This window comes from Tetrahymena thermophila, assembly GCF_000189635.1.
Source record: "Tetrahymena thermophila SB210 genomic scaffold scf_8254464, whole genome shotgun sequence".
Lineage (NCBI taxonomy): Eukaryota > Ciliophora > Oligohymenophorea > Hymenostomatida > Tetrahymenidae > Tetrahymena > Tetrahymena thermophila.
This window is the reverse complement of record NW_002476241.1, coordinates 24,568-146,463: the sequence shown is the minus strand read 5'-3', so window position 1 is coordinate 146,463 and position 121,896 is coordinate 24,568. Positions and strand designations below refer to the sequence as shown.

General features: G+C 22.4%; 34 protein-coding genes across 34 annotated transcripts in view; 16 read left to right on the top strand and 18 right to left on the bottom strand. All coding sequences in view use genetic code 6, as the record gives it.

Moving 5' to 3' along the window:
- Positions 1 to 606: 606 nt before the first annotated feature.
- TTHERM_00578790 (dynein 18 kDa light chain, flagellar outer arm protein) lies at positions 607 to 2,053 on the top strand (the record flags this gene model as incomplete). The annotated part of the gene is made up of 6 exons (XM_001022880.2): positions 607 to 1,126; positions 1,189 to 1,266; positions 1,377 to 1,448; positions 1,511 to 1,534; positions 1,613 to 1,698; positions 1,979 to 2,053. The coding sequence occupies 6 exons, from the start codon at positions 607 to 609 to the stop codon at positions 2,051 to 2,053; spliced, it is 855 nt and encodes a 284-aa protein (XP_001022880.2).
- A 942-nt stretch (positions 2,054 to 2,995) lies between these two features.
- TTHERM_00578780 (hypothetical protein) lies at positions 2,996 to 3,760 on the bottom strand (the record flags this gene model as incomplete). Its single annotated transcript, XM_001022879.1, has 1 exon — positions 2,996 to 3,760. The coding sequence occupies one exon, from the start codon at positions 3,758 to 3,760 to the stop codon at positions 2,996 to 2,998; it is 765 nt and encodes a 254-aa protein (XP_001022879.1).
- Positions 3,761 to 7,552: 3,792 nt separating this feature from the next.
- Positions 7,553 to 9,493, top strand: TTHERM_00578760 (transmembrane protein, putative; the record flags this gene model as incomplete). Its single annotated transcript, XM_001022877.1, has 1 exon — positions 7,553 to 9,493. The coding sequence occupies one exon, from the start codon at positions 7,553 to 7,555 to the stop codon at positions 9,491 to 9,493; it is 1,941 nt and encodes a 646-aa protein (XP_001022877.1).
- A 2,292-nt stretch (positions 9,494 to 11,785) lies between these two features.
- TTHERM_00578750 (MFS transporter) lies at positions 11,786 to 13,234 on the bottom strand (the record flags this gene model as incomplete). Its single annotated transcript, XM_001022876.1, has 1 exon — positions 11,786 to 13,234. One exon carries the CDS (start codon positions 13,232 to 13,234, stop codon positions 11,786 to 11,788), a length of 1,449 nt encoding a protein of 482 aa, XP_001022876.1.
- Positions 13,235 to 16,370: 3,136 nt separating this feature from the next.
- Positions 16,371 to 17,813, bottom strand: TTHERM_00578740 (MFS transporter; the record flags this gene model as incomplete). Its single annotated transcript, XM_001022875.1, has 1 exon — positions 16,371 to 17,813. The coding sequence occupies one exon, from the start codon at positions 17,811 to 17,813 to the stop codon at positions 16,371 to 16,373; it is 1,443 nt and encodes a 480-aa protein (XP_001022875.1).
- A 3,767-nt stretch (positions 17,814 to 21,580) lies between these two features.
- TTHERM_00578730 (hypothetical protein) lies at positions 21,581 to 23,263 on the top strand (the record flags this gene model as incomplete). Its single annotated transcript, XM_001022874.1, has 3 exons — positions 21,581 to 21,830; positions 21,913 to 22,775; positions 23,165 to 23,263. 3 exons carry the CDS (start codon positions 21,581 to 21,583, stop codon positions 23,261 to 23,263), a joined length of 1,212 nt encoding a protein of 403 aa, XP_001022874.1.
- Positions 23,264 to 24,229: 966 nt separating this feature from the next.
- TTHERM_00578720 (kinase domain protein) lies at positions 24,230 to 25,337 on the top strand (the record flags this gene model as incomplete). The annotated part of the gene is made up of 7 exons (XM_001022873.3): positions 24,230 to 24,276; positions 24,371 to 24,480; positions 24,564 to 24,680; positions 24,776 to 24,861; positions 24,924 to 25,052; positions 25,108 to 25,230; positions 25,302 to 25,337. The coding sequence occupies 7 exons, from the start codon at positions 24,230 to 24,232 to the stop codon at positions 25,335 to 25,337; spliced, it is 648 nt and encodes a 215-aa protein (XP_001022873.1).
- A 990-nt stretch (positions 25,338 to 26,327) lies between these two features.
- Positions 26,328 to 27,677, bottom strand: TTHERM_00578710 (EB1-like protein, putative; the record flags this gene model as incomplete). The annotated part of the gene is made up of 4 exons (XM_001022872.3): positions 26,328 to 27,239; positions 27,317 to 27,420; positions 27,472 to 27,556; positions 27,615 to 27,677. The coding sequence occupies 4 exons, from the start codon at positions 27,675 to 27,677 to the stop codon at positions 26,328 to 26,330; spliced, it is 1,164 nt and encodes a 387-aa protein (XP_001022872.2).
- Positions 27,678 to 29,164: 1,487 nt separating this feature from the next.
- Positions 29,165 to 29,572, bottom strand: TTHERM_000578709 (hypothetical protein; the record flags this gene model as incomplete). The annotated part of the gene is made up of 1 exon (XM_012799496.1): positions 29,165 to 29,572. One exon carries the CDS (start codon positions 29,570 to 29,572, stop codon positions 29,165 to 29,167), a length of 408 nt encoding a protein of 135 aa, XP_012654950.1.
- A 1,104-nt stretch (positions 29,573 to 30,676) lies between these two features.
- TTHERM_00578700 (zinc finger, C2H2 type family protein) lies at positions 30,677 to 31,579 on the bottom strand (the record flags this gene model as incomplete). Its single annotated transcript, XM_001022871.1, has 1 exon — positions 30,677 to 31,579. One exon carries the CDS (start codon positions 31,577 to 31,579, stop codon positions 30,677 to 30,679), a length of 903 nt encoding a protein of 300 aa, XP_001022871.1.
- A 1,242-nt stretch (positions 31,580 to 32,821) lies between these two features.
- On the bottom strand, positions 32,822 to 33,370 carry TTHERM_00578690 (zinc finger, C2H2 type family protein; the record flags this gene model as incomplete). The annotated part of the gene is made up of 1 exon (XM_001022870.3): positions 32,822 to 33,370. The coding sequence occupies one exon, from the start codon at positions 33,368 to 33,370 to the stop codon at positions 32,822 to 32,824; it is 549 nt and encodes a 182-aa protein (XP_001022870.2).
- Positions 33,371 to 33,908: 538 nt separating this feature from the next.
- Positions 33,909 to 36,338, bottom strand: TTHERM_00578680 (transmembrane protein, putative; the record flags this gene model as incomplete). The annotated part of the gene is made up of 9 exons (XM_001022869.2): positions 33,909 to 33,981; positions 34,084 to 34,261; positions 34,315 to 34,385; positions 35,452 to 35,529; positions 35,637 to 35,851; positions 35,908 to 36,010; positions 36,077 to 36,126; positions 36,182 to 36,271; positions 36,327 to 36,338. The coding sequence occupies 9 exons, from the start codon at positions 36,336 to 36,338 to the stop codon at positions 33,909 to 33,911; spliced, it is 870 nt and encodes a 289-aa protein (XP_001022869.2).
- Positions 36,339 to 38,576: 2,238 nt separating this feature from the next.
- TTHERM_00578670 (hypothetical protein) lies at positions 38,577 to 41,282 on the top strand (the record flags this gene model as incomplete). Its single annotated transcript, XM_001022868.3, has 4 exons — positions 38,577 to 40,790; positions 40,848 to 40,914; positions 40,972 to 41,113; positions 41,177 to 41,282. 4 exons carry the CDS (start codon positions 38,577 to 38,579, stop codon positions 41,280 to 41,282), a joined length of 2,529 nt encoding a protein of 842 aa, XP_001022868.3.
- A 946-nt stretch (positions 41,283 to 42,228) lies between these two features.
- TTHERM_00578660 (SET domain protein) lies at positions 42,229 to 43,927 on the top strand. The gene is made up of 2 exons (XM_001022867.2): positions 42,229 to 42,849; positions 43,007 to 43,927. The coding sequence occupies exons 1-2, from the start codon at positions 42,309 to 42,311 to the stop codon at positions 43,798 to 43,800; spliced, it is 1,335 nt and encodes a 444-aa protein (XP_001022867.2). The 5' UTR covers positions 42,229 to 42,308; the 3' UTR covers positions 43,801 to 43,927.
- A 552-nt stretch (positions 43,928 to 44,479) lies between these two features.
- TTHERM_00578650 (hypothetical protein) lies at positions 44,480 to 50,391 on the top strand (the record flags this gene model as incomplete). The annotated part of the gene is made up of 11 exons (XM_001022866.2): positions 44,480 to 44,650; positions 44,734 to 45,267; positions 45,489 to 45,784; positions 45,851 to 46,133; positions 46,199 to 46,423; positions 46,647 to 47,204; positions 47,273 to 47,643; positions 47,729 to 48,174; positions 48,231 to 49,295; positions 49,355 to 49,837; positions 49,895 to 50,391. 11 exons carry the CDS (start codon positions 44,480 to 44,482, stop codon positions 50,389 to 50,391), a joined length of 4,929 nt encoding a protein of 1,642 aa, XP_001022866.2.
- A 928-nt stretch (positions 50,392 to 51,319) lies between these two features.
- TTHERM_00578640 (60S ribosomal protein L13) lies at positions 51,320 to 53,448 on the bottom strand (the record flags this gene model as incomplete). The annotated part of the gene is made up of 3 exons (XM_001022864.1): positions 51,320 to 51,563; positions 51,859 to 52,050; positions 53,264 to 53,448. 3 exons carry the CDS (start codon positions 53,446 to 53,448, stop codon positions 51,320 to 51,322), a joined length of 621 nt encoding a protein of 206 aa, XP_001022864.1.
- Positions 53,449 to 55,557: 2,109 nt separating this feature from the next.
- On the top strand, positions 55,558 to 59,827 carry TTHERM_00578620 (tyrosine kinase domain protein; the record flags this gene model as incomplete). Its single annotated transcript, XM_001022863.2, has 13 exons — positions 55,558 to 56,045; positions 56,103 to 56,164; positions 56,321 to 56,412; positions 56,473 to 56,536; positions 56,648 to 57,094; positions 57,226 to 57,599; positions 57,693 to 57,800; positions 57,856 to 58,708; positions 59,008 to 59,197; positions 59,258 to 59,352; positions 59,405 to 59,524; positions 59,581 to 59,687; positions 59,747 to 59,827. 13 exons carry the CDS (start codon positions 55,558 to 55,560, stop codon positions 59,825 to 59,827), a joined length of 3,081 nt encoding a protein of 1,026 aa, XP_001022863.2.
- A 994-nt stretch (positions 59,828 to 60,821) lies between these two features.
- TTHERM_00578610 (transmembrane protein, putative) lies at positions 60,822 to 65,068 on the top strand (the record flags this gene model as incomplete). Its single annotated transcript, XM_001022862.3, has 10 exons — positions 60,822 to 61,301; positions 61,362 to 61,556; positions 61,686 to 61,878; positions 62,005 to 62,424; positions 62,485 to 62,525; positions 62,805 to 63,576; positions 63,687 to 64,244; positions 64,348 to 64,482; positions 64,598 to 64,937; positions 65,032 to 65,068. The coding sequence occupies 10 exons, from the start codon at positions 60,822 to 60,824 to the stop codon at positions 65,066 to 65,068; spliced, it is 3,171 nt and encodes a 1,056-aa protein (XP_001022862.3).
- A 3,014-nt stretch (positions 65,069 to 68,082) lies between these two features.
- TTHERM_000578577 (transmembrane protein, putative) lies at positions 68,083 to 71,034 on the bottom strand (the record flags this gene model as incomplete). The annotated part of the gene is made up of 2 exons (XM_012799495.1): positions 69,530 to 71,034; positions 68,083 to 69,347 (listed from the first exon to the last, which is right to left on the bottom strand). Exons 1-2 carry the CDS (start codon positions 70,917 to 70,919, stop codon positions 68,083 to 68,085), a joined length of 2,655 nt encoding a protein of 884 aa, XP_012654949.1. The 5' UTR covers positions 70,920 to 71,034.
- A 357-nt stretch (positions 71,035 to 71,391) lies between these two features.
- On the bottom strand, positions 71,392 to 72,626 carry TTHERM_000578575 (hypothetical protein; the record flags this gene model as incomplete). Its single annotated transcript, XM_012799494.1, has 2 exons — positions 71,392 to 71,423; positions 71,471 to 72,626. 2 exons carry the CDS (start codon positions 72,624 to 72,626, stop codon positions 71,392 to 71,394), a joined length of 1,188 nt encoding a protein of 395 aa, XP_012654948.1.
- Positions 72,627 to 73,009: 383 nt separating this feature from the next.
- On the bottom strand, positions 73,010 to 74,227 carry TTHERM_000578573 (hypothetical protein; the record flags this gene model as incomplete). The annotated part of the gene is made up of 4 exons (XM_012799493.1): positions 73,010 to 73,012; positions 73,071 to 73,769; positions 73,827 to 74,171; positions 74,222 to 74,227. The coding sequence occupies 4 exons, from the start codon at positions 74,225 to 74,227 to the stop codon at positions 73,010 to 73,012; spliced, it is 1,053 nt and encodes a 350-aa protein (XP_012654947.1).
- A 1,889-nt stretch (positions 74,228 to 76,116) lies between these two features.
- Positions 76,117 to 77,401, bottom strand: TTHERM_000578571 (hypothetical protein; the record flags this gene model as incomplete). Its single annotated transcript, XM_012799492.1, has 4 exons — positions 76,117 to 76,202; positions 76,289 to 76,859; positions 76,908 to 77,320; positions 77,383 to 77,401. 4 exons carry the CDS (start codon positions 77,399 to 77,401, stop codon positions 76,117 to 76,119), a joined length of 1,089 nt encoding a protein of 362 aa, XP_012654946.1.
- Positions 77,402 to 77,983: 582 nt separating this feature from the next.
- Positions 77,984 to 78,834, bottom strand: TTHERM_00578570 (serine protease; the record flags this gene model as incomplete). Its single annotated transcript, XM_001022858.2, has 3 exons — positions 77,984 to 78,192; positions 78,251 to 78,458; positions 78,514 to 78,834. The coding sequence occupies 3 exons, from the start codon at positions 78,832 to 78,834 to the stop codon at positions 77,984 to 77,986; spliced, it is 738 nt and encodes a 245-aa protein (XP_001022858.2).
- Positions 78,835 to 80,657: 1,823 nt separating this feature from the next.
- On the top strand, positions 80,658 to 83,646 carry TTHERM_00578560 (MAATS1, putative; the record flags this gene model as incomplete). The annotated part of the gene is made up of 8 exons (XM_001022857.1): positions 80,658 to 80,734; positions 81,031 to 81,471; positions 81,874 to 82,177; positions 82,231 to 82,368; positions 82,434 to 82,588; positions 82,651 to 83,207; positions 83,334 to 83,498; positions 83,549 to 83,646. 8 exons carry the CDS (start codon positions 80,658 to 80,660, stop codon positions 83,644 to 83,646), a joined length of 1,935 nt encoding a protein of 644 aa, XP_001022857.1.
- A 1,660-nt stretch (positions 83,647 to 85,306) lies between these two features.
- TTHERM_00578550 (transmembrane protein, putative) lies at positions 85,307 to 85,876 on the bottom strand (the record flags this gene model as incomplete). The annotated part of the gene is made up of 2 exons (XM_001022856.1): positions 85,307 to 85,607; positions 85,821 to 85,876. The coding sequence occupies 2 exons, from the start codon at positions 85,874 to 85,876 to the stop codon at positions 85,307 to 85,309; spliced, it is 357 nt and encodes a 118-aa protein (XP_001022856.1).
- Positions 85,877 to 88,164: 2,288 nt separating this feature from the next.
- On the top strand, positions 88,165 to 92,549 carry TTHERM_00578530 (tetratricopeptide repeat protein; the record flags this gene model as incomplete). Its single annotated transcript, XM_001022854.3, has 11 exons — positions 88,165 to 88,306; positions 88,380 to 89,216; positions 89,275 to 90,865; positions 90,926 to 91,015; positions 91,069 to 91,155; positions 91,206 to 91,295; positions 91,367 to 91,456; positions 91,760 to 91,852; positions 91,910 to 91,996; positions 92,052 to 92,141; positions 92,201 to 92,549. The coding sequence occupies 11 exons, from the start codon at positions 88,165 to 88,167 to the stop codon at positions 92,547 to 92,549; spliced, it is 3,546 nt and encodes a 1,181-aa protein (XP_001022854.3).
- Positions 92,550 to 93,689: 1,140 nt separating this feature from the next.
- On the top strand, positions 93,690 to 95,651 carry TTHERM_000578529 (TRP protein for ciliary function protein; the record flags this gene model as incomplete). Its single annotated transcript, XM_012799491.1, has 7 exons — positions 93,690 to 93,791; positions 93,890 to 94,072; positions 94,173 to 94,324; positions 94,374 to 94,611; positions 94,667 to 94,902; positions 94,984 to 95,248; positions 95,319 to 95,651. The coding sequence occupies 7 exons, from the start codon at positions 93,690 to 93,692 to the stop codon at positions 95,649 to 95,651; spliced, it is 1,509 nt and encodes a 502-aa protein (XP_012654945.1).
- Positions 95,652 to 96,407: 756 nt separating this feature from the next.
- TTHERM_00578520 (hypothetical protein) lies at positions 96,408 to 106,397 on the bottom strand (the record flags this gene model as incomplete). Its single annotated transcript, XM_001022853.2, has 11 exons — positions 96,408 to 96,449; positions 96,516 to 96,672; positions 96,733 to 96,842; positions 96,899 to 97,060; positions 97,116 to 97,615; positions 97,702 to 102,684; positions 102,749 to 103,557; positions 103,617 to 104,032; positions 104,879 to 105,103; positions 105,389 to 105,581; positions 105,958 to 106,397. 11 exons carry the CDS (start codon positions 106,395 to 106,397, stop codon positions 96,408 to 96,410), a joined length of 8,037 nt encoding a protein of 2,678 aa, XP_001022853.2.
- A 2,762-nt stretch (positions 106,398 to 109,159) lies between these two features.
- TTHERM_00578510 (transmembrane protein, putative) lies at positions 109,160 to 110,176 on the top strand (the record flags this gene model as incomplete). The annotated part of the gene is made up of 1 exon (XM_001022852.4): positions 109,160 to 110,176. The coding sequence occupies one exon, from the start codon at positions 109,160 to 109,162 to the stop codon at positions 110,174 to 110,176; it is 1,017 nt and encodes a 338-aa protein (XP_001022852.4).
- Positions 110,177 to 111,377: 1,201 nt separating this feature from the next.
- TTHERM_00578500 (glycoside hydrolase family 1 protein) lies at positions 111,378 to 113,081 on the top strand (the record flags this gene model as incomplete). The annotated part of the gene is made up of 1 exon (XM_001022851.3): positions 111,378 to 113,081. One exon carries the CDS (start codon positions 111,378 to 111,380, stop codon positions 113,079 to 113,081), a length of 1,704 nt encoding a protein of 567 aa, XP_001022851.1.
- Positions 113,082 to 113,442: 361 nt separating this feature from the next.
- Positions 113,443 to 115,071, bottom strand: TTHERM_00578490 (DHHC zinc finger protein; the record flags this gene model as incomplete). Its single annotated transcript, XM_001022850.2, has 1 exon — positions 113,443 to 115,071. One exon carries the CDS (start codon positions 115,069 to 115,071, stop codon positions 113,443 to 113,445), a length of 1,629 nt encoding a protein of 542 aa, XP_001022850.2.
- Positions 115,072 to 115,925: 854 nt separating this feature from the next.
- Positions 115,926 to 117,513, bottom strand: TTHERM_000578489 (DHHC zinc finger protein; the record flags this gene model as incomplete). Its single annotated transcript, XM_012799490.1, has 2 exons — positions 115,926 to 116,749; positions 116,949 to 117,513. 2 exons carry the CDS (start codon positions 117,511 to 117,513, stop codon positions 115,926 to 115,928), a joined length of 1,389 nt encoding a protein of 462 aa, XP_012654944.1.
- Positions 117,514 to 118,175: 662 nt separating this feature from the next.
- On the top strand, positions 118,176 to 119,044 carry TTHERM_00578480 (hypothetical protein; the record flags this gene model as incomplete). The annotated part of the gene is made up of 2 exons (XM_001022849.2): positions 118,176 to 118,933; positions 118,987 to 119,044. The coding sequence occupies 2 exons, from the start codon at positions 118,176 to 118,178 to the stop codon at positions 119,042 to 119,044; spliced, it is 816 nt and encodes a 271-aa protein (XP_001022849.2).
- A 2,010-nt stretch (positions 119,045 to 121,054) lies between these two features.
- Positions 121,055 to 121,896, top strand: part of TTHERM_00578470 (transmembrane protein, putative) — a gene marked incomplete at both ends in the record, with an annotated part of 2,151 nt that continues 1,309 nt past the window's right edge. Inside the window, one exon of the mRNA XM_001022848.1 lies at positions 121,055 to 121,896. This exon is cut by the window's right edge and continues 1,309 nt beyond it. Within this exon, the coding sequence (XP_001022848.1) occupies positions 121,055 to 121,896 (842 nt within the window).

Sequence of the window (121,896 nt, the reverse complement as noted above, 5' to 3'; positions counted from 1 at the left end):
CTGGTTTATTTCATTTGATTGGTCCATTCCTTTAGCATATTTCGCTAATATCTTAAATAATAGTGTCATTCAATTTAATAATTCTTTCTGTCAGTCAGTCATTTATATATTTATTTTAGGTGTTTATAATTAGTCTTTATAAGCAAGCAAACAATTACTTTAATTAATCTTTCAAATTTAAGCATCATTTGAAAAGCTCTTCCTCCAATATTTATTCATTTATTTTATTATGCAATTTTATTATTTTCACAGCCACACATAGAATGTTCAAACCACATTTGTAATTATAATAAAAATCCATTTGTATTTCAAATAAAATAAGAAAAATTCATTTAATAACTCATTCAACATAAGCTAACTCCTATCATTAAAATAACTTAAATATCTGTACTACTTTAATTAACTCAAAAACATATTAATTTTCATATAACGCTCTCAAATTCAAATAACTATGGTAATTTCTTTGAGAATAATTTAAATTTCCTGTCATATTACACTAAAATCTCCTTTTTATCTCCAAATTAAATTCTACCTATTTTGCTTCAATATAATTTACACAAAATCAACATAATTATATAATTTAGAGTTCCTCCTTGGAATATTTATATGACTTAATTGAAGAAAGCTTATTTAAATTGGAGAAAAGGAGAAAAGACTATTTTTATTCCTGCTGCTTACCTTTTTATTTGCTCCAAATAAATATTAAAGAAAGTAGCCACAAAATTTACTTTTTGTTACTAACAAAAATTCACTTTACTAATCAAAAAATTTTATGGAGATTTGCTTTCTAGATTTATAGAATTCTATTAGATTAATTTGTTTTAATTTCTAAACAATTTAATACTAAAATTACGTTCAGCTCGTTATTCATTATTTAATTCTTTATTTATTTTTTAATTTAGTTAGTTTGTTAGTTAGATTTATTATTATTAATCTGCAGTAACTCGCGCAATTTCGAAATATATTTAAGAAATTTTAATGAGTCTTTCACTCAAGCAGTTAAGGGACGTTGATATTAATATTCTCACTAAAAAAGAAATAGATAAATGTTAAGAAGCATTTACAGCCTTTGATAAAAATGGCTCCAAATTCATTGAAAAGGAGGAGCTTAAAAAAGTTCTTGAAGGTATAAAATTGATTATGCAATCATAAAAAAAGCTTAAAATTGCATTTTGTTATTAAATTTAGAAATGGGACAATCTCCCCAAGAGGAAGAGCTGATCAAGATGATAAATGAAGTCGATTAAACAGGAAAAGGAGCCATTTGTAAAGCGTTTGATTTATTATTTAGGAAAACTTAGATTTATTAAATTTTATTAGAATGACATTTACCATTTAGAAGCATTTATTGAAATAATATTATTAAAATAAATAAGCATTTGATGATTTCCTAACAGTTATAGCATACTACAAATAATTGCAGTAAAACAGTGATGAGGAAGATATAAGTAGATTTTGTATTTTTATTATTTTTGTTATTTATAAATATTTTTTTAAAAATAATTATCAGTTTTGGCTTTTGTAGCTCTTGGAGGTAAAAATTTACACAAATAGCTTAACTTAGCAAAGTTAAGTTATTTTTTATGAATAAAATGATTACTAAAAACAATAGGAAACGAAGACAAAACAGGTAGTATAGACAGAAAACTTCTTTAAGAAGTCATTTCTTCAGATTTTAGCTTAACAATTGATTTAAATGTAATAAATTCTCATTTGAAATCATTTTAATTTGCAAAAATGTTTAATATTTTTTAAATCAATTAATAACAAAATTATTTTAAGCCATTATAATTACAATTAGTAGTAGATAGTTTATATATTATCAAAATAATTAGAAATATAACATAAAATATCAAATAGCATAGAGTTTTCCATTATTTTTTAAATATTAAGTGTTCAATTTTTAAAAAAATTAAATAATAAATTCTATAATTAATTTTCATCACGATTATATATTAATTCACCAATTTTATAATAGAGACTAGTTAAAGAATTATCACCAGCTACTACTGAAGTCAAATATGAAGATTTCAAAAATCTTCTTTCTAATTGATTAAAAAATTAATTTATTATTTCAATTTAGTCACGCTAGTGACAGGCAGTCAAGCAATTTTTCTATGTAGAACAAACAATACTGGTTAATATTGTCTTAAAATTTAGATGATTTTTAATTTACTATAACTAATTGTATTTAGAACTGACTCTCTTCTATTTTACTTATTTAATACTAAAATTATAAATATGTTTATTTTATTTGTTACCTTCATATATTACTTACAAGTATTTTAGTTAAAGTTCATTTTGAAATCAATAAATTCCTTCTAAATTTACCTAATTAAGTATAAATTACTCTTAAATTCACATAAAATTATAATGTAATAGATAAATAAGCTACTCTTAAAATAAATTAAGCATACTATTTTAAGCATTCAACTAGAACTAATTTAATGTATTTATTTATATTACTTGTTATGCATAACAATCAGATGTACATTAATAATAAATGCTAGAAGACATTTACTTCAAACAAACCCTTTCTTAAGTAAAAACATATGTTTCAAAAAATGGGAATGAAACAAGTTTTAATTTTAAATAAACTATCTTTATTAATGATTTAAATTTCTTTCAATTTTTCAATTAAATTTAAGTAAAAAATACAATTTAATATAAATGAAATTTGAATGAAAAACATTTTTTGTTGAATCTAAATTAAATAAATATTTTTAAAAGGCAAGCAGCTACAATTAAGTTACATATTAATTCTTATTATTTAAAATATAAGACAAAATTATAAATAAATATAAAGAAGACTAGAAATTTTATAGAGAAGGTTTTAGTATTAATGAGTTAATTAATTATTTAATAGATTTATAAGCAATATTACTTACTATTGGTTTATTTTCTAATTAATTATTAGTTTATAGTTAGAAATATTTAAAAATGACGCAACAACAATATTATAGCTATATTAATAAAGAAATATCTATTAATTAATTCACTTTTGAAAATATTATGAATATCGGTTATACCAGATGATTTCAATATATTGCATTGCCACAAAAAAGGTTAGTAATTTATCAATGTTTTATTTTAAATTTTCAGAGAATGTAAAAATAGATTATTTTTCTTTTTTGAGAGACTTAGTTGAGTAAGTAGAATAAATTGTATCTGTATTTTTATCTTTGACAATAACTTCATCTTTCTGAAAGTATCTATAGATTTTATAGAAAGGAAAACAGCAAGGAAATACTTATAAATTTATATTTTTGTTAGATCCTGTTTAAAAAACTGAATTTGGCATTAAGCCCCATGCAACTACTTTTATTTTTTTACATTAAACTTGATTTAATATTTATCCTATTTTCTCATATTTTCCATCTTCTCTTATTAAGTATATTAAATCATTTTCTATTTTGGCTACTTCGATATTCTATCCTTCATCTTTAACACAAAGTGTTGATCCAAAAGCATTATATGTGAAGGTATAACTCGCTTCGTCATCACTATTCAAATATATATCCACTTTTGTAATTCCTATGAACTTTAACTTTAATTATTTAGAGAGACAAAGTTTATTTATAAGCGGAGTCCACGCTTTAACACTGTAATCCTTTATTTTTGAATAGAAATCGAATTTATCGCTATTCTTAAAAATCTTTTCTACAGGATTATTGACGATTGATGATTAGTCTTAAAATTATTCTAGTTATCCACATGATGAATTTTGCTTTAAATTTTGCTCTAAACTTGATTCATTCATTTTGTTTCTAGTTTTTTTAATTAAAGTATAAAAATTATATTTTCTTTAGTGTTCGCACACAAAAATATATTACTATGCTTCTTTTTCTTATCAAATAATTTTGAGAGAATATTAATTGATATTTTTTAATGGTATAAGAAAGTTAGAGTTGGTTATATCTAAAAATCAAAAAATATTATAACTAATGCACTCACTCTAATCCATACAATTTAAATTATTTACATCAATTTTAGCTAAGAAGTTGATAAATAAGTTCATTACACTTCCTAAATTGCTTTTAAAAAATACAATTTATTTTCATTTTTTTAAATAAATAAAAATTTAACCTCCTAATTTGCAATTTTAAAATTTAATCTAATTATTATGATAAGGAATTTATTTTATAAATATATTGAATATTTCTTTCATATCTTTATAATTATCTAAAACTGAAACAGGTTTGAATTTCATTAAAATTGGTTAAACTCTACTTCTTTATATAAAGTTTTAAGGTTTCTATAAAAATTATAACATATTTATATTTAATATTTAAAAATAAAATAATCATAAAAAGTTATTTAAAAGCTAAATAACTAAGTAAAAATATAAAATATTTAAAAATAAAGGGCATTTTAACTTATTCAATTAATATTTAAAATAAAATATTTTATTCTAAATAAAGAAAGCACACATTAAAACAGAAATTATTATTATTTGATTTATTAGTTATGTATTAACTCTCATTTGTATAAAATTAATTTTGATTCTTCTTTGCCAAAAACTTTTATGAGAAAAACTAAAATTTTTAATTAATATTTGAAATAAATTTAATTAAACAGAAGCCTATTTTAAATATTGATAATTACATTAAGCTAAAATAATAATTAAGCTATTTATTAAATTGAGATTTATGCTTAAGATCCATATATTATTTCTATGGTAGAAAAATTGAAAATTAATAAGGTATCATAAAATTTATAATTCAGCTAATAATTTTCTTTCTTATTTTTTTATAAAAAAATATTTAAGTAGAGTTTTAATTTAATGTCTTAAAAGCTATTTATTAGAAAGCAATTTAAACTTTTTAAATTTAAAAAAAATAAAAATTTTACTTGCTTTTTGTGCAATTTTAAGGTTAAAAATTATTTTAGTTTGCTTTCACAAAATTCAGTAGTTATGATTGAGTAACTAAATTTATCAAAATTTAGAGCTAAAAAATTTTATTTATTTAAATGAAATTTTGAAATTCTAATAGCAGCAAGTAAGGTATAAGAAGTAAAACAAATTCTCAAAAAAAAATTAAATACCATATGAATCATAATTAATAAAGACAAAATAATATTAAGGTATAACAATTTTTTTGCAAAAATTTAATTATGAATAAGATAATTTTTTTTGAAATAAGACTATATCTTAATTTAAAACCTCAAATAAAGATTTTTATATATGATACATTTTGGAAGGAGAAAAGTAGGTAGGGGTGGTTGATTGGTTACTTACTTACTTACTTCCTTATTTAATTAGTGAGGATTGATAGTATATCATTCATTTAGAAATAAAGGAAAATATTATTTAAATTTTTAATGATGCTTAATAAATTTAATTTTAATAACAGGTAACTAAAATTGAATTATTAAATAATTAATTTCTAATTTTTTAGATAAAAATATTATAATGTAATAACTTTTTTATATAATAATTTTTATTTTAATGTTAACATTTATTTGTTTAATTATTCTAAAGTTAAATTAAAATATATTATAAGTTTAATTTAATTTCTTTATAAGTTTAAAAAATTGATTCTAAATAATTTACTTTAATGCTTATTTTTAATCAAACATGCATTTTGGTTCAGTTAAATAAAAATATAAAATAAGATTTAAACTTATTTGATTTTTAAGTATTTATTTTTAAAAAAAAGATATTAACTTAACATAAATTGCTACTTATTTTTATTTATATTGGTTCTATTTATTTACACTAAATTTTACTGCATTTTTAGTAGCTTATTAGAAACTTTTTACTAAAAATCTAAAATTAAAAAATATAAGTCTTTATTTGTTAGAATTTAATGCAAATATTCTTTCTTTCTTTTATTTTTGATAGAAGTTTATTTATTTATTTGCTTGCTTCATTCAAGAATTAATTTAGGTAAGGAAAATATAATTTTGAATGAAAAATTTAATCTAAATTGAATTGCATGTTTTTTATCATATTTGATTTTTATTATTGTTTTTTAAATTTAAAAATTTTTAGAAAATTCAATCATTTGAATCTGTATATCTGCCTATGCCTATTCTTTATTGATTTATTTTATTTAACCTTAACTTAGAAATTAAGCTTTAAATATAAAAATGAATCCTTTTATTATTATTTTAGATTAGTTCTTTTAAATTACAAATTATTTTGTACAACTATATTATATACTATCAATATTCATTAATTCACTTACTCCCCCTTCAAATCCTTGCTGCTAAATTTTTTTGATGATAAATTTTAATATAAGAATATATATATATAACAGAGCCTTAATTAATGAAGATTGACAGTATTTTATGTTTATGTTTTCTTAAATAGAAGTTTCGTGATTTATATTTTTATATTCTACGCATAATATTAATATTTATATCTTTAAACAGATTTTTTGATTTTAATAGTAAAATCTGTATTAAAGCTGCTTGTTTGTTTAAAAAGTAAATATATCTTATTAATAAATCAAATTTCTTTGAGATAAATATTTTATTGGGAAGATTTTAATTGTGCTTTTAAAGATTTTAAATAAATATATATATAATTTAAATAGAAATAATATAAGGGAACAGAATAATAAGAAAAAGTTCTATTAAATTACAATTTAATGAAAAATATTTATTTAAGATATTTTAACAATTTTACAAATATAAAGAAATAAATCAAATATATTTATTTATTTATTTTTTTTAGAAAGGGGGATCCAATTGCTTTAGATTAAATTAAACTAAATTTTATTAAGTTAATGACTGATTTGCTTTTGTTAATTTATCTATTTATTTGTATTTGCTTGCTTGCTTTAAAGTTATTACAAAGATAAATCAAAAAAAAAAATTATTAAATTTTATCCCTTACATTGTTTACAATAAGACTGCTCCTTCAAATTAAGCAAAACTGCTTTTCTTATGCAACTCTTAATATATTTATTTGACTACAATATTTATCTTTTAAAATGTAAAATTGGCTCTCAAGTTTAAAATATTTTCTAAAAAACCTGAATATTTTAGCTTACTTCTTGCTAAATTTCTAATTTTAGTTTGTTTTTGTTTTTGTTATTGATTATTATAAATAAACACGATAAATAACTTTGAATATAAATAAATTGCTTTTGTATTTTTCAAGTTAAATTTTATTTGATAAAAGTTTATTCATTTTTGATATAAAACTAAATTTATTTATTTGATATTATTATGTACACATTTTTTTAATTGGTCTTAGATGATTTATCTATCATATTTTAGGCAAATTTACATTTCTATTTAGAGTTTTTCGATGGATTAAAATTTGAAGAATTCCTCCTTATTAACTTACAAAATAAGGGCTAGTAAGAATGTGTGATGATTATTTAACTTTTAATTTAATCCAAATTATGTTTTTAATGATCAATTCTTAATAGATTATATTGAAACACTGTAAACTAAAAATCTTTTATAATTAAATTGCCGCTTTTAGATTTAATCACATACAATAGAAACTTTATTGTTGGTTATTAAAATACAAAATCAAATAATATAAATTTAAATAATTAATTAGAAAAACTAATCAAACGAAGAATTTTCACAAATGTAATACTTTAACTTGGAATAACAAAGATAATCTTCTTAGAACAAATCTAAGAAAATTTTAGTAGCTTTTGTTTGTGTGGCTGTAATTGCTTGCTTAGGTTATGTCCTCTTAGCATCTGGCAGCAGTGAAAACAAGACCTAGTACATTGTAAACTTAGCTTACAATGCCAAAGAAAAAACCTAAATTATCAACTCAACTCGTAAAATGAATATCTGCACTGACTAATTCGATTAGAATTAAGAATCTTTCAGAAATGTTTGCACTCTTTACACAACAGAGCAAGAAATTGTTGTTAAGAGAATTTCTTAAGATCAACTCTCAGTTTACATTCTTTACAAGTCTATTGATGAATAAAAAACTGATTCTGCTGCCAAACTAGAAACTGTTGATGAAATGATTGATGATGGAAAAAACACCTATGATGGTTATATGGATGAACTCGACTTAGTCTTTAAGGCTACCATCTCTACTAAAGGTACTCTTTTATCTTTAGAATCCCCTAACGGTGAATAACCAGATACCACCATTAGATTAACTGAAAGACTTATTCAACAAACTTTCCCTGAACTCGACCCTGCTCTTTATAACACTCCTTATGCTTTAAGAAGTTCTCAAAACAGAAGAAGAAGAGTTTTACAAGAAATGAGTGCTGAAGAAATTTAATAATTGCCAACTCAAGAAACCTATCTTGGTGAAGTTTCTGCAGAATACACCTTCAATGTTGATTAAAGCGGAAACACCATCCTTTAAAAGTAATACACCGATTACGATTTTGTTAACTACTCTTACGATTTAGGTGGTGACAAGCCTGACGTCAAGTATAACTCTCTTACTGTTGTAAACGACTAAGGTATTATTAACTCAAACGAAGAAGCTATGCACTTCAATATTACTGATCCTACTATCAACAATTCTAATGGAGAGTATGAAGAAATGATCGGTCTCATCTCCGTTAAAATCGAATCAAGCATGGTTGTAAATCATGTCAGAGAATCAGATGATGAGCTTTTAGAAGGAATCAGAAAATACGAAGAAAACAACGCCTTTTCTACTGTTGATCTTGCTTCTGATGGAGGTTTACTCAATATTAACTCCAACAACGACACCATTAAACTAGAAACTGGAGACAAACCCTTATTAGGTGCTAGTGCCATCTACGCTTACACTAAGGATATCAGTGTTTTCAAGAAATCCATTTTCAAGCAATCTATAGAAATGAAAATTATTCAAGAAAATTATGAAATCTATTCTGATGTTTCTGCTGCCATTTTCTTAAATGATAAAAAAGTCACTGATCTCTACTCATTGAGAGTAAATCATCCTTGGTTAGCTTGCCAATCAAGCAAATCAGGCTCAGGCTCTAACTTCGATAAGAATTTCAAAATATTTGAAGTTTAATTCCCCATTCTTGGTATTATTACTATTCCTATTAGAGCTTACATTAATGTTTAGATGGGATGGTCCTTCAATGTAGCTCCCGCTTCTGAAATATGCAATATCTCCTTCTAAACCTATGCTAGACCATCTATCAACGCCGAAGGTGGTATCTCTATTCTTAAAATAGCTGAAGGTGGTGTTACTGCTCGTGGTTCAGTTGCTAATGGCTACTTTAACTTCAACCTCGGTGTTAACAGAAAGTTATTCCAAGCCACTTTGGACATTAATGCTCAATTAATTCCCTTTGAATATTCAGTAGATGTCTATTATAGATATTTCAGATGTGATTTCAAATCTCTCTTTAAGAGAAATCTCTTATTTGGAAAAATCTTCAAAAAAATAGTCAAAGTTGTTTAAGTAGTTACCAACATAGTTAAGAGAATCACTCATATCTGCGGTCTTTCAAATCCTAAGTACATAAACATTTCTAAGGGATAAGTTGGTAAGACCGAAACCTTAAATATCTACAAGACAATTATACCTTTCAAAAATAGATCTTGAATGAAAAACATATTATTAATAAAATGAATTTATGTCTCTTTATATATTCAATTAATTTCTAAATTATAAATATAAAATATTTTTTTTTAAAAGGGCTTCATTACTTTTTTCACAAATTTAAATTATTTCCTTGTTGAATTCTTTTAAAACTTTTAACCAAATTTATCTATTTTTTAAATGAAATTAATTTTATAAAAATTTACCTACTGAAAATTGCATTTTAGTATTCATTAAATTTTTAAATACTGAGAGAGTTTGAAATTGTTTTGCTTTCTATAAAAGTATTTATTTAAACAGTTTTAAATGAATCAGAGTATGTGCTATACAAATTTTGATTGTGATGAGCTTTAGCTTGCGCAGGATTGATACTTAATGAACTTTTAGTATTAAAAATTTACAGTCTAATTGTTAATACTTATTGAATGACTTCTTTTGATTTCAAATGAAACTTTTGCAAATTAAAATTTTAATATTTAAAAGAGAGAATATTATTATTTTAGGAAATAAAAAAGTAGCATATTAACAAATTTTGGAATAATTTTAATCTTTTAATTCTGTTAAATGATATAAATAATTATTTTTCATATTAATTAATTTAGTTTAAGAATGGTATTTTTTAATTGATAAAATTGTAATTTAGAAAAATTTTATAATGTTCCCTTCCTGTAACTTTAAATTGAGCAGTTAATTCTGACTAATGTGTGTGGTGTGATATAAATAATTTAAATTTAATTCAAAAGGAAGGAAATATGTAAATAAGAAAGAAGCAAAAAGTGTTTCTTTTTTGATATTTAATGATTTATGATTAATAAAATACTTTTCTTTCTACTTGCTTAACACTTGCACTTATCAGATATTATATATGTTAAAATCATTTCAAAAGAATTTAATAATGCTATTCAAAAAATATAAAAAGATCAGGATTTTTCTCTTTATTTTTAGAGTAACAATCATAAACCAAAAGTTATTTTAAATTTATTTTTTTTACAAAATCCAATCTGAATGATAAAAATAGAATTCAAATTAATGGCAAAAATTATGTTATAAATATATATTTTATAGGAAAGTTTAATAAATTAGAGAGTACAAAACTATTTAAGATGCTCAACAATATTTAAAAGATAGTTTAATTCTTACTTGCTTTCTTTCTTTCTTGCTTGCTTTGAAAATCAATCAGTGAAAAATATATAAAATAATATTTAAATAATTTAAAAAATAAAAGTTGATTCAATTAAAGGTAAAAGGATTATTCTCAAATAATATGATATAAGAATAAATGAATTAGAATAGTATTTTAATTTATTAAAATTTTAAATATTTATTTATTTTTTTTATTAATAGACAAATAATATCTAAATATCAAATTATTTTTTTATCAATGTTTAATAATATTTTTGAATTTTTAATTATAACTTTCATAATTATTGACAAATATCATATAAATTTCAATTATTTATTTATTTATTTTTATATACAAAATTTTATATAATAGAAATAACATCTTATCTTCCCATACAAATAAAATATGAAAAAAGTTGAATTATCTATTTAATATTTTATGTCAGCTTCATAGAATACATTTATCCTTTACTCTTGAGATAAAGAGTTTTTATCTTCTATTATGTATTTTCTTCTTATGTTTTTAAAAATGGAAAATTTTAGCATTTTTTTTATTTTTAATTTCTAATAAATATTATCTATTGAGAATATAAGCCTTTGAAATTAATTGAGTTTATATATTAATTTTTATTCTGAAATGACACTTGTTGCACTGTAAATACAAAGATGTATGTTTTAGCAATAAATAGCTGATTAAACAATTTTTTTAAAAACAAATTATTTTAGTAATATAAGAATGTATTAAATTTCTTTTAAATATCACAAAATTTAAAAAATTAAGTAAGCTATAGAAGTATTTTTTATTATGATATTTGTTTGATTTATGATTGTTGGGTGAGATCAAATAAAATATCTTTAAATAAAATTTGTTCTCAATTTTTTTTCCAAAGAACATTCAATAAAAGAGCTTTTGAATATGAAAATTTATTATTTTCGATATCTTAAATACTTTATGAAAGTTTTTAACATTTTAAATTTAAATAAAATAATTTTTTAAGATTTTAAAATTAATTAATTTTTTTTAAGTCAATTTTATTCAAATAATTAAATAAAATATTTTTAAAGAAGAGCTGCTCATTTTATAAGCTATTTTAAGAAAACTGTGTAAAATATAAATTTGTATAAGGTTTTAAGTTCAATAATTATATAAATTAAAAAATACAAATTTTTTTTTCAATTTGTATTTGTGGCTTATTAGTTTCTTCTTTGTTTGATATATTCAAGATAGCGTTAAGGAGTATTGGAATTAATAATTCCGCCATGCTTACGATCATATAATGTGATTCCGATAGAAATTATAAAAGCTGTTAAATATATAAACAAAAATGTTATCAAGAAGTTGTTATATCCAGAGTTGTCATTCTTCATTATCAAACCTCCTAAATAATTCAAAATAGCAGTACCTGCATTTTTTGTAGCATAGCAAATTGCAAATGCAGTACTTAATAAGTATTTTTCAGAGAGGAGAGGAAGGTTTGGATATAAAAAGCAACACATCATGCTTAAAAATATACCAAATATAATTAAAGAAATGTAAACAGCAGGATAGTTTTCACCAGTAGGAACTAGGAGCAAAATAAGAGCTGAAAGAAAAGATAAAAATGTCGTGCAACACATGAAATAAAGTCTCTTTCCGTATTTATCAGCTAAAATACCGAATATCGGAGTTGTCATTGCAATCCAGTATGGGATTGAAACCAATTCACTTGCAGTCGTTTTATCAATAAAAAATTTGGTAATTAAGATGCTCTATAAGTAATTCATGAATGAATAGAATGCTCCAAACATAAGCGGACATTACAAAGCAATTAACCAAAACATCTTATCATATTTTTTAATATCACTAAACTATAGCTTTGGTTTTTCTACCTAGTTTTCATTATTTTTAGCTGGTTCATATTCATCTGCCCTTTTGTCTAAAATATAAATACCTACTGAAACTATAATTGTAAGTAAAATACATCCTAATCCTATTCCAAGAGGAGTCATAACGCTACCAGAAGAGTTATAAAGATTAGGATAAATGATACCAGAAGAAGAGCTAGCAACTTTGTTAAGGAAACTAAGGACAGTAAATACCATTGCTAGACCCTTTTGAGTAAACCATTTTCCAGCTACACAGCCTTGTCCGATACCTTGAGCTTCAGCAGCGACAGATAAGAGTGATTTTCCAAATATAAGTCCTGCGAAAGAGTGACAACTAATAGAAATCATGCAAATTGCGAGACCAATAGCTACAAAAACAGTTGATATAATGATTCCCAAACGAGCTCCAATAATATCAAGAATTGGACCTATAACCAAATCTAAAGGAATATTTGGTATAGTGGGAATAAGTACAAACAAAGCGTAATCATTGTTGTTCATATGCATTTAATCCATAAGCTACTGCTTAATAAATGATTAAAATTAAACATTAAAGAAAGCTCCAAACGTAATGCTAGAAATGAGAGGAAGCATCCATAGTCTTTTAGTTTCAATAAAAGAATTGCCTGAACCTGAGTTAGAGGTATCAGAATAAGTACTGCAGGAGCTTACAGTACGATCATCATCTGCCTTAGCAAGATTGATGCTTAAAGAATCTTAAGTTGTACAATTCACAGACTAATCGCTTTTACTCATTAAATAACTAACTTATTTATGAAAGTATGTAATCTATCTTTTAAGGAAATTTATATGGATAAAATAAATTATAATAAAATTATAAAATATATAAATCATATTTTTAAGGTAAAACCTATTAATAAGAAACACGCTTATCATAAATGATTAGCAGTAATCTTAAAATTAAGGGAAAAAATCTGATAATTTCTTAGATTTCAATAATTAGTAAAAAGTAAATCGCCTAATCTTAAAAATAACCTTAAATTAGTAAGTAAAGTAATCAATAATAAACATATCTTTACAGAAAAGCATTAAACAGCAAAATAATTCTAAATTTGATATTACAAAAATAAAGACAAATAAAAAGACTGTCACATTAGTATACTTTTAGATTGTAATAATTTCGAAGTAGCTTTTAATTATAATAAGGTTAAAGCATAAAACTTTGAATTTATTTGAAATAAGGCTAACCTAATTGCTGTTTTTTTTTTGAAATATTAATTAAATTTGTCAAAAAAATTTATTTTACAGAAACCATTATCTCAGAAAATAAAATAAAAAAATCAGTCATTCATTCTCAATTTGAATTCTAGATATTAATAAATTGAAATTAAGTATATTTTTTGTTTAATGTATTTAGTTATTTACCTTAATTTATTTTTTGAAGTAAAATTTATTAGCTGTTGATTGGATTAACAAAATAAAATAAATTATTCTCAAATATAAGTCTAACATAAACAATAAACTGATAAACTTTTAAATTTATATAAAATTTTTAAGTCAATATTTGAAAACGAGTATAAAATTATAATATTTTTTTCCTTTTTTTCTTTTAATTAGTTAATTAATTGTATAAGAAACTTAGTTTTGACAAAAATTTTTCTTATGATTTCTTATCACACTAATTCTAATATTTTCTATTCACTTTGAGATGTATCTATATAGATAGATAGAAAGATAAAATGGCCATTGAAAACAATAATTTTTTAAAAACTGATATTTTTTTTATCAGTTTCTTTAGTATTTATTTTAGCGAAATCAACCAACATATATAACTGTGATAAAAGTAAATTACATAAATGGATTCTCTTATTTTATTTATTAATACAAAAAAGAATTTATTTAAAAATAGATATTAAAAATTTCATATATATCATTAAATATATGCTTAACAATTATTTTTCTAATCAAATTTATTTATTATCCTAAAATTAATTTGAATTGCTGTAAATATTTTTTTGAGTGGTTCTCCAAAAGCTTTTCAAAATATTTCTATCATCAATCAAAGTCTAAATAAAAATGTATTTTTCTAGAAAATAAAAAGTTCTTTGGTTAATATTTATTTAATTAATTAATTAATTAATTAGGTGTTTACATTAATAATCTATTTTATGAATTAAAATGTTTTCGAAAAACTTAGCAATCTTACTTTAGCATATTAATATTATTCAAAAATAAAATCATTAAGGATTATTTTCATTATATTTTGAGTAACAAGCATTAATTAAAGGTTATCCAAAATAAATATTTTTTTGCGAAACCACCTAATCTAAATGAAAAGTTTAATATTTATATGTCAAGAAAATATTGTAAAAATAGATGTTATTATTTCAATAAAAATTATTTAAATATTTTTAACATATATAAGGGATAATTTATTGCTTCTTTTAAAATGAAATCAGAGGAGTTTGTATTCAAATTATATTTAAATAATCTGAAAAGTAGAAAATTGTTTCTAATTTTATATTAAAAGAATTATTCTCAAAAAAATCAAATGACGTTGACAATAAATTGATGACTATGAATAATTTGATTTAAGAGGAACAATAGTTAAATATCAAAGTATTTTTTTCATTAGTAGGATTAAATTAGGAGACATCTTTAACAGCTTAGAAAATTATAAAACTTTAGAGCATAACAATAATAATATTTTATGACTAATTACAAATTTTAGAGTATTTTTATTTAAACTTTTATTTTTTAAATTCCTTATTAATCATAATTATCATGTCGTCATGGGATTTATATATTTATTTAAAAAGCAAAAATCCATAATAATTAATGGAAAGTGTAACATCATGAATCAATAAAATACAATAAAAGTTGTATAGGTATATTGAGTAAATAATCAAAATTAGATAAGAAGAATTAATTAATTTTTTGATTTATATAAATTATTATGACTGATTAATTCAATTTTAATTTATTTCAAATATATTAGTGTAAATAAACATATTTGGAAAACTAATTAATAATTTTCAAAGAATTAAAAACATGGAGAAATAGCAAATATTAATTTTAATAATTTTATGGTCGAATTTTATAATTTACACTCCCATCAAAAATTATAATTGGAGTTTACATATTATATCAACATTTTGATTAAATCCTAAGAATGATTAATACCTTGAGTTTTTTTGAAAAAATGTAAGTAAGTGGGCTTCCATTTTTGTATAAAATATTAAATTGCAAATAGTTTACTTATTTATTTTAATATAAAAATACACTTAAGTTTTTATTTATGCTTTTAAGTAGATAAATGAGTGTAAAATGGTTGACTGGCTAGATTATATTTATATCTCTTTAAAGTAATTAAGCTTTCTATCTTTCTATCAATCTGTCTGTCTGTCTGTCTGTCTGTATATATGCCTATCTAAAAAGTATAAATGTGAAATATCTTTTTATTAATTGGAGTCTTTATTAAGTAAATCCATAAATAGAAAGTAATACTTTTCTAAATTCATACCTTTGAATACATATTGTAATATTAAGATTGTAAATTTAAAAAATTTGTTATTTAATTAATGTGATATTTTAAAAAAACCCTAATATAGAATTTATTTATTTTATAGAATTCCTTTTTATTTAAAATCTTTCGAAAATAAATAAATAATTTTTAAAGAAAATTTTTTATTTTCGAAAATACATTTCATTTAATAAATGAGTAAAAAATTATTATTTTGGACATCTCAAATATTTTTAGATATGAATTTACTAAATATGAAAAATTTTCTAAGCATATACATATAAATAAACAAACTAAATTTAAAAAACAACTATTTATAAGCAGTTTTAAGAAAACTGTATAAAATATAAATTTGTTTAAGGTTTTAAGTTCAATAATTATATATATTAAAAACGACAAATTTTTTATTCAATTTATTGTTGATCCATTTCTTCTTTGTTTGATATATTCAAGATAGCGTTAAGGAGTATTGGAATTAATAATTCCGCCATGCTTACGATCATATAATGTGATTCCGATAGAAATTATGAAAGCTGTTAAATATATAAACAAAAATGTTATCAAGAAGTTGTTATATCCAGAGTTGTCATTCTTCATTATCAAACCTCCTAAATAATTCAAAATAGCAGTGCCTGCGTTTTTTGTAGCATAGCAAATTGCAAATGCAGTACTTAGTAAGTATTTTTCAGAGAGGAGTGGAAGGTTTGGATATAAAAAGCAACACATCATACTTAAAAATACACCAAAGATAATCAAAGAAATGTAAACAGCAGGATAGTTTTCACCAGTAGGAACTAGGAGCAAAATAAGAGCTGAAAGAAAAGATAAAAATGTGGTGCAACACATGAAATAAAGTCTCTTTCCGTATTTATCAGCTAAAATACCGAATATTGGAGTTGTCATTGCAATCCAGTATGGGATTGAAACCAATTCACTTGCAGTCGTTTTATCAATAAAAAATTTGGTAATTAAGATGCTCTATAAGTAATTCATGAATGAATAGAATGCTCCAAACATAAGTGGACATTGCAAAGCAATAAACCAAAACATCTTATCATATTTTTTAATATCACTAAACTATAGCTTTGGTTTTTCTACCTAGTTTTCATTATTTTTAGCTGGTTCATATTCATCTGCCCTTTTGTCTAAAATATAAATACCTACTGAAACTATAATTGTAAGTAAAATACATCCTAATCCTATTCCAAGAGGAGTCATAACGCTACCAGAAGAGTTATAAAGGTTAGGATAAATGATACCAGAAGAAGAGCTAGCAACTTTGTTAAGGAAACTAAGGACAGTAAATACCATGGCTAGACCCTTTTGAGTAAACCATTTTCCAGCTACACAGCCTTGTCCGATACCTTGAGCTTCAGCAGCGACAGATAAGAGTGATTTTCCAAATATAAGTCCTGTGAAAGAGTGACAACTAATAGAAATCATGCAAATTGCGAGACCAATAGCTACAAAAACAGTTGATATAATGATTCCCAAACGAGCTCCAATAGTATCAAGAATTGGACCAATAACCAAATCTAAAGGAATATTTGGTATAGTGGGAATAAGTACAAACAAAGCGTAATCATTGTTGTTCATATGCATTTAATCCATAAGCTACTGCTTAATAAATGATTAAAATTAAACATTAAAGAAAGCTCCAAAGGTAATGCTAGAAATGAGAGGAAGCATCCATAGTCTTTTAGTTTCAATAAAAGAATTGCCTGAACCTGAGTTAGAGGTATCAGAATAAGTACTACAGGAGCTTACAGTACGATCAGAATCGGTCTTAGCAAGGTTGATACTTAAAGAATTTTAAGTAGTGCAATTCAAAGACTAATTGTTTTTATTCATTTAATAGCTTATTTATGAAAGTAGATAAATTTTTAAGAAATTTATATGGATTAAATAAATTATTATTTTAGAAAAGCTCATATTTTTAAGGTAAAAAACTTAATAATAAGATGAAATCTTACCAAAATCATTAGTTGTAATCATAAAATTTGGAAAAAAATCTGATAAATACTAAATTCAATAGTTCAATAAAAGTAAATACCCTAATCATGTAATAAAACCTAAAATTAGTTATTAAAGTAATCAAAAATAAATTATCTTTACAGATAAGAAAATGATTCTTAATTTGAGGTTAAATGAGTAAAGAAAAATAAAAAAGATGTAAAATTAGTGTGTTATTTTATTTATTGTAAATTTCAAAGTCTCTATAAATTCAAAAGAAAAAATAAATAGGTATTAAGGTTGAGGCATAAAACTCTGAGATTTATTTGAAATAAGGTTCATCCAATGCTTATATATTAAAAGATTAATTAATTTTCAAAAAAATTATTTAATAGAAATGATCATCTTAGATTTTTAAATTAAAAGAATTATTCTCATTTTGAATTCTTTCTATTGATATTTTTTTGGTCAAATTAATTATTGATTTTGTTTAACGTATTTAAGTATATATATACCTTTATTTATAATTTGATATAAAATTTATTAGTTTTTGATAGGATTAACAAAATAAAATAAATTATTTTCATAAAGAAGTTAAACATAAAAGATAAATTCATAAACTTTTAAATTTATTTTAAAGCTTTAAGTCAATTGCATACAACCTATATGAAAATAAGTATAGATTTCTTATTATTTTTTTCTTTTTTAATCTGTCAAATTTAAGAAATTTATTTTAACAAAAAATTTCTTATGCTTTCTTATTACACCAGTACTAATCTATTCTGATTAGTTTCAGATATATCCTTTTCAATAGAATGTTAATTAAAAGATAACAATTCTCAAAAACAGGTAGTATAATATATTTTTTAACAGTTTTTTAGTATTTTTTTAGTGAAACAAACTTATATAGATAGCTATTATAAAAATAAATTACAAAAATGGAAAATAAATCCTATTTTATTTGTGAAAGCTATAAAAGAATTTATACAAATTAATATTATAAATTTGATATATATTATTAAAAATATGCTTAACTGTAACTTCGCTAATTAATTTAATAAATTCTAAAATTATCTTGAATTGTAATTAAAATTTTTAAGAGTGATTTCTTCAAATAGTTGTTAATTCAAAAACTATCAATCCTCAGTCATAATCTAAATAAAAATATATTTATTTTTTCTTGATTAAAAAATTCTTTCTTGAATATTTATCTACTTAATTAGCAGCTATTAATCGTCTATTTTATAAATTAAAATATTTTCCTAAAAATTTAACAACCTTACTTTAATAAATATCTAATTCAAATATAAAAAAATTCAGGATTTTGTTTTATTATATTTTGAGTAACTGGGATTAATTAAAGGTTAATCCAAATTAAATTTATTTTTGTAAAATCTGTTCTAAATGAAAAATAAATATATCACTAAATAAAAATAAGTGTTTTTATTTAAAAGTTAGAGAGAAAATAAAAATAACTAAAATCTTTTTAACATATTTAAAATAAACATATTTTATTGCTTCTTTTAAAATTAAAGCATATGAGTTTATATTCAAATTATATTTAAATAATATGAAATGCAATAATTTGTTTAATAATTTGTATTAAAAGGATTATTCTCAAAAAATAATGATGCAGACAATAAATTACCGATTATAAATAGTTTGATTTCTAAAATCAAAATATTTGATTAAAGAATAAACACCAAAATATTTTTTATCAATAACAATAAATAAGGATATCTTAAGCAGCTTTCAATATTATAAAACTGAACTTATTTTAAGCATAACAATAATTATTAATTGCTATGTAGGAATATTTTTAAACTTTTATTTATAATTTTCGTTATTGATAATAAATATCTTATTATGTGATTTATTTATTTAATTAACAAAATTCCATAAAAATTAAGGTAAAAAATAACATCATAGATACATCAATAAAATACAAATTAACAATTAAATATTTATCTTTTAGTAAATAATTAAAGCTACATAATAGGAAAAGATTAACTTTTTGATTAAAACAAATAATTAATTATCGTTTTTTTCATGATTACATCAATTTTCATTTATTTCCAATTTTTTAATAGTGTAAACAAATTTAGAAAGCTAATTAAAAATTTCAAAAAGATTCAAAATAATTAGATGAAATAGCAAATATTCATTATAACTATTTGATTATTGAATGAATAATTTCCTTTTACATTATCATAAAAGAAATTAATTGATGTTTAAGCGAATCACCAACACTTTTATTATTTCCTAAGAATTTTTAATGCCAGTTTTTTTGACAAAAAGATAAATACAATATAAAATATTAAATTGTGAATAATTCAATTATTTATATACTGAAATTTTGTTGTAGTCTTTAAGTATATTAATGAGTAAATGATTGATTTGGTTTGATATATCTATCCTTTTAGTTATCAATTAATTAATCTATCTGCTTATTTAAAAAGTATAAAGATAAATATATTTTTATATATTTAAAATTGTTATTAAGCAGTATTTATAAATATAAAAGAGTACTTTTATCAATTCATAACTTTGCTTATTTTAATATTTAAATTATAATTTTATTTAATTTATTTATGAATTAATATGAATTTTTAAAAAAATTTTATTCTAAACTCAGTCCATCCTAACCCTTAATATATTCATTTTTTAATTTATTTTAGAATTTTATTTTCTTTTTCTCAAATTTATTTATTTATATTGCAGGATTCATTTTTATTTAAAAGGATTTAAAATATTAATTTTCATAATTTTAGAAAGATATAGCTGGCATTTTATTAATGCTTAATTAATTTAAATAGCCATATTTAAGCTACAATTAACCTTTATGAAGAAAAAATTCTTTAAATTTTGTAATATTTGCTCAAAGAACAATATTAATTTAATTGTAAGTTAATAACAAAATCTTTTTGGTTTTCCTTTTTGATTTTAATTAATTAATTTTAAATAGATAAGAACTAGATTGAATATAAATAAATAAATAAATGACTGGCAATAATAATTTATTAATTTTTTTACAAGATAAAAATGGATCTCAAAATTATAACTAAAAACTGTAAGTATATTTTTAAGTTTAAATTATTTGACTTGTTTTGAAGATTTATTTTTAAAGATTTTATTATTTTAATATATGTTTTCTAAATGATTCAGTAGGAATATATAAGCATTTTATGTTTATAAAAATTATCTGAGGTGCTTAAATTCTTAGTTAAAGCTGATTTCATTATGCACCTTAATTACAGCATATACGGTAACAAAAATTATAAAACTTAACAATAAACAAAAAATATTTTTCATTCGAATTTATTAAATTTATTTATAAAATATATTTTTGAGATTATTAAATTATTTGATTTTATGAGCATTCTATAATTAAATGCATATTTAGACAGACAGACACATTACAATTATGAATTTTTGATGTTAATTTTGTAGAAGAAAATTTATTCTATCATAGTTATATTAAATTAAGAAAATTATAAGTATTTATTTATTTATATATTGAGTTAATTAAATCTATTGGTAAAAAAAATAAGATTTTCAATATTTTTAACAGAAAAAAAAAATTAAGGTGATAAAAATTAATAACAAAAATTGAGTAATTAATCAGAAAACATTACAAAATACAATAACAAAAATTTGTTTAATAAATGGATTTAACTTATGATTATCTGCTAACAGTGGCAGAAAGCCTTCTAGAATAAAGTGAATTACCTAAAGAAATTTTAAATAAATATTATTCATTAAAATAATTGACATTCACATCAAAAGAATAGAAGAGTCTTAAATAATCTAGCATCAAATATCTATATTCGTCATATATTTCCATATTGTAAAGTGTAATTCTAAATGCGGATGTACAACCTTTGATAACAAATCTAAGATAGGATATTATACAAGGTATATTTTATTGCAAGTATAAATTTATTCAATTTCATAAGTGAATTTTTGCTGATCTAAAATTTATTTTATTCTATTTCAGGAGGCAATATTGATTTGCTTGAATACTTTGAAGAATAAATCACCATTATGGAGAGAAATCTAGCGAATTCAAAGCTTAATTATACTAGGATTGAACATGATAAGGAGGAGTTAAGATTTGAAAATTTAAAGTTACATAGATAAATTAAAGAGCTGCATGATTAAAATCATTAGCTGATTCAAGAAATGACAAGCATTAAAACAAATTATCAAGAGGAGCTAAAAAAGTAGTTGGCTCAATTCTAATAATCAACTCAGCAGTATATAGAATAATCTTTGAGCCATTCTAAATAAAAGTCGAACACAGATCCATTTTAGTAAAAAAGCTATGAAGATAGCATTATAAAGTAGATAAAAAATGAAAATGATAACTTAAAAAAAGAAATACAATAATTGCAATAATTTTAGATAGAAAATATTAAGCAAGTTGTTGGGCAGTTGACTGAAAAAGTGAATGTAAATGAGATTGATAAGATTACATCGATTTCTGACATATTGCAAGAATATAAACAAAAAATGGAATTTTTTAGTCAAAAGATTGAAGAACAAAAGTAAAAAGATGCAGATGATTAAGTAGAAAAAAGCACAATCCTTCAGCACCTGAAAACATTCAGTGCAAAATATGAAAAACTGTTAATTAAATATTAAAGTGAAGTTAACTCATAAGAGTTCCTGAGATTAAATGAAGAACTTGCTTTTTATGCAGATTTCTTAATTTATGTAACAAATAAATTCGAAACAGATAATATGTGGCTCATCTAAAAGTTAGTAGAAATGAATAAGTAAACAGAAATACTCGAAAGATCAAGGATACTAAACGAAAAAAAGAGTTTTTATGACGATCTAGAACAGACTTACATCGAAGTAAGCTAGCTTTACTTTAAAGATATGATTCCCTTATAAAAATATTTATTCTAATTTTTATAATTTATTCTCCTAAAATATCAATTTTTAGATTTTCATTTTTAAAATTTTAAATAAATTTTCTTTGGTTTCTTGCATTCATCTGCTAAACTTATTCGCATTAAATGAAGTTATTTTTATTTTCAAAAATAATAAGTTGGCTATTTTTCTTTTGCTATGAACTGTTTAAGTTAAAATAAATTTTGTTCCTTGAATTTTTATCAAAAGCTAACTTTTATAAATTTAAATATCTTTTTCAAACTCTATTATTATTTATTTTAAATAAAGTAATCATTATAAAGTGAAATTAAAAAATTTAAATATCTAACTCAAAAATTTTTAAATTCTAGATGAAGCATGAGTTGCAAAGCACAGCTAAGAAGAATACAAAACTAAAAAATTTAAACTTACCATAATAATAGCAATTTTAGCAATAGTATTATTCTTGAAAGGAATAATACAATTTAGTATAAAAAACATAATTCTAACAAATATATTCTTTAATCTTATATTAATATTTATAAATAAAAAAAACTCTTAAATTATATTAGTTAAAATGAATGAAAAACATTTTTCGTTTAAATTAGAAAAATAGGACAATTGAATTAAATAAAAATCATAATAAATTACTTGTATTTAACTTAACTTATATAAATTATATTTCCCTGCATTTATTTTTAATTTCCAACCAAAATTTTCGTTTTAATTATTATTAATTCATTCATTCATTTCTATTTTTTATTATTTAGAATTAGAAATGCTATTAAAATAATTACTTTTCATTTTGACATTTTTATTTTCTTTTTAGAGAAACCTGAAAGCAAGTCCAGTTAAATAGAAGCAAACTGTTTGGTATATTAATTAAAAAATATCTTGATGTAATATATATCTATATATCTATCTATAAAATATTTTATATTAGTTAAAATGAATGAAAAACATTTTTCGTTTAAATTAGAAAAATAGGACAATTGAATTAAATAAAAATCATAATAAATTACTTGTATTTAACTTTATCTTATATAAATTATATTTCCCTGCATTTATTTTTAATTTCCAACCAAAATTTTCGTTTTAATTGTTATTAATTCATTCATTCATTTCTATTTTTTATTATTTAGAATTAGAAATGCTATTAAAATTGCTTTTCATTGACATTTTTATTTTCTTTTTAGAGAAACCTGAAAGCAAGTCCAGTTAAATAGAAACAAACTGTTTGGTATATTAATTAAAAAATATCTTGATGTAATATATATCTATCTATAAAATATTAATTAGTACTTGTATTTTAAATTGCAGAAATTCATCAAATTTCAAAAAAAATCAAATAATTATTAAACGATTTAAATTATTAAACTACAAAAAGCTTTCTTTAAAAATAATAATAATATTTTAGCAAGTAGAATTTCAATAAAATGAGTTAATATGGTAAAATTGATTACTGGGAAGAGCGTTACACAAGGTATTTTTATTATTTCTGCATGCAATATTCCTATTTTTCTCAACTAATAGCTCATAAATACTCCATAGTTATAAATATTTGTTTTAAATTATAGAGATCCAGAGCCTTTTGATTGGTATTAGCGTTTTTCAGGAGTAAAATAGTTTATTGTGCCTCATTTAATTCCTGAGTCCAAAATATTGAACATCGGAGCTGGAAATTCTAGTATAATTTTCTTTGAATTGCTAAATTAATAAAGATTTGTTTAAAAACCTCATTAACAATTTTGACCATTAATAAATATTTAGGAATGAGCGAGGAAATGTTTGATGAAGGCTACCAAAATATTACTAATATAGATATTTCATAAGTTGTTACCAAAGCAATGTAGGAAAAATACAAAGATAAGGGACCAAATATGAAGTGTAGATAGATTATTTTAGAAAATATATAAAATCTACCTGATTTTTTGTTATATTTTGTTTGAAATGCATTTTATTTATTTTTATAATAAACTTAGATTTATGCATGGATGTAAAAAACATGGATTTTCCAGCTGGTTCATATGATATTGTGCTCGATAAGGGAACTTTGGATTCTGTTTTAGTAAGAAAAATAAATGCATTTTAATCATATTGAGAACTAATTTTAATTATTTTGATAAAAAGTGTGGTGAAAATACTGCTACAAATGCATAAAAGGCTTTGACTAATATATCTAATGTTTTGACTCCTACAGGTGTATATATTTGCATCTCATATGGCTAACCAGACCATAGAATGCTCTATTTAGATAAGGTAAGTTTAATTTATTTTTTTAAAAAACAAGCTTTAATAACTTTATTTTAAATAGCCAAAATATGGATGGACTATTCAAGTAGAGTAAGTCCACAAGCCTACAATCAGCACTTCTATATAACTAACTAGTGAAGATAAGGACTCTCCAAATGTTCATTTTGTATACATTTGTAAAAAGGTAACCAAAAAACTTTCTTAAATTAATGTTAATAATTTCTATAATATTTTCTCAATATTAATTAATTAAAGGGAGCCGTTTCAAATAAGTTAAACGATGAAAACTGAGATAATTAATGAATAAAAAATAATTAATGCATAAAATTAGTTTAAATTATAATTATTGAAATATCAAATAACCACTTTTATTGATTTTTATTGTATACCTTGAATAATATTTCAGAAAATTTTTTATAGTCAGTAAATAAAACCTAAATAAAGAATGAATATTGTTTTTGTTTTTAGCATTAACAACTCAACTGGATGATAAAAAAATAAATTTTATTAATGAAATTAAGGAAATAAATAAAAAACTATAAATTAATTTTAAGATTTCAAATTAATCCAATAAAAATGAAATTCATTTAAATTATTTTTTTTATGATATCATTTGAATAACTTACATTATTACTTAAAATAAAAGAATCAATTATTTAAATTTATTTTTTAAATGAATTTTGTTGAAATGTTATTTTATATTAAAATGCTATTGATTTTTTTATTATTATTTTGCATAGCTTTGATAACTTTTTTGGAAAATATTAAATAACTTATTACTATTATATTAAATTAATTTCAATTTTTTGTTTAACAGAATATAGAGAACAAAGAAAATTGTTTTAAATTTAGCCTAATATACCAACCAACCAAGCTAATAATAATATTTAATTAATCAAATTACTGATGGAAATAAGCAATTAATTAATTTTAAAACTGGAATTAATTCAATAAAATGAAATTTTATAAAGCACTTGAACTACTTTCTTACTTACTTATTTATTTATTTAATTACTTTTTCTTTAACAAAGAAAGAGTTATTTCTAATTATACTAAAAACTAATTTTAATTATTTTACTCAATAAAATCAATTGCAAAAGAAATTTTTGAAATTCTACTCCAAATTGACCTTGCAAATGTATATTAATTATATGAATTTAATACTAATAATTATTTATATAAAATTTTTATATAGAAGGAAATAAATAAGTCAAAAATTGTGAATATTTTTATTTTGTTTGTTTGCTTGCTTGATTGCTTGTTTTGTTATAAATAAATATTTCAATTATTATCCTCTTCAACTTAGTCCACGTACTCTGAAATAAATATTTTTCTGTCATGATTTTCTTTCTGTTCTTATTTTTAGGTAATTAAAACATTAGAATCAGGTTGTATTTGAACCTATTCTTGAGGAGTAGAATAGAGAATATCTTTTATTTTAAAAACTAATTCATCTACTTCATCTCCAAGATTTAACTCCTCATAAAGCTCAAGAAGATGGTCTATATTTTTAAGCTTGCTAAAATAGAACTCTCTTTCTTCTTGTAATTTTTAATTAATTGCATTTGAATCGCTATAGCTACTCACCACAATATTGTTGTTGTTGTTGTTAATGTTATTGTTATTGTTATTATTGTAATTATTATTTGTGATAGGTAACAAGAAATTGCTATTATTATACACACTGTTTATTTCATATGAACTTTAAACATTTTTTATCATATTTTTGTTAAAAGGTTTACTCTATGCTGAAGAGTTGGATGAATTACTAGATTTTCTTTAGTTAACTATTATACTTTCATAGATTTAATTCTAACCCCTAATGTTGTAGTTAAAATTATTTTGCTCCTTTTATTCTTTCTATTCATAAAGAGTTTGAGATTTATTTAAATCATTGGAAATTTCATTGGAAATCATGATACTCGTCGCTTATCTAGGAGCTACTTATTTTCTATTTTAATTTACTTTATTTCCCTGAATATTAGAATCTTTTGAATTTATAGTAGTTGTTGTTGAAGCTCCAGCATTGCTTTTACCTTCAATAAAGCTAAAATCTACCTCAATATTTCCCCTTTTCCCAACTGGGTCGTATTCTTGTAGTTATTTAGCTCCTCCATTTTAATCAAAATACTTTTTTATCCATTGTGCAAACTCTAAATTGTCTTAATATTTGCACTTTGTCAATTTCTCAACCTAATAAACAAAAAATAAAAATTTATTATAAATCTATTTGGTTTATTATTTTTGTATAAGAAAAAGCGAATGAATACATCTATTGGTTTGTTAATTCCTATCTTAGTGAATGACTATTATAGAACTTTGAAATTGTTGACAAACTCATATTCAAGCTTTGCTTTCCAATTTACTTTACTTACTACATAAAAATGGATAAGTTAAATATGAATTAGAATATTAGTAAAAATACGTTGAACTTTATTATTGTGAATGCAATCAATCAACTGACATGCTATAGCTCCAGTCCCAAAGCATTCTATTTTTGTTATATTTAACTTTAATATGCTTAATTATCTATCCTTTTTTTTATACAAAATTTAAATTTATAGTTACTTTGAGAACCTCGTTTATCCACTAAACCATTTCTCCCCTTGATAGATTTTCAACAGAAGCCATTAAATTCCTCTCTTTCTTATTTCAATTAAGCTTAAATGGTTTATTACTAAATTTAAAAAATAATGCAATATCTATTTATTTATTTATTATTTATCTTGCAAATTGTTTATATATTATTACAAAACCAATATAATAAATTTAATTATTTTCTTTTACTGATTTAAGTAGAAAATAATAAATAAATACATAAGCCAATCCCTAAAATTACTCGTTTTATATCTTAATAAAATCAACACAATTAAATATTACTTTCTTGAATAATGTTAAATTGATTTTGTTGAATTGTCCAATAAAATATTTATGAAATAAGTTTAATTTTAAATATTTTTCAAAAAATATCCAACAAAATTAATTTTTTTTTAACATAGGAAAATTATGCATAATATAAATTATTTGTTTATTTAGTTATTTACTTGTTTTCTTGTTTGGTTTAAATCATGATTAAATAAAATATTAATAAAATAATTTATTCAAAATATTTATGAAAAAATAAATTACAATTGAAAAGAAAATTAAAAATATCAAAGAGCATCATAAAAACAAAAAATAAAAAGATTTCAATACTATTTAAAATATAAATGGAAATTTTAAAAATAATAAATATAATCACTTTGCTTAAAATTTATTGAACACATTTAATTAGAATTATTTTAAATGTTATCATATATATTATGGCATTTAAATTATCATTGAAGACAATTATAAAAGAAAAAAGTAAAATTAAAATATATAAAAGCCAACACTTATTTATATTTCTTTATTAAAGATTAAGATATTTGTACTCGTTAATTTTTCTTAACGAAAGAATAAAATATGTTTTTACTAATTAAAAAATAAATGGCATTTATCTTTTAAAAATGAAAATAAAATAGGGAATAAGTAATTTGAAATAATTGTAGAATTTAATTTTAAGTGTTTTTAATTTACTTTTATAAAAAGGATATTATAATATAATCAAAATATTTATTTATTTATTTATTTATAATTCATAATTGTTATTTCTTTTAAGCTTGAATATAAAATTGGATTTTTTATTACTTCTTATTATGATCAAAAAAATACATAAAGTTTATAATATCTATCATTTATCCCTAGCTAGTTTTAACAAAAATAAAATCAGAAAAATTTTAATATTTAACAAATAAAGGATTTTTTATTGAATTAATCTTGTTAATAGATAGATAGATAGATAGATAGATAGATAGATAGATAGATAGATAGATAGATAGATAGATAGATAATTTTACATTTTTTGGTTTTTGGTTTGAGAAATTAATTTGATTTGAGATTATTGTTTTTATTATTGAGTAACATGAAATTTTAATTGAATAGGTAGGTAATTTGAATATTATTTGTAGTTATTATATTTAATAAGGTTTAGGTAGAAGGCTAAATTTATTTAGATAATAACATCATTAGAAATCTTATTGATTTTGAGAAAAAGAGTATATTTTTTGATATTTGCTAATCTATCTTTCTTCAAGTGCTCAGATTTATTTTCTTATAAATTTCAGAATAAAACATTTGAATTTTTTGTTAGTAGCCACTTCAATAACTTTTATGTATAATATTCGATACTAAAGCTTTATAATGAGTAAATTTTATTATTTTATTTATTAAGACTAGTTTTTACTAGTTTTTCTAATCAAATTTTATTGAAGCATAATAGAACTCCCTTTTTCTTGTTTATTTAAAAATACTATGCCTAGAGTTACTATCTTAGGATATGCATGCTATCTATCTATCTTTATATTTCTTTAAAAAAATTTGTTATGTTTTTAGTTTACAAAGATTTCATATTTGCTGTAATTAATTATCGTTTGTTTTTTTGTTTGTTTTTGCTCTGTTTTTAAGTAAATAAGGTATATAATGGGAAAGCTAAAAAATTCAAACATGAAGATATCTATCTATCATCCATCTATCAATCAACCTATAGATATCTAATTTTATTGCATCTAACTTTTCTATATAATTAAATTTTATTGAGATAAAACATTTTTATAATTGTTTCTCAAATTGAAATTCAGATTAATGAAAATAATTAACAAGTTTTACATTAATTTTTTGCATTAGATGATGAGAATTAAGTGTTTTAATTTTCTTAGGTTTTGCCTTTTTTGAGAGATATTTTCATAAAAATGAATATTCTCAAAAATTTGTGATGATTTTAAATAGAATAAATGTTTATTTGAGAAAAAAAAGCTATTTTATTTTTAAATTTAATTAGATTTTTCCTTCAAAATTGTAAGAAAGATTTTTAAATTGTTTTATAAAATAAATATGTGTTTGTTTGATTGATTGCATGTGAGAATCAATAAAAATGAAAAAAATAAAGTGAAAATGATTGAAAGAATATTTATATTTAATATAGAAATTGAAAAATGAAATGAAAAATATATTTTTGAATACATAAATACATACATTTTTAATATATTTAATTATATTATTTAAGAGAGTTTTTGATTATTTACAGCATATTAAATCGATTCCTTTAATTGACGGCTTTTTAGTGACAAAATTTGTTAGATTTGTTAGGCATTTCAATAGAGCCACAGATTAAGATTAAGAAATAGGATTAGACAAAGAAATATAAAAGAAAAATTAAATATATTGTCTGCCTTATGAAGAGATTGATTTGAGACAATTAATTAATTGATTGATTAGGACTCTTTTCTATCTTATACTATAGACAATAGCAGTAATGGTAATAGAAAAACTTGTTAAAATGTATTAATTATAGTAAATTCTTATCTTATAAAGTCTATTGTTCTTTCTAGCCAGCTTTTTATTCTTGTGTCGATCTGATCTTTTTATTTTTAATTGTCACTAACAATACCAATTTATTCTGATCCATAATTTGCATTCTTTTCTATGCATAATAGTTATTTGAGAGAGATAGAGAGAAAATAAATATTTATGTAATATAAATGGGACTTTAACTAATTTTTATATAAATTTATGTTATCGTTTAGAAATATTTTGAAATAAAGCCTTGATTTTCAGTTCTTTTGATTGGGTTTAAGTAAGTAGTTGTTGAAGAAGTTGCGCATATATTAATCTTGTTCTAAGTTCAAAGAACTATGGATTTTAATTAAGTAAGACTGTTCTGAAGGAGAATTGGAGGTTGATGAGGAGAAATTAGCTTATTCTTTATTAGATTAAAGCTGATTACATTATTTAATTTAATTTTCATTTTATTTATTTTCTGCAAAAGAATCGATTTAGAATTTGCTGCTAGAGTGTGAAGGTGAGCTGCTAAGACTGTTATTATAGTTTTTCTACTTTTATTCCTTTGTGATTTCTAAGGGTTTGTTACTTTTAATAAGGTCTTTGTAGAAGTTAAAGGATTTGACATCAATAGAAATCGTTTCTTGTTTCTATTCTTCTATTTCTTGTTCTTCTTCTTTTTTAACAATAAATGGTTGAACGTTAAAAAAGACAGTGCAAAATGCATTGAGATATTATTGAGTTTAGAATTAAATCTAGCTAATATCAATATCATTCCACAACTCTTAGAATTTTATATGTTCTTTTTAAAGGATAATTTCTTGTTATTTGTTGAGATTATGCTTTTCTATTAATTCTTCAATATATTTTATGTTTTACATGAAAATCCCTCTGCATTGACTTGCATTGAGTTTTCCGCAGCAATTTTTTAAGACTTCATGTTTCAAGATGAAATTTTTTATTTTTTCTTTAACAAGAGGGTTTAATCTTTGTCTTCTACCTTCAGGTACTCCTCTCTTGATTTTCCATTCATCGGCATTGTTATTATGGGTCATCTTAATATGATTAGACAAACTAGACAAAGTAGAATATTCTAAGCCACATTTGCATCCGAATTAAGGTAAAACGAGATTTTCTTCTTCGTTCATTTTATTTTACTTTTTAGTTTCGATCATTTTTTTCAATTTTAAATTTAAGGTATTTATTTGCTCTATATTTATTTTTACTGGCTTTGAGGTGTTTTTTTTTTTATGTAAAATTTTAAAAATTATTTATTTATTTATCTAAAATTTAAAATATTCTTAGTATTTAATTAAAGTATGTTTTTTTCATCTATTCCAAATAAAAGCTTTCTTAAAATATCCTCTATTAACAATTTGATCAAAAAAAATTAGTCTTTATTAGATAATAGGGGTTAAAATAAAATAGATAAATCTATGAAAGTAGATAGCAACTTTTAAATTAAAAATTGATATAATTAGAAACAAAAAAACAGAATTCGATAACTCATGTAGATTACTCATAAGTCTACTTCAATTAACCTAACCTATAAATTTAATAATTAAATTACTCTTTAATTCATTTCATTTATCAATTTAATTTTTCTACACTGATATATATATATGATAGTACTACATAAATAAATATATATGAATTCTCTTGTGATTAATATATGTTCTCATCAACAAAATGGTAGGTAGATGATTATTTTTTTTGAATAAGAAAGGTTTAAGATAGATTTTTAATTTGCGAGATTGTTAAAGGCAGGGATATTTTTAATCAATATTTAAGACTTATGACGACAAGTCAATGTTTTGATTTTTGAATTTCTTATTATTAATTAAATGAAAATTGTAAATTATTGAATAATTAATTTTTAGAGCCCTACAATTAATTTCACATTATTTCTTACAACCTTTTGTTTTTATTTTAATTTCTGACAGTTTTTATAAGTTATTTTTCTTCTATTTTCAAACTATTAAGGCTATCTTTGAAATTCTTTGCAAATTTATATATAAATTTTAGGGTGAAAATAATGATTACAAATTCAGTAAAAAGGTTTTTAAAATATATTATTATTATTATTTATTAAAAACCTAAAAAGATATTATTTAACTGTTATTAATTAACAAAATTTTTAATTAAATTGATTGGAGGGTTTGCATTAATTAAGTTATATATTTTTTAAAAGAAATAGTAAATTATTCAGTAACGATGCATTCTGTTTGTTGCGACTCTTTTCTATAAATAGAAAAAATTTGCTTGCAAGCTTGATTGATTAATTGACTGATAGCTAATTTGCGATGATACTATTTTTAGCATGAAACACATTAAAATCTAGTTTAATCAATCAAAAAAAATTTATTTGTTGAAATCAATCAATCAAGAAAATAATCTGTTGGGTTGATTTGATTTGATCAAATTTCCTTCATTTTTTCAATAAATTATTCAATGATTTTTTCCTTTTAATTTCTGAATTTCAATAAGGAAAGACTGTAACAAGCTTTTAGTAATTAGTTCAAAGTTGAATTATTAAAAGATTCGTATAATTATTTAAAATGAGTATCAAAGAATGATTTACTTTGATTATACCAATAGAAAGCATCTTCATCCATTTATATTAAACTTACTTATGTGTCAATTTCTTAGTTCATGCTATTTATTTGATTTTTTATGTTATCAAGATTTATGTTATTGATGAATTTTTAATTTGATTTTAATATTAAAATAGCAATCTGATGTAATTTTTGAATTTCAGGAACAAAGCCATCTTTAATTTAGTAGAATACTGGTGATTATTTAGGAGGTCTACCTCTGTCCCCTTTATTAACTTAAAAAGATTTATCGTTGTTATGCTTTTATTTTATATGGTTTTTTAAAGTAGAATTTAAATCATATTATTTTCCACAAGTACACTTGTATTTTGTTTTGGGTTTACGAGGAATTTTAACCACCATATCTGTCATTATTATTAAGGTAATTCTTAAGTATATAAAATTTCTTAATATACTTTATCGAGATCAATTATGATTAAAAAGTAATTCACAATTTACTTATATTATCTTTTGAAATAAATCTTTTTCTTTTAAAAAATTAATTATGAAATTTTTCCTAATTTTTTTTTGTTGCTCAATGTTTATCTTATTTCTGTCTCTATGGATTTTCTCTCAAAAAATAAAAGTGTTTTATTATTTAAACAAGAGAGAGTCTATTATTTTAAAAGGAAAAAAACAAATTTTTTCTTTCTTTCTTTTGTTTGTTTGTCATGCTATTTTTAATTAATTAAACATCTTTTAGAATAAAGAATTATTATGTTATGATAGAAAAAATCAACAGAATAAATATAATAACATATCTATTTAAATGAACTATATACATATTTTTTGTTACTTACTTGTTTGCTTTATTAATTGAATAAAATTATTATTTATTTCTTCGTTTTTATATTAATTTATTTTATGCATTTGTTAAATTGGTTTTTTTTTTATTTTATTATATAAAATATCAAGAAACGCCAAAGTAAATGCCTACTCCGACTCCAGTGATAATCAATAATACAATTATAATATACCACATCCTATTTATTTATTTATTAATTAAAATTTTCTAAATATTCTAACAAATTCAATATAAAAAGAAAGAATATCCTTCCTTCCTTCTTTCTTTTTTTAAATCTTACTTCTTTGATTTCTTTTTTTTTTAAGGTGTTGTAAAAGTTTCAGATTGATTAGATTCTAAATCTCTTTTGCTTAGCAGTTGATCACTCAGTTAATCGCTATACTGACTGCTATTGTTTGTCACATAATTGCTTCCTTTAACCTATGCGTGCATCTGATTTATGTTTTCTTCAATAAGATCTTTTCAATTAAAAGCTATAAATTAAAAAACTAATTAATGCCATTTTTTGTACTTAAGCATTTTCCCTATTCTTTGATCATTTCAAACAGCTAAATCATCATGGAATTTAAGTTGTTGACTAATCTATGTTCATATTTTAAATTGAAATGTTTAAATTTTTAAGATTATTATGAGTGCTCCTCTATTAAATAATTTTTATATATAAAAATTGCTCTTATATTCTCAAATTATTTCCATTTTCTCTTGATATTTTCTTCCAAAATATAAAAATTTAATTAACCAAAAATAAATAAAAGAAAAACATTTTTGCATGAAAATTCTTTTTGAATTTATATTCCGTATAATTGGTATAAATCTCAAAATAAAAGCTTTTAATATTAAAATAAAAGTATTTTATTTGAGAAATTAACAAATAAGTAATTATGAATGAGCTCAAACAAAAACTTTATTTATTTATTTTGCTTATCATTCAAAATAAATTTGTATAAATTCTAGTTTTTTTTAGAATAAATAATTTTTATTTTTCTATTCTTAATATTTTCAATTAAAAACTATTTTTGGATTTTTTTTTTAGAATAAACAACTAATTTCTTATTTCTATCCTAAATCTTATTATATTCTAAGAGTTTTTTGGATTATTATATATTTTCAATCTACTTATATTTAAGAGTTGAGAAATTATCAAAAAGTAATTATGAATGAGCTCAAACAAAAAATTTATTTATTTATTTTGCTTATCATTCAAAATAAATTTGTATAAATTCTAGTTTTTTTTAGAATAAATAATTTTTATTTTTCTATTCTTAATATTTTCAATTAAAAAACTATTTTTGGTTATTTTTTTTAGAATAAACAACTAATTTCTTATTTCTATCCTAAATTTTATTATATTCTAAGAGTTTTTTTGGATTATTATATATTTTCAATCTACTTATATTTAAGAGCTCTTATCAATTTTTAATAAAAATGAATGATATATTTATTTCAATTCTTTTAAGTATTTAAAATTTATAAACAAACTAAATATTTTTATTTGTTCCATTCATTTATTTTTTTTTGAATTACTTTTTTGAATAATAATTTTTGCTTTTCAATTAATTTTTTTGTTTTTCCTTTTATCATTTTATAATATCATGGTAAAATTAATTTTAAAATTGTTTAAAAATATTATCTAATGAATTAATTTTACTATTAAATTTTGTCTAATTCCACTTGCCTCTGCTTGACCATTTCCTACTCGTAATCTATGACCTGCATGTTTGCTTAACTTGTTTTTTTTAAAAGTTATTACAAAAATATGCCTTTAGCTTTTGAAAAAAAATTAATTCTAAACTTTTTTTGTGAGATTAATAGAGTTTGTAAATATTTTAATACATATCTTCTGAGTCCCCTCCTGAGCCACTTACTTCGCTTTTAAAATAATCCGATGACTAATTAGATATTTGGGAAATATGCGATTTTTAGTCAACTTATATCTTTTTCTTTTATTCAAATATTTAATCTGAAAGAGTTTGAAGATTTTTTAAAATTGATTTCATTTGTTTTTCTGCTTTGTTGCCTCCATCTATGCATCTCTACATCAATTACTACTGTTTTAATCAAACAAATTTTTTTTAACAATCTAAAAGTGTTAAATTCAAATTACTCTCTATTAAGTTTGTGATATCCTAATAATATTACTACTAAACTATGATATGTATTTTTGCATGTTTTATGAATTTTATTTAAGCATTAACTCAATTTCTTGTCTATTGTTTTTATTTATAAATAATATTTTCTTCCTTCATCCTTTTTATAAAAGACTATATACTTACTATAAATTCCATGCTTCGCTGTAATTACTATGGTTAACACCTGTTTTTATCTAATAATATCATGCATTTATATTAACAAACTAGGATGCTAAATTATTATTTTACCATTTATTAGAGACTTTCATCCTTCGCTTACACCTATTTTTAAATATTCTCTACTTACTCAAGATAGTATTCTAGCTTTAAAAGATTTTCCTATTATTAAATAGTTTTTTAAGTTAATTAGGAATGCTTGTTGACATTTATGTACTTATTTTTGCATTTGTTAAATCCAGTAACAGAAGCCTATTTAAAAATCAATGAATGAATAACCACTAAATAATTATTCTTTTAAATATATCCTTAATTTGATATCTGGTCAACAATTTGTATATTTATTAAGCTTTTTGATCAAATAAGTATTTTCTATTTTTTTTATATAAATGACAATAATGGATAAAACCAAATTAATACTTATATTTTTAATTATTTGTATTTATTTTTATAAAAATTGTAAATATAAGCTATTCCCCCAACATTTTCTTTTACAAAACACTGAATATTCTGTAAAATTTATTTTTTTCATCCTTAATATTTAAGTTACTTACTGCACTTAATACTGAGCTAAGTAACTGTATTTTCAAAATAATTCAAAATTTAGTCAATTAAATTTGAACAATAATTCATCTTTATTTATCTACTCTATATTAATTCAATTCAACACATGCCTATCCATCCATCGGCTTATAAATAATATATGTGTATAATACAATCTCTTAAATTTTATAATTTTATATTAATTATTTTAAATTACTGATATTTCTTAAAAACAAATATTTAATATTTTAAAAATAATATTAATTATTTCAAGTTATACTTAGATTAAATAAAATAATTATTGATATAAGTTGTCTATGTCAATTAATCCTTAATTTTATTTATTTCAATAGTTAATATTCACATTATTACTTTTCTGTATGTTTTTATGATAAAATGACTTAAATTTATATATTTTGTTTCTACTCTAAATTTTTATATTAAAATATGAAGGGGGATTCTGATATGAGATTTACATCTTACTTTTTTAGAGAATAAAATAAATAAAAAGAATCTCAAAATTTAATCTAGAAATATTAAAAAAATGTTCTATTATGAGAATTTATACACATCATTTAAATAGAAAGTTAAAAATAAAATATAAGCATATTAAAAATATTTAGAATTTCTTTCTAAAAAAACTTAGTAACTTCAAAAACAATATTAAAATAAATGATATAAAAAAATAAATAATTGATATTAATCCTATTGCATAATTTTTATTACTACAGTGTCTGTCTGCTTAATAAGAAATCCCCCCTACATTAAGATAATACTTCAATAATATAAATTTAAGAATTTTATTGTCACTAAAGGGTAGTATTAATACATTAAAATATTAATATCTTAAATTAATTTAGTGAATAAATATTATTTTAAAAATTATTTTTAGAATTTGGTATGTAGTTAGATCTAGGAACAATTAAAATTAAGTTAAGAATTAAGAAAAAATTAATTAAAAATTGTATTTTTATAAAATAAAAGTAAATATATGTAAGAAAGTTATAAAGCTCGATATTTTTTTTGACTTGCTTTAGATGTTTTCAGAAATATTTATTTTTTTAATTTTACTTTTTAACTGAAATAATTATCTAAGCTATTTTTAAACCAAAGAATAAATTTTTATTTATTTTATCTTAAAACAATGATTTTATAAGATAAAATTATTGATTTATTATGTTTTATTTATATATCTATTTATACTAAGCAATCATTTTAGTTTTAATAAAATTTAAACAGTTAATTTTATTTGATATATTAATTATCCAGATACCAAAATCAAAAATTTTATGTTTGTAATCGAAATTTGTTTTTTGTGTAAGATTACCAATCCTGGATTTTATGAAATGATATCCATTATTTGAAACGTTCATAAAATTTATTCGATGGATGAAATTGAACAGAACTAATTAATATTGGTTGCAAAAGATGTTTTGATATATGAAATTTATTGAATGTATGTATGTATATCAATTCTGTATCAAATATTAGAAAATAAAGTTGTTAAATTTTATTATTATCAGCACAAACAGCACGCAGATTTTGAATAAATTTTGAAAACAAAATTATTAAAATAATTAATTTTTACTAACCTACTTGGCAAATTAATAATAATAATAATTGCTAATAAATTATTAACTAAACTATTAAATTATCCGTTTGTTGCATCTACACCAACAAATTTTTTTTGCAGGATTCATTAAAGCTTATTATAAAATATTTCTTTTATCGTAGCAGAAAATATAAAAAATATAAATAAATTTTAGGCTTTAGTTGTTATAAAAAAGTATAGCTAGATAGATTGGTATTCCTTGAAATTAATTAGTATTTACTTATTCGTCGATCAATCTAAATTATATTTGTTAATTGACAAGAAAATAATCTTGAATAGGAATTAGATATTTAAAAAGCAATCTTACAGTTGATGAGCTACAATAATATAAGTAACATTATATCAGCAAGGCAGTAGGTAGAGGCTTTGGTGAAAAAGAATACTGATATGAATGATAAAAATTACGAAAATAGTTAAAAAATTAGGAATTAAAATACACCAAATGTGCGCAATCTAAGAAATTAAATGGCAAACATAATTATCGATCCATCCAATAATCATTCACCTATAAAAACAAATAACTCATACAACAACTAAAACCCAGCTTTAGTTTGCAGAATCAGCACTCCTTCTCCGATTAAATTTGTTTAGGAAGATTATTAAGAAAATGAGGATAAAAGTGGTTAGAGTAAATCTTAGATATTTTACTAAGATTATTTCAACAATAATATTAACTAAATCAAGCATCAATCAAAAGGAAGCAATTTTTAATAAACAAATAATTAAGTGTAAAAAAGTTAAATTTATAAAAATTAAGAGGAGTAAAATACTACTCAGTAACCTACACCCATTTATTAGTAAAGAATGAGTGTTTAGAATGGAATTTATTAAATTTCTTAATAACCTCAAGTACCTAGTATTATAAACTATTAATAAACTACGGAAAACATAAATGAAAGAAGGTAGTAATAAGGCAATAATTATAACAACAGTATTTCCCCTAAATTTGCCAATATTTCTATATAACCAGCTTTATAAAATCAGTAAAATAATTAAAGACTAGCAACAATGTCTGGCTAATAACATTAAGTCAAATAATACTATTAATAATAACAGCAGCTTACTCCTTAAAAGAGTCTAAATTAATTGAATACATCATAAATGCAACCTAATTAAACAGCTCCCCCTAAATTTGCTCAATTCTCACCTATATTCTCATAAAAATAAATTGTGAACTATCACCCCATAAATATGCAACCTATTTTTGCTTAAAAAAATAACACGTTATTATAGTAAAATAATTAAATATAAGTACCTCCTCCTTTAAATATCTCAGACTAATTGAAAGATCAAATGATTTACCCTAACTTAGCAAATTAAACTCCTCAGGCATAAGTTTTTTAGGGATAGATTATTCCTCAATAATTACCTTTAGAGTCCGTGAGAAAAAGTTTAAGATCTATTTCAGTTAATTAAGATGCTTTTCAAAATTAAATTATTCAAATAAATCAAAATCCAGCATATCAAAAAGTGTCATAAATTTAGAATTTTTAATAAAATTATTAAAAACCAGTCATTTTGGTTTCTTAACCATAATAACAATTCAATAATTAGATACTTTAATAACCCCTTCAAAGAGAGTAGTTAATCTAAATAGACCAACCACGTTTTTAGCAAATGAACACAGTTTATCAAGATCAATTAAACAGAGCTTAAATTTCAAATAGAAGTATATCAATAGATCATAATATAACCTAAAATAACCAATAATTTTAAGCTACTCCAAATATTAACTAAAAATCTGCTCTATTAATATAATCCAATAATTAATTGCAATAGCAATAATAATAATAACAACAATAATAAAATATTGTTTAAGAAACAATTCCCAGAATATAATTAAATAACATTAATAATTCAATGAATAAAAATGGAAGATCTGAAATTAAAATTCAAATAAATGGAAAAACCGAGACTTTGTTAAATATTTAAAATGAATAGAAGATAAATTCATAGAAGAAGTAGCCCTTATAAAATAGCAATATACAGCAAGGAAACATAATCCCTAATAATTTTAGGGTACAAACAGAAGTGACACCTGAAAAAAAGAAAAACGATTCTCAATATTTTAGAGCAAGTTTAAATAAATTTAATTTATAAAATTCAATGCAAAAATAATAAATAGATGAAAATGAAATCTAAAACATCAGTGAAAAAAAATTAGCTTAAATCAAAGATTTCTCAAAAAGTCCTTCTCGCTTCTTTGCTCATGTTAAAGAACAACTAAATAAAGTAAAAAAATAATCTAAATATATTTAGAACCCACTTGCTTCTTTCAATGATCAATCATTAAGGAAAATAGAAATGCAAAGCTCTTCAATAAATAAGACAGCTCTCCAATAATCAAAGTAGCAACATGAAATAAATAATTCATTGTCAGAAGATTCTAAATAAATAAGTTAATCTGAAATAATGAAAGATAATTCATACAGTAAGAATTTCATAGAAATATAAGGATTATAAAATAAATAAAAGAGTTAAATTTCATCTCTCTCCCAACTTGAAAGGTCTAAATAGTAAATACAAGTAAAGCAAAATTGTGTTTTATTTTAAATAAATTTACACTGCCTTATTTAAAAATAGATAATCAAAGAGAGAATAGCAGCAATATCAAAAAACTCCACTGATGAATCTCCTTTTCAGCAAATAAGTAGATAAATGATTTTAAAGTAAAAATAAATAAACATTCTTAAATAAATATAAATAGGTAACGAAGAGCAGCAAGAAATCATTCAGAATGAGAACAAAGATTAATCTGAATAGAAAAAAGAATCTTATAATTAAAAAATATAAAAAAATTAATTCCAGTTGTTAATAAATGCAGCAGAATATTCTTTAGAACTTGATACGTAAATAAATTTTCATTTTTTATTGAACATTAGCAAAAATATTAAAAATATAAATAAAATAAGAGATTATTCGCCTATAGTTGATGGAAAAAAAGTGCATCTAAACATATTTAAGAACAACAGTAAAATCTAAGATTCAACTGAATCTCTTTAAGCTTAGTTAAAATGAATATTTTGAACATAAAACTCTTTAAATTATTATATTATTAAGTAAAATAGTAATTATCTTCAATAAATAATAGTTTTTAATGTAAATAAATAAATAAGATGATAAAATGTATATATTGTATTTAGTTTCTAAAATATTATCTTCAATTAATAGTGATTGAAATATATTATTTAATTATTAAGATAAATCATTAAATTTTGCCAATGAATTATGAGTGAGTAGAGTTATGAAAGAATATATGATTTATATATATCTAACTGCAATATTAAATTTTAAAAATATAGATATTTATTTTTATTACTATTCATTTTTAATAACAGTATTTACATTTTGGAAACATTGAGCCTCTATATTCTATTTTTAAGACATAAATATTAATCAATATAAAATAAATTAAATAAAAACTCTAATTATCTAAATATAATCTATTTTTTGTTGAAATAATTCATATTAAATTGATTACATTTGTTTATTTTTGTTTTTTTAGAGTTTTAATAAAAAAGAAAGCTTAATCTTTGCTTGAAATATTATTTAATTATTAAGATAAATCATTAAATGTTGCCTAAGAATTATGAGTGAGTAGAGTTATGAAAGAATATATGATTTATATATCTAACAGAGATATTAAATTTTAAAAATATAGATAATTATTTTTATTATTCATTTTTAATAACAGTATCGAAATTTTAGAAAGGTTGAGCCTCTATATTCTATTTTTTAGACATAAATATCAATCAATATAAAATAAATTAAATAAAAACTCTAATTATCTAAATATAATCTATTTTTTGTTGAAATAATTCATATCAAATTGATTACATTTGTTTATTTTAGTTTCTTTAGAGCTTTAATAAAAAATAAAGCTTAATTTTTAAAATACATTTTGATCTAAATATCAAAAAATAAATAAATAAATAATATATTAGTAGAATATATTAAATACTTATTTAAATAGTCGAAGAATTATTTCGAAAGTATCTACCAATTAATTAATTATACAATTAATTTAGAAAATCAAAGATATATATGTACTAGGTAGAAAATCTTAATAATTAGTATCGTAGACTAGTTGCAAAAAGAAAAATAAAATAAGGTGAGATAATTATAGAGAAGGAACCTTTATTTTATAGTGTGCTATCCAATTAAAGAAAAAATTTTTGTAATTATTGTTTAAAAGCATCTAGTAGTTTAAGTAGGTGCACAGCATGTAATGTTCTTCATTATTGTGATAAAAATTGTTAAGTTTAGGATTGGAAGCAGCATAAATTAGAATGTAAAGCTTATAAAGCTATTAAAGCAAAAAACTTCAATATAACAATCGACTTTCATATCTTAATGAGAATTTATAAAACTTAAAATTCTTTAACTAATTTCTTATCCAATGGAGACGATTTTCCTATTGAAAAACAATAATTTTTCACTGAGTAGGCTCTCATGCTTCTTAAAAGCTTAGAAGAAGAAGTAATTCCTGAAAAAATGGAGTTTCTAATCAGCGCATAAGCTAAATTTGCTACAAATGCACTCACAATTTAAGATTCTTTATTTGAAACTGATGGCATAGGAGCAGGTATAATTTTTGAAATATTTATAAAAGGATCTAACTATTGATTTTAGTTTTAACTTTCGCTTTCATACCCAAAAATAGATTTTCGAAATTATAGAAAATATTTTATTGATTGTGAGAAATTTTTAAAAATATATTTTTTATTGATTTTAAAATACAGGTTTATATGAAGAGGTAAATTATATGAATCATAGCTGTACTCCAAATGTTATTTGCGTATTTAATAAACTCCCTTAAGTGAGAGTGATAGCCATTAGAGATATAGAATAAGGTGAAGAAATTATGAATAGCTACATTGACACAAAGAAAGATTTAGATTTTAGAAGAAGATTTCTTAAGCAAAATTACTTCTTTTTGTGTGAATGTAAAAGGTGTATAAAAGAATAAAATGAAGGAGTATCATTTGTAAGGTGTTAGAAATGTATGAAAGGAAGAATCAATAGTAAAACTTTAAATTGCTCTGACTGTAACACTTAAGGTTAAATGACTGAATAAGAATACTAAAGAATTATTACCTAAATGGAAGAAATTTAAAAATAAACTTCTTAATCAACCTATGAAAAAACAATTGAACTAACCGAAACAGCTGAAAAGCTTTGCCATCTAGAAGCACCCTATTTTAATGATATTTATAACAGCAGGATATTAGCTACTTTAGGTGTTTAACAGTATAAAAAAGCAAATAAGTATCTTAAAAATTTTATTGAGCTTTCAAAGCACTGGTATGAAGAAATTATAGGAAACACTTTAGAAATGCCCTTTTTTGGTTGGAAGCTAAATGAGCTGTCTAAGCTTAATTTCCATCTTGATAAATGTTTAGAAGCTGAAAAATATAGTGAAAGGGCACTAAAAATTCTCACATAATATTACACTAAAGAGAGTTGTCCAGAATTAAATGAGTTATTTTTGAGATTGAATGATATAAAAAGTGAGATAAAAATGAAATATAATTGATATTCTTTAAAATAAAATAAAAAAAAGTAAGTAAATAAATAAATATGCTAATTAAATACCTATTTCACTTTCATTGTAGTTTTTAAAAATTAAAAAAAATATCTGAGCACTTTTACATGCATAAAAGATGAGTAGAATATTTAGAAATAATTAAAAATAAAATAAATCAATTTAAATTGAAAAAAAAAAAATTAAACATTTATAAATTAAAAAATTAATTATTGAATGTTTAAGTAAGTGTTTTAATTCTACGAATATTTATTTTATAAATAATCTATCCAGCCTTTTATTATTTTTTAATAAAATGAATAAACATTTAACGTTTAAGATAAAATATAAAATGAACTAATTAATAAATTAATTTGTTGTAAATTTAAAAGTATCTTCATTTACTAAGATAATTTTTATAATTAATTAATTTATTTATTTTTAAATTATAAAGTTGTTAAATTTTCTATGATAATTTGATTGACTTTTTGATGTATTAATCCACTTAGAAATTTTGAAAACTATTTCTACTTTTTATTTAACATATATCAAAAGTTAGTAATAAAAAAATAAATAAATTGCTACTGCTTTTTAAATAAACGGATAAATATAATATTCCCTTATTTTATTGTTGTTGCATAGGATTGTTTTCGTTTAACTTATATTATTATATTGATATAAAAGATACAATATGAGGTAGCAATTTTAGAGATTGACTTATTTCAAAAGTGACTAGTCGAAGAGAGAAGAATACAAAAAAATGCTTAATTAAAAAATTACAATTATTGATTAGGAATTCACTAATTACTCATCCGAAATCAACCACATCTAGATTAATTAATAGCAAGATATTGAAAAAAATGTAACATTTCATCATAATTTTGAGATAGAAAATAAAAATATTTTTTAGTTTGTTGGTTTCTTAGTGAAATCCTTTTTTGTTAGTTTAAAAAAGAGCTAGACATTTTGGTTGAGTCAAATGCATAAAAGGAATAGCATTTAAATAATATGATTAAAAATCAAGCACTTTCTTTAATGAATTAATATCAGAATACAGAGAAAAAGAAGAAAGAAGTAAAAAATAAATTACCTAAAAGGTAACTATCAATAGAAATAAAGCAAACAGAGAGATTATTACCAATTTAGAATTAATCACCTGTCGATGACTTTAAAAAAAATTCATTTTTTATATATCCTGCATTTACAGAGGAGATGATATAGTCGAAAAAGTAGCTAACTATGGATTCAATATTTGACAGCCTTCTATAGAATAAAAATAATCCAGAAATAATAAAGTAGGTGAGCGAACAATAAATAGATAACCAATCTATTCAAAAGGAATAGTCTCAATTAGATTACTTGAAACAAAGATATACTGATATTTAAAATTAAATAGAGAGTGCTGAAAAAGAAGCTATTTTTGAAAATTCTACCAACGATTAATATAAATTCTAAGTCAAAAAATATGAAACAGTCTGTGTAAAATTTTAATAAGTATAAATTAATAAACATTTAAAAAATGCATTCTAAAAAAGAATTACATTCGAAAGAAGATTTCTGAATTGAAAGAATTAATAAATATGGCTGATAATAGATACTAGAACTTAGTTGAGAACATTACTCTTTCCAGGCAACAAATGGTATTCTTTCATCTGCTTTTATTAAATTGATAAAGAGTTATTTTTTAATTTAAAATAAAGCAAGTTTCTCAAAACAATCTAAACTATAAAAACAACCAACTGAAAATACTGCAAGAGACTGAGTAGGAAACACTGGAAGCGAAAAAATAAATTTATGATGAAGAGAAGCAAGAGTTGCTACAATAAAAAAAGAAGGTGTGTGAGATATTAATCAAAATTGATTTTTTAAGTGAGTAGAAGAAAAGTCAGCTATCAACAATTGAAAATTTAGAAGATTAAAAAATATTTCTTTACGAACAAAAACAACTTTCTTGCTATGTTGAATAAAATATAGATGCTTTAGCCAAATTAAGTGAGTAAAAAATAAAAAATGAGCTATTAATAAATTTTTTGTTTGCTTATAACTTTTTTATATAAAAAAGGATTTTTTTAGATAGAAAAATAAATTTAAATGAGGAAGAAATACAGTAAAGATACCTAAGTTCTCCATAGACACCAATGAGAACTTCAAGAAGTAGGATGACAAAATTTACTTTTGCATTAAATAAGAGTATTCAAAAAAACGATATTACCAGTATAGACGACTTAGACTCACTCACAAATCGCAGTAGCCAAAATTCTCCTAAGCCTTAGAGATTTATCTAAAATTAAATTATAAAGATTAAGCAAGAATCTAAGATCCATAGATAGAATTCTCTGCAAATAGTAATTTGAACATTTATTTTTACAATTAATATAAAAAAATCTATTCATTTTTTATTAATAAAAAGGAAAGAAACAGAAAGGTTGATAAGATAAATAGGTTTTGTGAAAATAATCCTTCTAAACTAATAGATGATTTAATATAAATTTACCAGTAATTGGTTCTATAAAATTAAAGTCTACAGAGTTAATTTGAGTTTTTGCAAAAACAAAAAATCCAACAAAATGTAGAAATCAGAAACTTGGATTCATAAATCTAGGAAATATACAAATCAATATCAGAAGCAGAAATTGTAAAAATATTTATTGATTTTTTATTTAAAAATTAATTGTTTTATTATAAATTTAAATTTATGAATGAAAAATGTAGTTTGTTTATCAGGATTATCCTCAATTATTTTTTAATTAATGATTGAATTATAAACTTATTATTTAGAATATATTTTTTAAAAAGTATTTATTATTTAATTATTTATTATTTATACAAATGAATAATAATTAATATTTTATTAAAAGGGGTCATTGGATTTGAAAAAGAAAATAATACAAAATTAATAAAAGGATGAGTAATAATGTCTAATGTTAGAATTAGACAAAGCAACAGAGTTAAAAAATGAATTAGAAACTATTTTAGTAAATGCTTTATATTTTCTTTTGCTGACTCTTGGTAGACATAAACGCTTAATTGACGATGTAAATGAAAAGGGAGATATCAGAGTTGAAAGTGATACTTCATTTGATAAATTTGAAAAAATTGATTTAATTCTTGATAAATACCAAAAAGGTTTTATGAAAAAGAAAATATTTGAATAATTTAACAATAAGAAAAAATTCAAAAACCATTCTTCATCTATTACACTCCAAAAGAATCTAATAAATTTTCTTTAAAATTAAAATAACTATGATGAAGACACAAAAAATGGCCTTAGTAGCAAAGAAAAATTCTTTTTCTTTATGGAATAACACAATTATTTCCCATTAACTACGGTTGAATTAAAATAAACTTTGTCTTTCGTATTCCCTAAAAGTTTTAACTTATCTGTCATTGAACAAATAATAGATTTAACATCTAATGTAAATTATTTTTTTTATTATAAATTTTAATAAAATATAAGTTTTAATGACGACAATAAATAAAATAGGATATTTTAATTAGATTCTTTTTGAGTAAGGATGATATCATTGAAGTCATTGAGAAGTGTTTTAATACTTACGAATATTTCAAACAATTTAATATGATTCTCTCTAATTATGAACAACTTTTTGCTTATTCTAAAAAGCAGAAACTTTAACCACAAGGAAAAACACCTCATGGAAGCAGGAGACTTTCTTAATATTCACCCTTTAAAAATCCTCATTATATCTTATAAAAAGAAGAATCCTCATCCAAAACACCAAAAAAAGATAAAAAATTTTCCCTCAAATTAGAAATCTAAGGTTTGCATGCAACTAACAGTTTGGTTATGACAAATTAAGATAGTGAAAGTAAAATTTAAGACAAAAACAGTCAAAAGTATTTTATTTAATCTCCTTTTTATTATTTTAATCAAATTTTCTTGAAATAAAATAAATAATTAACGAATATTTAAAATAAAAAGTATAATCGAAAACGAATGTAAGGAAACACCTCTAATGAAAGTGAATAAGAGTATTTCATTTTAAAGTTAGAGAAATAGTATAGAAATAGCCTAAAATAGCTAAAATACAGAAGAAGAAGACAGTCAATTATCAAAAAAATCTTTGTCTTCAAAATCTTCCTCTGACTTAAGTGATTGTGATAGTAATTCTAAAAATAGTAAATACTTAAGCAAGATTAATGAGTCTCCATTAAATTCAATAATCTATGATGAGACTGACGAAATCGATTAAGATGAAAGAGAAGAACAAGCTTTGCTATTCAAATATGAAGAATAATCAATTTTAGGCTAATTTATCATTTTATAATTGCAAAAAAGGTCAATTAAAAATTTTAAAATTACTATTAAAGAAGTAATTGACTCAGAAAAGTACATTTTTGCGTATATAAAAAGATATTTTTAGAAAAGTAACTTAATTTATTTAGATATTTTTATATTTAATAATTAAATTATTTCACTTTAGATCATCTGGAGGAAAACAGAAAAGGACTTATAAAAGCTCACTACTTGGATTTTAACAAACAATAACTGCAATCATTTATTAGTTAAGCAGAAAAAACACTTTAGTTTAAAAAGTAACGAGAATAGCTCTTAAATGATAAAATAAAAGAAAGCTCTGATAAAGTGCAATAAGACGATGGAGAGGATGAAGATGATGATAATTTCAATGAAGACCAAGAAGAAGAGGAAAAAGTATTTGAAAAATTGAATACATGGAAATAATGTTTCAGTCCTATAACACCAAGTGACCATTCTTCCAAATTTAGATAAGCTTACATGGATTAAATGTCTATTTCATCGTCGTTGTAAAAACAGTTTATTTAAAAAGAAACTTAAAAGTTAATGAATGACTCATTTATCATGGAAGAAAGTTAAGTCTTTGGGACAAATTAAAGTCTTAAAGGTGAAAATTAAGAAAAAAATTAATAAACAATTAGTAAATTCCAATAAAAGAAAGAGGAGGAAGTTCTAAAAGAAGAGCTAGATTAAGCTAAAAATTTTATCATTTTACTTTCTGATTAAAACAAGCAAAGAATGTAGCCAACTAACAATTTTAATCTGTCTTAATCAAGTTTTAAGTTTAAAAAAATAGACACAAATGAATAAAACAAAAAAAATTCTACTAATTTAATAGATTAAACTTAGAAAAATGAACTAAATAAAACTATTAAATCTAAAAAAAGTGTTTAAAATCAAATTTAGGTTTTCTAAGAAAATAAGAGGAATAAAGATAAAAAGGAAGCTGATTTTATTGATTCTTAAAGAATGAATGTTAAAAATGAGATATAATCAGTATAAAACAAAGTCGAAAATAATCAGTCTTTAAACTCTCTCAATCTAGATTTTTAGAAAAAATAACAGTAAAAGTTATTTGATTTTGAAAACCTGTCACCTATAGAGCAATAATTTTAAAAATATGTTGAAGCTGAAGAAAATTACTATAAAGATTTGAAAAACTAAGATTACTTTGTAGAAAACCTCAAGACGTTTCATAACGATGCCTTCTTTTTGCAAAAAATATTTATCCGTAAAAATTATCTTAAACATTTAACATTCTTTGAAAAAATAATTTTTTTATAAAAATAGTTGGGAAAAATAGCAGCAGTGTTAATCTGATTAAAAAAAACAGCAAATTAGAGCTTCCTAAAGGATTGCAAACTGCAAAATACTTCTAAAAATTGTAAGACTTTGAGAGAAAAAAATACAAACCAACATCTTAAACAACATAATGCACTTAACCTCAAGAATAAACTAAGAATATATAAGAAATTGAGAAAAAGTAAACAAATGAAATAAAGTAATCAATGAGTCTTTCGTTAAAAAGCTAGTAAATAAATGCTATTTACTCTAAATTTACACGAAATTCAAGTATTAGTGAGTAGGTTTAAGAAATTAAAAGCGTTTTGGATTCCGTAAAACAAAAATAAATTTTAAACATCGGAAAATAAAATGGAGAAGAAACGAATAAACAGCCTAGCAATTTAGAAAATAATTCAGCTTATAAAGTTTAAATTGATACTCTAAAATAATAAGATATAAAGAATAACAACAAAGACTACATAGTTGCAGGTAATTTTTTTTATAACTCTTGACATTAAAAAAAGAAATTTTATAAAAAATAAATAGATAAAATATAGAACAGTATTAATTAAAAACTTGAGTCTATTAAGGTTAAGAATATGAAAAGCTTGGAATAACTAAAGAAAATTTTCAATGTTTATGATTCAGATTTTAGTATCAATAAAAATTAATTAAAACATTAATCTAGCAACTCTACTGTTAATTCTAGGATAAATTCAAAAAAAAATAGCAGTTCCTTTTAATCATAAATGACTTCCCCGTTTATTTCTAATTGCTAATCATATAATACAAGTGATTTTGATTATACAAAAAGCAGTTAAGTCTACAAAAATATAAGTCACAATAAAAGCAAATCCTATTCAAATAGTAACTTTGTATTTTAGCAACCTGATAAAATTATTTCACAAACTGAAGCTATGAAAAAAATTACAGAAAAACCCTCGCCATATGTGAGCAACCCATTTAATTTCAGTAAAATTAAACCGAGATAAAATAAAATTTCCGAAAAAAATATAACAGAACACAATGAAAATGCAAAGTGAAATTAGTTTGTTTATATATTATAATAACAACAATCAATAAACAAATAAATGTAATTTAAACAAATATTGAATTATATTTTATAAATTAAATAACAAAGAGAAATTCAAATGTTAAATAATATTAAATATTATTCATATTAATCTAACAATACTTACTTTATGATTATACTATCAATGACTTTCCTTTCTTTCTTTCACTTTCTTTTTGATTTTCAAATAAAATTTTAATTGATATATATATATATATAGTACCCTAAGGTACTGCCTTTTTTCAAGGCTACATACACGAATAATAATAATTTATTTTTATATAATTATTTATTTTCAATTTCAGGCAAATTGATATATATTTTCTTATTTTTTAGCTATGTTTCAAATTTTTTAGCTTTCTAATAAAATAAAATTTTTAATAAACTAATAAGATATTGATACAATTAAATATCATGAAATTGGATTTTAGAATTTAATTGTAATAAATAGCTATGCCAGTTATCAATTTTTATATAAATAAATACAAATTTGATAAATTTAATATAAATTAAAAGAATGTTTAGATTTGATAAAACAAACAATTATTTTATGTTGAATTTTAAGATCTAATTTACCTAAAGAAATTTGCATTATTTATATTTTTAATTAATTTGTATTTTTAATTTTTGAAGAAAAGATCTTTTGGCAAACTAAAAATAAATATCTCTTATTATGATTGAAGAACATTGATTATAAAGATATATTTATTATGATTGTTTAGTATAATGAATGAAACATACAAAAGAAGATTTTTGATTAAGTGAGCAATAAGGATAAGTTTTATTAGTTTAAATAAAAATTCTTGATTTGTACATAAAAATCAAAGATAAAATATGGGATAGTATTATAATATTGACAATAATTATTTATATATTTTAAGATAGTTTTATTATCAAACTCATGCCTTGGGTTCAGCGGCAGCTTGAGCTTTAGCCTTTCTCTTTCCATCCCACTTTTGGTTGGTCTTTTCTTGTCTGATGATTCTGTAAACCTTCTTCTTTCTGAGTTCAGCGATGTTGGAAACAGCCTTTTCTCTCTTGGAGACAGAGGGAAGAGGAACAGAGGTTTATAAGGCGTTTTGAGCAGCACTGCTGGTGTCAGCGGTGTCATTAACTAAACCCTTCTTGGCCTTACCTTAGTGTCTATTTTTATTAAAAATAAAGATAAGAAATTGCCATATTACAGATATTAATTTCTTGCAAATATCTTTAGGCTAGTTTGCATATAAATATATATATATATATTCAGTAAGTATTTTTGCTCAGTTAAAATACAAATCAAATAAAATGGTAAGTAAGTTAAAATTTTTAGATTAAAATTCATAATCTAATTGCTTAACTTGTAAATTATTTGAAGGTATTTAAATGATATATACAAAAATACTATGCCTATTTCTTTATATTTGCTAATAAAATTTATTAATGTTTCTTTATTTACCTAGGGAAGAGAACGAGCTTGCTAACGTAAGCCAAAAGTCTCTTCTTGTTTAATTCAAGAGATTCTTGACATCTGTTCTTTCTTCTGTGGTCAACCTTGATACCAATAGATTAGGCAAAAGCGGCAGAGATACCGGCAGCCTTCAATTCTTGTAAGGTGAAACCTCTTCCGAGCTTGGTGGACTTGTTGTATCTAAATTTAATAGAAAATAGATGAGTAAAATTTATTAATAAATAATTGAAGTTTAAACCAATCAGTATTTATTTTTATTCTTATTTTTATTGCGATTTAATTTTGTAAAGCATTCAAAAATAATATGCATGATTTCACTTAATTTAAAGATTAAACTTTAAATGAATGGATTATATTTACTTTTAGTTTTAACCTTATTAAACTTTTTTGTAGAATTTAAATTGTTTTTACAATTATATTCAATTCCTAAATATTTCAGCTTCAATCAATCAATTAAACAGTCATTATCATGAATCAATCAATTTTAATTATTATGCAAGTAATTATTTCATTCAATCAATAAGGTTTATTTGAGTTTTGATAAATGAGTATTTAATGTACCCTAACATGCCTAAATTTTTAAATATTTGGCGGCTTTATTTTGCATATTTTTTTTTCATTGAACAAATATTACAAGTTGCTCTATTTAAATTATTTCATCATCATTCATTTATGAGTTTTGATAATTTCGTCTTTTTAAATTTGTATTTAGATATTTTATAATTTAGCTTGCTTAAATTTATTAGAAACCAAATGATCTACTTGATCTTTGATTGACGCTAAGACTCCCTACCTAATCAATTAATCGATCTACTGTATACATAAATTGCTTTTATATTCTTTGCTAAATATGTTGGCATAATGTCTACTGATTATATTCTTTATTGAGAAGTTTTAGAATACCTAAATTGTGTTATTTACATTTATTTAGTTAAAACCTAATTAAAGGCTGATGATATTTCAAATCTAACAATCAGATAAATCAGAAGCTAAATCTACTTTACTAGATTTCCGCAATACAGGTTATGATTGAATTCCATTTTGTTAAAAAGTATTCCGCATTTAATTATATTTCTATTACAATTTTAAATTCATCTGCTAACTTAAGAATGAAATATCTATTCGATTAAGTTACCCTAATTCTAGTGATTTTTTTATTTAATTGACTCTTTAATTGATTGATTTATTGACTGAGCGATTGACCAGCATTTATTTGGTTAAAACGAACTGTAAAAAAATACAATTGCATGGGAAGCTGTCCCATCTTTTAGAGTTCGATGGAAATTGTAAAATGAAAAAGTAAAATGCATATTTGTATTTTGAATCAATAATTTTTAAGAAAAAAATGGTGATCGGTTTGTGATTTAATTTGGATTGAATGATAGATATTCACCTTTGGGTTTGCTTTCTAACAACAGGTTGTAACTTTTCAGTAGGTCTGGGGAAGACAGCGGCGGCTTAAGCTCTTCTGGCATGTAATCTAGCCTTCTTTTAGGCAGCTTGGTTGAAGAAAGTTTTAATTCTGAATTATTAATGCTTTCTTAATTAGGCAACGGGTAATTGATTGTTGTGCTTCATCTTTTCTCTCCTAATATACTTGTTTTTCTTTTAATTTGTTTTATTATTACTAATACTTTTTTTATCCCTTCAAATAATCTTTTTGCTTTTTATTTTGATATCTTTCTAATCTGCACGCACACTTTTTTCTTCTCTCCTTTTATCAATAAATTTCCCCATCGAGCAAAAATTAAATTAATACTAATTATCTTTAGCTCTTCTTTTTCTTTGTATTTTGATAGTCATTTTTATTCGATTTTCATTCAATTCTACAAGAAGATCTTTCAGCCCATTCATAATCAACTTTCATTTTCTTTAAATAACTATTCGCATTTATTGATGATTGTATGCGAGCAACATCTATTTTTTTTAAATAAAAGCATGTATTTCGTTTACCATATTATTACAAATTTTAATGTCCTTTATCTTTTACTTATGTTGCATTTATTAAGCATGACTAACTCTCATGTTAAGTTAATATTAAAATCATATCATTTATTTTAAATTAACATATATTTTCTATTTCCCTAATTCAAAAAATGAATATTATATTCCATCATATTTACAAAATATTTTACAATAATTAAATTTAAAACATATAATATTGAAATTAAACTTAATAACCTCTATTAAAAATTTAATTTAACTTAAAAATGAGTTTGATTCTATTTAAAAAAATCTAAGCAAAAATTTGCACTAATTAAAATCTTGAATTATTTATTCAATTAATAAAATATTAATTTATTTAAAGTATCAAACAAATATTATTACCTAAATTCATATTTGTTAACTTAACATTTTATTTTTAAAAAGCAAAATTTAAAATTCAAAATTTAATTAATTACTAAATAATTCATTTAAATAAAATCTTTAAAGTAAGTCTTCAAAAATAAAACTTAGTAATTTTTTTTTCACAAAATATTTTTATTTTAATGTTTTTAATTTTAGAGATAGCTCATAAACGCTCAAAAAACACAAAAAAATATGTTGGCAAATTCTTATTTAGCGTTTCAATTTTTAAACACATAAAATAATAATTTTTGTTAATTATTTTTCTATATATCTATGTAAATAATATTTAATAAACTATTAAATAAAGACAAAACAAACATTTCAACCATTTTATTTATATTATTCAATGAACTTCAATAAAGATATTTATTCATTAAATTCTTTTCATTGTTTGTCCTTGATTTTTGATAAAAAATTGTTATTCCAAATAAATAAATTGCATAAAAGATATTTGAAATATAAAAATATGAATCTTAACTGAATTGCTAAATCAAAATTTAATTTATTTTTTAATTTTACATTTAAATTAAATAAAATTTTTTCTCTTAAAACCATCTTTCATTTTTAAAAATAAACTTCTTATAAATATGAATTTAATTCAACAAATATTTATAAAATAATAAGGATATTCAATTAAATCATTTTATAACTCTTTTTAATTTGAAAAATCTAATTTTAATTAAAACTTTTATTAGATAAGCTTAATGACTTAAATAATAATTTTTTTTTTATAAATTTAGAATTCAAAGAATACAAAATATTTTATTTTAATTTACTTTGTAATTTTTTAATATTTAAAGATTCTTCGGTTAGTCAATTAATTAGACAGTTGATATTTCTGTGTTTTATATAATTCAATCAAACTCTCTCTATTTAGCGATATCTATTTTTCTTGCTTTATATGAAGGAATTAATTTTATGGTTGTTCGAATTCCTTATCGTTTAAAGATGTATTGTTAAAAAAACATTAAATTATTCATTTAAAAGTGTTTCTTATACATATAAACCATTAAATAAAGTATTTACTTGTGTAGATGAAGGTTAATAATTAATCAATAAATCTTACATCTATCTATCAATCTATCTAACTATAAGAATGTGAAAGAATGTATGAATGAATGAATTAATGATTGAACTATTAAATGCAGATGAAAAATTCTCTTCTTTAAATTAAAAACTAAAAATTTTGAAAAAAATTAATATTTTTACAAACGACAAAAAATTTATAAAATATTGAAAGAAAGAAAAAGAGTATTAATTACAACAAAGGAGTAAATAAAATTTCTGTTTAGAGTTCTATAGATCCATTGACTAAGAAATAAGCGAATTAATTATTAAATGAATAAGTAATATGTAGGTGAAGTGACCCAAGACAGCCAGAGATGGCCTCGTCAGCCTTAATAATAATAACAGCAATAGCAATAATCTTAATTAGTTTAACAACAAATATAACAACAAGCAATACAACAATAGTCTTAACAATAGCTCTTATAATAATAATAGCAATTGCAAATGCTTGAATAAAAAGAAAATTTTTCAGCTTAATTTATGGCCTACCAAGGGTAGTAATAAGCTTAATTTTTACAATAGTCATCCTAGCAATAGATTCCACAATAACCTAATTTTTCATAAACTCAATAACAGCCTCTTTCATATCGCCTCAATACAGATCAATCTAAATCTCCTCGAAGAGATAAAGTTGGTCTTTCACGCAGTTAGAGTGGTGGAAATTACCAACCTTAATTGGATACATTTTTCTTAACTGGGTGGGGTAATTCAAAATGTGGTTAATTGAGTGCATCAAAATTAACAAATAATGCAATCTAGTAAATTATTTCTTAACTTAATTGACAATTAAATAAAGTAAAAAAATTATAATTCAGGGCATTTGGTAATCGTGTTATAAGTGTAAGTGCTGGTGAGAATCACACTATGATTATTGACCGTAATTTTATTTGAAAATAATTTGTTTAATTGAATATTTAATTGATTTATGTAAAAAATGAATCCTTTTAAATATTCAAATAGTAGTTAGAAAAATATAGTTGTTAGTTAGTTAGTACTACTTATTTACAAATATTATTATTATTAATATAAATAGATAAATAAGAACTTTACGCTTGTGGTAGCAATGCTTATGGCTAATTAGGTATTGAAGGAGTCAGCTACTTAAATAAACCAACTCCTATTCCTGTAAATATTTGCTTTCCTTAATATAATATCATTTTTTATCAATATTTTTATTTTTAAAAGGGTTTAAAAGATGTTAAAATTAGCATGGTAAGTTGCGGCTCAGATCACACATTTGCATTAACAAGTAAATTTTAATTAAATTAAAGAAATTCAGTTAATTTTTTCATTTTTAGCTGATCTGTTCACTCATTCAATAATTATTAAATTAAGTAATTTTTTAATTAAATAAATACAGCATAAGGAGAAGTGTATGCATGGGGTTTGAATTTAAAAGGTTAATTGGGTATAGGAAATTTCGAAAATCAATTCTCACCAGTCTTGGTCTACTCTTTGCTTCCTCTTGGTCAAAATAACAAAAGAGCTAAAAAGAAAAGCAGCGAAAATGAAAATGACCCTAATTCCTAACACAAACGTTTGAAAAGTGCTAACGAGCTAAGAGGTCAAGGAGAAGATTAATCCCCAGGACTCAAAGATAGATCAAACTCTATTGAAAACATGATGGAATAATTAAATCGCATAAAATTATCAGAAAAAACCAACAAACCTAAAAATAACAGTAATAGTGGATCTCACGGAAGTGTAAATTTCGCTGGAAGTGATATATCAACTTAAATTTAATTGTCAAATGATGAAATCGTTTCATACATTGCCTGTGGAACCCTTCATACTGTTGTAGTCACTTGTAAAGCACTCTTTTCTTTTTATAATTTATTAAAAATAATCGTTAACTCAATTTTAAGGAAAATATTACTTTTATTTACTCAATATTTTTAACTAATTTATCAATATTTATATTTAATTACTTTTTTCTAGCAAAAAATAGATTGTTTTCTTGTGGTTATGGTGAAACTTATGCTTTAGGTCATGGAGAAAAGTCAACTTTAAATGAATTTAAATTGATTTCAACAATTAAATCATAATAATAACAATATGGAATGAATAGAGGAGCTTTGGATGCTTCTCCAAGGTTAGAAAAAATAGAAAAGTTATCTTGTGGATTAAGCCATACAACATGTGTTATTGGAGGTCGTGCCTATGTGTGGGGATATTGTGGCTAAAGAGACTCTTTAATTTACTAATATCCTACTGAGATGGATTTCTAACAGGGATAGACTACTTAAAATGTATCATCAAATATTATTGATGCCAGAGCTGGAGATTGTTTTACTCTCTTCCTAAACAACAAGGTTTATTGAATTAATTTTAATTTGATCTTTTTTTAAAATTTTGCAAAATCAGTTTGTTCATTTAAACATAATTAATAAATTTTTTATTAATAGGGAGATGTTTATGCTCTTGGTGAGAACACAGAAGGATAGCTATGCTCAGAATATAACAGCCCTTACGAGTATCCTTAAAGAATCAATAGTTTACCTAGTATCAGTCAAGTATTTAACATATTTTATAGGACCATTAATAATATTAATAACTTTAATCATAAAGGTCGCTGTTGGAAAAAATTATTGTTTGGTTATCTCACGTGATTTAAAGTATATATTTGGATGGGGATCAAATGCTTTCGGTTAAATAACAGGAAGATTGACCAGTAGCCCTGTTTTATGCTAACCTGTCAAGGTATAAACCATAAATCCAGAAAATAAAGATATAAAATTGATTTGTGGTTCTTATCACACAATCATGTTATCAAGCAAATCTTTAACCGGAAATGAGTTTATCTTGAAAGAAGATGAATAACCTGTATACAGCAAAGATCTTAAACTTGACAGTGGAGATAATGTCGGAAATGAACTAGAAAAGATTAAAAAATAAAGCTAAATAGAAAGTGATAAATATTAAAAACTTATTGAAGAAAAACAAAATGAAATAGAAGCCTTGAAGAAATGTAACATGAACTTAATCAAGAATCAAGAAAAAAATGCAAGAGATATCAAAGATTTGAAATTGAGAGAACATGAATTCTAAAAGCAATTAAAGGAAGCTAAATAAAGAGCTGAATAGGCTATGGCTTTAGTAAATAATTAAACTGGAGCTAATAACATTAGCTAGTAGCAAACAAATGAGTTGTCGAAATTCTAAATTAAGGGTCTTGATAAATATAAAAACCTTAACTTTAGAATGTTCAATTCTAATTTAGACATCGATTTCAATGAACTAACTACAGAAACTAAAATTAGTGAAGGTGGTTATGGTATTATCTACAAAGCCAAATGGAGAGAAACAACTGTAGCAGTTAAGAAATTTAAGATGGTCCATGATGAAAACACTGTTAGAGATTTCCTTTCAGAATGCCACGCAATGGAAGCTCTTCGTCATCCAAACATTGTTATGTTTTTAGGTATTTTATTTTAAATAATTTTTGATATTCTTACAATTTTACGATTGAAAATTTAATTTCTTTTTATTTTTTGTATATCTTAAAATTATATTGATTTTTAATTTAGAATTATCTTTAGAATTTGTTAAAAAATAAAAATTTGCATATTAAGGATATTTGTTTTCATGTAAAAAACTCAAGTATTTATCAAATTAATCTAAATTTTATTGCTTAAAATGGATTTAATCAATTCATTCAATCAATCAAAACTTTATTTTTAATAATAAATATAATTTAATTGACAAACTTTTAATTTAAAGGTGCATGTACAAAATCTCCAAACTTTTGCATTATTTTAGAGTACTGCTAAAAAGGAAGTTTATGGGGTTTGCTATAAAGTGATGTGAGATTATCTTGGGAAGACAGACGTAGAATTGCTTTAGATGCAGCAAGAGGTGTTCATTACTTACATTCTTCAAACCCTCCAATTTTGCACAGAGATTTAAAGAGGTAGATTAAACATAAAGAAAAAAATTTAATTAATATTATTACTTTGATAAAAATAAATAGTTTGAATTTATTGCTTGATGATAATTTAAGATGTAAATTAGCTGATTTTGGCTGGACAAGAGTAAAAGATGATAATTATATGACTGCTAAAATAGGTAATTATAAGATTTTTATTTTTAAACTTGTTCACGAATTATGATATAACAGGTACTTATCAATGGATGGCTCCAGAAGTCATTAGTTCAAATATTTATACTGAAAAAGCAGATGTATTCAGTTACGGCATTATCCTTTGGGAAATAGCATCAAGAGAACCTCCTTATAGAAGTAAATAAATAAAAAGCAATAATAAACAAAATAAAAAAATCCTTCTTAAAAAATAGATAAGAGTGGTACTGCTGTCTCAGTAGAAGTAGTAAAAAATAATTTACGTCCTACCATTCCTAAGAATTGTCCTCCTTAATTCGCTGACTTAATGCAAAGATGCTGGGTAAATAAATATATTATTTAAAATTATATTTTTAAAGTAAAAAATTTATTCGACAATAGGATAACAATTAAAACTTAAGACCTTCATTCAATGAAATAATAAAGGAATTAGAAAAGATGAATTTTTCAAAAACTCCTTGAAAAAAAATCAAAAGAACAAAAAAAATAATAGCAAAATTGATGCTTGCTTAATTAATTAATATATAAAAAACAATAATATAAAATAGAATTATTTACAATATTCTATATTAAATATAATAAAAAAAAATATATCTTATAAAATATCTGGCTCAAACAACAAATAAATAAATACAACATTAAATTTGTTATATTTATCCAAATTATTAATTAATATCTATAAAGCAAATCTGCCAAATGTAAATATGTTATAATAATTCTATAAATTACTATACTGCAGTGTCTATTTATACACTTTATTTTTGTGGTATTCTTAGATATTTTTAGATTTTTTTAACATAATTTTTCTAAATTAATTAATATTTAATTAAATAAAATAAGAAAAGGAAAAAGTACATAAAATTAATTATTATGAAATTTTTAAATTATTTTTTAATTTTTATAAAATAAAATTATTATTAAAAATATTTATTTAAAATTAAAAAGCAAACAAATAAACAATTAAAATAAAATTAAAAAAATAATTAATTAATTTTATTTTTTATTTAATTTTTAATTATAGCTTTTTAGCTACATAAAAAAAATGTGGCAAATAGTAATATGAAAAAATTAAATATTTGGTCTATCTTTGTTGTTAAATTAAAGTTTTATTGAATGAGGATAATATTTCTTGGTTTGTTTTTAAATTTTATTGATTTAGATTACTTTTATTCAATTTATACGAGATTTATTTGTAAAGAAAATTTTTATTCAAATTATTAATAATAAATTTTTTTTTTCTTAATTAAGTTAAAATAAATATTACTTCTGCTTATTGAGTTGAATTAAATAAATCATCAGATAAGAAAATAGTAAAGAGTGAGTATTTAATCAAAATATGATGAAATAAAAATGTATTATTTTGACTTTTATTTTAGTCAAAATATTAAGTGTATCATGTTCTTGCCCAAAAATGATTCCCATTCTTTCTATGCTTTCATATTTTAGTTGTGAATAAATGTAGATTTCTTAAAATGAAAAAGGAAATATGATTCTATAAAATTAGTAACCAAACATATATAAGATTACAATTGTAGGATGGTATAGGCTTATAGGAAAATCTAATTAAAATTATTTGTTAATTCAAATAAAAAATAGCGCTACTTAAAATGTAATTAGAATAGTATATAATCCAGTTAAAATGCAGATAATGTGCTCTATTTTAGATGTAGATTTAATCCCTTAAGATATAACACTTCAAATAAAACCCTATTTACAAGATAAATGGTTTTTTATCAGGATAGGAGTAAATTTATAAGATAAGATTAGTAATAAAAGCTACATATACTACACAATTATGTATGATTAAAAGAGTTATATTTCTCAAAGTCTAATTTATACATCTTAATTTAATATATTTGATAATAATAATTTTGAGTTTTTCTTTGGATCCAAAAGTTATTATCCTTATAGTAGATCATGTGCAATGTCTAAATAAGTAAATAAATTTCTTTTATTAATAAAGTTGAAATAGTTCTCATTTTTATTATTAAAATAGATTTTAGCTTTTTTGGGGTAATCAAATGACTCTAATTAAGGACCATTTTTAGAAATATCAATGTTTGAAACGTTTCTATTGCCTATGTTATATTTACATTTCGATTTTTTCATGGCCTCTTCTAATTCCTTATATAATTTAAGTGAAAATTTTAAAATGTGCTAATAATTTTTAATGGATTATTAGTCCTCTATTGTATATCCTTATTATAAATTCAAGTTTTTAAGTTAGCTGTATTTGAATCATATAATAGATTTACATGAATTTTAAGGTTTTATATTAAAATTTGATTTGTAAATTAATAGCTTTGATTAAAATTAGTAGGATGCAATATTAGCAATTTCTCCTCAATACTTTGATTATGAAACTTAAACAAATGTTTGGACTGAGTGGTACTATTTAGCCTTGAGTAAAGACAATCCATTGATATATGATAATATAATTGATGAAAACTACAATTCTATTAAAGTTTTTACATATTAGTATAAATTAGACTAGTGGTATAAAATCACAATTAGTATTCAAATTAAATTTAATTAAATAATAAGATTTTTTTACATTGATGGAATTCTATTATCTACTTACTCTTTAAATTATAAATTTAAATATAAATAAATGAGATTTTTGATAATTAATGTAAAAGATCAAAAAAAGACAGATAATTCTTCAAGATAAATACAAATTGGTTCATTGAAATTATATTTAGGAGGATTTATTTAATAATGTGATGACTGTATTTTAAAAATAAATGATTAAGAATGTCTTTATTGTGCTAACTCTTCTGATTATTTAGAAGAAGGAAAATATTATTCCTGCAAATCTAGTTGCAAATACCCTTTTCAAGTTTTACCTTAGACTAAGACATGTTCTTTTGTTCATGATAAAGGATTGTGCGATGAAGGTAAAAACACAGGAACAGATAGGTTTTTCTTAGATGAATGCACCTGTCCAAAAGGTCAATACTATGAAATAAATTAAAAAAAATGCCTTAATTGCCTAAAATATTGCACTTCTTGTAAAAATGCATAATCTTGTTATCCAATTGATAATATTGGTTATAGTGGTAAGATTTATTTTTGTTATCTAACAATTTGTATATATATTTATCTTTCTTAAAAATTAGGATATTGTGATAAAAATAGCTTTAATAATGGAATAAAATGTGTATCAAATTTTCTAAAAATAATTAATAAATTAAACAGAACATTTTAAATAGATCTTAATTAAATAAAATGCTTAACAAATAACTAATATGATGAATAACTTTATTCAATACAAGATGATGCATTAAAATTAGGATATAGCTCAAACTCTTTTTTTTTCTCGCTAAACTTTAATTTAAATAATCCAAGTTTTCAAATTAATGATTATTATACTGTTTGCTATTTAAAAAATAAAAATGAGCATATATTTTCTATAATTTCTTATGTAAATAATGAATAGTTATTAGAACTTCAATTTATTGATTCATCTTAATCAGTCTTATTGAAAGCACACATTGAAGCATAAACTGATATTTGGATTGGATTCTACTATGATTACTTAGGAATATATTTATTAGTTAAATAGTTAAATTAGCAAAATTCATTTTATTCATCAGATGTTAAAAATATCATTAAATATAATTTAGATGATCCCCACTTAGTTTTTGGTATTTAATCTCCTTTATTTTAAGACAAATTTCCATTATGTGGGAGAATCGGTAGAAACAACTGGATAATAAAGGGAGACTTAAGTATGAGACCTTTTATTAATACTTTATTCACATTTTCAGATGAGGATTTAACAATTATTGCTGATTTTAAATTTTTGGAATATAAAGAATCATTTTAGAACAATTAGTCTTATATTGCTAATAAAATTGAACTTTTGATTACCTTTACAGTTTAACCATATTCCTAAACAGGAGATTTCGCTTTTGATTAAATTAAAGGATTTCAGATCAAATCTAATCAAGGAATTATCAATTTAAATAAAAATCTAAACTCAACTCCTTTTGTTATTAAATTATCATTTACAGCAAATTATTTTGAGCCTTGCTCTTAATAATATTATTCGTTATTGTAATTGGTTAGTCAAAAGACTTTAGTGTTTACACTAGGTTTAAAAGCTAACTATCTTGACTATCAATATGATTTAGAAATTTGCTCTTCTGATGGTAACTGCAAAAAATCTGCCCTTGTTAAATTTAATTATTTAGATCCTAATATTATAAGTAATATTAAACTCTTTAATAATAAAATCTTACTAATTTAAAAACAAATAAATTTCTTTAAATTTAATAAAATAAAAGTTTTTAATCTATTTTTGTTATTTTAAAAACAGTATTAAAAGTTGAATATTTAAAATATTCAGACAAACTCACTTCGATTAAGTTTAACATTTTGTTAAATTATGTAGAGGATGAATTTGAATTAGAAATCCCACAAAATATATTTATTATTCCCCCAAAATTTTATGATATTGTAATAGGAGGAACTTCTTTATAATAAAAGGATCCTATTATTTATTATAGCAGACTTGAAGTATATACAGGAGGTTTTTATTATGTCAGCTATGATAATTAAGATTATTGTTTTGTATTTATTAATAGATAGAATATGACTTGTATTTTACCAAAACAAGGATATGCCTTAAATAGAGATGGAATTGTGGTTTCAATAACTGATTGTAATTAAAATATTTAATAAAATGAGTATTTGTATTATTATAATAAGTATACTATGACTTGCGAGAATTCTGGAGCTATTTTACCTAATTGCAGAAATATAAACATTGATAACTTCACTTGTATTCAGTGTATTGACGACTAAATGATTTTATCTAAAAATTGTTCTTGTCCTGATGGAATGTATTTGGATCTACTTTCTTAAACTTGCTAAAGTAATTTAAATTTAATTTACTAATTGATCATTTGACATGAAAAATAAAACAATTTAATTGAATTTAACTATTTTCAAGTAAATTATTAAATTTATTTAAAAAGAATGCTCTGAAGTTTGTAAAACATGCTCAGGTGATCAAAATAATTGCTTGGAATGCAAAAAATAAAATTAGAATCCTCCTTTATGTAGCTGCATTTAACATAACTTTTACTTAGATGCTAATTTGAATTGTTAAAGTAAATAATTCTAAATATTTTAATTAAAATTAAGTTTTTTAATATTTCGAAAAATTGAATTGTAAAATTAAAGTTTAAAATAAATATTTATAAATTTTATGTTAATAGAATGTAGCTAACAATGCAATTCGTGCACTTAAAATAAGTCTTATTGTATAACTTGCAGCGAAGGAAGAATTAACCCACCATTATGCTATTGTAATCCTGCTTTTAATAAAAATATTATTACTGATCCGATTACAGACCCGTGTATTCCTAAAAATTGCCCATATAAGTGCTTGGCTTGTGATCTTAATTACTAATGTGTTTAATGTAGGGGAGATAGGATTTTCCCTCCTTATTGTTTATGCAGACAATATTACTATGATGACTCCATAACACAAAATGAACTTTGTTAAAAATGTGATGATGGTTATTATTTCGATGAATAGCAATAAAAATGTGTTAGTTTTAAGGTTTAAATTTAAATTTAAAAATATTATTTTGAAGCTAGTTTCTCAATTTAATTTTCAAATAATTAATACCAAATTGTAATTAAGTTCGATAAAGAAATAAATTAATTGAAGAATATTATGAATCCAAATGATATTAGTAACTTATTTGAATTGCATATAAGTCAGGTTAATTCTACAGATTTTTAATTTGTAAATTTCACAGTTTCATAAGATAATTAAAAATTAGCTCTATATTTCGATTTGCTTGAAAATATTTAGTAAACAGTTGCTTTCTTCTTATTTAAAAATACTAGTATCTTTTAAAATATTGAATCTAGATAAGTACTTAATCCTATTTATAGCTAGTAACCTTATTAATTTAATATTGGTCCTTACTTTTTAGAAACTGACAAAACTATTCTTTTAGGAAATATCCCAACAAATTAATAAATAGATAAATTAATCAGTTAGTTTTAGATAGTCTTTTATATTTTAAATTCTATTTAACCTACTTCTATGTTTATCCTTTTAAATATTCAAATACCACCAAATTTGTACTAATATTTACATTAATTTGCAAAGCATGTTTATAGGAATGTACCTGAAACTTAATCAGATATAATCTAAAATGAATATAACTTATTTTGGTACAAATTAAATGATGAAGTTGGGCCTGCTAAATAAAATAAGTTAAAAAGTCTAGGATTTAGTGATTCAATATTAGTTAACTGCTAATTGATTCTTTTCAAATATTTTTTTATTATATTAACAATATTAATAGTAAAATATTTATTGATTAAGTATGAAATATAATAGCCATAAAAATTTTTAGATATTTTGATAAAAAGAATTAGTGTGGAAAACGAAGTAAATCTTTTGATGTTAACTCTTTCTGTTTGCATTCAGTTTTCAGGAGTAGATTCTTCTAAATTTTTTTAAAGATGGAGTTTATACACAGCTATTTTTATGGTAATATTTTTTATATATTCGAATTACTGGTTCTATTCAACTTACAACTCTAAAAAATTTAATAAAAATAAGAATAAATTAGAATTGTTTTTTGACTAACTAAAAAGTGATAAAAACTAAAGCTATTTAGCTAAAAACATCTACTTTATCTATGGAATTAAGAAAATCTTTATTATTCTTTCTATTTTCGTATTAGCTAATTACCCAAAAATAATTTGTATATTATCATGTATTTTCAACATTTCAACAGCCTTTTTGACTGGATACTTAAGGCCATTTTAGTACATGTACATATCAGTTATCAAAGTAATAGGAGATATTTTATTATCAGCTACATGGATATTGATGATATTGATAATAAATTTTAACTATGAAAATAGCTCAAATATAGTTTTAGACAACAGTGATATTAATTATTATTTAATCTTAGGATATTCAGCCTCAATAATTTTAACTATATTTAATGGTGTTTTTTTAATTAAAGTTATTCTTGAGAGTATAATAATCCCTATAATTTAGAAGATATAGGCAAAGTAATTATTAAATAAAAAACTTAAGATTGATAAATAATTATAAAAAGGAATTATTTTACATTAAAGTTTTACTCAAACACCTTGAAAACCTTTATATTAAAAGTTTTAAGTATAAAATGTAATTTTTATTAGTATTTTCTTATTTTATTCATTACAAAATTATTCATATAAATAGAAATAAAATTTATTTTACTTTAATAGTTGTTTAATTTTAAAGATTGATTTATATTAATAAATTTGTATACATTTTAAAAATTATTTTTACATTTTAAACAAATATTTATCTTTAAGATTATCATAGATTCTAAAAGATTGAGTTCATTTTAAATTTTTTATATGACAATTTTATTTAATATTTTATTCATAAAAAATACATATCAAGTTTTAAAAGTTTATTGCATTTATAACATTAATATATTTATCTAAGATAGGAATATTTTTTTAAATTATATTTAAATAATAACTCCTCAAGGTCTGCACAGTAGCATACTTTATCGAGGAGGGTTAATTAAAAATTAAATAAATATATAATTAATAATTCAATTTTTGTAATACCTTATATATTTTTAAAAATTTTTAAAGCAAATTAGATGTATGATCCCTTATTACTCTTTTATTTATTTAGAAAAAAAATTATTTTTTAAGAGTGATAGGTTTTATTATAAAAATTTTTTATTTCCAAAAGAAATTAGAAATTAATATGATTGATTAAATTTCATTAAATATTTAATATAAATGTATTTTATTTATTCTTTTATTATTTTAAACTAAAATCTAAAAATTAACAAAGGCTACATATTTTTTTAAGCTGAATTTACATATTATAAAATGTCATAGTTTTTTTAAATTAAGATAAAACAATATTTTCTCAAATTTGTTTTCAAACAAAAAAAATTAAACAAATATAAATTTCAATTTTACATATTACATAAATTTAAAGTTAATATTTCTTTTAAATTAAATTTCATTTTAATTACTTCTAATTACCTATGATAGATTTCTAAAATAAAAAATAATTAAATTTTTGTTTAAAAAAATTATTCAATTTACTTCTTAGGAATCCATTCCATAAAAGAAATTACTCTTATTTCTTAACTATCGTACTTAACTATTTTGCATCTTGGGCTAATCGTTTAAAATTCTAAAAGAAAAACTTATTTGAGACGCGTTTTAATTTTTTTTCTCTATCTTTAACTATTCTTTCAAGGATTAAAATATCTTGAAAACTTTTTTCCAATTCCTATAGGGAATATTTGAATTCGTATTTTACATTTTTACCCATCTGAATAAACTGGGTAATTTTTATTTTAGCTTGAAAAGAATTTTTTAATAGAACTTCCTATTTTATTCATCACTAGGTATTGGCTTTATCAAAATAAGTAATAAAAGCTTCAAAAAGAATAAAAAATTTATAATTCCTATTAATACAATCACCACTAATGATATGATTTCATTTTGTGAAAGATTTCCAACACAAATCAAATAAATTGTTATTATTACTTTTTAGATAGAGTCTTTTTCTATAGAGTTAAATTTATGAAAATGATATGGCTTCTAATTACTCTAGAGATATTAGTAAAAAAACATCACTCCAAGCAAAATCATCCCTTTAAAAAGTACCTAAAAATTGAAAATATTAATTGCAATAATAGCAAAAGATCGAATCAGTATTCTTACTAACTCCCAGTAATATTTATCTTCCTTATATTCCTAATATATTATTTTTTTAAATTTAAAATTTTTAATTTATTATTAATAAAAATTATCAATAAAGATTTAATATTTTTATTTAAAGAAAAATAGTTGTAATTTATTTTAGCAAACTCTTAATATTAAATTAAAGAATTATAAGTTAAGAATTTAATTACTTGATAGAGATAGCCATATATGAAAAGGGTTTTTATTGTTTACATTTAATTTTTATATTTTCTCATTTTGATAAATAAAAACAGAGGAATAAAAACTACCCAGATCAATCCTAATGGTATAATAAAGTATATGATATTTCTAATATGCTAATCATCTAAGCAGTTGTAATTTAGATCTGAACTAACAAAATATGTATTACCTATCTACTAACAGGATAATGATTAGCTTATGACCTTAACAATAGAAGATTAGAAATACAAAAATATGATAATCAAATTTGTGTAAATAGTATATTTTTAAGCGTTAATAATCATTTTTTTTAATCTAAACTAACTAAATATTTCTATTAATAAAAATAATCCAATAGGTTAAAGATTAATCCACAATAAACGTATAATATAATTAGGTAGTTTAAGATCATAAGAAAATAATAGACAATCAATAGAGTATATTGTTAATTACGAAGTATCTCCTCCTGTGGAACTAAAAACTATAAAATAATCAGGGAGAGATATATTTAAGCTGTTAAAGATCATCAAAAATTGACAATAACTTAAGAGTATCTTAACTAAAGAAGGTTGATTAGCTTACTTTCTGTAAATATTTGGAGAGATTAGGTTAAATTTAGATAAATATTTAGCCAAGATATATTTTTTGGTATGGCTTATTTTTTTATGAATATTACTATAAATTTGATAAAATATAAATCCTAAAAGAAGAATCATTAAAGCAATATTTGTAGGAGAATAGAAATTAATGCAGTTATTACATATTTTTTGTTAAGATTTACAATATGACGAACCCCATACTTAACCTTTTATGTCACATTCTTAGCATAAAGGTCCAACATGACCTTAATTACATCCATTTTTTGATAAAGGATTTTCTGGTTGGCAAATATCCTAATATTAACACTAAACAATTATATCTGAGGAATCATTTTACCTCCAATATCCATTTTGAATCTATATTTAAGAATTTTGGCAAGTAATAGAACCAGTCGGGCATGCCTTACAGCTGATTGATTAATCTAAATAAGGATCTATTAAACTATAGTGTCCTTTATTAAAAATTTGAAATTATAAATATTATTAGTTATCTGTTTAAATATGGCACTTAAATTTTTTAATAAATTAATTAGTTCTCTAAAATTTATTTTAAAAAGTATAAACCTCAAATTTAAAATGCTTTTAATAAAATAAATTAAATTGAGAAATAATAGCTTGAAAAATAAATAAATACCTTATTAACAAGTATAGCAAATTGTATTATTGCCAGATTTTTAAATTACTTCTCCGATTTTACATTTCCTAAATTGTATATTAATTGAAAGACTAAACTACAATAATTAAGCCTACTGGTTATTTGACAAAAACTATGGAAGGAGTTGCGAGGATTTAATAATTAAGGTTGCGTTTGATGAAGGCTTATAAGAATAAGATAAATCAAAAACAAAAGCATAGTTTTTTAGCTAGTATGCTTGTTTCAGATCACCTATTAAACCAATATTATCACTTTCAGCTTAAAGTATATATTGTGACATTTCTTATAAAATATCTTTATTGATAAAAGGATATTAAGATAAATTAACAAAAGCAACTTCTCTCATTTCTTCGTCAATAAATCTAATTAAAATAGGAGTAGGTGCTTTGTATCCACTTTAAACATCAATTAAAGAGTCTTATTAGCTTATTGAATTTTTTTCAAAATTATTTTTCATATTTAAAAGTACAGGATATGAACCAATGTTTATGCCATATGAAGTTGCATTATTTTTGTAAAAATAGTTCAAGATTTTTAAATTTTTAGCTCCACCTTACATAATAGCTATAGGCTAAAGATTCGTATACCTTATAGCTCCTCCAATAAATGCTTGATTTAAGATAAATGTATTGTTTTTCATCTGTAAAATATCACAGTTATTAAGCATAATGGCTCCTCCAGATCCTTAAGGAGCTTTATTTTTATTAAATATATTTTCATTAAATGCTTTGAATGCACTATTTTAGCAAAAAATAGCTCCTCCTGACCCTAATAAAGCCGTATTAGAAATAAATTAATTTTAATCTAATTTATTTATTTAGCTATTAATGAAATTTAGAGCTCCTCCATCTCCTATTTGAGATAAAATAAATTAAAGTTCATTACTTTAAAAAACAATATTTTAGCCATTAATTATTTAAATAGAACCTGTATTATTTAAATTCATATCTTTAAAAACAGAGTTTAATATGTCTATATTTTATGAATTTTGTATAGTCAGAGCTGAAGAAGTATCATTTGAATATATATTTTAAAATATTGTATTAAAAACCTTAATATTCTAAGAATCTTAAATCTGAATAGAACTATTTTTAAAATTATTTATTTAACTAAGAAGAGAATTCTAAATTATTAATGAATAAGTAGCAGTTAAAGCAATTAAAGGTATTTATTATGATTTTTTATTTGTAGAAAAATTTACTTTGGATATTTTCATGTTATCAAAAAGAACATTTTAAGAATTTATATAAATAAATGGTTATTAGCTTATATAATAATTAACTGCTGTCATATTATATATTTTTACATCTTAAGATTCCTAATAAATTGAATTTGAAATTTAATATAATTAAACTTACAAAAATCTCATGTTATTTATATTTCTTAAAGATATTTGGGATAATATAGCACTAGAAATAGCAGAGTTAAAAAGTATAGTTCCAGTTTATGTGCTTAAAATATTAATATCCTCAATATAAGAGTAATTTATGAATATACCTCCAGCTACTTAAATAAAATTAAAAATAGCAAATTCATTTTGAATATCAGAGTTGAATTGATATAATGTTATGTTCTTAAAAGTAATTTTTAAATTGCTTTTAAAAAAAAATATTGTTTAAATAGAATCAGCATCACTTTGTTATGGTTATTATTATTTTGATAATTATTAATTATATTATATTTCCTACATTTAGAGTAATATTATCTAAAGAATTTAAACAGAAGTAACTTTAAAGGATTATTCTTGAGTAAAATTTGTTTTAGAAATTTAAATATTTTGAATTGTTACATTTTATACTTAATCAATAAATAAAATTTAACTAGATCCTTAAAATTCACATTCATATATGTTAATGTTACTAATTTGTAGAAACTATATGTTATTTAAAATAACTAAAGTATTTTTGACATTGAAATAACATTTCATAATATTGATTTCACTAATTATAACTTTACTTATGTTAGAAATTTCAAGCTAAGTAAGAGTTGGAACCTTTTAATTTACAAAATGCGTTAGATTGATTTATTAAATTACTACTTATTATATGTTCTTAATCTAAACAATAGATTCATTGATAGTAATATTTTCAAGATAAATCTATTTTAAATCTGGAAATGTTAGATCATCAAAATTTAAACTATTTGGGTTGGTACCATTTTCTAAATATAATTTGTAATTTTAATTTGAAACTTGTATTACTAAATTTTAAAGCCAAATAGCATAAATACCTTACTATTAATTAAATTTGTCTTGTATATAAATTGTATTATTTAAATTTTAACCTTGAATAATAAGTTAGAATTCAGAATATAAAATGTTCTATTAAAGTTAAGGAATGTATATATTCTAATCCTTAGGAATATTTATTGTTAAACTATTGATATTTTTTTATTAACTAGCTAAATATAAGCTCTATTACCAAAAATAAATGTCATCTTAATAATTAAATTGCTATTATTCATAATTTAAAGAGCAGGATTAAGATTAAGATAGACTGTATATATCGAATTAAATGGTATAAGTAATTATTCCTTCCAACTAAAATATTATAGCTTCAAATTCGTAAATATTACTATTTATACCAAATTCATTTTACTTTATAAATGAATACTTTGCTATAGAAAATTAATTTATTAATAGAAAAGCCTTTTCAGTTGGAAGAGAGACAAAGGGAGAAAATTCAAAAATAGAAAGTTTATTAATAAATTCTACTAAAAAGTAGTAACCAACATTTAAATAGGTTATTTTCTTTAAATAAAAAGTTGAATTAAAATGTCTAAAATTGAACAAAAGTTTTAGGTCTTTTCTGAAATAAATATTGGCTGAGTGGGAAACAACTGAATAAATGAAATAATCATCAAAATATAGTTAAGCTGAGAAAGAATTTATATAACTTACTGTATCAGCATTTAGCATAAAATCGTAAACTAAAGTTCCTGGTAATTTGTTTTGTACAAATATTCTTTTATAAAGACTATCAACCAATATATTTGCATAACTTACCTCATAATTCAAACCTACTTATGCTACTTCAGACATCATGGAGCAATCATAAATTTTAACTAAGTTGCTCATTAAAATAACTATCTAATAATTGTTTAATAACTAAATATCTAATATTCTAGAAGGCATCTAGATTGTAGCTTAAAGACTTCCTTTTATATTATTTACCTCATCAATAATTAAATTTACAAAGTTAATATTTACATAGTTACCACTAAAATCAGTAAATATAAGTTAGCTTAAATTTTATGTAAATAAATAATAAGCAAGACCTTGCTTTAAAACTATTATTTCGTTTACTTAAATAGATTTTTATTTTTTTTGAAGTTAGAGAAGTTACTGCGATTAAGAAAGTAAATTAATGTGGTTTTCATTCTCAAAAATTACATTTATTATATTTTAAGATAGGAAAAATTGATCTATCTAAATAATAATAGAAGTGCTTAAATCTAATATCACTATTTCATTATCGTAAATTGCATAAACAAGTAAATTTGAAAGATCGTTTTCAATAACTCTAATATATCCCCAATTAAAATTATTTCTAATCCAAGTTGAAGTTATTTTTTAGTTAATAAATAAATAAATCTGAGAGCTAAAGTAGCTCAAATATAAAATAGAATTTTCATTTAGGTTAAAAAATCTTGGGTTTATTTAATTAGGAAAAGTATCTTTATTATTATTTAGAAGGTAATCGTAATCAAGAAGTACATTATTGTAATAATTAGAGTATTATATTATATTTTTACTCTCGAAAAGCTAAAGCTAAGTCACAAAAGTGTCTTCTAATTATAATTCTATTAATTTTGTTTATACATTAATAAGATAAACTGTGGCATTCGAAGATGCAATAATTCTTTGCTTATAACTGTCCCAAATCATATTCTTCTGAAAGACAGATGCGTCAGATTAATTTAGCTTACATAATTTGATAAATAAAAATTGATAAATTTGAAAGAATTTAATGAATTAATTTACTTAATATTTTTAAATTAGCTATTTAGTGGAATAAGAATAATGGTTTATACTATTATTGATATCAAATAAAAATATATACTAGTTTTTCTAGTCAACTATAACATCTGAATTAAAGTAAAAAGCCTCATCTAATAAAATTTGATTGATTAAATTATGCGTTCTTTAATCAAACAAATAGATAAATTTAAAATCTGAGTTTAGGAATATATAAGTCTGTTAATCATCTAAAAAGAAAAACTATTTATTATTATTAAAAAAAATTATCAATTTATAAAATAATTGTTTTTAAAATACTCTATATTAATTCTCTGAGATAGAGTTTGGAGGAGGTAATTGTAAATTAATTTTTATCATTGTGTTTAAATCAAGTTATATAAAAATTAAATAATAAATTTAGCTATAAATTAAATAATTATAATTTTTGTTGTAAAAAAAATAACTTAAATTCAATTAATTATCATAAATGGAATTTTAATAGTCTAAGCTATTGAGGGAAAATATTCTCACAGAAATCTATTAGCATATAATTAATAACCCTGTTTTCTAATTAATAAATAATTTTTATATTAAGTATAGTAACGAAACAGATTAATTCCCGACGTATTATGAATTATCTTTGAAACAAATTCTTTAAATAGTCTTTAATAATTAAAAATAATTATAAAAATATTATTTAAATAAATTTTTACATTCATATTTAAAATGCAATCTTAATCTAAGTGAGTTGATATAAAATAACCTCTATCCCAATCTACTACTATAGATTTAAATGCTTATATTTCCAAGGTATATTATTGTAATAATAGCTGTTATAATCAAAATTAATTATTAAAAATAAAATGAATGTTTATTTAAATATTACCATTTTAAAAGTTCTTGCATCTATGACAAATAAGCTTAAATAATAAACAATAACTATTAAATTGTTTGGTTAATAATAAAATACACTTCTCTCAAATAATTTATCAATAGCAAAATTATTATAAGGAGCAGAAAAATAACTTTGAATTTGAACATTAATAGTATAAACCAGCTATTTATTTGCAGCATTCAAGATATTAATATATTAATCAAATATTTCTATAACGTAATTAAGCTCACTAATGTAACTTATAAAATATGGTTATTTTTCTGATTAGGTTAGTTATAAAGTAATATATTGTAGCTTTTTTACTTAAAATAGATGATAGCTAGATGATTATACATAATTAAATGTCAAAAAGTTTGTCTTTAGAAATAATTTTAAAAAAATTATGCTATCCTATTTTTATATAAATAATATTATTAATATTAAAAATTTTAATTGTTAGTTAAATATAAATTCTATAAAATAAAAAAAACTTTCACAAAATTAAATTTTGAAAAGAAAAAAAGTGAAATTGAAATATTAATAAATTTTTTAATTCTTAAAACAATTTAGTATGATTTATTCAGGTATATTTTATTTAGCTTGTTTAAATTTATAAGCTGTTGATAGGGTATTCTAAATTTTTTTTTATTATACATATTATCTCTAATAAAATATATTCTTTTATGTTTACTATTGATATATGTTTTTTTTTTGTTTTTGTTTTTGTTTTTGTTATTTTTTTTTTTTTTTAATTTTTTTAATTTGACAAAATATCAATTTAATAAATTAAAGTTGTTACTTCTTAATATTTTAAGCTGAATGTTCTCAAATCATAATGCTACACTGAATTACTGTTAAAAAATATAATTTCATTATTATCTTTAATACCACCTTAATTGAAACCATATTATAAATTCCTTAAAAATAACTACTATCTTATATTATCATAATAAATCAGATATTAACTATATGAAAAGAATACTAAATACTAATTATTATCAAATGATTTTATCTCATAAATATACCTATTCTGAGGTTACACTCCTTTCTATAATTTTATAAATAATGTAAAAATTATTTTTAAACTAAAAAATTTTAATTTACAGCTATGAGAATATTGTCAGGATAAGAAAATACTCCATCTTAGTTAGTTTCACAATTATCAGCTTGTGTATAATAATATTTAAAATCTTATGAGAAATACAAGCCTCCAGCACACTAGAATTATAGCATTTCATAATATAGAGTTGTTAAATTATATATATAAATACCATAGAAACTATAAATGAATATTTGCTTTGTTTTTTCATTAACTTATGATAAAATATTACCATTATAATTCGTGTAAATTGGACTAATTTATATCTATTTATTTCAATAAAAAAGTTAAATTTGTTTATTTAAAATTAATGAATTTACTTTTGTCCCCTATAAATTGTAAAATAATGCCTAATAATTATCAGCAGAAATAAGTTAAAAGATAATTAAGTATTCAATTGAGATTGTTTAAATATAATCAAAAGCAAATATTTGAAAACTATTGACAAATTTATACTTTGCTGAACTTCTTTAATCTTTTTAAAAAAATTAAATTAATATTTTTCAAATATGAATAAAATACCTGAGTTTTTAGCAAAAAATAAGAAACTATAATTATATTAGGCATCTGAAATCTACTCAAAGAATATAATAGGAACTACAATTGAATCAGAATTCGGATAGTAAATTGGTTTTTCAGTATACCAAATATTATTTATTTGCAAAAATATTTCTTGAAAATCTTATTAATAAATTATTTCCAAAGTTTTAATATTAATTATCTTTATTTTAAAAATATTTAATTCAAATCCAGCTAATAAATAAGTATCATCAAATAAAATTATGCTATTAAAAAGGAATTATTAACAATCATAATTCTATAGATCCCATATTTTTATTGAATTTATTATTTTCTTAGAAAAAATATCATAAAAATGCAATTATCCATTACATTTTAAATCACAAATTTGCTAAATCTCAGGAAGTTCAGCAAACAATATTTCACCTTAACTAATTTAAAGATAAGACATTACTTAAGAAGGTGATTAAAATTATGGAATAAATTGTACGATCTTTTATTTTGTAGTTGTATTTATTATATTTAAAAATAAAGATTATTAAATTGTCTAAATGATATGTATTTCTGGAAATATTTCATCTAAATCAAAATTAGATGAAGAGCATAATGAAGGATTCATTTGCTAAAACTGTTCAACTAAAGATAATTAAGATAATTTTGAAGAAATTTAGTATAATCCTACACTTTTGGTAGTACAAATAATTATTAAATCTCCAAAAGAATAAACTTAATTTATTGAGCTTGGCTAGTTTATTAAGTGTTTTTCTGAATAAAAAATTTAGTTATTAGATGCATTAATACTGTATAAATTCAGATTCAAGTTATTTTGTTAACTTGTTCCACTTACTATTATGATAGACTTTTTAAAAATAAGTAAAAATCAAAGATTTAAAAAATAATAAATTACATTTATATCAATTAAAAAAACTGAATATATCATATCGGAAATTTGAATTGATTTCAGCAAACTCATAGTATGTTCATTAGGGTCTAAATATAAATGATTTAATTCATTTATAGTGTATTAAATCCAGTTATAAAATGTATTGAGTGGGATTAAATTAGTCGATTGATCAATATTAGATGAACTATAAGCAAGTATTTTTTAGTAAGGATAAATTTAATAAAATGTTATTTATTGGCTAGTTAAATTGAGACACAAAATCTAATTTAATGATGGATCATTATTATATTTTACTTTATATATTTAAATTTAAGCTGTTTGACTAGTATCTATTTCAAAATATGTTAAATTAGAATAATATAACATATTTATTTAATAATAATTATCCTAAGTTAATATTAAACTCCAATCACTTTCTAAGTAATATTTTTTGATAATTTATCCAGTATTATATGTTTAGTTATAACTTAGAAAAGACTATAGTATAATTGTCCCATTTTAACTATAAAATTTAAGCAGATTTAGTGGTTGAAGTAAACATGTTATTATATTATCTAATTTTTCTTGCTAATTATTAAATTAGCAATAAGCAACCTAAGTATTAAAAATAATAATTAAATTAAGTTAAAAATATTAAAAATTTACTAATATGTTAGTAAATGCAAGAGTTGATTTTCTAGAATAAAAATTTAACAAAATTTTATTAGTGAATTATAAACACTAATCCGTTAAATTAAAAATTATTTAATTTTATTTATTTCATATTCTTAAGAATAAAAGTTAAAAATTATATAAGAAAGCTTTCAGATTATAAAATAATTTAAGTATTTTTAAAAATATAATATAATATTTTAAAAAATTTTCAGCATCTATTAAAAATTAATTTATTTTAATGCTTATAAATTTTATTTTTATTTATAATCTGAAATTAAACTGAAAAAGTATTTTGTATTTGTAATCTTTCTATATTAAGTTATTCTAATTAATAAAAGAAAATATCGAATAATATATGTTTTTTATTATTATGTATATTATGTTATGAGTATTTAAATTAAAATAAAAATATTAATATTTTAAATTCATATATTTAATAATAAAATTTCATTGTAAAAGAAATAACTTTTTTTTAGTTCTACTTATTTTTTTAAAAGATGATTTTTCAATTTAGTAAAAAAAATAGGAAATACCTCGTAAGTAGTTATATTCAATGTATATTATTTTTCTACTTAAAGAAAAGGATAACTATATAGGACTACATTTCCTTAAATATCAATCAATGTAAGAGTAGCTTTGAATTATAAAAAAAATACTCAATATTTAATTATAAAATTTGTTAAATTATTTACTCATTGTACTATCTATTAAATAAGAAGCAATAGAATTTTAGATTTGAGCTTGAGGAGTGACTTAAGTTTATGGGCATAATATTTTTTTTTAACAACTAAATGATGAGTATTCAATGTTATATATCTAACTTTATTTGCAACTGTAACCGCACTAACCCTATTCATCTTAGATTTATCCTTCCTAACCACATTTCGATATGCAATTTTGCTATTTTAAATAACTTATTTCATTTATAATTCCTCATTTAAATTTATTTAATTACAGAGTTATTTGGATCTAGAGAATAACCGTCACTACATTATAGGCATTAAGTACTTGAGCATAAACTACAAAATTAGCTAGCACACTATAGGCATTAATTCAAATTAGAATCTAAGTAAGTTCCTTGTGGACATTTGTTTAAGCATTAATATTACTCGTTTAAGTAGAAATAATTTGCTTTGCATGATAAACATTCTGAAATCTAATCTTGAGAACAGCTGCTACAAGATTAATCACATTATTAGTTATTTAAAGATTTTTACTACCCTAAAATTAGTGAGGTGAAGATAAACAGATTTAAAATAAATTTAAATATATTCATATTTAAAAAATTCTGTGAGAAATTTTGTAAGTTTTTTTAAAGTTTTTTTTAAATCACTTTTCTTTTCAAGAAATTACTTTATTTTATTTAAAAAAGTTAAACTTCAATGTTAAACCAAACAATTGACATAACAATACATTTTTAAGAAAATAGGTTTTAAATTTTAGGATAAAGGTTAAGTGAAAATAATGGAAACCATAATTTTAAAAATATTTTAATGAATTTAAATTTTAACAAACACAATATGGAATATTTAAAACCAATTATCAAATAATTTTTTTATCAATTTTTTAAACTTAATTTTTTTGCATATTTTTCATTTAAATAATTTATAAAACTTTAAAACATAATGGGAAATGTCTTGTCTTGTCAAAATATATAATTTTGGTTAAAGAGCTAGTTATTTTTAAGAAATCAAACTTATCCTTCTTTAGTATAATTTTTAAATATACTCTAATTAATAGCTAAACCATTTTCTTGAACAATCAGAGATGATATACCATATAATGAATGATATATACGAAGCAAAAAATATCAGCCACTATTATGACATAAATATCAAATTAATCTTTTGATTTATTTTCTTTGTTTAAATATTTATAACATCAAATAAAAAATAAATAACTTTTTATTAGTAAATTACAAAATAAATAAGTGGAAAATCACATTTAAAATTTTAAAATGAATTTTATTTAATGCGTTTTAAGATTCTAAAAAGTAAATAAGATAAAGTGCATAAATATTTTTTAATAGAAATTATAATAGGTATAATGTCAGCTGACTTGTCAATCTCATCAACAGAAAAGTTACTTGATGAATATCAAGCATATTAAGGATATTATAAATTCTTACAAAAAAATGTCCTTCTCCTCCTATTTTTGATTTTAAAACTAAAATTCAAAAAAAATGATATTTATCTGACTTTAAATAATAAGGGGTCTAGAGTATATAATTTATAGTTTTATTTGTGCAAGAGTAGAGTCTATATAATGAAAATGTGAGAATTTGACTATAAACTAAATTTTATTCCAAAAGAATGAAAAATTTGAGAAAACAAAAACAACTACTATTTACAATTTTTATAATTGGATTTAAATTTTTGAGAATATATATTTTGAAATCATTAATTTTCTTTTTAATTAAAGAATTTTAATTTAAAATATTATACTTGAATATCATTATTTAATTAAAATCTATTTAAATAAGCACAATATTTTAACCATATAAGCTATTTTAAAATTCAAAATTATTGAATATTAAATATTAATTATATTTTTCTCTATTTTAAAAAATGTGATTGAAACTTTTTACATTAGATAACTTTCTTTAACAAAAATTTCAACGAATAAAAAGTTAAATTCAGAAGATATATTAAAATTAATGAATCAAAAAATAGAAAGATAATACTAAAAAAAATATTAATTTTATGATATATTTGAATTATGAACTCAATCAATTCAAAAGTGAATGGGTTTATCAAAAAATGAATGTAGGAAGCATATTTGAATATAATCAATATATTTTTGATTGAAGTTGCATTATATTTTATTTTTTATATGGAATGAATTTAGATTTTATAAACTAACAAAAAAACAATCTACATTGAATGTATGATTAAATAGTTTAAAAAGCAAGTAATAATTTTTATATGTTTTTAGAGATTTCATTACAAAATCAAAGAAGATAAATAATTTACAGGCTAATAAGCAAGTAAAAAAAATAAACAAACAATTAATAAATTAAGATAAACAGAATTATTATAGGAAGAAGTTAAAGGAATATCAATTAACATTAATTTAGGAATATTTACCAATTATTATAAAATGGCCACAACAACTAATATTCTTCATGACGTTGTTAGAGATTAGTCAATGGTAAATTATGTCTCAAATAGAGATAGGTAAATTTTTATTTGGCAAAATTATTAAAATCCACGCATCTTCATCAAGGCGCGATCAGATTGATTAAACTAACTGATAGTAAAGGGATCTTTAACAAACTTAAAGAGAGACCAGCTTTAATAGATTATTAAAAGCATCAAAGATTTATAAAATATTTTTTTAATTTACTATAAATGGGAATAAGTTTTTTATTTATAAATATGATGAAGTTTCAGTTTTTAATACATTGATTTAGGATAAAACTTAAATATTTTCATTGCTTAAATATTTTATTATTAAAAATTAAATAATATAGACCACTCTATTTTAAGAGGCCTCTTGTGCCTCAAATGACAGACATTCCTTTGCATATCTCTCGTCCTCCTGTAGATTAATAAGTGGATTATTAAACTATGTAGATGCAATAAAATGCTACCATAGTTGAGGCACCTACAAAAGATGCTTTTGTATAAACAGATTATAGAGAAAGTGAGACTTAAACTGATCCTTATACTCCTAAATGTTTTGTTCGTGATGGAGATCATCCTGAGGTTATGGAATTAAAAGATTATAAGTATGGAAAGGGACTCCCTGCATCAATTGAAGAGTTAGAATAAATTGAATTAAATCGTGAAAAAGTGTGGTTTGAAAATTCCTTGCCTCCCATTTCTGATGAAGCATCGTTTAATTTACGTCGTAAATTGATGGAAGAATAAGAACTACGTGAATGGAGCAAAAAAGAAAATGAAATAAAAAAGTAGAATATTTTATTTAAATATTTTATATAATTAATTAGATGATAGTCTATTCTTCTTAAGAAATGAAATTATTTCTGTTTAGATAGATCAAGCAACTGATTTCAAGATAAAAACAAATTTATTTAATATCATTTTTGAAACGAATTTACAAGTTAAAAAATTTAGATTAGAAATGTTACAACTATTTTTGAAAGTAAAATGAATATCAACCCAATGACTATTATTACAAAACCATAAATTTGGTTCAAAGAAATGATTTTAATAAGACATAAAACAAATATGAATTTAAATTTTACTAACAATTTCTATGAATTGTTAGCAAATTTATGATAAAGAATAATGCTTCAATAAATAATCATTTATATAGAAAAATAAGTAATAAATAATTTGTATTTAAATAGATTCTAAAATGAGAAACTTTATTTGCTCCAATAGGCTTTAATTGAAAGAGAAAAAGAAGTCGAGGACAAGAGCTAAGAAAGAATAGAAGAAATCAGGTAATAAAAGACTGAGCACAAGAATAGATAGATTGCTAAGATTTAAAGAAAAAAAATTAAAATTGACAGAAAGATGACTAAAAGCAGAAAAATGCAGGGTAAAGAGACTTTGAAGCGTGATATTATTGAAGATTATGCTAATTTTGCTTCTAGAGTTTACGCTGGTATTACTCACGAAGGTCTTTCTCTTGATAAGATAGCTAACAAAGTAAGCAAATTTATAATTTTTATAATCATAATTATAATTTCAACTAAAATTAGTATGAAGTATAACCTCTAGCATTAGGAAACTATGAAATGCTTCAAGCCCTCCATGAAGGTATTCGCCCAAGAGAGTTTGAAACAAGAGTCAATCTCAAAAAGGAAATTAAGGAAATTGAAAAGAACTATACAAGATTGGTAATTACTAAATTTTATATATAATAAAAAAGTAAAATTTTAAATAATATTTTTATTAATATTAGGAAAATTATCATAGAGGCGAGCTTAAAAAGGCATAAGATGAAATTAATGGAGTTCATGAATAAAGCAAAGCCTAATAAAAATAAGAAGGAAACAACTTTTCTTACAGAAACTTCGAAAACAAAATTCGTCCTGCAACTCCTACTTGGAAATATGAGTAAATAAATTAATCATTTAAAAATTTAAAATAAAAATAATGAAAATTATTTATTAAAATAGCACTGATTTTAACATTAGTCCTTCTCTAATAACAGAAATTTAGGAGTACAGAGGTCCTAATGGTGTTTAATTGATGCAAGCTGCTGATAAGAGGGAAGAAGCTGTTCTCCTTTTACAAAGATTGTTAAGAGGTAGAACTACTTAGAATATAATGTACGAAGGTAAGAAAAAGCGTACTGCCCTTATTGAAGAATTGCTTACAGTAGCTCAAATCGAAAACTTAGAGGAAGATAAAGCTGAAGAAGTGCTCATGTAACAACATGAAGAAAAAGTTAAGAATGCTGTACTAGAAAGCATTTAAGGAGAAGTTATAGCTGAAACTATGGATGAATTATCAAAGGAATTGCTTCGTATCAAGCAAGAAAGAAAGATATAGCAAATGGTTGAAATAGCTGAAAAGGACAGAAGAATAAGAGAAATCGAGGAAGCTGGTAAAAGACAAGCAGAAGAGATTCTTAGAGACCGTGAAGACGTTCTTCACAATTAACTTATCAGAGTTCATCAAGGCACCGTAGATACATATTTAGATTGGTTGATGTCGAATGCTTTAGAACAATGTAAATATAAAATAAAATCATTTAAAAAATTAATTAATTGATTGAAATTAAAGTTTTTTTTGTTTTTATCTTAAATATTATTTTATTTAATATTAATCTTTAAATTAATTTTAATTTAATAAAAAGCTTCTGCAAGACAAGCCACAATAATGACAAATTTAAGAAAGGCAAAATTCAACTTGCCTTTGGAGGACTTCGAAAGAAAATATAATAACAATCAAACTCTTATAAAGGATCTTGTACACTCATTCCTAATTCCAAACGTACAACGCTCCAAGCTTAAAAAATAAAGTAAATTTTTAATTTAAAAATTAAATTTTAAAGTTAATTAACAATTATAGTTCAATTAGAGGAAAAGAGATTTAGCGAGGCTGCTAAGAGATCTCTTCAACAAACAATAACCCGTGCATCAAATAAGCACGCAAATGTTTAAAATTGAATTTAATAATGATACTTGTTCTAGGGATAAAATGTAATTAATAATATCTACTAGTTTTAATGACAATAAATAAGTAAAAGAAAAGATATACATTTTCTTAATTATTTTAAGTTTTTAAAGAGGAGTAAGTAACCAACAAACCAATCTATCAATCAACCAATAATAAATAGACCCAACTATTATTAAATAAATAAATAATGATAAAATAATCAATTCTATAATCTTAAATTCAAATATATACATGCCTGCCTACCTACCTACATATATTAATAAATTTATTGATTTCTATAATATTACATTTATCTCACTAAATTAATAAGTCAATAATAGTAATTTAATATGGAATTTTCTGTTTATGTACATAAGCATCTAATTTTTCTTAGACATTTAATTATTTTTTAATGTAAAATATACTTTTTTATGAATTTTTATGTATTTTAGCAATAAAGATCATTTAAGCTGTAAAAATCTACTTAGTATATTTTTTTATTTTTGCAAATATTTATTCTCATATAGAATAAATAATTAAATAGATCAAATAAATAATATGTACTCTGCCAAAGATATATGATTTTAATTCCATCAATAATTTGTTCAATCTACGAATGATTAACATTTTGATTCAAAAATATTAAATTGTTTTTTAAGAAATACAAATATCTTAATAAATAAAATTACATAAAGAATCATTAAAAAACTTTTATAAAATCAAAAATTTATTTAATGTTTTCAATTGGTTAAGATAACTTTTGATTTTTTGTTTTGTGATTATTAATTCAGGGTTTTGTATCTATTTAGGTTCATTATTACTTTGATTTGATTGATATTAAATAAATTTAATTGGTAAGCAGATTAATTTTTTACGGTTGCGCTTTATCTTACTTCGGTAGATTTGAATAAGATCAAATTATATGTTTACAGAAGAAGAAAAAATAATTAAAAAATTCACAATTTTTGAAAAAATAGTGTTTGAATTTCTTTGATAAGACAAATAGAAGAAGGTAATTAGAAAAATAAATTTTAGTGTTAGATCTTTGCTCAATTGATTATTTTGCTTTAATTGAATTAATTTGAATTTTGATTACAAATACATGGAATTTGACATTTTTTTATTGGTATTTTAATTACTGCTATTTACTGAAAGCTGGAATTTAGAATTAGAGAAAGGTAGAAAATAAATAGTAGTTTGTATGCATTTTATATTGACTTGAAAAATTTTATGTAAATCAATGCAATAAGGAATAAGTATGGTAATAAATGAGTTTTATTTTTATTTGAATCTTTGTGTATCTAAAAAAAAAAAAAAACACTGAATCATAAATTAGATAGCAAGGTTTATTTATTACAATATAACAAAGAGATTATGAGTTATAACAACTTTTATTTGAGTAGTAAAAGGATTTTTAAGTGATAATTGAATGGAGATATACTTAGATATAATAACAATAATAAATTTGGTGATAAATAATAATTATTTTTTAACTAAAATAAATTTCTAGTCCGTCATGTCAACTTGACTTCTATTATCGCAAGCCAAGATAAATTTGGGCTATTTATTAGTAGAAACTTATGCGCTATTCATGTATTTTGCAAGTACCATACATTAATACATACATGTTTTTTTATATCCTTAACTTTTATCACCTAATTATATAATTATTCATTTGCAGAAAATGCCCTGAACACTTGATTTGATCGAATTTTCAATCGGGAAATTATCACCTGAAACGAGAGCAATATAGCCTTTACGGAAATCGCTATTGTTAACAAAACTGTCACAAGGTCCTTAGAAAAGATATACAATACCGAAAATACAGAAAACACATTCAATAATACCACAGCAACAACAGAAGAAAAGACAAGCCAAAATTTTCCATAATGTACTTTTAGCTTTCGAAATCGTATCGAAGCACAAATTGCAGGTACGGATATATGCATTCAAGAACATATAGAAAGGACACCTATTGATTAAATATAAAAATATTGTTTTATCACTATATCATGAGTACTAATCAAAATTTTAATGATATTTTATGAAGTTTATCAATTGATGTTGATTCAAATTTCATTTTAAAAAATGTATTTTGAAGGCTTTAGAGAATAAAAAACAGGGAGGAAAGCCAACATTATTATTGGGGTAATAGAGAATTGTAAAATTATTATTATTATTTTACCAGCATTGACAGGTACAGAAAGCAATAACGTATTTTGCCCAAGCAGGAAGAGCCATTTTGAAGTAATTTAATTTTTTTTTATTTAATTAATATTTAAGTTTCTTTTTTTTTTTGAAAATATTATATGAAAGATCTGTTTGCCTCAACTAATATATATTAACTAACTTATTAAAAATAGCAATAACAAAAGCTAATAAATTATTGGTCAATACTTTGATAAAATTAAATATAATATCTATTTACTTATTAACAAATCGTATTTCTCAATAGAAATACAGAGAAAACTAATAAAAAAATAATAAATTTTTTATAATTCTTCTTATAAATCAAAAAAATAGCTTGTCTGCCTTTCATCTACATAAATCGACGAACTTGAACAAAAAATAATTACATACTTTAAAAGCGATAAATAATTTCTTTAACATTTTGTAAGCTAAGAAAACTCTTTTAGTCATGAAAAACTTAATAAAAAATTATCAAGATTACATAGCTTCCCTTAAATTATTTTTTATTATTTAATTTTTGAAAGGAGCATATAATTTCTTAAAACCTTCAATAAAAAATTCTTACCACTAATTTCGAATAGAAACAGTTAATATTAGTATGTATAAATTTAATTTTTCAAACAGAATACTAAAAATATTAAGTAAGAAAGACTAAATAACCATAAAAATATTCAAAAATAATTAAACTAATTCATCCAGAAGTTCATTTCATATTTTTATTTCAAAAAATTATTTAATAAATTTCAATTTAACATATCAATCAGTTTCTCATTTCATTCTAATTTTATTTTATTGTCCAAGGATTAATACAGTAGGAATGGTTGTATTGATGTATAAACCAACTATCTCGAATTTGGACAACAAAAATATTTTTTTATAAAATATTTATCATTTCTTATCAAAAATACTCACAAAAAATTCATAATTAATTCTCTCCCTTTAAAAATTCAACATTTTATTCACATTTAATTTTTCTAAAATGTTCTCTATTATCCCTTCTAAAACACATTTTCCCTATCTTTTCACTCACCTTTTGCAACTAATCAAAAATCAAAATCAGACTTAAATTTATTTTTAAATCATTATCTTTTCTTATAAAAACACAGAATTTCTATTTAAAAAATTCTATTTCTACTTTAAAATATTTTTAATAATTTTCTTTAAGAATTAATTGATATTTACTTTTAAGAGATTAAAAATATAATAAATATTATAAAAATAAAATTTAACATTTGAATATTAATTAAAAAATCATAAAAAAGATTTTTACTAAAAAAATATATTAAAATTACTTATTTTGCAATTATGAATTAAATTCTTGCTTCAACATTCACATAAATTTAAAACTTGGAATTTTAGTTTAATAAAAAGTATAATCAGTTAAAATATTATTAATTTATTTTATGATAATTTATTTAATTTACTAGAAAATTTATCTAATTGTGGTAGAGCTTGTAAAAATAAATAATCGAAGTATTACTCAATGCATTTATTAAAAAATACAATAACAAAAAAATTTATTTTTTCAAGAAAGTTAAATGATAGATTTGTCTTTGAGCATTTCCAATATCTTATTTTTGAGGAAAACAAAAATAATAATTTAATTTATTTTTTTGATAAATTGTTATATATCCTCATAAATAAAATAATAAATGCCAAGAAAATATTTTTTTATTTCAATTTTTGACCTAAATATTTATTTTTTTCTTTTTATCTGACTATATTTATTACTCATTTAGCAAATGTGGATATAGTATTCGATTAGATGAAAGTGTTGAAAAATAATTGAGCAAAAGGTTATTTATGAATGAAAAAATAAAAAGATAACTAGAAGAGTTTTATGTATCATATAATTGTTATGATAATTTAAATAGAATTTAATAATAACTTTAAGATTAGGTTTAGCTTTCTTTTGTTAGAAATTTTAGAGCAACATTTAAATAATTTTTATAATGATTACATTTTAGAAAATCTAATTTTAGAAGTTTTTACTTTTTGTTGAAATTACTATGATAATTTCTGTCTAGAAGTTTTGTTTTTTTAACAGTAGCTAAATAAAATAAATTCATTTTTAAAATTGTTAAATAAATGAGAAAATTATGAAATTACATCTAAATTAAGTATATGAAAATTAAGTTAACTTTGCTGGTTCAGATGAGAATTAAACCAAAAACTAATGATCTATTTATAAAAAATAGCTAATAATAATCAATGCATTACTTATATTTTTAAATAGAATTTATCTTATTTTCAATAAATTTAATAATTATTGCAAAAAGGCGGACTTTTTTTTAAAAAGAATTAATCTATTTATCTATTATTTATTTATTGATAGGAATATGAGCCAAATAGATTTAGAATAAAACGAAGGTTAACAAATACAACTTCAGTATTAAAGATCAAAGGATGAGAGTTATGAGGATATCAGTAAAATAAAAATGAACTTTCTTTAGTAGCAGTCACAAGATTAGAATAGATCAGGTTTTTTGTTTGAGTAAATCAAAGAGTATATTGTCACTAAGATATCTTTTTTTAAATTTATACATTCTTATAGGTGATGAAAAAATTTAAGGGAATGCGAAAATACAATCATAAAAAGCACCAGATAAAAGATTGAAATAGACTATTTTTATTGAGGATGATGAAACAAATAAAGAATAGGATAATTAGGAGTCTAAAATTACTGAATGGCCTAAATGTGAAATATGTGATTTCAAATTATTTTCAGGAATCTGCATTGATGCAAATTGCCCCAAATAAGATCAAATGCTTCTTGTATGTTTACAGTGCCACAACAAAGAATAATTAAGATGCGTCACCCTTTTAGATTATTCAGAAAAGATACTTTTTTCTGAAGAAATAAAAGAGCTATTAAGATACAAAAAGTCTCGCCATTTGAATATGCTTGAATCTAGCTAAGAATTGATACATGGAAATGCCAATTTAATGTGTAACAAACTAATTGATACTTTAAAATATTATAGGAAATCAATGGAGCGTCTTTATGATTTAGATAAAAATTATTAAAAAACTAATATATGGAGAAAGGAATAAGTCAGATAAGTTTGTCTTAATTTAGAAAAAGTGAAAGGTTCATATAAGCCTTAGCAAATACAGTTTTTAGAGTTTATACTTGGATTTCACAAGCTAATTATTCGAAATTTTGTAGTAAAAAACATGCGCTCCTAATAGGCTTATGATAACGATACTATATACTTAGATAAAACTGCTAAAAATGTTAAGCCTCCTGTAGGCTAATAAGGAACATCTGCCGTGATAAACCTCACTTCACCGAATTAATCAAAACAAAATAAAAGTGATAATAACAAAGGTTTACTAATTTAAGGAGAATATGTAATAATAAGTGAGAATGAAGATGTAAGCGTAGATAGTAAGGAATTCTTTTTTAGTAGTTATTGAGATTATATTTTATTTACATATTAAATTAGGTAAGTCTAAAAAAGGAAACAAGCTTTAAATAATTGACATTAATGAATCTTAAAATTAGTTAAAAGAGTTGCTTAATCCTAGCGAAGACAAGCTTAAAGAATTATAAGAAAAAGAAAGATAGAAAAGAGAGAAAAATGCCAAGAAAATAAAAAAAGATTTATTTTTAGAAAAGAGTTCTTATTATTAATAACAATTGGTTCTCAAAAAAGAAAAATCTATGGACATAGAGGAATTCTTCAAGCAAAAAGAAAAAAAATAAATTATATCTGAAGAAAAAACAACTCGCTCCAGATTAAAAGCAGCAAGAAACACTGATTAAGTTGGAGGTTAAATAAACAAATAGGAATTTATTTAAAATGAAAAGAATTCAGACCAGTTAATGTAGGTAGAATAATAAAAGCCTAAAAGAGGCAGAAAAAAAAAATAATAAGAAGAAGTAATCACAACATCATAGTTGTAAGGACAAGGTTTAACTTATAATTCAGATTTGAAATAATTCAACTAAAAGAATAATAACAACAACAATAAAACTATTAATGATTACTTTCAAACTATTTCTACTACTCATTCTAAAATTAATGTTAAGTAAGAAGAATAAGAAACTAAAAAAGATGATATTAACTCAGAGTCATATAATAATTAAAACCCTGATATGGATATTGAATACTCCAAATACCAAATATAAAAGAAGTATCAATAAGTCTAATAAAAAAGAGATTCGAATCAAGACACTCAAAAAAGTCCAACTAATTCTAGCTTTTCTAAAGAATTTGTTACAAAAATAGAATATGACAGAGTACCTTTTTTCAGAAAAAGTGATAATAGCGATTAAGAAGAGGAAATTGATATTATTTTAGATGATGAAGACGAAGAAGAAGAAGAGGGATAAGCTAGTGGACAGGAGTTTAAAAAATAAGAAATCTTAAATTAATTGAAAATCGGTGAATAGTCAATAATTCAATTAAATGACTAAAAGAAATAAGAAGCTGATAAGAGTAGTAAATGTTCAAATTAGATCTAAGAAAAGGAAAATTCTAAACTAATTATTGAAGAAAATTTAAATTAAAATGAAATATAAAATACAAATTCTTAAAATTGTGCTCAAAATCTGGAAGCTTCTAATTTAGAAAAGGCTACAAACAATCTAGAAATAGAAGAAAAGTAAAATAAATTTTAAAAAAATCTGAGCAACAAAGATAGCTAATTTGCAGATGATTTGGAAGATGATTACTATGATGACTAGTACTATAATGAGTTTAAAAAGTCACCATCAATCTCTAATATGTATGCAGAAGATTCTCTTCTCAGTAATCACAAAATATAACTGAACACAAGAATAAAAAGAGTCTTTTATGAAGATTATTATTTGGGCTAATCTAGTGATACAGAACAAGAAGAAAACAAGTCAAATAATTTAGATTCTTAAAATAAAGAAGAAATTCAATAAGTTTAAATGAAGAAAAGTCAGGGTAAATACTAATACTAGCATTTTGAGTATTTGAATTAATACTTAGATGATGAAGAGTTAACAGATAGAATAATTAAAACGCCAATAAAATCTGACGCAGTGAGGCTCTATTTCAACTTTGAGTAGAATTTTTCAAATCAAATTCTTTTAAAATTTACTTAATTTCATTTAAATAAAATTAGAGGAAATTATACGAGCATTCAATCAGTAAAAGCTTTGGAAGAAATTCTTCCTAAATACGAATAGCTGAATGAACTTTGCATTAATTTGAGGTATTTTAGAAAAAAATTTTGTCTATTTATCTTATAACTAATTTAACAAAAAGAAATTGCTTCATATGGATGGAGATAGAAATTTTGGGAAGAAATTTAAGACTGCTAAAGAAACTGAGCAAACTTTCTCTAAACCTCAGGTAAAAACAATATATAAAGATAAAACATTAAAAATAAAAATAATTTTCAGTAAAACATAAATAGAAATATAACATTTGTTTGGATTAGTAAAACACCTTAACAGAATAAGCAGCCTTTAAAGTTTAAACATCGATTTAAGGTAATTAATTATTGATAAAGCTTATTTAGTGAATTTTCAAATATCTAAATTCAATTATAAATATATTTTAGTGAAAATGTGTTCAAGGGTATTGATAACCACTCGCTCTCAGTTATTGGTATAGAAGATTTGCAAATTCCTGAAATCTCTCTTCATCTAGAGTAATATTTATTTTATTTTTTTATGTCCATTTTCACAAAATGAAATCATATTAAATTTTTTAGTTAAAAGTTTTGAAAAACTTATCAAAATAAAAACAATTTCTTTACTCTAAATAATCTATTATAAAGTATAAATTCAATAAATTAGTAAATTTTATTTAAGTTATTTCAAATAAAATTATGATTTACAATTTTAAATATTTTATTATAATATTAAAAATTTTAAATAAAACTTTAAACTAAAAATAAATAAATGTTTTTTGTTTGATATAAGATGATAAAATAATTCTATTAAATATTTAGTGATTTTGATTTAGAGCAAGATTCTACACAGATCATTCTAAATGTCTTCTGCAGAAAAAACAAAAGATTAAACAAATTATATTTGGTTAACTAGTAAATATTTTGATTCTTTTTAAAAATATTTTTTAAATTATTTATTTCAAAATACAGTGGAGATATGAATAAAATTCATTTGGTAAACTTTATATGCTTTTTGGTTAAGAGACAAAGGATAAGCGAAGTTGTGTTGAGGATAGAGTATGTATTTTTATTTTTTAATTTGGTTTTTATTATTTTTTAAAATAAATTAAAGTATTACTGAGTTGAAAAAGAAAAGATTGGCTGAAATAATCAGTGCTTGCTAATCTTCTCAATCATTAGTTAAATTAGGTTTTGAACTCACGTAAAATATATTTAAATCTTTATTATTTAACATTTTTCAATAATAAAATAATCAATCAGAGGTAAAATTTCGCCAAGTGTGATGGAAGAATTCAGTCTAATTGGAGAAAATTGTAAGTCTTTAATCTAGTTTTATATGGATATTTCAGACTTAGAAAATGATGATTAATAAATATTATCATTTATTAGAAGTTCTGTAAATAACAGTAAAAATCATAATAAACACCATGTAGTCAACTTGAAGTAAGATTTAATTTATGAGCCATACTTTTTAAAAATTTTAAATGCATTCAATATTATTTAGAGGGAGAAGTCTAGACAAAGACATTAAAGAAGCTATTTCTAAAACACAAACAAAAAATTTTAGAATTATATTTTGAATTAAAGAGTAAAAATTAAATACACTTGAAGACTAACTATATAAAAGCCACAAACAAAAATTAAAGATATTTATTCAAAAAAATTACAAATAAGCAAGCTTGAAGTTTGAAACTATTATATTATAATGATGCTGATATACTTATACTAATAAAATTTATTACTAAAGATATTTACCTATTATTCTAAACCTTTAAAACAATACTTTTTTCAATTTTACTTGTATCCTAAACCAATTTATTACTTAAAATTGTAATATTGTATAACAATTTAATTTAAACAGATATTGCGAATAAATACTATATAATAATTTATCTTTTACTTTACTTATTTATATATTTACTTTTCAATTTATTTAATCACTCATTATTTATTTATTTTGATTCTCATTTTCTTCATAAAAATATTTAACACACTTTCTTAATATAAAAATGAATAAAAAATTATAAATTTTCTTTGTTTTTATTTGAAACTTCTTTTTAAAATTAAATTTGTTAGCAGTATATTTTAAGCTTTTACTAAACCTTTATTCTTAGTCCAATGACTTTTTTTGTTTATTTAATTTTTTTATTGTTTTTAATTAAAATAATTTGAAAAAATGTTACTATTAAATACTTCAATAAAGAAGCATTTAGAAATACAACAAAAATTAATTTTATAATAGGGTGTTAAATATATAAAATTTATTTTTTTACTGCATATTCATTTAATTAGTGTTTTTAATTGAAATATTGTAAATAGTACTCATTTTAAATATTTTAATTTTTATTTTTGCTTTCTAAAAGTTCAATTTTTATTAATTACTTTTCAACTTAATTTAATATCTATTATATAAAAAAATATTTTTATTTATGTTTATTTAATTTGTGAATTGATTTATTTATTTTTTAAATTATTTGATGTTTGCTTTAGTATTTGAAATTAGAATGAGCGTACATGCACACAAATGCATAAATAAATACCTATTAGAAATTTATATGTAGAGTTTTAAATATTAAATTTTAGTTAGTATCTTTATTGCAAATTAATTTAATTAATTTATTATTAATAACATAACATATTCATTCAATTATTACTATCAAAATTTACTTTAAACATCTAGTTAGTATATTGTCAAAGATTTAGGAATATTTAAAACAAAACACGTAGCATATAAAGAATTCATTCAAAAATGGATAATTTTATTGTAGCAATGAGTAGATATAAAAGGCGTAAATATGATGAGACGCTGTAATTATGTGATAAGATGCTTGAAAACAATCAAAGAGATTAAGTAAGTAATTTAAAATAAAAAAAATATGAATTCAAATTTGCAAATATTAATGCAATAAAAATCAGAAATAATCTTGAAAAACTATTAAAATTTATTAGGCTGCATGGCTGTTAAAATGCAACTGTTTAGTACGTAAAAGTTATATAGATGATTTGGAAATAGATGAAGAAGGAATAGGAGATATTCTTTTGGATGAAAATACAGTTTCGTAATTTGCTAGACCAGGTACTTCATTCTAAAGGCCAATTACTTCTAGATAAGGTGGTGGAGATATTAATCCTGTAAAATTTAATAAATTAAATTCTAAAAAATTAATGAAATGAATTTAGTAGCTGTTTCTTGTAAAAACTTTTTAATTTATGCTAACATATATTTAATTAGATAATGAGGCCTATGTCTAAATCTGGAAGACCAATAACAGGTTTTGCTAGACCAGGAACTAACAAACCTGTTTCATCAAGCTAAAACCGTTTAGAAACAGCGCTTAAGGGTAATAGACCAGGAACTACTCGTCCTATTACTAGTGGTGGAAGGTTATATTTTTAAAAGTCAGCTTTTTATTTAATAAAGTAAAAAAAATAGGTATATGAGATTAGGTACAGCATCATTGGCTTCTTCAGGCGATTAATTTTTGGATGCCAATAAATTAGATATGAAGAAAATAGCTAAGAAAGGTGCTATTGCTAAGGCTATTTGCAATTATTTACTTTATGTAGAAATAAACCCTAAAAAAGCTTTGGAATTGTCTGCAGAAGCAACTTAAATTTCTGAATATAAAGATTGGTGGTGGAAAGAAAGACTTGGCAAATGCTATCATATAGTAAAATAAATAATTTTTTCAATTAGCAGAATTTAAAATTATTTCATTTTAACAGCTTGGATTATAAAGAGAAGCTGAAAAGTAATTTTAAAGTTCATTGAAAAATGAAAATATTATTAAAACTTAACTTGAGTTGGCTAAGGTTTATATTAAATTGGATCAGCCAATCACTGCTATAGAATGCTATCGTAAAGGATTAGAAAAGCACCCTCATGAAATTTAATTTGTGCTAGGTATAGCCAGAGTCTATGACTAGCTAAACCAGTAAACAAAAGCAGTAGAATTTTATAAGTAAATACATTTATTGATAAATAACCTTAAAGCATTTTGATGTCAAGTAGATAAATATTTAATAAATTATTTGTTAAAAAGATAAGTTTTAGCTTTTGAAAGTAGTAACATGGAAGCAGTCGCTTAAATTGCAGCACATTAATTCTATATTGATCAACCAGAAGAGTCTACTCTTTTCTATTAAAGATTATTATAGCTTGGAATTAATACTGCTGAATTATGGAATAACTTGGGATTATGTTTATTTTTTGATGGATAGTACGATTTATTTTATCCTTGCTTTGAAAGAGCTCTTTAATTAGCAGATGAAACAAATAGAGCTGAAATTTGGTACAATATCTCTCATGTAATAATTAGCAAACTAAATTTTGCTTAGAATATAATAATAAAATTTCATTTATTTATATTTACTATAGGTATTTATATATATGGGAGAAATGGGTATGGCTTATCAGTGTCTAAAAATGGTTTTGTAATTTGATCCACACCACGCTGAGGCATATAATAATCTGGGTGTGATTGAAATAAAGCATGGAAATATTGAAAGAGGTAAATACGAATTGTAAGTTTCTATGAAAGAGGGTGAAATGCTACTCGAACCTCACTTTAACTCTGCTCTCTGGGCTTATAATACTTGCGAATACCAAGATGCATTTAAACTTGTTAACAAAGCTATATTTATTTATCCAGATCATGAAGAATCAATAAAGTTAAAAAAATAAATAGAAGATATTTTAAAAGTGTTTTGAATTCATTTTATAAATTTATACTTAAGATAGAATATTAATAAATAAAATTCACACCAATTCACAAAATAGAAATTTATTCTTTGTAATTTTTTTTTAATTTCATGATAAAAAAAACTAAATTTTAAAATATTACAACAAAAAAATAAAAACTATTTTTATTACATTTCTAAAAATACAATTTAAAATTTATTTAGTTAATTATATTATTATGATTAGATTTTTTTGATAAACCAATAATTGATCTGTTTTTATTAATTCCTCTGTATTTTAATTATGTTCTGATACTAACTCTTATTTATATCTTTCTTCTAAAACTAAATATGACATTATATTTTAAAAAACATAAGTATTTTTGTTTTTTACTGAAAATTTGAAAATATTTATGTACATATTTGTAAGATTTATTATATTAAAAAATTAAGATAAATTTTAGAACTACTTTTGTTAAATTAATAAAATCTTTTTATTGAAAACTTTTAATTATTTAGAATTAATTGTTTATTTATATTATATGTATAAAACAAATTATATGATACAAAAATAAAATTTTAAAAGAAGACTTTGAAGAACTATTTTGCAAATGGAAAATTAAAATGCTATTGTTGAATACAATAAAAAGTGTAGAAAATGTTTTTATGATTTACATAGAAATATCTATTTATAATATTTTTATATATAATTTTATAGTTAGTTTTAATTCTGAAAAAAAGTATTTTTGTGTTTTTAGTGTTTGCCTCAAATGAGCTTTGAACTTTCTCACATGATATGGATTTCTTCAGTTTCAAGTTTTTTGAGAAGCTATTTATTTTTTAAAATGAAAAATGATTAAAATTTATTCAAAATAAAGAATAGTAAATTTATTACTTCCTTTTCAAGGGCATAGATCTTGTTATTATTTTATTGATATTGGAGCTTGACGTTATTTAATTCTTCAATCTTTCTAACCAATTCTTCGTTCTTTCTATTGAGTTCAGCATAGTTCTTTTCTGATTAGGACTTATACATTTCTTTTTCAACAGTTCTTTTTTGATTTAAGTTTAATTTGTTATTTAAAAAGATAAATAAATGTTTTAAATTTTACAAATTCTCAATTTCCTTCTTTAAGAAAACAATATTTTAAAGATCAACATCGTTGCTTCCTTGAGATAAAGCTTGTGACATGCTGAGGGTCTAGCTCTTAAGTTAATCCATCTATTTATTTAAAAGAAATTTAACACTAAGTAATGGCGTGTTGGTTATATTTTTACTTGATTGAAAGCATTGTCTCTTTCCATCTTCTTAATATTGAGGATATCTTGAGTTTGCTTGAGTTCATTAACAACTTAAGAAAGTTGTAATTCATATTGATTGAGTTTACCTTCATAAGATTTAATTCTGGCTTCATATTCTTAAGTTCTATCATTAGATTGCTAGATTTAAATTAAATATTTTTAGTTAAGCTAAAAAATAATAATTAAAAATTACAATAAGTTATCTCTTGAGAGATTCAATTTCCATGGTGAATTGAATGTTAGAGTTGGATGATGTCATAGATTTCTTTATTTCTGATCTTTCTCTCATGAGGTTGAGGTTAGCACTTTAGAGCTCGTTATTTTCCTTGCTCTTGACTTCGAGAATCTAGTTGAGTTATTGGACCTTGTCTCTGAGTTATTGAATTTCAGTTTGGAAGGATGTCTTGATTGCATCTTGAAGAGAACCACCAGCATTGACGTGTAAGCTTCTGTATTCTTCTAATTTTTGTTAGAGTTCAGAGATATCCTTAAGTTTTTGCATTTGAAGTTATTGGATCAAGTCCTTGAATTTTAAGATTTCTTCTTCGTTAACCAAAGCATGTTACAATTAGTCTTCTAATTATTAAACTCTGGCTCTGAGCATGGCATTTTCTTCTTCAAGTCTTCTTCTTTCAGCTTCCATTCTAGCCTTAACTTCAGCAAGTTGTTATTCAAGTTGCATTTATATAGTTACTATATTTTGTTAAATTAATTATAAGAATATGTCATATTTAATAAAAATCTTTTAAAAAAATGTCAAAATTATGAAAAATATTTACATTAGAGTTAGTTCTTAAGATCATCATTTTCCTTTTGTTGTTATTTAGATCTCTTGACACGGTCATCTTCGTATTATTGTTGTTGAGCGTTGAGGGCATCGTTTAATCTTCTTTCATATTCAGCCTTGGCAGCAGCAAGTTACTTTCTGAGTTCTTCAGAAAGCTATACTTCCATCTAACGCTTGATTTCTTCAATTGTGAGGTTATGCTTGTGTTCGATGATAGCTAATTCGTTTTTAAGTCTGTTAATTTCAGCTTCCAATTAAACTCTTTCTTGAATGAACTTGGAAGAAGCCATTGAAGAGCTACGACGAGAATTTTCTTATTCTTGACCAAATTTAACTTGGAGTTCTTAGTAAGCAATCATCAAGTTTCTTAATTCTTAATCCTTATTTTGTAAAGATTGAGAAAGAATTTGAACTTAGGCAGTAAGATTCTTGTTTGCTTCATCAGAGCTTTCAACACGAGCTGAAAGGACAACAACCTTTTGGAGACTGTTTTAGAGATCAGTCTAAGATTTGGCATATACCTAACTAATAGCATCTAACTTTCTGATCAAATCTTCCTTTTCATGTTGGAGTATTTGAATGGTGTAGCTTGCATTTGAGAGTTCAGCAATCTTCTAATCACGAGCTTAAATTTCTCTTCTTAAATTTTCAATTTCTTATTGGAGTTGTTGGATGACCTTTTAGAGATCTTCATTATTCTTATCGTTTCTGCTTCTCTTGACCTTGTTATCTTCACGTTCACCTTCTAATTACATCTTGAGTAATTGGAGTTCGCTTTCTAGTTATTGAACTCTTCTTTAAAGTTCGCTGTTTTGAGCTACTTATTAGCTAAGAGTTTCTGCTGTTTAGGCCAAACGTTGCTTTAATGCTTCATTTTCACGAGTGAGATTTTCAACTTAGTATTAAAGACTTCCGAATTAAGCAGCTTCTGCTCTTAGTTTATCAACAGTTTGTTAGAGTTCAACGAGACGTTGTTTCAAAGCTTCATTTTCACGTTATAAGTTTTCAGCTTAGAACTTAAGAGAAGCGAATTATGAAGCTTCAGCTCTTAACTTGTCGATAGTTTGTTATTGTTCAACAAGACGTTATTTTAATGCTTCGTTTTCACGTGAGAGATTTTCAACTTAGTATTTGAAAGCAGCAACTTAAGTATTTTCAGCTCTTAATTATTCAATAGTTTGTTGAAGTTCAACTAAATGTTGACCAAGTGCTTGCTTTTCCTTTTCCTTTTACTCCAAGCTGAAGTTCAATGTCTAGATTTAGTTGTTGAAGAATTGGAGTTTGCTTTCTAATTCAGCAACAGAGGCAAGTCTAGCTTGCAATTCTCTCAATTAGTTTTCATATTCAGCTTCACGACGTTAGAAGTCTTCGATTAAAATGAGCTTTTCTTTCAAGATGGTGTTAAGACGTTCGATTTCCATAGCTAAAATAGATTTTTGACTTTCAAGTTAGGCATTCTTATTCTTTTCTTCAGCTAAAAGGTTCTTCTACTTTTCTAATTCAGCAGTTACGAATCTGAGATTTTCTTCCAAATTATTGACCTATTATTGACCAGCTCTAGAGCGTTTGACTTATTCATCAGAATCGCGAGCACGGTTTTCAGCATCAACCAAACGTTGGAGAAGTTCAGAGTTTTATTGACGTTGAGCACGTAATTCATTTTCATATTATTCTGAGAGAGATTTGTATTTTTGGATTTCTCTTTCAAGTTCTTGGATACGAATGTTGAACTTAACTGTGAGCTCATTGATTTCTCTATTGACAGTAGATTGACGAAGACCTTCGTATTATCTCTTTACATTTTCGAGTTCATCAGCATGTCTGCGCTTCAAGTCGTTAATTTAGTTTTCGTATTATTAAATTTGAATTTGAAGGAGGTTGACTTAACTGTTTGCATTTCTCAAACCTGCAATTTCTTTATCCCTTTCTCCAAGAATATTTTCTAATTCTCTGATTCTCTTAATTAAATTTTCTTTATCTTGGTTAGATTATTGGAGTTACATTTGAAGGATGCTAACATTTTAGCTGGCTACCTTTAAGTTTTGTAATTCTCTATCTTTTTCAGCCAATAATTGTTCAAGTTAGTTAATTCTTTGAATAAGAGCTTCGTTATCTTAACTTTGACGTTAAGCTCTCTTTCTATGTTCATCTGCTTCGTTTTGGAAACCAATAAGGTCAGAAACCTTTTTGGACAATGATTCAGATAAAGCGCATTAGAGGACATAGGCATCAGAAAGTCTAGCATATCTTTCGTTGATAGTGGCAGAAGAAGAAAGCTTGTAAGATAATTCACCATTGAGTTAGTTAAGTCTATTGATTTCACCAGTCAACATTTCCAATCTAGAAGCGAGTTCTTAGATTCTGCCTTCAAGAGCTCTCTTGGTAACTTCAAATCCAGCATTTTCAGATTTAAGTCTGTTAACTTCTAAAGTTAATTCATTGATTAATTAGCTAAGACGTTAGAGTTCTTGAGCAACTCTTTCAAGCTCAGCAGTCTTGGCATTGAGTCTATTTTGAAGTTCTTAGTTTTAAATTTATAAAGTGTTGTCATTTAATTTAGCTTGTAATTATTGAAGAGTTAATGTGAGTTAGCTGACTTGTTAAAGAAGTTGGTTGTTATCATTTCTTAACTTTTCAAGTTGGTCTTATAAATACTTATTTTCAGCTTCTAATTGAGCAACTCTGTTATCTTAGTTTTGTTTACTTCTCTTGACTTTTTCACCTTCATCAGCTTGTTCTCTTAAACGTTAAATTTCAGCATGCAATTAAGCAATTGTTTATTCATATTGAGCTCTTTGAGCATCCCAAGTTTGCTTTTCGATTTCTAAGCTTTGGCACTTTCTAGAGACCTAGATTAATTCGTTACGAGCATTTTCTAATTCTCTAACTAAACGTTCGATTTATTCAGTTAAAAGATTAACCTTTTGTTATAAAGCTTGGTTTTAATATTCTAATGTGTTGTCTCTCAAACGCTATTCTAATTGAATAATCTTATTAGTCTTTTCAACACTTTAAGCAGAAACTCTTTCTAATTCAGCCATAGTGATAGTCAATCTAGCTAAGGCATCGATGTTTCTCAATTAGAATAATTCGAATCTAGTCTTGATGTCACGAATCTAGACAAGTTCTTCATCCTTAGCACGGACTAAATCATTCAAACGCTTATTTTCTGCAACTAACAAGTTGATCTAGCCTTCTAAAGTGATACGGACTTGTTCGATATTGCTTAATTAAGCAATACGAGTCTACAAGCTAGTATTATCTTCAGTTAAACGTCTGATAATATCATTAAGTCTTTGGTTTTCTTCTCCGTAGATCTTAATTCTTCCTTCAAGATCAGCTCTAAGCTTTTCTAAGTTGGATAAATCGTTAATCTTCAAAATTAATTTAGTGTTTTCTTCATTCTTAGCAGCCAAAGCAGCACGGAGTCTATCATTTTCTTGAATCAAAAGATTGATCTTATTTTCTAATTCACCTCTGACTCTATCCATATCACCTAATTGTTAAAGACGAGATCTCAATTCATTGTTTTCATTGGCCAAGTTAGTAAGACCTTCTTCTAATCTTTGCTTGTCTCTCTTCAAAGATTCGATTTGGTATTCAAGTTCTTTTCTGATGCGGTCACCTTGAGCATAGTCATTCAATTGAGCTTGAAGGGAAAGCTTTTCTTAAGTCATGGTGGTGATGATACCATTTAAGCGTTCACGTTCGGAAATCAATAATTAAATTTTGTTTTCAAGTTCATTCTTTTGTCTTTCAAAGTCAGCCATTTCATTTAAGCGTTAACGGAGTTAAATGTTTTCATCAGTGAGCTTTCTGATGTTTTCTTCAGTTAAGAGCTTGATTTGAGCATTCAATCTATTATTTTCATCTTACAAGAGAGCAATTCTGCTTTGTAATTGAGGAAGAGACTAGAGTTAGCTATCCTTCTCAATAATAATAGATTTCAAACGATTGACTTCTTCGTGCTTGTCTTGAAGAGATCTAGATAATCTATCAATTTCACTAGCTAATAAGAGAATCTTATTTTCGAGCTATTGTTTCTCGGCATCAACAACACTCTTTCTGTTAGATTCTCTCTTGAGAGAATCTAAATCTTAATCCTTCATACGAATAATATTGTTAAGCTTTTCGATTTCTCCTCTGAGGACTTAAATCAAATTTTCTAATTCGTTGATGCGGACTTGTTATTGGTTAATTTGGCTTTCCTTTCCTGCTCTCTTGACATTTTCAGTTTAAGCATTTTCTAATTAAGCAACCAAATTACGAATTTATTCTTACAAGTAGAGTTCACGAGCTTCTTATTCCTTGAGTTTTTGTCTGAGAGTTTCGGTTTCTAACAATTATCTCTTAAGGTTGTCTCTTTCTTCAGCGACAGCTCTGAGTTACTTTTCAAGAACTTCGATCTAATAAAGAAGAGCTTCAATTTTTCTATTTTGTTCAACAACATTCTATGATTGTTATTGTAAATTGATAAGATCTCTTCTGAGTTAGTCAATAGTAACTGCTTATTCATTGTTCAATTTAGTTAATCTTTGGTTATCAAAAGTAAGTTCTTGGATCTAGTTGAGTAATCTTTAAGTTTCATTATCTTTCTTGGATCTCTTGACGGGATCTTCGTGCTCAGCAAGCTTTCTTTGTAAATCATTAATGATTTCATCCTTTTATTGTAATAATTGTTGTAAAGTGGTAACTTATGATCTTAGTTGAATCAATTAAGTTTCAATGTCAGCACTGTATCTGCCACGTGCTTCTTCCAATTAACGCTTCAAAGAAACGATTTCACTTTCCTTGATTTAGTTCAAATTGATCTAGTTTTATAATTCAGAAGTGAGTTGAACAAGTTTGTTTTCCATATTAATAATCTTTTCTCTGTATAAAGCATCGTTACCAGCCTAGTTTCTCAAAAGACGAATTTCATTGTCCTTTTCGATACTAATCTTATTGAGTTGTTCGATTTAGTGGGTTAATAATTCTATTTAGTTTTTAATAATTTTATAAATTAATAATGAAATTAGCAAATAAAAATTTTTTCTTACAAACTTGGTCCTTGAGCTTATTGTAGTCGTTTTAAAGATTTAAGCTAGAGCTTGATTTTCTAATTTCATCTTTCAAGGTTTCCATGAGGTTCTTGAGTTCTCTTTCCTTTTGAGCCTAGAGATTGGTGAAACTCTATTACCATTCATTGGCTTCTGCAGTCTTTCTTCTAAGTTAATCTTCTAAGTCTTAGATTTGTCTTCTATAAACTTCCTAGTTGGTTTGTTAGCTAATAAGGATGATCTATTAGTTGTATCTAGATTCCAAATCAGCATACTTATTTCTCCAGTCTTTAATTTCATCAGCTTAAGCTCTGGTTAGAGCAGCTAATTTTTCAACTTCTTGACCTAATTAAATAGACTTGCTGAGTTGTTCTTGATATTTGAATTCACCAGATTGGGTCATTTAGTTGGTTTGTTAGAGTAATTAGTTGTATCTCTTAGACAAGTCTTCGTATTCTTAGTTACGAGCCTTCAAGTGGGAAGTGACATTATCTAATTCATTAGTTAAAATGAAGATCTTTTGAGTTAATTCTTGAGTGGTCTTCTAACCGTTGCCTTCAAAGTCTCTGATTCTTTGATTCAACTAGACAATCAATAATTCCTTAGAAGAAAGATCGTTCTTCAATTAGTAATTTTCATTTTAAAGAGAATCATAAGTACGTTAATCGACATTGCTTTGTCTGGAAGCTCTTTTGATTTTATCAGCTTCTTCATCCTTAATCTAGATTAATTAGTTTAATCTTTGATTGTCGATAGCAAGTTAGTTGATCTTTGACTCGTAATCAGCAATCTTGTTTTGTAATTCTTAGCTGTTTTAGTAAAAATTTAAATTGAGTATTTTATTTGTTTTTATTTTAAGTTAATTTACATTCTTTAGTCTTAGTTAGGATGAGATTATTGAATCTTGTTGCAGTGATCTTTCCAAATTTCAACTTACTTTTCAAGACGCATAATTTCAGTTTAGGCTTGAACAATCTTTTCTTCCATTCTAGCTCTTTCTTCAGCAAGAAGGTTGTACTTGTTCTTCCAATTATCTAACTCTTAGTTTCTCTACTAAATGATGATATTCAACTAGGTGGTATCACCCTTAGCAGATAATTCTTGCTAGAGAGTCTTGATCAAGCTAGTCAATCTTTCGATTTCGTTGACTAATTCTTGATTTTGCTTTCTCAATTAGTTGATTTAATCATTTTAGTTTCTTTCAGCATTTAATTAAGCTTCTCTTAATTAGGCGTGTAATTTATTAAGTTCTTCAGCGTGCTTGATTTATATTTCTCTGATTCTCTAAATTTATTTAAAAATGAATTTAATTTTAAATGAAATCAAATTAAGAATGATATATGTAAAAAGTAGTTGAAATGGTGCAAGTTGAATCAAAAATATATTTGATCCATAAAAAACTAAATGCAAAAGTCATTTTTTTATAATAACTAAATTTTTTTGTTGCTTCTAAAGAATAATTTCTTGCTATTTTATTGTAATGATATTTCATCTTCTTTAAGATAATTTTATTTGCTAAAGCTATTTATTTCCTATATAAATTAGCTAAGATAATATCTAACTTAATAACTTACTCTTTGCTTGCTTATTTATTTATTTATTAATATAATATTTTGATTTTTTTAAATTAACTCTAAATTCTATTTCTTTCTCTTTATTAAATAAGTAAATTAATTTGTTTAATATTTATTGATTGGTATGTACTCAATAATATCTTCTAATTAAAAATTTTTATTAGAATTTTTATTTCTTCTTTTTTAATTGATAAACTTATTAAGTTGCTCTGTAATTTAAAGTGTTTTATCTATCAAAATTTAGAAAGAAAAATGTAAAACTAATTTGAAAGATTTTTTAATAATTGACTAATTGTGTAAAATTATTATTTGATATAAATTAGTTAGTATTATCATTATACCTACTGGCTGTAGAAATTAGTTAATTGAGTAATTAAACGAATTAATTATTCTATTAGGGAAGATAGAAAATAACTTTTATAAAGATATTTTTCAAAATTTTTTCATGTATTTTTTATTATTAATCAATCATTCAGTTTATTTTTTTTTTGCAACTCAAACATTAAAAGATAATAGTCATTCTATTATATTTTATACAAATGAATAAATAATTTACGCTTTCTGGGTTTTAGCCTTAAAGTTGAGATACGAGGTATTGGTTTTACTCACCAACTTCTTTTAATTCTTGTGAGAGTTTCAAGTTGGCATCACTTAACTTGTTGATTTAATTTTCATAGTTCTAAACCATAGCACTGAGTCTAATTTCATTCTATCTGGATTTAGTTAATTCAACATTTAAGTTTTAGAGCTACTAAATTAACTCGGATACATCGTTTTCACTCTGTTTATTTTATAGAAAAAGTTTATTTCAAAAAAAGTTGATGGATTAGTTTGATTGATTTTAAAGTTTTGAAACATTTTTTATATTCAAAAGCTAGCTACAAAGCACAATTTATGAATTTCTAAAAATGAAAAACATTTAAAATGATTGTGCTTTTTGAAGTATTTATTTAGACATAATTGATTATTTAATATGTCAATTGCAAATCTTCAATTTTGAAAAGCTTTTGGTATATTTGTAAACAAACTATTTGGTAGAGAAAAATAATAATGCAAAATTTATTACTGGTCCACCTCTATTTGCAGCTCTCTTAACATTTTCTTCAGGGTCGTTAAGTTATCTCTTCAACTAATCAATCTAATCATTCTTTTCTTTAAGGATTCTATTGAATTGCTCAGTAATTTCATCAACGTCTCTGAAACCACCTCTTTGAGGAGATACAGAAAGGTTTTATTTTTTCTTTGTAGTAAATCTAAGTCTATTTATAAAAATTTAATAAAAAATGATCCGATGTTTGTAATGGCATATGTATTTTATATAATGAGCTTCACTTAACTACTTATCTATCCTTCAACCTTATAAAATTCAACTTTTGCACTCGATTTATAAAAATAATGTTTCACTGGAATATTTTTTATATGTGATGCTGATAAAAGAATCAGACATCAACAAAAAAAATGAGTATAGAAAATATAGTAAAAAATGAAAAACTATCACATCGATAAATATTATGGAGAGAAACTACCTTCTATGGACATGTATGCAAAATGCAGATTGAATGAAAATAAGTGTTCAGTGAGCAAATTTGAAACTTTATGCTGATAATATAATTAAAACTATTGAATTTAAATTACCCGTTGGGAACAGCAGTGGAAGAAATACGTTCATGACGGGGCATCAAATCTGGAGTGGGAGCGCGAATGGGATTAGTTGAGGGTAAATTGCGTGTTTAGGCATAGTCTCCGCGATAAGTGGGTGACTTGATTCCACTTTTTGAAGGAGAACGAACATTAACACTTCTAGTGGGAGTTTGCCTAGACTGAGTTAAAAATTATGATTGTTGATTCATTTGGTTTTTTATTATGTATTGTTTCTCTACAACGATCGTAATAAACCTTTTTCCTTTTTCAATCTTTTTATTTAAGGTTTTCTTATTTTATGATTTATTTTCTTTTTATTTATTTATAAATAAAAAATTATTACTTTTAAAAGATATCTTTCTCCTTACCCAATATTATTCAAAACTCTATGAAATTATCAACCACACTAACATAATAAATATTAGCTAATTCATTCATTCATTAATAAATACACTCATGTTGCTAGACTATCTTAATTGAAACAGAGCATATCTCCAGTATTCAAAATACTAAATTATTGAAAATTTTTCTGTTTAATTTTTTTTTTGATGATGATATTCATTCATTCATTGAATCAATCGATTATTCAATAAGAAATTCAGTCAATCAATTTTATAATTATATATCAATTCCACCTTTTTTCTTTTATTTTGCAAGTCTTTTAAATATTTTCTATTATACTTTTTGTATGGGAATTGTTTTTATCAACAAAAATAAATGTGCAGCAACCACTACATCAAAAGTTTTATAACGATATTTCATAAATTTCAAGGTTAAGTCTGATTTGAAAAATGTTGAAAAGCAAATAGATTTTTGTAAGTTTTATTTTTTAAACAATAAATTTTGACAAATTTTGTATATAAATTATCAGGAATTAAAAAAAGAATATTTTTCAAATACAAATTATATTTCTTTTTTCATATTGTAAATAATTTAATTAAATGCTTTTTCTTTTTTTCTAATTTATTGTGATGATTTAATTATCTATTATCTTTCTTTTATCTTTCCTTTTTCTGCTCTCTTTCTTAAATTAGAAAGAAAATCTTTATTCATTCAAGCAAGAATCTTAAAATTAGTATTACTTAATTAATTCTTATCACTTTGAATTAATAGTTATATTGACTTTCAAAATATAAAAGTTTCTTACTTTTTGTATCTACTTTCTCATAACTTTTATTTCACAACATAAAACTCACTATGAAAAATTATTCTATATAAATATTTATTTATGTTTCCACTGCAAATAAATTTACCTAAAATCTCTAATCTGCTTGTTCAAAATAAAAATTTAATCATTAATTTTAGTGCTTTATATTTGCCTTATTGATATAAGTATAAATTAATTTTCGCTTCTATTATTAGATATGAATAGATATAGATTTGTTTTGTATCATAAATATATGCAGTATACTTTAAAGATATAAATTTTAGATATTAGAATTCAATTAAAATTTATTTATACTTATTTATTATGAATGCGCAAATCATATCTTTTATTTTGAATCAATCAAAATATAAAAATACTCTAGCTTGAAATATATAAAAAATTATGACTTTAGCTTACTACTAATTCTTAGAAAATTCTACTAACTATTTTAGGTGCAATAAATTTTAATATATTTATAACATTTAAAGTTTTTTCAATGTAAAAGTTGTTTAGTTTATTGTCTTTAGTTTTCTCAAACTCAACAATAAGTTTGAATGTACTGTTTGACATAATATCTTTTTAAAATTTAAATTCATACATTTTAAAATTTATCAAATACTTACTTACTGGAGGTATACTGATGAATATTTCTAACTTTTTAATTTTACAAAATATTAATGCATTAAATTAGTATAATGTATTTTTTATTTTAATTTCATTGTTCTATTTAAAATATCAATTAAATTCTTAACATAATGGTTTGAAAAATCTATTATATATAATAATCTAGTGAAAAAACTAAATTTAATTATTGAATTGATCTATACTAAATTAATTATTCGTTAAAATTTACAAATTTTCATTACTTAACTAAAATTTAAATATTCAAATTTTAAGTAAATTTTTAAATCATCGTTAAATTTACATATTAATAAATTTAATGAACAACATATCTTTTAATTAAATTAAGTCATCAAAAAACAAAATTAAATAAATAATTAAAATTAGAAACAATTTTAAAAAATTATTTGTAATTTTGTAGTAGAAAATTTTTCTAGAATATTATTAATTATTTATATTATAATATTGTAATCTATTACTTAAATTTTACTTTATTTCTTTGTTTATTAAATAAAATATACTCTATTTTATAATTAATCACTCATAAATAAATTTTAATTTAATCAACATCATATAAAAAAATTATTTGATTATAATTATTTTTAAATAAAAATTTGATGAATAAATTATAATTAAATCTAAACAAATTAATAAATAAAACAAAGATTTTAATTTATAATACAAGTTTTAAAAATTTAAAAGTATGAATAAATGAATATTCAAGTTGATTATTTATTTAAAAGTTATCCTCTTTAAACCAAATATAAGTATGCTTCCCGATTAAAATTATATGAACTTAGAGTTCTTTCGTTTTATAAAATTTGATTTCTATAAACTAACACCTATTAGCTAGGGTTTATTCCTTCTTTTTCAAAGATTTTTTCTTTAATTGTCAGAATGGTATCAAGACTATATTCTACTTTAAAAATTATTATTCTTTAGGTTAGTAATCTTATCATTACATCCATTTTTTAGTATCTAATTGATAAATTGTTTTTATACTGAATTTCGCTCTAATTTTTTATTTAATTAATTTATTTTTATATAAAATGTATCTATTGTTAGCCAAGCTATATGTTAATTTATTAAAAAATTTATTGTAGACACAAACTCCTTAAATCTGTTAAATTATAAAAGAACTTCTAATTTTCTATATAAAAATGACTCCAGAAATCTTATATTAAAAGTTAAAAATGTATATTAAAATTATAAGTTGTATTTTTAATAATGTTTTATTAATTAATTATTTAAATCCCATGCTTAAATTCATTTTAAATTCAAAATGAAATTGTAAAATATTTATCTTAGAAAATTATTAGCCACCTATATATTTTTAAATCGAAAGTAAAAGTAAATCAATTTATAATGAAGCTAATAAGGTGCTTTTAATAATTACGCTACCAATAGTTTTACATAAGCTTTTGATGAATGACAAATATGGATTATAAACACATGATTTAGCTAAATTTTATTAAATTTAGTAAATAATAAAATTTAGTTAAGAAAATATTATAAAATTTAGTTCAGAAATGTGATAAAATTCTAATAAGATATATTGGATTTTTTTTAATAATTTTAAAAGATTTAGCTTGCTATTTATTTATTTTGTAATAAATATTAAAAAGAAAATTTAAATTCTAATTTTAAAAAGAGGTAAGTAAAAAAAATTTTTTAGAAAAAGAGGAATAGATTATATAAATGGAAGAAGAAGAGATAATATAGTTTAGGAGAGTAAAATGTTGCATGTGCGATTAAATTCACTTCTAATGCTACATTTGCTTTTCAAGGAAAATAAATGTTGTATGTGATTACGTACTGAAAACTTAGAATATTAACTACTGCAAACGATGTGAAACCTATAATTTATTTTGTTAAAACTTGATTCAAAACAATATTTGCTTTATATCTTTACAGAATCTTTTCCAAATTTATTATGATAACATGGTTGGTAACTAAGCACAATAAATGTAAAATGAGTTTTGCTATCAAACATATTAAGAAAACCAGATCTAATAATAATACTATCCACAAGATTTATATCAATAACAATAGTATAAGTAACTTTAAACGGAAAATATTTTGTAAATCACTAAAGAAAACAATTAAAATTTCGTGTAATAAAATTCTGAAATTTATAAAAATATTGAAGAACAAGATACGATATTAGACGAAGAAATAAATGCAGATCAACAAAGTACTACTAATCAAGTATTATAACCAGATGATTTAGATGAAAGTTTCATTCTTTCTTCTATTTCTTTAGTTGGAGCTATAGGTGATGTAAATTAAAATTAAAACTAAAACAATTTAGAAGAGTGGAATAACTATTTTGACTTTAATAATTTATCGTTTATGAAAAATGAGAATTCTCTCCACGATGAAATGAACAGATTATAATTCGAAATATAAATTGACCTCTCATAATTAAATATCACATAAAGTTGATCTTAATATAAATAGAATATTTATTTAATCAATTTCATTAAAATTTTTTGTAGATTAAATAAATTTTTATGTATCAATCAATCTATTGTTTTATGAATTTTTTAAACCATCTTGTAAAAAAATTATTTATTTACAGGATAATTAATTGGTTATCATAAAAATCAATTAATCAATATTATAAAATAATAAAAAATAAACTTAATTAATTTAATAAATAGATTAAGCAAATACTTATGTTAATAATTTATAATAAAAATTAATTTATAATTTTCTATTTTTTAGAGTTTGATATTTTATTTTAAGTTAAATTTTTTAAATATAATAAAGCACAGCTTAATTTTAGCAAAAAAATTAATTCATAAATTATTTATATTTTAAATATTATTTATAAATAAAACTCTAAAAATATTTTAGCGAATTTAGATAGTTTTACATAGTAATAAACATTAATTTGTTATTAAGATAAACAATTAGGTTCATTTGATTTTAAAAAGACTTTAATTATTTTGATAATAATTAAAAACAATTGATTAAAATTCTAATAAATAAGTTTGATGCTGAAGAATTAACTGATAGAAATGAATTTTTTATATAAGTGCTATGACTATTAAATTTTGGATATTATGAAAATATTTTAATTCTTCGTCTTCTTCATAAAAAAAATAAAAACAAGCATTTAATTTTTTAATATGTTAAAAATAAATATTTAAAAGAAAAAATTAAGTAAGAATTATTAGAATAAATTACTTTGATATATTTCTTATAAATAATAATTTAAGAAAGCAATTCCTTTTTAAGAAACAAATAAGTTGATATTATTGATATTTACAAGAAGCTTTAGAAATAATTTAAGATATAATTCATTATATTTGCATTCCTTTTTTTATTAAATAAATTTAAATTTTATATTTTTTTGTTTTTTTAAGAAATAAGTATTTTCTTCTTTTTTTAATTAGAATACTTTCTACTTTTAGATTTATAAATTAAATGTTTTATGATATACAGAGAAAAAATTAAAACAAATATTTATAATAAGATTAAAAATATTTTTATAAAATTTAATTAGATTCTTTACTAATTTTAAATTAATCTAATAAACTCAACATATTCCCTCAAAATATTGTTTTAATTTTCTGATGAAATTACTATCAGATATAAAAATTTAAATTATCAATATAAATTAGCGAAAAAAAATTACATAATGAATTCTCTTTTTTTAGAACCTACAGAAGAAGATAGATAAACACAGAACTGTAAGGTTCATAAAGGATGTCCTTTGATATTTTATGAAGTTTAATAAAGGGCATCACACAGCCCAATAGTATGTGCTAAATGTGTAACTCAAAATGATTTACAAGGAAGGAATTTAATGATTATTGAGGAAATATTAAATTGCAATGACAATAGTGTGTTTTAAAATTGGCCTATTATAGAAGATAAATCTATATTGACCGAGTATAAAAATATTTTAGAGCAAGCGGATTTAAGAAAATGCCCAATAACCATTTTAGATTAGTATTTTGATAATCTTTAGTAGAAAATAATTGAGAAAATATCCCAATGCAAAAAAAAGATTTATGTAGACATTGATAATCTTTTCATCACAAGAGATGGCATTAAAGACATATACAACAACGTTTCTCAAAAGAACTACTTTAGAGAGCTCACCTAAGATTTTAAAAATGGAGAGGAGGAAAGTTTTATAAAAATTTAGTAGCTTATTTAAGATGTTAATAACAAGTGCAAAGAAAATAGCTAAACACTTACAAAAGCTTATAATTTTTATAAAAATTCAGAGTTTGCTTTATAGCTCTAAATACCAAATTTATATATGGAGGATATGCTTAATATAATTAATTAATTACAAGATTGGTTTTTAAAGGGCTTCTAAGTAGATTCTTCAACTCAATTTCAAAGAAAAAAATATGATTACAATGACACAATAAAAGAAATACTCTCACTGGTAAATAATCCTACTAACTTTTGTAAAGACTCATTCTTGAAAAAGCTGGAGATCTGTTTGCAGAAAGTAGGACCAGCTTTACCAAGAATCGAACCTAATTCTTATTTGAAAGAAGGAAAAGAGAGGCTTGATTTTACTGTGCTGCAAGAAGAGTAATTTTAAATCTATGAAAAATCAATAAGAAACATCATGAACATAGAAAATTAGATTAAAAAAATAAGTGAGGATAAAGTGAAAAACAGTGAAATTTTTGAAAATGTTGATGTTTTATAAAAGGAGATTCAATCAAATTTAAAACAATTTTACTTTTTATCTTAAAGACAATTTACAGAAATAAAACAAAAGAATAAATTTGAAATAGATCTTACTTATAAATGTTCATTTTAGAAGTCAAAGTAAGATGGTTTTTCATAGTCCCACCAAAAAATAGAAAGAAATGCTTAAAATATATTAGAAATTACAACAAAAGATTCTGGTTGGAATGTGTAGAGTCATTACGATACGTTGATAAATCCCTTTACCAAATATAGAATAGTTGTTTAATTAGAGCCATATTCGTCTTTTTAGCAATCATATGAATTCAATATAGGAATTCAAAAAGAAAAAAGCTGCAATAATCAGTGGGTAAGCTCTTCTCCATACTTCTTCTCTAATACAAGTGACTGTAAATTTGAACATGCAACCAAAGGATTAGCTTTATGCAACACTCAAATTAAGCATGACAAAAAAATGAGGTAATTAGAATTTCAAATGTGTATTTCAGAAAAGCATTTTCTGATTGCTGATTACCCTGAATACAGTAATGTCACAACAGCAACAGAAGAACAATTAAATGATCTTGATTAATCCAAAAATTACAAATTAGGAATCGAAATTAAATCAATATAAAAAGTTAAGATATTAAAATTCTTAGAAGTTTCTTCATTCCCTACAATATAGTGAGTATCTATCTATCTTAAATGAAAATCTTTTAGTTGTTACAAAAAGATTTGTGTATCTATTTAACTATTTATCTATATATAAATCTACCTAAAAATATTTTTAGTTTTATTTAAAGTAGAAACTTCAAAACAAAAAATAAATTTTACTTTTTCAATAAAAATGTGGAGGGAAGTTGTATTAATTTTTAATTAAAATGCATTGATTTTACTTTCAATTTTCTTTTTAATTTTTTACAGCTTTACTTAAGTTTTAAAACATTAAAAAGTATTTAATTTATAAATAAATAATAAATGTGATCGAAATCAATTTATAAATAAAAATTTATGAGATATAAATAAACAATTAAGAATAATTTTTAATTTCATTATTATTTTATATTGTTGTTATGTTCAAAAATCTTTATGGTTTGTTCTATTTCTAAGAGCACATACTAAGCTTTAAGTTCATCAAAGCTACCGTCGAATTTTAATTATGCTTTATAATCCTTAGCTTCTGAATGTATTTTTTTAGCTTCCTCTATGAATCCAAGTTCAAGATAATATCCTGCCCAAATAAGATAAGATCTTAAAGCAGATAAGATTTATTGAGGAGGAGACTTAAGCAAGTCAATAGACTATCTCATGTATTGGCTTAATTTGTTTATGTCTTTTTGCTTAGAATAAAATTAAGCTGCAGATAAGTAAAAATCAATAATGAGACTAGCAGGAACATCTTCTAATCCTTTAAGCAATTTATCAACATTTTAAATAACTTATCCACATTCATTTTCAGATTTATCTATATTTAATCTAATGTAAGTGTAGAGAATTCTTGCATAGGTCAAATTCATTATTTTATTTTAAAGACAAAATTGAGATGCCTAGTTTATTTTATCGTTTATTTCATTGAATTTCTTTTTTTTGTATAAAAAGTGAATTTCTTAATATTATAATTCTGCTTATAATAAAGGATTATTAGGATGATACTACTCAATATATTCCTTGAGTTGTTTCATTAATAACTTAGAATCATAATACTCTTTCTCAAAAATCAAGCTGTCTAATTATCTTAGCTTTAGCTATATTAATTGAAGTGAATTTACTTCATTAATTGGTTCAAGACTTACAATGACAGACTGGTATATATCTGTAGCTTAAACATAGTTCTAAAAAAATTCTGCAATCTTTGCTTTAGTATCAGCAATTTCAATATATAAAGGACTTGCTTTGCTTATTTAATAACCTAATGCATATTCGTGATTATCCTCTAAAGTTTCCCAGGTTTTATCCAAAATAGCAATATTTTAATCAACTAAATCGAAATTTTTTTGTTTAAAATATAATTAAACTAGTTTAAGACAAGAGAGGAGCTTTACATATAGCTTGTTACCTTCAGCGTATTAGTCTTTGTCTTTGATCTCGAGCAAAATATCTACATTATCACGTGCTTTTATAAGTATTTCTTCGCTCTTTTAATAATTTTTTTAATCAAAGAAGATAGTTCCTAAAACATATTAACCATATGGTAAAGAGTGAGTCACTTAATCAGTAGGTTTCTTCAAAGCTTTTTCAAGCTCGTTTTACAATTGAGTGTTTGTTCTAAATAAAGATAATTTTCTTGCCATTATTTCTTCTTGAGAAACTAATTTAGTTAGTCGTTCAAAATTTTTAAAAATCGCATTGCACTCTTAGGTTTTTCCTTATTTCATGTAATACTCTGCTAAAACAAATTGATCGAATTGATAGTTTTCATAATCTTGTTTTTAGTTTTTTTTCTATTTAAACTAAATCACCTAATTCATAATATTTGCCTTTTAACTATCAGCTGCTTGTTGTAACTATTAGTACAACTCATTTATTTATTTTTATTCTTTGCTAGCGAAAATGTTAGAAAAAAATCCAAACTATGCTTATGACTAGAAAACTAGTGACTTTTATTTGTTTTTTAGATGTACTACGCTTCTCTAACCTTATATAAATAAGCTAGTAAAAGCAAATGCTCTTCTAAACATTTTATTTATTTAATCAAAAAGTTACTCTAATTAATTTTAATATTTTTTTTACTGATTAGAAGTTTCTGAGCACTTCTAGATATGATATAATTAAAATAAAATAATAATTTATATATGCTATTAATTTATTTATTTAATATTTTGCTAGAAAATATTGTAAAGCAAAAAGAATTTTAAAAATGATAAATCTAATTTAAGAATGTTTAAATTAAATTTTGTATTTATAATTTATGTAGAAGTAATCAGTAAATATAATATCTGGTTGTGCTTCTAGATATGATTAGAATACAATTATAATTTATCCACTATTTTTTATTGATTTAGTATTTTTGTTGGAAATTTGGTTCAATAAAAAGAAATTAAAAATGATAAATCTAATTTAAGAATATTTAAATAAAATTTTAAATTTACAATTTATTATGAGTAATTAGTGATATCTTGTTTAATACATTGAATTCGATTTTATCATTTTTATTTTGTTCTTTACTTAATTTAAAGCTTATGAAAATACTCTATCACAAAATAATTTGTTTATTAAGTAGATTTTTCTTTGGCTAAAATAATGTTAAAACAATAAAAACCACAAAAGTATAATTTTAATTTTTGTAGCTAAAAAAAGCTTATTTGATCTTCAAAAATTAATTAAAAGAAATGAAGAGAGATTATCTAATATCTTTAAAGAAAATAATTGCTAATATACAATAAATAATATCAAAATACATTTCAAAATTAATATTTTATACACAAAAAGAATATAAATTGAATAAATAACTTTTTTATATTTAGTTGCTTAATTGTAATATATTAAGTAAAATTTGGATAGGAAAGATTCATAAATATTTTATCTTTTGAATTCATAGATTTATAGATTTAGTTATGTTTTTTTATTAATTGTTTAAATTATAGATATTGTAATGGTGTACTTGAAAACTTCTTTTTTTGTTTAAATGGGAGTTTAATTCATTTACAGGGACTTAATTTTCTTAAAATAGATCATCTTTTGATTCTTAAATACATTCATTTTTTTTACAGTTTTGCTTTTCATCAGTGGATGAGCATACTAAATTTTATAAGTCTTTTGTTTAATTTACTTATACATTTATGCACGTTTATTGTAATTTATGATTTGACAATAAGTCAGCTACATTTTCCTCGATTTTTACATTTACTTTGCAGGCACCTGCTTGAGTAAGAGACTCAGAGTCTTTTTTAATAGGTGAATTACTTTTTTTAGATGACTTCACCTCTAAATATTATCTAAAGTCTATGTAAGATTTAGATGAGACACAAAGAAATTTCTTTTTAATATTGTGCCAATAATTTATTCTTACTGAGTTTTATTATTATTACTGCACTGCGTTGCAATATCTTTTTTTTTGCTCTACTGTTGTTGTATCATTTAATATCAGAGTTATATGATAAACAAATAGAGTACCTACCAATAAAATAAAAATTGAGCTGTAAATAATTAAAAAAATTGGAAGAGGCTGCTTTTTTAAGACATTTTAAGTTGATTCAGGTCTCACCTCATTAAATTTATCCATTCTTGATAATATTTCTTCATTCAAATAACATGAGCAAGATGTAATTGTAAAAATAAGTTAAGCACACAAAAAAAACAAAAAGAGGATAAATGATTTGTAATTATTTCTTCCGATGCAGTTATTTAGCCAAATACCTTAATTTTTAAAAAATCAATATTTAAAAAATTGTTGATAATCTAAAAAAGTAAAAATTATTTAAATATATTTTCTTAACAATTATAGAAGCTCTCTAATTGTTATTGTTAATTATTTCGAATAAACTTTTTGATCGATTGATTGATTTGAGGCGTTATTTTCAATATAAAATTATGCAGAATGCGAAAAATAATTTACAATGATGATCAAATCCGGTCACACAATTATCACATAATCTACAGTGTTTTCTATCTTTATCCTTAAAAATTCCACATGTATCACATATTCTATAATTCACTTTTTATCCATTTTAGTCAATTAGCAGATATCCTAATTACTTTTAATTGGTTCTATCAATGGGTATATCTTCAATTTATTAGTCTTTAACCAAATTATCTGCCCTTGGGACTATTCCTGGGTCTTAAAACGCAGTTTTAAACATATAAAAAAAAGTCAAAGCAGTAAAAATAGCTTAATAATAGCCATATTCTAATTTAAATATCATATGTAAAGTAACAGGTACTATTATAAGTAATATTGCAAAAATAAATGGCCTTGGCTATGAACCTTAAATTAATCTTCCAGCGCATAAGAATATGTTTGAGCTCGGGAAAACTTAATAAAGCATAATCTTATCCTAATTTTTATCAATAAGTTGCGATTACATCTTAGGAGTATTTCTGGTGCTAAATTAAGATGCATCGTCAGACATTTAATCCTTTTTTTTAATGGCATTTTAATCATATATTTAAACTTTAACCATTTTATTCTTAATCAATTTTAAATAATAAATCAATAGCACTTTAAGATTGAATTTATTTAATAAATTACAGATTTTTCAAAAAAATAATACTTTATGATTATTCAATCTCACAATTAGGAGCATCTATTTAAATTTTTATAAAAATAATCAAATTTTTTGACTATTTCTACTAAAATGATCAGTCAGTCTACATAAAAACAAATTTAAATTTAAGCATAAAAAGAATAAACTTTAATTTTAATTATTATCATCAACATAGATGGATTTGAATAAAAAATAATTTTTAAAATTAGTCTTAAAAATATTTGAGCAAGATTTGTTAGTTTTTAATTTGTTTAATTTTTAAGTTTTTAAATTTATCAGAATTAATAAGCTTCTTAAAATAGCTAATAATTAATACAAGATTTAGAAAAAAAAATGAATTTTTCATAAATTAAAATAAAAAAACTTAAAAATATTTTAGAAATTTAAATTATTTAGTCTTTAAAAATTTTGAAATAATATTTGCTGAGATAAGTTTAAAATATTTTTTAAAGCAATTTAATCTAAAATATAAACGACTTATTATTAAATTAAATTATGTATCTAGAAAATAATTAAGTTATAGAGATTCAATTTTCATTTTGTTTTTTATTTTTTAATTACTTTTTTTAGTTTTTTAAATGAGCGAGAAATTAGAAAATGATACAAGAAGCTTTTCGGTTATTATAAAAACAAGCGAAATCAAATTTTAAAATTTACCTGTTGATACTCTCGCCTCTGATTTGAGAGAGACTATTGCTTAAAATATTTATGAACCAGCTCGTAGTATAAAGTTGCTTTACAAAGATAGAATTCTATAATTAAATTAGACGATAGGTCAATAATAAATAGAAAACGACACTTAAATAGTGGCTATACCATGCTATACAATGAAGCATGGACTTTGGAATTTCATCGATGATTACAATCATGAAAGAAACGAAATGTAGAATATCAGTATGGTGTTTTTTTTGACAGACAAGCCTTTAGAAAAGGTTTAATTAGATGGAAAAATATAATTTTTTTAACCAATTGGTATTTACTGGTAGAGTAGGAGCATCAATCCTATGCCTTACTTAGAAAACGATTTTACAAGAATAGAAAGGAGAGTAAAAAGAGTAACCCCTATTTTTGAATTTCAAACCAAAGACTCTTCAACTATTTCTATAAACATCATTTTCAGAGAATGTGAGCAGAATTTGCAAAATTTATTAATGTAATATTAAGATAGAATATAAAGTAAACTTGGCAAAAAATAAAATGAGATTCATATGGATATAATATATTCCACTGTTTTAGACTAGCATAATTATTGGTTCAAAGATGGAAATTTTGCTAACACTTTAAGATTTCTAAATAATTTACAGTTAAATAATTTAACTTCTTTGAATTTACATATGTAAAAATTAAATATAGATGGTTTTCATCTTTTACTTTTATCAAAGTACATAGGAGATAGGGGAGAAAGTCTCAAGTCTCTAAGTCTCAACTTAAGAGATAACTCATTTGAAGGTCAGCTAATTGTTGATCTGGGCAGTGCCCTATCAAAATTATCTCAGTTATAGAATTTAGAGCTGGACTTTCAAAATATTATCATTTATAATTAATATTAAGTAATTTAACTGTTTGAATAGCTGAGAGCATCAAAATTAACTTTGAAGAGTTTGATTATTTATTTACCAAAGGATTTAAACATTACCTACTATTAATGCTAAACTATATCCCATATTTTTAAAAATGTTTTATCAGATTTCATGAATTTAGATCGTCTCTCATTTATTAGTGATAGCAGATTTTAGTTTGATTAAGACTTTTACCCCTCATTTAAGTAGTTTATTTAAAAAGCACACTATCTTTTAAAATTTGATTTAATCTTCTACTGTGATTACTTAAGAGAATCTTATTTTTATAGACAAATCTCATAAATTGTAAGCTTGTCTGAAAGAATAAATAGTTTTTAATTAGTTAATTATTCATAAGATTACTAAGTCCATAGCATCAAAAAAAGATACACTCATCTCCTTTAGATAATGGTTTATTATAAACAAATATCTTAATTCATGCTATTTAGAGAGGAAGAAATTCTATTTGATTTATTTGATAGTTGAATAATTTTTTAATTTTTTAAGTGAAAAAATATTAATAATGTGTGTTTTTAATTTAATTTTATTTCTCCCAGTAAAATAAAATGATAATTAAGACTTAGAAGTTTTATTTAAAATAATCTTTTTAATATTAAAATTAATGTGTATAGTATTATTATTGAAACTTATTTCATTATTTATATTTTACTTTTATAAATTTTTGGATAAAAAGGCTTTTAATTTTCCATAATTAATAATTTAAAATTAACTAATTTTGTTCTTAATATCCAGTTTTTAAATATTTGAGAAAATATCTACTAAAATATCACCTTTCATATTTTAATATTTTTGTTTAATCATTTGAATAGATATTTCTTTACATCTAAAATGTTTAGTTGAGCAGCTACTTATATTAATCTATTAAATAGTAAATAGAATATTTTGAATATTTAATTTTTTTAGATTTTTGGAGAAAAAGTCTATTAATTATCCTTAATTAATAGTTTAATATTAGCAAATATTATTCTAAATATCCAATTTATAAATACATCAGAAAATATCTACTAAAATATCATTTTTCATAATTTTAATATTTTTGTTTTATCTTTTCAATAAAAATATAATTGAAGTCTAAAATTTTTAGTTAAACATGCTACTTTGTTTAATTTAACTAAAATAAAAAGTATTTTTTAAATTTGATTTTAAATATATTTCTCTTTAAATAAAATATATGATAACCTTTTTTCAAATGAAATCTGTGGTATTTTATATTTTCTTTTCAAAAAAAATAAAAATAAGTGCGCATCAATATTTTTGAAGTTATTTACTGTTAGTATTATTTTAAAATTAAAAATCGTATTTTTTATTTGGTCTAAATTATCTCAAGTTATTAATTTATTGATTGTTATTATTATAACTAAATGTATTTTTGAATACTGATTATATTATTATGGTTATTATTAGTTAATATTTTCTTCTATTCTACCTCTGATAAGACTTTTGTTAGATTTTTGATACTTTGAAATCTATTCTTTAAATCTAAAGCTAGTTTTAATTTTTAAGCTTTAAGATAAAAATAATCACTTTTAACTTTTCCTTATATTTTAAATAAAATATTTAACTGAACAATAAAATCTGTTTACATGGATTGATAAATTATAATCAATTTTTGTAGTAGTAATAATAAATATTTTTTTTAGGAATTTCTTGAATAGTTTTGAAAAATAAAAATATCTATTTCTCAATGATATATTTGTCTCTCAAAATATAAAATGAACAAAATATTGTTAAAAAAAATCTAAATTTGAATAAATAGGAATTTCTAATTTCTTTTTTATAAATATTTAGATGGCAATTCAAAAGTTTATTACAATTAATAATTAAATTTAATCAATTTATAAAAATAAAATCAAGAAAAACAAATAATAAAAAAGAATATGAGTAATAAGGAAAAGTAATCATTTTTAGAAATAATAGATGTATTTGGTTAAACGGTGAGCATTAGATACAATCAAAAACAATACCATAAAACGAAACTTGGAGGAATAGTTACGATTGGAATTTGGGGATTCATTATTTATAATATAATTAGCATAGGAATCGTCTTAATAGAGTAAGACAACCCATAAGTTATTTAGCAATCAAATTATATAAAATAGCAACCTACTTATGAGCTTATCCCTGATAAATTTACTATAGCATTCGGATTATAAGATTCTCTTTATTAGCATTTTTTTGATGAAGGTATTTATTCTATTAAAGCGTTCTAAAATGTTATTGATAGAACATATTCTCAATAAGGGGATTCTTCATAGATATAAAAAAGCATTCCTTTAAATGTAGAACGTTGCAATAAAAATCACTTTTTGCTCAGTCAAGTTAAGGATTATTTTTATTAACTACCTATCAAGAAAATGTATTGTTTGTCTTTGAATTAAACATAAACTAATGGTAAATTTCCTACCATTGAAGGAGAATTTTCAGGATAGAAATTTTAATCTGTTGAGTTTTAAGTTCACTAATGTATTGGATAAAATTGTAATAATACAGCATAAGCAAAAGATTTGATGCTTAAACCTTCTTTAGCTGTGTATTTTTAAGACTTTACTACAAATATTACAAAAAGAAATAATCCTTTCTCTCCAATAGGAAGAAATCTTTTCTGGACAACTGGTTAGGATCTAGAGAAAGACATTGTTATATCTTTAATAAATAATAAAATTATAAGTGATTTTGGATTGATTTCTGATGATACCCACACTAACGAGTAGATAACATA